The sequence below is a fragment of the Salvelinus fontinalis genome, chromosome 19 (genome assembly GCF_029448725.1).
Source record: "Salvelinus fontinalis isolate EN_2023a chromosome 19, ASM2944872v1, whole genome shotgun sequence".
Lineage (NCBI taxonomy): Eukaryota > Metazoa > Chordata > Actinopteri > Salmoniformes > Salmonidae > Salvelinus > Salvelinus fontinalis.
In genome coordinates, this window is record NC_074683.1 from 16,710,782 (window position 1) to 16,854,960 (window position 144,179).

At 44.0% G+C, this 144,179-nt stretch overlaps 3 protein-coding genes across 3 annotated transcripts; 2 read left to right on the plus strand and 1 right to left on the minus strand.

The window, feature by feature from the left end:
- Window positions 1-8,541: 8,541 nt before the first annotated feature.
- Window positions 8,542-13,504, minus strand: zic5 (zic family member 5 (odd-paired homolog, Drosophila)). Its single transcript, XM_055870935.1, has 2 exons — window positions 12,263-13,504; window positions 8,542-10,282 (listed from the first exon to the last, which is right to left on the minus strand). The coding sequence occupies exons 1-2, from the start codon at window positions 13,326-13,328 to the stop codon at window positions 9,843-9,845; spliced, it is 1,506 nt and encodes a 501-aa protein (XP_055726910.1). The 5' UTR covers window positions 13,329-13,504; the 3' UTR covers window positions 8,542-9,842.
- A 5,169-nt stretch (window positions 13,505-18,673) lies between these two features.
- On the plus strand, window positions 18,674-24,134 carry LOC129816441 (zinc finger protein ZIC 2-like). Its single transcript, XM_055870934.1, has 3 exons — window positions 18,674-21,430; window positions 22,834-22,997; window positions 23,092-24,134. Exons 1-3 carry the CDS (start codon window positions 20,455-20,457, stop codon window positions 23,284-23,286), a joined length of 1,335 nt encoding a protein of 444 aa, XP_055726909.1. The 5' UTR covers window positions 18,674-20,454; the 3' UTR covers window positions 23,287-24,134.
- Window positions 24,135-24,842: 708 nt separating this feature from the next.
- On the plus strand, window positions 24,843-47,729 carry LOC129816443 (epsin-1-like). Its single transcript, XM_055870936.1, has 3 exons — window positions 24,843-25,268; window positions 46,794-46,859; window positions 47,005-47,729. The coding sequence occupies exons 1-3, from the start codon at window positions 25,254-25,256 to the stop codon at window positions 47,335-47,337; spliced, it is 414 nt and encodes a 137-aa protein (XP_055726911.1). The 5' UTR covers window positions 24,843-25,253; the 3' UTR covers window positions 47,338-47,729.
- Window positions 47,730-144,179: the final 96,450 nt, after the last annotated feature.

The window sequence follows — 144,179 nt, forward strand, 5'->3', positions numbered from 1 at the left end:
ACCCCTATTACTAGTCTGTTCAACCTCTCTTTTGTATCGTCCGAGATTCCTAAAGATTAGAAGGCTGCCGCGGTCGTCCTCCTCTTCAAAGGGGGTGACACTCTAGACCCAAACTGTTACAGACCTATCTCCATCCTGCCCTGCCTTTCTAAAGTCGTCGAAAGCCAAGTTAACAAACAGATCACTGACCATTTTGAATCTCACCATACCTTCTCCGCTGTGCAATCCGGTTTCCGAGCTGGTCACAGATGCACCTCAGCCACACTCAAGGTACAAAACTATATCATAACCGCCATCAATAGAAGACAGTACTGTGCAGCCGTCTTCATCGACCTGGCCAAGGCTTTCGACTCTGCCAATCACCGTATTCTTGTCGGCAGACTCAACAGCCTTGGTTTCTCAAATGACTGCCTCGCCTGGTTCACCAACTACTTCTCTGACAGAGTTCAGTGTGTCAAATCGGAGGGCCTGTTGTCCTGACCTCTGGCAGTCTCTATGGAGATACCACAGGGTTCAATTCTCGGGCCGACTCTTTTCTCTGCATATATCAATGAAGTCGCTTTTGCTGCGGGTGATTCCTTGATGCACCTCTACCAAGACGACACCATTCTGTATACTTCTGGCCTTTCTTTGGACACTATGTTAACAAACCTCCAAACTTCAAAGCCATACAACACTCCTTCTGTGGCCCCCAACTGCTCTTAAACACTAGTAAAACTAAATGCATGCTCTTCAATCGATCACTGCCCGCACCCGCCCGCCCGACAAGCATCACTACTCTGGATGGTTCTGACTTAGAATATGTGGACAACTACAAATACCTAGGTGTCTGGCTAGACTGTAAACTCTCCTTCCAGACTCATATTAAGCATTTCCAATCCAAAATGAACTATAGAATCAGCTTCCTATTTTGCAACAAAGCCTCCTTCACTCACGCTGCCAAACATGCCTTCGGTAAACTGACTCTCCTACCGATCCTCGACTTCGGCGATGTCATCTACAAAATAGCCCCCAACACTCTACTCAGCAAACTGGATGCAGTCTATCACAGTGCCATCCGTTTTGTCACTAGTTATCTGCTGCCAATGACTGGAACGAATTGCAAAAATCGCTGAAGTTGGAGACTTATATCTCCCTCACTAACTTTAAGCATCAGCTATCTGAGCAGCTTACCGATCGCTGCAGCTGTACACAGCCTATCTGTAAATAGCCCATCCAACTACCTACCTCATCCCCATATTGTTTTTATTAGCTTTTTTTGCTCTTTTGCACACCAGTATTTCTACTTGCACATCATCATCTGCACAAATATCACTCCAGTGTTAATTTGCTAAATTGTAATTACTTCGCTACTATTGGCCTATTTATTGCCTTACCTCCTTCCTCCATTTGCACACACTGTGCATAGATTTTTCTATTGTGTTATTGACTGTTCGTTTGTTTATCCCATGTGCAACTCTGTGTTGTTGTTTTTTTGTCGCACTGCTTTGCTTTATCTTGGCCAGGTCGCCATCTGAGGTGCAGTTAATTGCCATTTTCTGAGGCTGGTAACTCTAATGAATTGATCCTCTGCAGCAAAGGTAACTCTGGGTCTTCTTTTCCTGTGGCGGTCCTAATGAGAGACAGTTTCATCATAACGCTTCATGATTTTTGCGACTGCACTTGAATAAACTTTCAAAGTTCTTAAAATGTTCCTTATTGACTGACCTTCATGTCCTAAAGCAATGAATGTCTGTCATTTCTCTTTGCTTATTTGAGCTGTTCTTGCCATAATATGGACTTGGTCTTTTAACAAATAGGGCTATCTTCTGTATACCAACCTACCACTGTAACGGCTTTCGTTGGTGGAAGGAGAGGAGGACCAAAATGCAGCGTGGTACGTATCCATAATAACTTTTAATGAGAATGAATACAAAATACAAAAAGAACAAGAGAATCAAAATGAAAACCGAAACAGTCCCGAATGGTGAAAACACTAAAACGGAAAACAGGAAACAATCACCCACAAAACACAATAGAAAACAGGCTACCTAAATATGTCTCCCAATCAGAGACAACAACTGACACCTGCCTCTGATTGAGAACCATACTAGGCCAAACACATAGAAATATAACATACAGAACAAAACATAGAAAAACAACATAGAATGCCCACCCCAACTCACGCCAAACTAAAATAAAGACATAAAAAAGGAACTAAGGTCAGAACGTGACAGGACCCCCCCCCCCCCCCCCCCACCCCACCCCCCACCCCCAAAGGTGCGGACTCCGGCCGCAAAACCTAATCCCATAGGGGATGGTCTGGGTGGGCATCTGTCTGCGGTGGCGGCTCTGGCGCAGGACGTGGACCCCACTCCACCATAGTCTTAGCCCACTTAAGTGGCGCCTTTGGAGCGGTGGGTCCCCAGCGGGCCCCGAATAGACGGGAGACACCGGCAGCGCGGCTCCGGCATCGCCGGAGTGACGGGCGGCTCCTGACTGACGGGCGGCTCAGGCAGCTCCTGACTGACGGACGGCTCCGGCAGCTCCTGACTGACGGACGGCTCCGGCAGCTCCTGACTGACGGGCGGCTCCGGCAGCTCAGGACAGACGGGAGGCTCCGGCAGCTACGCACAGACGGGCGGCTCCGGCAGCTCAGGACAGGAGGGAGCCTCCGGCTGCTCCGGCCAGGAGGGAGACTCCGGCTGCTTCGGACAGGAGGGAGACTCCGGCTGCTCCGGACAGGAGGGAGACTCCGGCTGCTCCGAACAGGAGGGAGACTCTGGCTACTCCGGACTGGAGGGCGTCACTGGAGGCTCCGGACAAGAGGGCTTCACTGGAGGCTCCGGACTAGAGGGCGTCGCTGGAGGCTCCGGACAGGAGGGCGCCGCTGGAAGCTCCGGACTAGAGGGCGTCGCTGGAGGCTCCGGACTAGAGGGTGTCGCTGGAGGCTCCGGACTAGCTTCCTTCGTTGGAGGCTTCATGCCATGAATCCTCACTGGAGGCTTCGTGCCATGGATCCTCACAGGAGGCTTCGTGCCATGGATCCTCACAGGAGGCTTCGTGCCATGGATCATCACTGGAGGCTTCGTGCCATGGATCATCACTGGAGGCTTTGTGCCATGGATCATCACTGGAGGCTTCGTGCCATGGATCATCACTGGAGGCTTCGTGCCATGGATCATCACTGGAGGCCTCGTGCCATGGATTATCACTGGAGGCTTCTTGCCATAGATCATTACTGGAGGCTTCGTGCCATGGATTATCACTGGAGGCTTCTTGCCATGGATTATCACTGGAGGCTTCTTGCCATGGATTATCACTGGAGGCTTCGTGCCATGGATCATCACTGGAGGCTTCGTGCCATGGATTATCACTGGAGGCTTCTTGCCATGGATCACCACTGGAGGCTTCGTGCCATGGATCATCACTGGAGGCTTCGTGCCATGGATCATCACTGGAGGCTTCGTGCCATGGATTATCACTGGACGCTTCTTGCCATGGATTATCAATGGATTGGAGAGACACACAGAAGGCCTGGCGCTAGGAGAAGGCACAGGACTCACCAGGCTGGGGAGACATGCAGGAGGGTTAGTGCTTAGCACAGACACAGAACTCACCAGGCTGGGAAGACATGCAGGAGGCCTTGTCCTTGGCCGAGGCACCGGATGCACTGGACCGTGGAGGCGCACTTGCGTTCTCGAGCGCAGAGCTAGCACCACTCGTCCTGGCTGGATCCATCCTGTAGCCCGGCAAGTGCGGGGAGTTGGAACAGGCCGCACTGGGCTGTGCTGGTGAACTGGAGACACCTTGCGTAGGGCTGGTGCAGTATACCCCGGGCCGAGGAGACGCACTGGAGACCAGATGCGCTGAGCCGGCATCATCCCTCCTGGCTCGATGCCCACTCTAGCCAGGCCGATTCGAGGAGCTGTGATGTAGCGCACCGGGCTATGCGTGCGCACTGGGGACACCTTGCGCTTCTCCACATGACACGGTGCCTGCCCAGTCACTCTCTCGCCACGGTAAGCACGGGGAGTTGGCTCAGGTTTCCTACCTAAGTCCGCCAATCTACCCGTGTGTCTCCCCCCCAAAAATTCTGGGGCTGCCTCTCGTGCCCGTTACCTCACGCCAATTCCTCATAGTGGCGCCGCTCCGCTCTAGCTGCCTCCAGCTCTTCCTTGGGGTGGCGATATTCCCCATTCTGTGCCCAGAGTCCCTTACCATCCAAAATCTCCTCCCGTCCAGGAGTCCAGAACCCTCTGCTCCTGGTTACGACGCTGCTTGGTCCTTTTTTGTTGGGTGATTCTGTAACAGCTTTCGTTGGTGGAAGGAGAGGAGGACCAAAATGCTGTGTGGTACGTATCCATAATAACTTTTAATGAGAATGAATACAAAATACAAAAAGAACAAGAGAATCAAAATGAAAACCGAAACAGTCCCGAATGGTGAAAACACTAAAACGGAAAACAGGAAACAATCACCCACAAAACACAATAGAAAACAGGCTACCTAAATATGTCTCCCAATCAGAGACAACGACTGACACCTGCCTCTGATTGAGAACCATACTAGGCCAAACACATAGAAATATAACATACAGAACAAAACATAGAAAAACAACATAGAATTCCCACCCCATCTCACGCCCTGACCAAACTAAAATAAAGACTTAAAAAAGGAACTAAGGTCAGAACGTGACAACCAAGCTATCTTTTGTCACAACACAACTGATTGGCTCAAACGCATTAAGAAGGAAAGAAGTTCCACAAATTAATTTTTAACAAAGCACACCTGTTAATTGAAATGCATTCCAGATGACTACTTCATGAATCTGGTTGAGAGAAAGCCAAGAGTGTGCAAAGCTGTCATCAAGGCAAAGGGTGGCTACTTTGAAGAATCTCAAATATAAAATATACGCTTAATTGTTTAACACTTTTTTGGTTACTAGATGATTCCATGTATGTTATTTCATAGTTTTGATGTATTCACTATTATTCTACAATGTAGAAAATTGTAAAAAAAATATATTAAGAAAAACCCTTGAATGACTAGGTGTGTCAAAACTTCTGACTGGTACTGCATATATATATATATGTGTGTGTGTGTGTGTGTGTGTGTGTGTGTGTGTGTGTGTGTGTGTGTGTGTGTGTGTGTGTGTGTGTGTGTGTGTGTGTGTGTGTGACAGGATGTATAGTCATTGTGGAATGTATGTGAATAGGAGATGTAGTATATCCTAAGAATATGTTTCTAGAAGTTGAGTACAAATAGTCTATAAAGTGGCCAATATCTTTGCAATTGTTACAAACAGGTAAAGAATAAAACAATGTTTCAAATGAATACCTAGACGACTGCAAAAGATTAATACATTAGGCTACATAGGCCTAGACATTTAAATAACATTGGAATAATTTGTATGTTAATTGAATTGAAATCTATTTACCTAATTCTAGGCTGCTGTCTGTAATTCTTGCCTCAATGTGTTGCGTGATGTGTGACAACATGTACGCAGTGATTTGCCCAATCTGTGACTTAGTGCATTATTAATAAGCCTCCTCATTAGCCCATTTGCAGCCATAGGTGGTAATATCTCTCTAGGAGCTGATCCGTCAGTATTGTGGAATAATTCTTAATGTGAAGGTAACATTTTAATAGATTAAGCTGGTCTAAGAGCAGCCGCTGCTTTTCTTTTGATCCTGTCATTATGCATCAAAATAGTTTAAAAATGCACTTAGCGAAGGTTCCCGCTACGTGCTTGATTGGGATACACTTTGGTAAATAACGATGCATCTGGTACATTTTAGTAAAGCTTAGGTTACATCGCAACTGGAAACGAGGCCATGGTCTGTCCTAGAAGTGAGGGTAAACCGTAGTCATGTTCTCTGCTATCCACCTAATCATATTTTTTTGTATAGGGGAGGGTCACCTGTTTTATTTTTCTTCAAGCCTCCAGGGAGGGTTTAGTGAGAATATATTTTGCTGAAGGGAGGGGCAATCCATTTTTTTTCAAGGGGTACGATTTTCTCCAGGTAGGCCTAACCCTTATTATTTATACGATAGTCAACAAAACCTATCACTGGTAGTAGTTTTAATGACTCGACCACAAACCATTTGATTTATGCTCGTTGTGCTCAACTTCAGAAAGATGGGTGATTCTTGTTAAATCTGACAAGACAGCATTTGTTTTGGTTCTACTGTTGTCTCCAAAATTATTATTCAGCCCATATAAAAGGAGAAAAAATGAGAGAGAGCGCGAGAGACGTTTTCCCCGCGACTTTTTGCTTTGTCCTTGCCAAAGTGGCGTCTGCATGTCTGACTCAGCCGGTTACTGATTTGCAGGCAGCATGGTAAGGTGGCCCATGTAAGTGATTTCCACCGGCATCCCACTAAAGGAGAACAAATCGCTGACAAAGGAGAGAGCCTTTCCCATTCAGTGCTGTCGTTAGGACAACCCAAAAGTATTCCTCAGATAATAAGTTCTACTTCAAAGCGTTTCTCATTGATGGTGACTGCTTCACTCCTTTTCATTAAGTCCCATCGGGCGGAGGGGACTATCGCTTTGGTTATTTTTCATCGTGTTTATTTTTGCAACATTCACGGAGCACTTGTTTTAAAGAATCAAAAGTGGATTCAGTTCAAATAACGGTTTATTGCCAAAAGGAGAAACGTCAGAACACTGGTTGTGTTCAATAAAACTTGATTGGCTTACATAAAGAGGGAATAAAAACTATTTGGAGACAAAGCAGGAGAAAAAAAAGTATGAGCGGTGAAAATTGACAACAAACGTTTCAAACGAGGTCAATGTAACATACATCACAATAGAGTGCCTTGCGATGGAGATGACTATTTGGGAATCTGTCCGTTTTCTCGGTTGTTCTATTGTCATGGCAATCAGTGATTTATATTGGTTAGCCTACATCTCAAATCAGAAGTCTGCTTTTCACTCAGTCTGGCGTTGAACTGTGTACGGTTGATTAGGTGGTTGTTTGTGTGTTTCTGTGGCTCGCATTACTGTTTTTGCAGCTTGTTCTACATGGCATAGAAACCAGACTCAAGAGGCCACCTCATGCTATGGGATAAATAAAGACTATTTCTTAACACTCTCTTACAAATGTGACTAATGGAGCGCAAAGACATATGAATAATGTATTCTACTATTTCACTCATTTCATTCGTGCGTAATTGGCACACTGTTTTAAGGCAATTCAATTCCACCTGTGTCTGTTGTATGACTGCATGTATACAATCATCTTTGCCTATTATTTGCCCATCCTATACTACCATACATTATCACATAAAAATGGCAAAACAATTCTGTCCTTGTAGGCTTATTTCATTTTCTGTCAACAGAATAGGCCAGCTAGGCCTATCTTTGTCGACACATGACGTTGTTCGGGGAGAAAGTGCACTGTGCGCTTTGATGATAGTCCATTTAGTGGCAGTTAGTGGGTTTTTACCAGACATATTCAAATGTGAGCGTCTCGCTTCCCAATTGCTGTAGAAATCGTAACGCACCATGAAGAGTGTCAAAGCGGCGGGCCTTCCGCTCAGAAGTATAGCAGGCCTTTGAAGTTGTGCAGGACTCGGGTTGGTCAATTTTAATTCTGGACAGGGCCGACTTTGAAAGTGAGTTTGCGCGTTTTAATGGAGGAAATAAGAAGGGGGACTTGTTTTATATAGTTTATACAAGGTCCTACATATTGATGTTTTATATTTCATTTTTTCAATGAATGATTCATGGCTCGGTTGCTTTGTCCTGTCCCGCCTTTCAGACAACGCCATTACGGGGCTATACTTTTCTCCATTATCCCTGATTGGTTTATACTAGCCCTTTACTGTGACGGTTGTTTGTGAGTTACCAGTGAAAACTTTCTTGAACTGCCAATAATTATGAATTCACATATTCCCTCGCATTTCATCGTTGTCAGGTTTGAAGGGGCTCCCCGTTGAATGTTGATGTGTCTTGTTGACAAAACCTTTGATGTTTACGTCTGTGATTATTAGAGTAGGGTATCCAACCAGCCAGTTGCTTTTTTTTTGGCAAGGTGTTTGTAGACTACAATTACTTCGATCATCTGTAGGCTATGACAATGTGATAATAGCTTTTACAACTGAGTTTACCAGCAAAACGGTTGCATTTACTGTATGCAAACAAGTCAATTATGTAGGCATATCCTTATCTAAGGAATGACATCCTACACCGACAGGCCTCATGCATTCTATGAAGAAACAATACAGTTATGTTAACTAAAAAACACGTATTAACTACTAACACGGCCTGGTGTGTTTATTAAGCTTTAAAATGAATTCATCCTGTCAGTTTATTTAATTGAACCTTTATTTAACTAGGCAAGTCAGTGAAGAACAAATTATTATTTACAATGACGGCCTAGCCTGGCCAAACCCTAACCCGGACGACGCTGGGCCAATTGTGCACCGGCCTATGGGACTCTCAATCACGGCCGGTTGTGCTACAGCCTGGAATCGAACCAGGGTCTGTAAATGCAGTGGCTTAGACCGCTGCGCCACTCGGGATCACGAACATCAAGGGTCTGCACAATCATAGCTGTTTCATCATCACTTTTTATCCATCGTAAAGAATGGCACCATGCACCCCAAATAGAAAAACACAGTCACTACAAAGGGCATGCGAGAAGAGGAACGTTTCACAATACACTGCCTATTCAAGTAAAGAATAATTATTTTTCTTTTACAGAACAAAACCATCAGTAGGTCTATTACATATTCACCAAAATTAATATTATTATTCTTTGGTGTCTCTGTAAATCCAGTACAACATTTATACCAGCAAATAAATTACAATGTACAAAACAACATATTATTCGTAATTAAGACTAAGAACAACATTCACGAGCATCAATACAATTATATACAAATCCGACCGTCATTGACAAAACCTGTCAGTTTACATATTTAGGGTCCCGAAGGACTTATTCGTACTCTTTAACTAGTGTAAAACTGGTGTATTTTTTGTTGTTGCATAAAATAGAGTCTTAAATTGTTCTTAAATATAACAAAAGTCCATCCAAACATTGTGTTAAATCTTAAAACTAAGTTGGGACCCTTTAAGACACTTGCGTCTTAGCAATATTATCATGTGGGTGCGACATGTCTGTGGCTATCTGCAGGTGTTCGATATTCAATTGGATGTTTAGACTACATTAGTTCTCGCATCTAACTGTGAGATATACGTAAGGAAAATGGAATGCAATTCCCCCATTCTTGTATGTTTAGGCATTATTATAGTGTTCGTGGGCTGTTGATAAGGCTCGTGTACTTTGCATGAGCAACGTCTATTTCTGCCTCCTGTCTGGGATTGGACATTGATGAATAAGACAGGTTACATTGCCAGGGATTGCGATCATATGGACAACGTCAATGTAAGCATAATTCATCCGTGTTAAACGATGCAGGCATGTACATGTAGCCTGCGTGTGTGTGCATGTGTTTTCTCAAAGGCTTATCCTTCCTGGTGACATTGTATTTCTGTTCTCAGTATATTTAGGCTTCTCTTGGTCCTCTCTATAGCCCATTTAAATAATAAAGCTTTCAAAATGAATATGATTTCCTTTTCTCAAATAATACTGGTGATTGTAGCTTCTCTATGTTGAGACTGGTTGAGATGTTGACACATTCAGCTCTTTAGAAAGCGAACAGAGAGGGCACGTTTTATTGGCAGTTGTTCTTCATCGTCATCTGCCATCCGCGGCGCTATTTCTTGCTCCATAAAGTCCCATTTATATGCTTACAGTCAGTACAGTCCCCATGCAGGTAGTTCTTACTGCACTTCTGACCAGTTGGGAGACAATTTGGGGAATAAACGCAATTTGTTCTGTCTGTAAACATTAGAGCATTGTCCTCGGGTCTGAATTTCTGAAAGAGTCCTCTTCGTCCGAGTCCGAAGTTGGCACATCGCTGGAGGGGGTGTGGAGATGGTTGGGTCCCCCGCTCCCCTGGCACACGTACCACTCATTGAGGTTGGTAACCTGAGGCGAGAGGTTCGCGGACCGGTTCCTGTGCGGTTCGGAGGCGGGCGAAAGGGGCGCGCCAAGAGGGTTCGTAGAGGAATGGTACGAAGCGTTGGCAGAAGGGGGCGGGGGCGACTTGCAGTGGACTTTCATGTGCTTCCGCAGCGAGCTGGGGTGCGTGTAGGACTTGTCACAGCCTCTGACTTTGCAGTAGTAAGGCTTGTCACTCGTGTGGACGTGTGAGTGCTTCTTCCGGTCGCTGCTGTTGGCGAATTTCCTGTCGCAGCCGTCAAACTCGCACTTGAAAGGCTTCTCCCCTGGAAGAGATGGAGATGGAGATATTTAGCATTAGAGGCTACTCATATCATATCAGGAAAGGGTGCATGTGTTTTAACATAATATACAACATAATGATGACATTTTATAATGGCCTTTATAAAAACATTTGATCGAAGTCCAAGAAGAATAACAACGTTTCCAAATGGATCGGCCCAATAATAATGTCATGTCATCAAATGTATACAATATATTCCCAGCAAACAGAAATGCCCATTTCTTTAAATTTGACCTATACAAAGGATCGTCAATTTCACCCTTATTCAACATGGACGTGCCCCAAAGTAGGCCCATAATTGAAACCACCGCTTAACTGGTAACATATCACTTCCCGCAGTATAAGGCTAAAATGGTCAGTGTGGCAGCCCACTCTGCCACTAGGCCTTCCTGTTCGACATACCTTATTTAGTATACATCTACACCCGCGTCACTCCTCTCCCACATGTACAGGGAATATTCCTGACTGACTGACGCACGTGGAACATGTCATAGGGTGGCCCGTGGGCTATACACGTGAACGCGCAGGGGAAATGTGTAGACTATACAGAGCCACTGTTTTTCTCCTCCCATTGCGTCTGTTTTTCTCACTGTTGTGAATGCCGGAAGGCGAAAACATTCAGACGTTGCTTTGATGTAGGCTAATGTTGGCCATGTGATAAGTGCCGCGAGAACAAGTGCATTGGTGTTCCTAAATGAATGCTTTTTGACGAAAGAGAAACACACGTGTTGTAATGCTTGTATCGAGAATAAAGTGCATAACATGATTTGACGATTGTAAGATGGACAACTCAAAATAGAAAAACCATACATCAGGCCACCATGACTGTGTAGGGGGCGAACCCTAGGGTGTATTGCTTTTGTTTGTACTTTTAGAAAGACGTGTTATTGCCACAATCTGAGTCTGCACGAAAAAGGGGCTTCTCTTGCTAGCTGTTACTAAGTCATCCCCAAATCCCCAAAGGCTTGATTGGTGCGTCATGACGGTTTCAGTGGGCTCTGCTCTTGTCTCCCTCCTCACTTACTGCCAAGGACACTGACATGATCTGATTGCCGTGCTGTTTTTCGCGTGAGTCCAGTCTTGGGAGGCACTTGCTGTCCAAACAGGCCAGCCCTCAGTGACACACTTGTCTCACTTACGTAGTCGCCGTGTGAGTTATAAGGTGGAACATTGGGTCTGCTTTGCAGGCTACTCGGTAACATAGCACGCGTGCCGCTGCGTACTGTATTGCATCATACTACAAGTGTTTAGACTGACTAACGCCATTGCTGTGGTCGGCCTCTAAGGACAAGTACTAGGCTACTGTATATCATTTTGGAAGAAAAGCCAGCCCCAGTGGCCCTTTTCACTTTGTTGATTTTCTTTGGTCAGCCTGAAATTATTATGGGTCAAGATTATAGGTTATCATCAGCCTATAACACAATAGTCTAAAACTGTTAAAACAATCCCCCCCTCCAAAATAAATTGTTTAATTTTAACCTGGTCTTCTAAAGTTTTTAGGAGCTCGATTTAGTAACGTATAAAATCCATACTAGATATTGAAGTGATGGTTGCTTCTGCTGTGAAGATTCGATACATCAACATAGCGCTAACATGACCCATAACGGCGTAAACTTCAAAATAACTAGAAGCATATGGCACGATCCCCCACCTCTAGTTTCCACGTCGCTTCGAGTAAATAGCTAACTTTCAGAAAGTTATTACTGTACATCGAATCACGTGATGTCTTGGCTTGACCATCATTCATAATTGTATTCGATTAAATCTCGTTCCTGTTACTTTTACGCATGCTCACCCCATGCCCGCCAGCAATTCAAATGAAAGCTTTTCACAATATATATGTTGTTGTCTATGACAAAAAAAAAGTGTCTTTAACATTTTCAAAGCGTCTACTTTCATTCAAGAGATCGATTTCTGTTTTTTTTTATGCAGTTCTAAAATAATTCGGAAAACTTTCACTGACCTGTGTGCGTCCTTTTGTGAATTTTTAGATTTTCCGAGCGAGCGAAAACTTTTCCGCAGCCGGGGAAAGGGCAAGGGAATGGTTTCTCTCCCGTGTGAACTCGGATGTGGTTTATCAGTTTGTATTTCGCCTTAAAAGCTTTCCCCTCCCGCGGACATTCCTCCCAGAAGCAGACGTGACTGGCTTGCTCCGGTCCCCCGACGTGCTCCACCGTAACATGGTTGACCAGCTCGTGCATGGTGCTGTACGTTTTGGAGCAGGGCTTCTTTGAAGATTCATCCTGTTCAATCCATTTGCAGATTAACTCTTGCTTGATGGGCTGCCTCATGTATCTCAAAAACGCCCCCGCGGCTCCGTGAGGAGCAGAAGCGATGTTCACATTGAGGTTCATGGAGTTGTAGCTGTGGATAGAAGAGGGTCCATAGTGCTCGGGCCTGTGGACGAAGTGCTCTGGCCTGCCGTAGATGTCCCCCGGTAGACCCAAACGCATCTGCCCGTTGAGGGCATGGTGGTGGTGGTGGTGGTGGGCACCTGGGGCCGCTTGGTCGTGGAGTCCAGAGAAAAGTGGATGGGCACCAGTCTCGGCGTGCCGATAAGCACCTGTTGGTGCGATGAACATGCCATGGTGATGAGGGGAGGAGGCGGAACTATGCTGGTCGCCAAGTGCATGCATAGCCGAGGCTGAGAGTTCTCTCCTGAGGATGTAGTCCCTGCTGCTAGAGTAGCCTGAGTGGGGGTGAGGAGCCACGGGGAAACCTACTGTGGTCTGAGCAGAAGTGAAGGCTGCTGCCGTTGCAGCGGTCTGGGCTTCGTGATGGCTCTGAATGTGCTGAGAGGGGCTAAGTTTGAGAGCGTTTGTCTGTGCCATGTGCTCGGGTCCAAATGGAGTGAGTGCCACTCCGGGGTCGTTGCCCATCTCCCCAGGGTGGTGGTGGGCATGGTGGGAGTGAGGGTGATGCACCCCTAGCCCCGGGAAGCCTGTCATATTCTGATGAGGAAGAGGTTGAGTCGCTGCCAAATCCGCTAATCTTATCGCCGGATTCCTCTTGCTCAAAGGGGGCTCCATAACTACACTGTCAAATCCATCCACAGCTATTGTTTCTCCCCCACCATCACGCTTTTCTAAAACATTAAAATATATGTATATAAGCGAACTATATAACTTCTTTTGTCCTGCCTCTAACTCTGCTTGTTCCTTTTCCCACTCAGTCCTCAAGCGATTGACAGAACATACAACAGTTGGAGGACACAGTAGGGAATACAGTTTAGAAATGGCACTGCGGGTATTGGATGGATTTCGGTGACTGGCAGTTAAGAGAACGAAGCGATTGGCTGTCGTTCAGCGCAAGGGCTCAGCGGGGTTCCGCCCCCTCGCTCTCTTTATCGCTGTTGACTCCAAAAAGTTTTACACACAAAGTTACCAGCAAATCAGTTTATGCGGCATGGTGTTTACCCGCGGCTGACGCACGTGGATGAAATTTAGGACGTCTACAGTATTAAAAATGACTATACAGCGTTTATATCTACTTGTTCGTCTTTTTATTTTGGGGTGTAACCCCAATGAAGAAAACATCATTTGAAATAAAATACATTCTTATCACCATAACTCAAGTAGGCTATATGTACTTTTATTCAGGTCAAATGAAATACATAAACATCAATAATAATGGAGACATTTAGCCAATCAAATACTTTTAAAGCCATGGTCTTGAACAACATGTTGTTTCCAAGACTAATGGCCATAGAGAAAACTGAAATGTCCACAACACTTCAAAGTCGCTATTAAAATTAGGGATTATTATTTAACAAATCATAATTTAGTATGCAATAGAAATGTTTTATATGCATACAATTATATTTCATATAGTTTCCCACCATAACATCTTTCCTCTTTAAAAAAAAAATAATTGCTTAATGATGTTTCCAATTGATATGGGTGACATAATGTGCAGTTGATGTCTGTCCATGCTACATTTCTGAATTATTGAGTTATTGCAACTTTATACTTAGTGGCATAGTGCAGTTTCGCGGGGCCGCAAGATATGAGCAAGCAAAACAGTGATTCAATATTTTTTTCATAATATCAAGGTATCAAGAGGGTTAGCCATCAGTGATGGATTTGACAAGCTACTGCTGGAGTTGACAAACAGATACTCAAAACAGACATATTTTGTGCCTCTAAAAATAAAAGTTAAATACAAAACATTCGTAAAGTATGGAACATGATTAATTTGAAAGTACCCAACCAAAACATAACCATACTATCAGATATGCTAGAACTCTGACAGAGTTGAGTTGACGTTAAACAAAAATCGGACTTCATTCAAGTGGTATGCACAATAGCAATTTGGTTATCGTTAGTTGCTTTAGCACTCTAAAACCTCATTAAATGTAACATGTCTGAACCAAAAACAGTATTAATAGGCAGATGGAGCTGACAGCTTATGCATGGTGATTCCAATACTGTTTGTTTAAATCTATTAAAAGTAGAGAACTTTTCAGACCATCCGTGGTCTTGTTGCACTACCATGTAATGAAGACATGGATAAAGGGGTCCCTATGGTATAGCTGACCCTGCTCATTCCTCATTCATTCACAATTGTAGACCAATCTGACTAAGTTGACCAAATCTCAGGACACATCTTTTAGGAATCCGTTTTGAGACAAATAGGATTTAAAGTCACATACGGCTATTACAAGAAACTACATAAGATCATTTTTCAGATAAGATCCAATATTGCCAGTTCGGAAGGGGTGGGGGCCCCGTCTTGCGGGGACTGCGGAGGTGTCTGCTAAACCAGTGTTTATACTCCACTAATACAGTATTTCATGAGTTGTGCAAGTATCACGGAGCCCTAGGACAATGTGGAAGTCATTCAGTACTGTGCAACAATCCATGCATAACCAAACCGGTCTCAGCCGAAAAGCATGTTGGAATATTGTGTATTAATTTTGTGCTTAGATATAGAAGCACATATCTTATAGGCACATACTGTAGATAGAAAGGAATATTTTATCAATACAAGTATCAAAGAAAAGTGTTGACATCTGAATTGTAGTGTTAAAATTGAGGCCAATGCATTAATTACAAGTAGACTACACATACCGGGGTGCCAGATTTAACAAATGAAACGTGTTGCATATATAACAATCATGTCCATCATAGATTTTAGCCAGCATTTGATCAACAATTGCATATACATTATATAAGTTATTATATTTTAAGACCTATCTATTTTGCTAAATGACTTTACACATCGAGGATTTTCATTCTCACCACTGCCCCATGCATGGAGGGAGCTGAGTAGTGTAAATCGTTTCTCAATAAGTTGCCAGTGATCCACTCAAAATAGTTAAATTCAGTTTTTATGACCCTAGCAAGGAACGGAGTAAGAGAAGCTTGTAAAACTTAGAATTGGTTCACTTTTATGGTAGTGGCCCACTCCTTCTTGAATGGTCCCTGTTCGACACAGCGGGGCGTGTATCTGTCATCGATTTCATATGTATTTTTTTCAGACACCTTTGTAATCGATTTATGATCGGCGGCCTCACAGATCTCGATGTAATTGGTTCTTAAAGTGGTAGGAACATGACGGGGTTTGCCCAAAACTAACTCAGTACTCAACTTCAACTAATTCAATTAATGGATGTAATACTTCTAGACACTTTCGCAGAGTAGTTTTGGTCTCGACATAGGGGCAGTAAATGTACAATGACTATTTCACATTTAATAGCCTACTTTTTTTACAGAGGAATTTGTTTGACCCAAGACCTTAGCATAGTTGAATGGCGTCATCACATACTGTAGCTGACAATCTGAACAATTATTATTAATAAATAGTCAACTTTTGGCGCGTTTTCTTGTCTTCTGAAGAATTGAAAATCAACAGTTGCACTCATAGTTGATTTTTTTCTTTGGAGCTACCTATATATCTCTAAAATACTTTTTAAAAAATTGCGCAACAACGGAAATATTAGGCCTAGTGCGTAGTCAAATTATCCATGACTCTGTATAAATCAGTTGGCGTATATGGGTATTGACTTAAAAGGGAATAGGTCTGCATGCACCTGTGGTTTAAATTCATAATTACCATTGATACGTGCTTCAAAGTGTCATAAAGTGTACTTTTTGGATACAGAAGGCTAGTCTACAATGCGCAATTCAAATAAACAGTAAGCACACCTCCCAATATATTGTTAAACATAATTAATAGATGGCCTGCACACACAAATAACAGGTAGGCCTATAAATAATTTGGCTTCCAAGTTTTTAATTTACATCTAAGGAATGGTCAATGAAACAACCCCGTTGGGATACATACAGTACAATGTGTATGTTGTTATCATCTACGAACAAGTGGCTCATTCGATAATACGATTCCAATCTCAAAGTGATCTCTAGGGAATAGTAAAAACAAATGAATATATTATTTTACAAAACATATTAGTACAGAGAAGGGTCCATAGTTGTCAGGCCTAGGCTTCTATGGTTTTATATAGTAGGCGAAGAAAATAAAAAACATTACAGAATATCCGAATAGTGTTATTTCAAAGAGCCCCCGTCTGAACTTCCCAACTGAATGAAGGAGTTAAATTCCTTGATTCCGATTCGTAAGAAAATGCTCCTTAAGGCCTGTCCTTACTTCAGACGCTCAGCTGGAAGACGGGGCTTTAAACTTCTTAAAAGAAAAGCCTCTTTGTTATCATTTTTTATTTTTATTTTACAGAACAAGTCAAGAGGCCAACATATGTGGTCTTAATGGGTCATAAGTAAAACATTCATGAACAAACAATTTGTAAGTCGCTCTGGATAAGAGCGTCTGCTAAATGACTTAAATGTAAATGTAAATGTAAGGTCATGGAAACCACACAAGTTTCCTTCCAATGCGTCAACATATTGATATTGTCAAATAATGGACTAATGAAATACGCCCGGCTTTTATGCGCTGCGCCATCAGGACATGCAATGGTTTTTATCCTTGTTGTTGGCAATATTAAAATCATAAGCATTATCATGAATATTTAGTCAGAACTTCTGTGGGAGTTTTTTTCTCTGTAAACCAAAAATAGTGAAAGGTGTGTTAGTGTCCATATATTTGTTTATATACATTTTACAATGTATGTTATAGGCTATGTATAACCCTATTTTAACACTTTCTGTCTCGTCCTGTATTCTGGCTCTGAGAAACTTGTTGAAATGTATTTCGTGGGGAATTTCAGATGCCCCTTTCTTCTAGAGGTAGATGGAAATAAGAACCCACAGCTAGCTATGCGTCTCTGATCCGATTGAGTTTTCTTTCTTTCTCTTTAATTTATTTTTCTCAAGTGACAGGGCCAAGGGGTTTTGTAGTTTTCCACGGAAATAAAGAAGTTCTTTTAAGAAGTCGGCAGACGTGACTTTGAACTTGGATCAGGTCCTGCGTGTCCCGTGGTGCGGGGAGAAATAGATTCTTGGAAGAATGGCAGAGAACGCTCTGGCTGCCCCGGCTTGGGGCTGAGTGAGAGAGGGACAGGAATCCCAAAGTTTTCAGACGTCCTACCTACTCTCCGTCCCATTATTGCCCGCTATTTTAAGTGTTTGGGAGCCGAGTGGGACCAGAGAAAGTTTGATTCGTGTTGGAGCAGGAGGACTTGTGGGACTTGAGTTCAATGGAAGTGTAAGTAAACTTCCTTCACTTAGTGTGTACATTTCAATGGGCAGCTGTTGTTGGAGACCGTTGTTAAACGCAGTCCATACAGTGTGCGCCTTGGATGAAAAGACTCACCATATTAGCAAACCTTGTGAGTTGGCGGTGTTTTTGCAGGCACGACCAGCAAGCGAGGTTTCTTGTTGAGATTGGTTGGGACTTTATGGTAGGCTATGGCAATTGAAGGGAAGGATCATTGGGCTTTTGGATCTCGGCTATTTGATTTTTTAGTAGCCTATTCTAGAAACACTATTTTATTTATTACTTCAATACATTTGTTTTCAACAAACTCACCCAATTGTGATGAAGTTACACACAATTCTTGTCTGTAATGCTCCTTAATATTTTCACCAAATTATGACTGATTAGAAATAATGGGTGTAGACCTGTGGCAGTGTGTCTTGCATTTAGGCAATAGATATCTATAGTAATCTCATTTTACCCATTTTTTAAATTACCTTTACAGGAGAAAAAGAATTCAAACATAAGCTCATGCTGTTGATTGCAGATACAATAAACAGTAACCATATTTTTGGGGGGCAAGACTGACAAACTGCACAAGCTAAGCAAAGTGAACAAACCACAAACCCGGCTCTCTACAAAAACAAGGTAAGTACTCTCTGAATATTTAGTACCTCGTGTGTGTGTGTGTGTGTGTGTGTGTGTGTGTGTGTGTGTGTGTGTGTGTGTGTGTGTGTGTGTGTGTGTGTGCGCGCGCGCGCGTGCAAAGCCTTGCTTGGGGAATATATATCCCTGTAGTAAAGATTGAATACGCCATTGAAACAGTAGGCTAATACCACTTCCCCAAACCCAAACCCGTAATACACACGGGAAACAACATTAGAATTACTTTTAGACGTGTCATTTTATAGGCATAGTAGGCAATTGACTAACACACTAACTTTACAGACTCGTGTGTTTTATGTTTTCAAATGATTAGGCAATGTTCTTTAGCAGAATATGAACATCATGTACTGTTGTCGTGTAAAAAAGGGGGTAATTCTGGCGTTACAATTGGTGCGCAGACTGCTGTGTAATATTTGAACAAACGTACGTATAGACTACATGGCCTATGTTAGTTCAGTGGTGGTTGTAGAAGCAGATGCTATGAACATACATTATTCCCTTTATGAGGTAAATGATCAGTAAACATTTTTTTGATAGTACTCTGTTACATATATATCTACAACCTCTACAATAGAAATGTGAGGATAAACAGCAGAAACATAAGACAAGCATAGCAAATCAGAAAACAATACGCCATTTCATTTAATGAAATACATAATGAAGGCATCCATAATGTAGACTATGATATGTATTATGTATTCCATTAAATTAAATGGAATATTGTTTTCTGATTTCCTATATTGTATGCTTCAGTTTCCTTTGTATGGCTTCACATGTATATTGCAGAGCTTGTAGATATGTAGCCTATTTAAGCGTCCGTTATTACCCACTTATAAACGCAGCCAGGTCTACCGTGATATAAGTCAGTTAGTATAAAGGCGTGCGTATGCACATAAACGTGTGCGTTATTACGTATAGGCTACATATAAACACGGTCAATACCTAAAATAATGGTTTGGCTAAATCATTGAAAATATTTGCTAACTATATCCGCCTGTCTAATGATAAATAGACTATGACTGTTTAAATTTCATTACATGTGCAGACCCCACCTTCTCCCCCAAAGACCAGCTCGCTATTTTCTGTCATATTTATTTAACCATAGCTCAACTTGTAAAGCCCGTTATCACACAACGCGCAATGTCGTGTTGTCAAGCCACTGGTTATACATCAAGCTATAAAATTAAGGTTTTGAGGCATCATTTCCGATACTATGCCCCCCCCCACCCTCTCCCTCTCTCATTTTACCCTTCCCCCTAAAAAGCCGCTCCTAACAAGTAGGCGGTAATTATTAGTGAAAATGGCGATCAGCTATTAGTCGTCAAAGCGGTACCTGCTATTGGAGGGGCACTTGGGATTGATGAGACGAAGTGGCCAATGAGACTGCTTGGAATGAATGACCGGGCTTCAGTTAAAGGGGGCGTAAGAGGAGCTAGTGCCAGTTCACGGTGAAAGAGGGACCCTCCGCGATAAACACAGACAAGCGAAAGAAATAAACACACCAATCCGAACAACAATCCGAGATGCTGCCACAACCCGCACTCTCTCCATGCGAGGACAGCTAGTAAGATAATTATTCAATTCTTCCTGTGTGTTTAAGCGCAATCAACATTCACAGTTTCCAGAGGAAAAACGCAAAGGAATCTCTTCGTTTCATGGGGATTTTTAGTAACAAGTTAACTACCAGTGAATATAGACGTGTTTGTGTAGTTTTTTCCCCCTACGAGCGGATCATCGCTTTGAACTTTGCCTGATATGGTGTTTCAATGCAATGAAGTTGTGAATAACCCTAACCGAATATAATATTGAATTGTACTTTTCCCCCCCAAAAAATTGTTGTACACAAGCTGATTCGAACGAAATTCGCTTTGAGAGACCATGTTACTGGACGCAGGTCACCAGTTCCCCGGACTGGGAGTTGGCACGTTTGCCAGGCATCACACGGCGAGCGAGATGCAGGAGAGAGACTTGAGTTTAGCACAGAATAGCTTCGTCGACTCGGCACACATGGGTGCGTTTAAACTGAACCATGATCTTTCTCCGGGACAGAGCTCCGCCTTCACCTCCCAGGCGCCCGGCTACCCCGCAGCAGCATTGGGTGCACACGCCGCCCATGTCACCTCGTACGCGAGTTCCCCATTCAACTCCACCAGGGACTTTCTTTTTCGCAGCCGCGGCTTCGGAGAATCCTCTCCGGCGAGCAGTCAGCACGCTATTTTCGGCCCCACTACCGGGTCTCTCCATCACTCCCACACAGACAGTCAAGGCCACATTCTGTTCCCCGGGATTCACGACCAGCATGGGTCCCACGGATCCCCGAATGTGCTCAACGGGCAAATGCGTATTGGACTACCAGGTGAGGTTTTCGGGCGTTCCGACCAGTACCACCAGGTCTCCAGCCCAAGGACCGACCCGTACTCGGCCGCCCAGCTCCATAATCAGTACAGCAGCATGAATATGAACATGGGTATGCACATGGGAGCTCACCAGCACCACCCCGGTGCCTTTTTCCGCTACATGCGGCAGCAGTGCATCAAACAGGAGCTCATCTGTAAATGGATCGACCAGGAGCAGCTAAGCAACCCCAAGAAGAGTTGCAACAAAACTTTCAGCACAATGCACGAGCTGGTCACGCACGTCTCCGTGGAGCACGTCGGAGGACCGGAGCAGAGCAACCACATTTGCTTTTGGGAAGAGTGCCCCCGCGAGAGCAAACCGTTTAAGGCGAAATACAAACTGGTGAATCACATTCGGGTCCACACGGGAGAGAAACCCTTCCCTTGCCCCTTCCCCGGATGTGGCAAGGTCTTCGCACGTTCGGAAAACTTGAAGATTCACAAGCGCACACATACAGGTAATTATACAATATTTATAGCATTTTACCCAAATGTTTCTCATTTCTCGAGCACTATTTTCGTTTCGTAAAAGTACATCGCACAGTTAAGAATTCGCTGTGCCAATGCGCCATGTTATATTTCAAATTTAGCCAATTGCGTAGCCTGCAAAAATCTCATAATTCTCGTTGTCAAAGCATCCAAGTTGACCAAATTTAAGATGACTATCAGTCGATAGGGTATTTTTAGACTGCCACGGTAGACATTCACACCTATGGTCAAAGTCGATTTGGATTTACGAAAGAAAAGCTGCTAGCATAACGTGCGAATTGTACTCTAAAAGAGTAGACACACAGCCGGCGTGTCTGGAAACGATTAGATTTCGTCCAGTTCTTGTTTTATAACAATGTGCTAAATTATTTAATATTCTGTCGAGGTTTTATGGTTTGTAAACTTCAAAATGGGTCAAAGGCGAGACGAGGGCTTCTGGCTCGCAGCGCTTGGCGTACGCGGAGCAGTAGTACATCTCATCACCCGGTTTAATGTTTACGCAAGACTGAGCTTTTAGGATTATATCCGGAATGCCTCGCCTCTTTTTCACAAATCGATTTATTTTGTTTTGTCCGTTGAGAAATATTGTTTGGATTTTTGTTTTCTGGAAATCGCATAGCGAATTTACTCATCACAAACATGCAAGTGTGTGAATGTGTGTAATGGCCTATTCTGTTTTCTCAAGCATTCCATTGGTAGTAGCCTAGGTGCTAGATCCATTACCAGCCTTTCACTTTTGGACTATTTTCTGGGGGGATTTAGTTGTGCTATACAGCCACGGAATTGGTCAGGTGCTAATTCGTTTTGTTATTGTTTCCAAGCAAATGGCGCGCCTTATGCGTCAAAGGCTATTGCCCCACATGAGATTTTTGCATTTTGTTTAGGCTATATACATTTAACTCGGGCATGTTGTTACTATTTTGATATCAATTCTACATTTCAGAGCCCTGACGTGTATTGAAATATAGTAGTCTATGAAATACATGTTCAAAAGTAGGCCTGCATTTACTTTGCCTACTGGCTTACTTACATTCAATTGCTGTGATTCAAAGAAATAGGCTTCCCATAGGCCTAGACGATAAGCTATTTCTTAAAACCTGACATAAAACAGAACATTTCTTCTCCCACGAACATAGTTCATATTTTTGTATTAATTTTGTGCTACAATTGAGATTTAACTGAATGAAGTCATGTGAGTGAACAATAACTGCACCCACTATATATGACGAGCGCTATTATTTAACCCGTTACTCCTCGTTGAATGGCCATGTTATTGAATCCAACATCTATAGTATTCGGCCTAAGGCATAGACGTTTGGTAGGCTTTTGCTGAACTGAATCTAACGTCTGTTTTATACTTGTTTTTCGGCAGGAGAGAAACCATTCCAGTGTGAGTTTGAAGGCTGCGACAGGCGGTTTGCCAACAGCAGCGACCGAAAGAAGCACATGCACGTTCACACGTCAGACAAACCATATCTTTGCAAGATGTGTGACAAGTCCTACACACATCCCAGCTCTCTACGAAAACACATGAAGGTAAATGGACTTTCACTTGAAGCACTTTGAAGTCATACTTCACAATTTGCCTGTCTTGATATCATAAACTCATTTTATCTGCACTTTTCTCCAGGTCCACGAAGCGGCCCCCCCTCCAGCGTCCGACTCCTCGCCCGCAGCCAGTTCTGGTTATGAATCGTCCACACCACCCGGCCTCGTCTCCCCCACCACCGAGACCCAAAGCAACAACAATCTGTCCCCCGCAGTCCACAACAACCACAATGGTCACAGCAGCCTATCGTCCAATTTCAGTGAATGGTATGTTTAGGACTGAACCGAAAAGCGAACACAGGACCATTGCTCAGAACCCCTACCAGCGCAGGAGATTCGGACACTTGTGCACCGAGGAGAGCACGAATAACCTACTATGAACGCTTCAAAATCATAAAAAGCGATTCAAAACCACCAGGGAAGAAATCTCACTTACCAATCTCACTTACCAACAGAAGAAAATATGTGATATGTTTAAGGTGTATTCAATATATTTGTAAATATTACACGCCCTCTTTCCCATTGGTTGTGATAGATCTTGTCAGTCTTTGGTGTATAGATGTTCCTTCAATGGTAGCTATTTCTCTAACTGGACTTTTAGTGCACATATTACGATTCAAGTTGTATTATGGTGTTAAATATTGTGATCCTAAGGCAAATTGATTGTAACTATACTAAACATCTATAAACTGGAACGAGTGCCAAAGTCAACACTTAACTCAAACAGACCACCATGTTTCGCTTGTGAATGTATATTTAGTTTGCTGGGCTTTAACCTGTGATGTTTTGTGCTTTGCAAGTTTTGAATTGTGAAATGTTATCCGGACGATTGTGAGGAAAATAGACGTTGTGCCGTTGGATTTTCTGTACCCCCTTCCTTTTGTACATATCGACTGCCTTATTTATCCGGTTGTAATTAAATTATGCTATTTACTTGCTACAGATGAAACAATATTTATAAAAGAATGTTTCTATACTATAAATATGTACAATTATGAGCTAAACACGGGCAGTTGTTTTGTTATGTGTTTTTGTTCAAAGTTAAAGAGGTGTTTTCTTCATTATTGTGATAAGAATTTTACTGCATACAAATATAATAAAAAGTGTTGCAAGTGTTAAAAAATGTCCCTGCCTTGATGTCTTCTTCACACTCACAATTGTTTTGATAGGACCTCTACTGGTGCCAAATATGGTTATTAGGCGGGTCATTTCAGATCAGCGTTTTCATATACCTATAAAGCTAAGACTCACATTTGGTCAGCAAGAGTATGCATGCTATAAGGATATGGGTGTATCTGCTCTATGTAAATGATATCGTGCTTCCAGTGGTAAAACAAGTATTGTTTTAGATATGAATACTCATGCCCTTAGGTCTCCCGTAAAACCCCATTAGCTCTGGATTCGTATTGCACCACCTCTCGTGAATAGGTCATGACGTATAACCATATAACAATCTGTTTGATGAACATGGTCTGCAATCCCTGTTAATGTGGCTTACAGTGTCAACATGGCGGGCCAAATTCCAAGTTTCAAGATATATGTGTAGCCTAGGCATGACCTTCTCGCTGGTCACAAAACAAACCTTGTGGCTGAGGTTTATTTAAGCAGGTAAGGCCAAAATGTAAACTCGACTAAAAAATGTCTACGTTAAAGTAAAAAGAGTAGGCTATCTAAATCAGGCTACTCGAACCCACATGTTATGAAGCCTAACCTATAGCCTAATTACCTCGACAAAACCTGTACACACGTACATTAACTCGGTACCGTACCCCCTGTACATAGCTTCCTCATTGTTATGTCGTTTTTTTGTGTTACTTATTATTATTATTTTTTTTAACTTTAGTTTATTTAGTAAATATTTTCTTAACTCTATTTCTCGAACTGTATTGTTGGCGAAGGGCTTGTAAGTAAGCATTCCACCGTGTTCGGTTGTACTCGGCGCATGTGACAATACAATTGGATTTGATTTGAACTCCTGCTTATATAATCGCTTGTTTGTCCATTGCATCCAAATTATATACAATGTAGAAAATTAACACCCGGCAATGACTCAGACAATTTCAATTTGAGACTTATGGCACCATCTTTTAACCGTTTTGGCACCGGCTTTACGTTTGGTAGAGAGACCCCTGTACTCCCGAAAACCCAACCGAACATCCCCACCCCCACACGGCGAGGTTGCGCCGTCAGGGAAGCCGTGAACTTGAACTTGACTCAGTCCTGAGCGGGGCTGGAGCCTTCTGTATGCCGAGACATGGGGTAGGCGTATGAATGCGTGGCCGTATCATTTATACAGTTGTATTGATTTATTTTTTATCACTTGGGTATACTTTCTCTGACTGTGACTGTTTCTTTATGGAATAGTTAGTGGTTGTTTAGGCAACACAGGTTGAGAGTGTGGCTACTTGAGACGATTTGAGTGGTTGCTTCTATCTGTGAACACGAGGGCTTATTGGTTACAGAACATCTGGCAGGTCCTGATAATCTTTGTACATACCCCCAGTGTATTTGCACTCATTCATAATTAGTAGCCTAAACATGTATTTGCACTTAATGTATTATGTTTTTGACCATACGGGCATTTTGTTTGTTGTTGCAGAAAATGTAATTGAGTTATGTGTGAGGGTAGGGATTGGCCCCCAAAAAAGAAATCTGTTAATGTCATATCATGAGCGATAAACGAGTGCGTGTTGATGCAGGTGGCGAGTAACCGAGGCAGCTTTCTAAGTCTGAAATCATTTGAAGATGCTATCCCGTCATTGACTTACCTACAATTCTCTGTGGCATATACATAAGCTGCTTACATATATCGGCAATCAAACCATGTTTCTTCCGACCCCATTCCAGCTCGGTTGAATCATTCATTTAATCAAAGTTTAATGTTCAGATGTCTCAGACATGTTTTGTATTACCCGGATATAGGCTATAGCCTGAACTAATTAACTAATGAGTGAACATGCCGTATTTTTTTCGAAGTAAGCTTTTCAATTGATTCCCAATGCCATTTAAATGATATATTTCGAGGAAATAATTGCTAATTGCACCTGGAAGTGCGGACTATCTCACCGGCGGGGAAGATATGACTTGTGAGGAGCGGGAAAATGTCAAAGATCAGCCCCAGGCAGCTCGATGATGCCCGCGTCTTCCTCTGCGCATGCTACTCTCATATTGATCAATGATGGAGAAGGATGAGCTGGGAGCAGAGGTGGCATGCAAAAAAGGGGGTACAAGGGCACGTGCCCTCTTAAATTTGTCCCGTTAAAAAAACACTCCTAGCACCCTAGCAATCTTACACGGTTGGTATTAGCTAGCCCAGATAGGTTCCCAATCTCCCAACCTATTAACTAGCTTCAAGATAGAGCCAGTCTAACTGTTTCAGCTGGCATGCCTGTTGGCGAGGTTGGTAGAGTTTAAATATGCTTCTCTGCTAAAATCGGAAATAAAATGTTGAAAGGAATGTCTTATTCAGTACATTTAGTTATTGCTTGCTTTTCTAGTTTCTTTAAAAACAATCCACCAGTCAGGAGGATACGTACAGCTCAAGAGGTATGCTTAGATATGCATAAAAGTATACATATTTTGTACATAAATTAACCATGGGTGTGGTTCTAGATTAAAGCTGTTTCAGGTGTTTCAAAATGCAGAATTTTCCAGTCTCCAGACCAGCCCCCAGTCACCCTCACATACAGTTAGAGCTTCAGAACCTGGCTTTAAGGTGCTACTGATAGAGAGAAAACACATGTTTTGGTTTCATTTTGGCACCACTTACCCTACAGGCTAATCTGTCATTTGTGTGAGGTGTATAGGCTAATTATGTAGCCTAAATGTGATACATTTTTAAGCATTATTGCAACATTGAATAATAAACACGCTTATTCAGAGTTTAGAGTAAACGTCTTTAGTACTTTACCCAAAGTAGCCCATAGGCTATGTATACACAAACACATTAGTATTAGGCCTACACAATTTCCCCAAAGACAGACCATTGATAGAACATTGAGAGCAGTTGAATTCAACATAAGTCTAGTTATTAAAAAGTTTAGGTTAGGGTATATGAATGTATTTTATTATATTCAGTTGCTCTCAGTGACAAGGGGCAGATACACAATTCAAATACTCAAGTCTGTGGGCAGGAGTTGTGTGTCTGTATGTGTTTGTGTGTGCGTTTGTGTAACGTGTGTTTGAGTGGGTGGGTGTGAGTATGGAAGTGAGAAAGGGGGTGGTGTAGCAGATGTGGGTGGCAGTGTGTGTGCGTGGGTGGGAGGGTGTTTGTTGTAAGAATTATATTCATGAGTTCGCTCGCATCTCTGCTCCAGGTACAGTCAAGAAGGATGGGAGGAGCAGAAATCAAACAATGAACTTCATATTGAGTAAAACATACACAAATACACAATATGCTACCTTGGAAAGGAATTAGGTTATGATAAAAATGAATGCTTTTTTCTGGGACATCGCTCACACAGGAGGTTGGTAGCACCTTAATTGTGGAGGACGGGCTCGTGGTAATGGCTGGAGAGGAATATGTGGAATGGTATCAAATACATAAAACACATGGTTTCCATGTGTTTGATGCTATTCCATTTGCTCCATTCCAGCCATTATTATGAGCCGTCCTCCCCTTCAGCAGCCTCCACTGAACACTCAGGAACATCAACACTCATTGGGCTACTGCATATTGGCAATTTTTGTGAATCAATTTGTATATCACTAATTAACTTAATTTGCTGCCAATGAAAGACTTGGTAAGGCTACATGTAGACTTAGTAGGCCTACATGCCTTTTACCAAAATCATTTTATGCATCTTGTGAAAGGAAATGTGTTTCACACGTCCAATACGATTTAATAATTTATATTTCAATACTTATTGTATTTCTTTAAATTTTCCCAAAAATTACCATTGAGATAGAAGATCTAATGAAATTAGAAAAAGAATGAAATATAAAACAATTTACAAACATTAGAGTAATTGGAGACTTAATCTTCCAAACAATTAAATTCAAGCCAGACCATTTTAGTTGGTTGGTGATATGGACACTAAGGAACTTGAAGCTCTCAACCTGCTCCACTAAAGACCCATCGATGAGAATGGGGGCGTGCTCGGTCCTCCTTCTCCTGTAGTCCACAATCATCTCCTTTGTCTTGATCACGTTGAGGGAGAGGTTGTTATTCTGGCACCACACGGCCAGGTCTCTGACCTCCTCCCTATAGGCTGTTTCATCGTTGTCGGTGATCAGGCCTACCACTGTTGTGTCATTGGCAAACTTAATGATGGTGTTGGACTCTTGCCTAGCCGTGCAGTCATGAGTGAACAGGGAGTACAGGAGGAGACTGAGCACGCACCCCTGAGGTGCCCCTGTGTTGAGGATCAGCATAGCGGAGGTGCTGTTATCTAACCTCTTTAGTATCCGTCGCCGTCCGAGATGGCAGCCTCGCTTCGCGTTCTTATGAAACTATGCAGTATTTTGATTTTTTTATGTATTTTGTCTTACATTGTTACCCCAGGAAATCTTAATAAGTCTTATTACATACAGCCGGGAGTAACTATTGGATATAAGAGCAACGTCAACTTACCAACATTACGACCAGGAATACGACTTTCCCGAAGCGGATCCTCTGTTTGGACCACCACCCAGGACAATGGATCGGATCCCAGCAGGCGACCCAAAACAACGGTGCCGCAGAAGGGGCAGACGGAGCGGTCTTCTGGTCAGGCTCCGTAGACAAACACATCGCCCACCTCTCCCGAGTATACTACTAGCCAACGTCCAGTCTCTTGACAACAAGGTAGACGAAATCCGAGCAAGGGTTGCCTTCCAGAGAGACATCAGAGATTGAAACATTCTCTGTTTCATGGAAACATGGCTCACTCGTGATACGTTATCAGAGTCGGTACAGCCACCTGGTTTCTTCACGCATCGCGCCGACAGAAACAAACTTCTCTCTGGTAAGAAGAAGGGCGGGGGTGTATGCCTTATGATTAATGAGTAGTGGTGTAATCATAACAACATACAGGAACTCAAGTCCTTTTGTTCACCTGACCTAGAATTCCTTACAATCAAATGCCGACCGCATTATCTACCAACAGAATTCTCTTCGATATAATCACGGTCGTGTACATCCCCCCCAAGCAGACACCTCGACAGCCCTGAAAAAACTTAATTGGACTCTATGTAAACTGGAAACCACATATTCTGAGGCTGCATTTATTGTAGCTGGGGATTTTAACAAGGCTAATCTGAAAACAAGGCTCCCTAAATTTTATCAGCATTTCGAATGCGCGACCCGGGCTGGAAAACTTCTGGATCATTGTTACTCTAACTTCCGTGACGCATACAAAGCCCTCCCTTGCCCTCTTTTTGGCAAATCTGACCACTACTCCATGTTGTTGCTCCCAGCCTATAGACAGAACCTAGAACAGGAAAAGCCGTGTTCAGGTCTGTTCAACGCTGGTCCGACCAATCTGATTCCACGCTTCAAGATTACTTCGATCACGTGGATTACCAACAACGTCGAGATGGCCTACAGGCAGGAGGTGAGGGCCCTCGGAGTGTGGTGTCAGGAAAATAACCTCACACTCAACGTCAACAAAACAAAGGAGATGATCGTGGACTTCAGGGAACATCAGACGGAGCACCCCCCTATCCACATCGACGGGACAGTAGTGGAGAAGGTGGAAAGTTAAGTTCCTTGGCATACACATCACGGACAAACTGAAATGGTCCACCCACACAGACAGCGTGGTGAAGAAGGTGCAGCAGCGCCTCTTCAACCTCAGGAGGCTGAAGAAATTTGGCTTGTCACCTAAAACCTTTACAGATGCACAATCAAGAGCATCCTGTCGGGTTGTATCACCGCCTGGTACGGCAACTGCTCCTCACACAACCGCAAGGCTCTTCAGAGGGCAGTGAGGTCTGCACAACGCATCATCGGGGGCAAACTACCTGCCCTCCAGGACACCTACACCACCCGATGTCACAGGAAGGCCAAAAAGATCATCAAGGACAACAACCACCCGAGCCACTGCCTGTCCACCCCGTTATCATCCAGAAGGCGATGTCAGTACAGCTGCTTCAAAACTGGGACCGAAGACTGAAAAACAGCTTCTATCTCAAGGCCATCAGACTGTTAAACAGCCATCACTAACATTGAGTGGCTGCTGCCAACATACTGACTCAAATCTCTAGCCATTTTAATAATAAAAAATTGGATGTAATGAATGTATCTATAGCCACTTTTAATTAAACAATGCAACTTATATAATGTTTACATACCCTACGTTACCCATCTCATATGTATATACTGTACTCTGTACCATCTACTGCATCTTGTCTATGCCGTTTGGCCATCGCTCATCCATATATTTTTATGTACATATTCTCATTCATTCCTTTACACTTGTGTGTATAAGGTAGTTGCTGTGAAATTGTTAGATCACTTGTTAGATATTACTGCGTGGTCAGAAGAAGCACAAGCATTTCGCTACACTCGCATTAACATCTGCTAACCATTGGTTTGTGACCAATAAAATTTGATTTGGTTTGATTTGACCACCTGGGTGCGGCCCGTCAGGAAGTCCTGGATCCAGTTGCAGAGGAGGTGTTTAGTCCCAGGGTCCTTAGCTTAGTGAAGAGCTTTGAGGGCACTATGGTGTTGAACTCTGAGCTGTAGTCAATGAATAGCATTCTCACATAGGTGTTCCCTTTGTCCAGGTGGGAAAGGGCAGTGTGGAGTGAAATAGAGATTGCATCATCTGTGGATCTGTTGGGGCAGTATAAAAATTAGAGTGGGTCTAGAGTTTCTGGGATAATGGTATTGATGTGAAACATGACAAGCCTTTTGAAGCACTTAATGGCTACAGATGTGAGCGCTACAGGTTGGTCGTCGTTTAGGCTGGTTACCTTAGTGTTCTTGGGCACAGGCACTCTGGTGGTCTGCTTAAAACATGTTGGTATTACAGACTCGAACAGGGGGAGGTTGAAAATGTCAGTGAAGACACTTGCCAGTTGGTCAGCACATGCTCTGAGTACACGTCCTGGTTATCCATCTGGCCCTGCGGCCTTGTGAATATTGACCTGTTTAAAGGTCTTACACACATCGGCTGCGGAGAGCATGATCACACAATCTTCCAGAACAGCTGGTGTTTTCGTGCATGTTTCAGTGTTATTTGGCTCGAAGCGAACATATAAGTAGTTTAGCTCGTCTGGTAGGCTCGAATCACTGGGCAGCTCTCGGCTGTGCTTCCCTTTTTGATCTGTAATGGTTTGCAAGCCCTGCCACATCCGACGAGCGTCAGAGCCAGTGTAGTACGATTCGATTTTAATCCTGTATTGATGCTTTGCCTGTTTGATGGTTCATTGGAGGGCATAGCAGGATTTCTTATAAGCTTCCAAGCTAGAGTCCTGCTCCTTGAAAGCGGCAGCTCTAGCCTTTAGCTCAGTGTGGATGTTGCCTGCAATCCATGGCTTCTGGTTGGGGTATGTACGTACGGTCACTGTGGGATGACGTCATCTATGCACTTATTGATGAAGCCAATGACTGATGTGGTGTACTCCTCAATGCCATTGGAGGAATCCCAGAACATATTCCAGTCTGTGATAGCAAAATAGTCCAGTAGCTTAGCATCTGCTTCATCTCACCACTTTCTTATTGATCTCATCACTTGTGCTTCCTGCTTTAAGTTTTGCTTGTGAGCAGGAATCAGGAGGACAGAATTATGGTCAGATTTGCCAAATGGAGGGCGAGGGAGAGCTTTGTATGCGTCTCTGTGTGTGGAGTAAAGGTGGATCTGCGTTTTTCCCCCGTTTGTACATTTAACACACTGATAGAAATGTGGTAAAATGGATTTAAGTTTCCCTGCATTTAAGTTCCCGACTACTATAACGCTCTGGGTGAGCGTTTTCTTGTTGCTTATGGCGGAATACAGCTCATTCAATGCTGTGTTAGTGCCAGCCTCTGACTGTGGTGGTGTGCAAACAGCTACTAGAAGTACAGATGAAAACTCTCTAGGTAGATAGTGTGGTCTACCGTTTATCATGAGATACTCTACCTCAGGCGAGCAATAGTTTGAGACTTCCTTAGATATCATGCACCAGCTGTTATTTACAAAAATACATAGTCCACCGCCCCTTGTCTTACCAGACGCCACTGTTTTATCCTGGCGGTGCAGCGTATTACCAGTATGTTGATAGCGTCATTGTTCAGCCACATCAGCCATGAAGCATAAGATATTACAGTTTTGAATGTCCTATTGGTAGTTTAAACTTCCGCTTAGGTCATCTATTTTATTGTCCAAAGATTTTGCACGTTTGCTAGCAGAATGGAAGGAAGTGGGGGTTTATTCAATCGCCTACGAATTCTCAGAAGACAGCCCGCCGGCCCCTTTTTCTCCGCCTCCTCTTCACGCAAATCACAGGGATCTGGGCCTGTTCGTGAGAAAGCAGTATATAGTTCGCGTCGGACTCGTCAGGCTCGTTAAAGGAAAAAAAGGATTCTGCCATTCAGTGGTGAGTAATCGCAGTCCTGATGTCCAGAATTTTTTTTCTGTCATAAGAGACGGTTGCGGCAACATTATGTACAAAATAAGTAAAAAAATAAATAAACGAACAAAATAACACAATCGGTTGGGGGCACGTAAAACGTCTGCCTTCTTCTTCCGTGCTTCTACACCTGCATTGCTTGCTGTTTGGGGTTTTAGGCTGGGTTTCTGTACAGCACTTTGAGATATCAGCTGATGTACGAAGGGCTATATAAATACATTTGATTTGATTTGATTCATCGGCGCCATCTTGATGGTATTTACAGTGTTTGTGCTCCACTGGTTGACCTTTTCTCATGGCAACTGGCCACTGATCTTGCTGCTGTGGTTGCACACGGCAGTATTTTGCCTAACAGATATGGGAGTTTGTCTATGTTTGATTTGTTTTTAATATTATTTGTTGGTCCGTGTGATGTGTAGGAAATATGTGTCTCTTATATAGTCATACATTTGGCAGGAGGTTGGGAAGTGCAGCTCAGTTTCCACCTCATCTTGTGGGCAGTATACACATAGCCTGTCTTCTCTCGAGAAACAGGTTTGCCTATTGTGGCTTCCCTAAATAGCAAGGCTTTTCCAACTGAGTTTGTAGCCTACATAGTCAAGGATCTTCTTAATTTTGGGTCAGTCACAAAGGTCAGGTATTCCAATTCGTTTTTTGGCGGATTCTTTCCAGTGTGGCAAATTATGTTGCTCTCCTGGGGCTCTGTGGAGTCTGTTAGTGAACAGAGACCCAGAACCAGCTGCTGAGGGGACTCTTCTCTAGGTTAATCTCTCTGTGGGTAAGGACTTTGTGGTGGAATGCGTGGGCATTTCTTCCTTTTAGGTGGTTGTAGAATTTAACAGCTCTTTTCTGGATTTTGATAGCTAACGTTTATAGTCCTAATTCTGTACTGCATGTGCGGTTTGGGGTTTTGCGTTGAAGTACAGTACCAGTCAAAAGTTTGGACACACCTACTAATTCAAAGGTTTTTCTTTATTTTTACTATTTTCTACATTGTAGAATAATAGTGAAGACATCTTAACTATGAAATAACCATATGGAATCATGTAGTAACTAAAAAAGTGTTAAACAAATTAAAATATATTTTCTATTTTAGATTCTTCGAAGTAGCCACCCTTTGCCTTGAAGACAGCTTTGCACACTCTTGGCATTCTCTCAACCAGTTTCACCTGGAATGCTTTTCCAACAATCTTGAAGGAGTTCCCACATATGCCGAGCCATTGTTGGCTGCTTTTCCTTCACACTGCGGTCCAACTCATCCCAAACCATCTCAAATACGTTGAGATTGGGTGATTGTGGAGGCCAGGTCATCTTATGAAGCACTCCATCACTCTCCTTCTTGGTCAAATAACCCTTACACAGCCTGGAGGTGTGTTTGGTTCATTGTCCTGTAGAAAAACAAATGATAGCCCCACTATGCGCAAACCAGATGGGACGGCTTATCGCTGCAAAATGCTGTTGCAGCCATGCTGGTTAAGTGTGCCTTGAATTCTAAATAAATCTTCAACAGTGTCACTAGCAAAGCACCCCCACACATCACACCACCTCCACCATGCTTCACGGTGAAAACCACACACGCAGAGATCATCCGTTCACCTACATTGCATCTCACAAAGACACAGTGGTTGGAAACAAAAATCTAAAATTCTGACCAAAGGACAGATTTCCACTGGTCTAATGTCCATTGCCCGTGTTTCTTGGCCCAGGCAAGTCTCTTCTTCTTATTGGTGTCCTTGAGTAGTGGTTTCTTTGCAGCAATTCGACCATGAAGGCCTGAACAGTTGATGTTGAGATGTGTCTGTTACTTGAACTCTGTGAAGCATTTATTTGGGTTGCGTTTTCTGAGGCTGGTAACTCTAATGAATTTATTCTCTGCAGTAGAGGTAACTCTGGGTCTTCCTTTCCTGTTGCGGTCCTCATGAGAGCCAGTGTCATCATAGCGCTTGATGGTTTTTGCGACTGCACTTGAAAAACTTTCAAAGTTCTTGAAATTTTCCTCATTGACTGACCTTCATATCTTAAAGTAATGATGGACTGTCATTTCTCTTTGCTTATTTGAGCTGTTCTTGCCATAATATAGACTTAGTCTTTCACCAAATAAGGCTATCTTCTGTATACCACCTTGTTACAACACAACTGATTGGCTAAAGCGCATTAAGAAGGCAAGAAATTCATACAATTGAACTTTTAACAAGGCACGCCAATTACTTGAAATGAAATCCTTCCCCCGTTTTACAACCCTGGACCCAATGTTACTGTTGATGAGCAGCTTACGCCATTTCAGGGGCGCTGCCCCTTCAGGCATTACATACTGTCTAAATAAAAATATGGAATCAATATCTGGGCTGCCTGTGATGCTGCTTCGTCACATGCGTGGAACTTTCAAGTGTATACGGGGAAGCCAGATGGAAGAGCCCCTGAGAAGAACCAAGGGATGCGGGTTGTCCTGGACGTGATTTCACTTTTTTACTTCGCACAAACTGGGACAGGAGCTCCTCAAGAGGAAGCTGACAATGGTAGGAACAGTACGAAAAAAATAAGCCAGAGCTCCCACCTCAGCTGTTGAATACACAGAACAGGCCTATCAATTCCTCTAAGTTTGTGTTCACGACCGACACGTCTCTGCTGTCCTACGTGCCAAAGAAAGGCAAAAATGTGGTACTGATGAGTGTGCTACATGGGGATCAGAGAATCTGTGGCCAGGAAAATCAAAATGGATTACAATGCCACAAAAGGAGGGGTGGACAATTTAGACAAACTGGTTACTGGCTACAGCTGCAAAAGAAGAACCCTACGCGGTCCACTTGTGATAATCTTCAACATCTTGGACATCGGCGTACAATGCGTTTCACATATAGATGCCATTGAACCCAGATTGGATCCTCTTTCTCCAGGAGCTGGAAAAGGCATTGTTAAGACCTCAAATCCAGAGGAGGCAACACATCCCAACGACCCCAACTTCTGCAGCCATCGTGAGGAGGATTCAGGTGGAGGATGCTGGTGCCCCATCCGCCCAACCCACAGAACCATCAACTCCAATACTGGAAGTAAGTGTTGCATATGTGTGTGTCTGACTCTCCTACCTTGGCCTGCTGTAACTATATACTGTATGTGAGTGAGATGTTAGTAAAATTCCTGAACTGTGTTTTCATCATTCTAGATTGCAGCCAGTAGCAACAAGATGTGTGTGGACACAAGAAGGACAGGAAGACACAAAACACATGCATCAAGTGCAAGAAATACATTTGCAACACACACACAGTAAAACTCTGTCCCTCATATGATGTGTAGACCGGCCTTAATTTGGGTTCAATGGGTGTGATTTATCATTTCCATAAAATACTGTGTGTAAAATTTGTCCTTCCAATTTGTTCAGTCCAAAGCAATAAGCATCAATAGTGCTGAAAACCTTGTATTGTTTATATTTTATCATGTGTGGTTTCAAAGTCAAACTTCAGAGTTGTTCCAAAAGCCAAATTTCGAAGTGTTTAAGGTTAAGTGTAGGCATTCATTCAGAATTTTTAAGGTTAGTGTTAAGTTTAGGCATTAAGTCTAAATTCTTAAGGCTATGCATTAACTCCAAATGGTCAAGGTAAGGGTTAAAGTTCAGGATAGGCTTCAAACAAAAATATCAAAAGAAACTTCTGCAGCTGGATTCGAACATGCAACATGGAATCAGACGCAGATGCTTATTACTAACCGCCATCCCTGTCCATAACAGTGAAACATAGTTTGAAGGTAACAGCGCTCAATATTGCCCTTAGTGGCCGGTTTCCACTTCATCTCCCTACATACTCAGACATGGATGGACGTCGAATATTGACTTGTACGAGACCTTACAACCTTAAGCAGTTGTAGACCATAAGAGGGCAATCGGTTCTATAACTAGTAGTAATTTTAGCCATATCGTAGGTGGGATGTCGAAATGTATGTTCCTTTTGATGACCTTTGTCTATTGCCTTGTCTCTCCTCCCTACCCACACACACACACACACACACACACACACACACACACACACACACACACACACACACACACACACACACACACACACACACACACACACACACACACACACACACACACACACACACACACACACACACACACACACAGCAATATATCTTGTGTAGGCTAAATGTCAAATGAAATCTAAATATATTTTAATTGTAATTCTGCCCAAATATATGAGAAACGCTTCGACTGTTCTTCGAAGAGAATTAAGTCGATGTATTAATTTGAGGTCTATAGTGAATGGATATGTTTCACACTATCCACTGTATAGGTTATCAACCAACATGTCTTGGTTTGTCATAACTAAATATGGTCACGACAATTAAATGAGGTATATTTCTTTCTATTTGACTTCTTAAATCTTTATGGTTTACAGAAGCATCTTGAAAAGAGATCACAAAACACACGGCTCAACAGTCCTCATTCGTTTATTTCAGAACTGCCTGCATTGAGATATGAAAAAGTTGAGTAATCCATCAAATTAAATGTACATCACATCCACAACAATTTGCATCTAGAATTTAGAAGTAAGCGTACAATTTAGGATGATACGCCAACGAATTTGAAAGTAGACAGGCATTCCATTTTGCATGATGTATTTCATTCCATTTTGGATTGAATTCAAATAATTACGCAAGAATCAAAACATTAAAACCGAGGAAAGAATTTTAAATGATTATAGGGCTATCACAATCTTTGCAATATGACAGTAAATAATAGGCAAAACATCATTTTGTGGCACAAACATATAATGTACATTTGGGTCTCTGTGCGGAGCAGGGTTCTATAACAAATATCCTGTACATTTATGAACGGTCCGGTTCGGACACAATTTACTTCAAATGTAAGTTACGGTGTCAATCTTCGCTGTATGAACCCTACCAACATTTAAATCGGCCTATTTTTAGACCGTGACAGTCGGCATTGACCCAGCGCTGCTTTGAGCGCATAGGTTTACATATTTGCATTTTTCTAGCCGACTAAAATCGTAGATTCAGTTGGTTTTTGGATTTAATTAGATTTCTTATTTTTGTGAACTCATAGGCCTATACGCTTATAACACCCATATGACCATACATGCTGAGATTTTGGTGTAAAACGAAATACCTGCTATATGCCTAGTTCAAGTTCATGACCATTTTGTCCAAAATGTAGGCCTACATAACCCTTTGTTGGTTCTAATGGTAATAGCAACACCCAATAGAGAAAAAGTGCATTTTATGATATTATGTTTTGCGATAAAGAAAGATCATGGGCTGTATTATCTTTAAATCATGTTGTATTTTACAGTTTGTTCGTTATTGGTAGATTTTTTTGTTGCTTTTTGGTGACCCAGGTACGATAATTGTTCGGGTAAAACTAATGCAAAAGCCTAATTTCATGAGAAGTTGTTTCTTTACCATATGTGGAACTTATAAGGAAGCCTCAAAAGTATTAACCTATATATCTCAGTTCTTATCCTACATTTGATTTGCTACTAGTTTAGCCTATAGAAAAATAAAAAGATCAAACCGTACCCAGCTAGCACATTTGGTTCCTTGGAAGTTGTGGGAATGTATGTTTTTGGTTTCACATTGGTTGTGGAAAGGAAGTGATACGTTCCTTGACCGTTAAAACATTATATATATATTTTTTTACATACTGAGAACATAAGTGACAATTTTGCCTGTTCTGGGAACATTAATGTTGCAAGGAGGTTTTGAGAACGTTTTACTTTGGTTCCCTGAAAGTTTCCAGGGAGGTTTTATTAACGCTCTGAGAACAGAACTTATAGTTTATTTGAAGGTAATTAAATAACATTCTGAGAACTTTCTCTAAATTTTGTGAAAGTTTTGTTATGGTTATTATTGAAAGTTTTCTTAACATTCTCTGAATTAAATGTAAAGGTTATTTGGACGTTTATAAATAACTTCCTAAAAACATTCACTGAATGTTTCAATAAGACTTTTAATATCATTGCCATGTTATTTTGGGTTAACTTTTTTGAACTCCAAGCACAAATATAGTAGGACACAAGGAAATGAATTTGTTTAGGCATTAATAATGATTTTTTATTTTATTGTAATTGTGACATGGCATAAGTCTGCCATGCCATTTTTTTTACATTCCCAGATTATTGCCAACAATTACCATAAAAGAGAACCATACATTCTCTGAACATTCTGAGAACATCGCTGAAGTCAGACCATTTTAACTAGAACCACTTCAGAACTTTTGTGGAATGTTTTGTAGAAGTTTGGAAATTCCCACAGAAGAACATTGTTTCTTAATGTTCTCTGAACAGTTTGAGAACATTACTTTAAAAGGGACAATGAGGGAAACTGTATGAAATGTTATGCTTAAGTAGGCCTACTGATATTCCTATAGAAGAACATTGTTTCTTAACGTTCTCGGAACAATTTGAGAGCATGACTTTAAATAGAACCATGAGGAAACCTGTAGCAAAACGTTATACTGAATTAATGTAGTTCACAAAAGTTCAATCAATAAGGCTGGTCTGAATGGATGTCACTTGTAATTCTATTCAGTAAGTATAATATATTCACATTGCTTCCTATCTCAAGGGCGGGTATGTCACCCGCTTGCTGATTAACCTATGGACTCACTAGTGCCACTTTCCTTTCCCTGGACCAGGTATTCCCAAACTGGGGTACGTGCAATGCCGTCGGGGGTACACCAAATATAAATGTGATTCACATTAAAAAAAGAAAAAAATTCTTCACATTTTCACACAGTCCATTTATATTTTCCAACGGGGCTATACATTTTGGTGAGGTTTTCCTCTCGCCTGAGTAGCCTCGTTTCACTGCCAAAATTAAATTAAATCATCTAGTGTTCAGCGAAATATCAACACAATGTTAAATACAGGTACAGACTAGTCAAATAATTAACATCCAATCACATTAACCGTTACTCTCTCGCGGGAATTCCCCTAACGGTCTATATGTAGTTAAACGTAGCTGCTGCTCATTCCGTTTGCTGGAAAATTGATAAATGTTTTAAAAAAGTAAGGCCTGCGTCCATAGAGACACATACCAGCTCTACTGGTAGTACTGCTACTACCAGCAGTACTACACTTGCACCTATCGACGACACAAGTTGTTCTGCTTCCACGAGCACATCCAATGCTAGCATCAGTAATTCTACATTTGTTGTTAGCCCAGCTAGCATGGACAGTGACAGTTGTGAATCTGATGCAGCCGAAGAGCTGCTGCCCCCTTACCCGGGAAATCACCGAACAACAGACAGGGACGTTGGACCATCGAAGAGGCGCAAATATGATGAGAACTTCACTTATATTGGGAGTAGTGCCTTTCCTCAGCCACAGTCTGTTATATGTGCAAAAGTACTATCTCGTAACTCGATGAAACCTTCACTCTTGCAAAGACATTTAGAAACAATTTGAAAATAAGACAAGGGAGTTTTTTGAGTGAGAATTATTACGACTTTCAAGTAGTATGTCATGTATAAAAGCAAGAGATACCATTAATAATAAGGCGCTAGAAGCGTCTTATATGGTGAGCTATCGAGTGGCTACGACAGGCAATCCCCATACTATTGTGGAAGACTTCATTCTTCCTGCTGCCGCGGATATGGCTGGGACAATGCTGGGGGATAATCCAAAACAACAACACTGTTTCACGATGCATCAGTGACATGGCAAGAGATGTTTTGAAATAATTACTGCTTTGCATACAAGCCAGTGAATTGTATGCGTTACAGCTGGATGAGTTAACAGACGTGGCCTGGCACAGCTCCTGGTATTTGTCCGTTATGTTTATCGGGGGTCAATTAAGGAAGACATCCTCTTCTGCAAAAGCCATGACAGGGAGACATAGTGGAGTGGTAACGCACGTGCAAGCAGTTGCTCCCGCCACCACTTGGGTACACTGCAGCATCCACTGAGAGGCTCTTGCTGTCAAAGGAATGCCTGACAGCTTGAAATAAATTTTGGACAATACAGTGAAAATGGTCGACTTTGTAAAAGCAAGGCCCCTGAACTCGTGTATTTTCTGCACTTGTCACGGCCGTCGTAAGAAGTAGACCAAAGCGCAGCGTGGTGAGCGTACATATTCCTTTTATTTAGGATGACGCCGACAAAAACAATAAACAATACACAAACAACTGTGAAGCTAAAGGCTATAGTGCCACAGACAACTTCCCACACTGAAAGGAGGGAAAAGGGCTACCTAAGTATGGTTCCCAATCAGAGACAACGATAGACAGCTGTCCCTGATTGAGAATCATACCCGGCCAAAACATAGAAATACAAAATCATAGAAAAACAATACATAGAATGCCCACCCCAAATCACACCCTGACCAAACCAAATAGAGACATAAAAAGGCTCTCTAAGGTCAGGTCGTGACAGCACTATGCAATGATATGGGCAGCGACCATGTTACGCTTTTACAACATACTTAGAAGTGCATTGGTTATCAAGGGGCAAAGTATTGACAAATAATGTTTAAATTGAAAGACGAGGTTAAAGTTTTCTTTACTAACCATAATTTTCACTTGTCTGACCGCTTGCATGATGGTGAGTTTCTCACACGACTGGCCTATCTGGGGGATGTTTTTTCTCGCCTGAATGATCTGATTCTAGGATTCCAGGGACTCTCCGCAACTATATTCAATGTGCGGGACAAAATTGAGGCTATGATTAAGAATTTGGAGCTCTTCTTTGTCTGCATTAACAAGGACAACGCACAGGTCTTTCCATCATTGTATGATTTTTGTGTGCAAATTAACTCAAGCTTACGGACAATGTCAAATGTGATATAGCGAAGCACCTGAGTGAGTTGGGTGCGTAATTACACAGGTACTTTCCCAAAACGGATGACACAAACAACTGGATTCGTTATCCCTTTCCTGCTCTGCCTCCAGTCCACTTATCGATATCTGAGCAAGAGCCTCATCAAATTGTAACAAGCGGTTCTGTGAAAATTGAATTTAATCAGAATCAACTGCCAGATTTCTGGATTGGGCTGCACTCAGAGTATCCTGCCTTGGCAAATCACGCTGTTAAGACACTGATGCCCTTTGCAACCACGTACCTATGTGAGAGTGGATTCTCGGCCCTCACTAGCATGAAAACTAAATACAGGCACAGACTGTGTGTGGAAAATGATTTAAGACTGAGACTCTCTCCAATACAACCCAACATTGCAGAGTTATGTGCATCCTTTCAAGCACACCCTTCTCATTAACATGTGGTGAGTTATTCACAATTTTGATGATCAAATAAAGTTTTATATGTAAGATGGCTAAATAAAGAGCAAAATGGTTGATTATTATTATTATTTGTGCCCTGGTCCTATAAGAGCTCGTTGTCACTTCCCACGAGCCTTGTTGTGACAAAAACTCAAACTCATTTTTATGTTTAATTAATGTATTGTATTGTGTGTGTGGCAGGCTTACAATGATGGCAAAAAAAACATTTGACAGTGTGCTAACCCTGGTGCTATAAGGGGTTCGCAGCTGGACATTGAATTTTTAAAAGGGTACGGGTCTATAAAAGTTTGGGAACCACTGCTCTGGACCAATGGGCATACATTTAGGGGAGTATGTGTATGCCAATTTACGCTTGTTTCTCTCACTTACTGTTTTACAGTAACAGTCTTCCAAACGACCTTCCACCTATGGTTCTCAGATATGCTAGCTGGGTAGAAATAAAAAGTTGATAACTGACAAAAAAGTCTTCCTATGGTTATATTTATTTTTTATATCAATCAGTAAACTATCTTTTGAATCCACATTGTAAATATACAGTGGGTTGCGAAAGTATTCACCCCCTTGGTATTTTTCCTATTTTGCTGCCTTACAACCTGGAATTAAAATGGATTTTTTGGGGGTTTGTATCATTTGATTTACACAACTTGCCAACAACTTTGAAAATGCAAGATATTCTTTCTTGTGAAACAAGCAGGAAATAAGACAACAAAACAGAAAACTTGAGTGTGCATAACTATTCACCCCCTCAAAGTCAATAATTTGTAGAGCCACCTTGTGCAGCAATTACAGCTGCAAGTCTTGGGGAATGTCTCTATAAGCTTGGCACATCTAGCCACTGGGATTTTTGCCCATTCTTCAGGCAAAAATGCTCCAGCTCCTTCAAGTTGGATGGCTTCCGCTGGTGTACAGCAATCTTTTAGTCATACAACAGATTCTCAATTGGATTGAGGTCTGGGCTTTGGCTAAGACATTCCAAGACATTTAAATGTTTCACCTTAAACCACTCGAGTGTTGCTTTAGTGGTATGCTTAGGGTCAGTGTTCTGCTGGAAGGTGAACCTCCGTCCCAGTCTCAAATCTCTGGAAGACTGAAACAGGTTTCCCTCAAGAATTTCCTATATTTAGTGCCATCCATCAATTCTGACCAGTTACCCAGTCCCTGCCGATGAAAAACACTCCCACACCATGATGCTGCCACCACCATGCTTCACTGTCTGGATGGTGATCTCAGAGTGATAAGAGGTGTTGGGTTTGCGCCAGACATAGCGTTTTCCTTCTAAATTCTTGTCTCATCTGACCAGAGTACCTTCTTCCGTATGTTTGGGGAGTCTCCCACATGCCTTTTGGTGAACACCAAACGTGTTTGCTTACTTTTTTCTTTAAAAGCTTTTTTTCTGGACACTCTTCCGTAAAGCCCAGCTCTGTGGAATGTACGGCTTAAAGTGGTCCTATGGACAGATACTCCAATCTCCGCTGTGCAGCTTTCCAGCTCCTTCAGGGTTATCTTTGGTCTCTTTGTTGCCTCTCTGATTAATGCCCTCCCTGCCTGGTCCGTGAGTTTTGGTGGGCGGCCCTCTCTTGGCAGGTTTGTTGTTTAATAATGGATTTAATGGTGATCCATGGGATGTTCAAAGTTTTGAATATTTTTTTATAACCCAACCCTGATCTCTGAATACATATGCACGCACCACTTTTCCATTTAATTTTATTTTTATTTTGAAACAAGTATTTCTTTTTCATTTCACTTGACCAATTTGGACTATTTTGAGTATGTCTATTAAATGAAATCCAAATATGAATTCATTTAAATTACAGGTTGTAATGCAAAAAAATAGGAAGAAGTCCAAGGGGGATGAATACTTTCCAAGGCACTGTACACGTATCTAAGATGCCCAGCTATCAGATCACCTTCATCACTCCATAATAGGCCTATAAGCTACCTGTAGTTACTCTGAATAATATTGTATTTCCATCACAGGTATGTCCATGAAACACAATTTCAACAGATTAGCCAATCCCTTTTCCCCTCAATTATATGAGCCATAGTTCGAAAAAATATTCTTTCACATACAGTTGAAGTCGGAAGTTTACTTACACCTTAGCCAAACCCATTTAAAATCAGTTTCAGACTTCCTGACATTTAATAGGTAGCCTTCCACAAGCTTCCCACAATAAGTTGGGTGAATTTTGTCCCATTCCTCGTCACAGAGCTGGTGTAACTGAGTCAGGTTTGTAGGCCTCCTTGCTCGCACAGGCCTTTTCAGTTCTGCCCACAAATGTTCTATAGGATTGAGGTCAGGGCTTTGTGATGGCCACTCCAATACCTTGACTTTGCTGTCCTTAAGCCATTTTGCCACAACTTTGGAAGTATGCTTGGGGTCATTGTCCATTTGGAAGACCCATTTGCGACCAAGCATTAACTTCCTGACTGATGTCTTGAGATGTTGTTTCAATATATCCACATAATTTTCCATCCTCATGAAGCCATCTATTTTGTGAAGTGCACCAGTCCATCCAGCAGCAAAGCACCCCCACAACATGATGCTGCCACCCCCGTGTTCTTCGGCTTGCAAGCCTCCCCCTTTTTCCTCCAAACATAACGATGGTCATTATTGCCAAACAGTAATATTTTTGTTTCATCAGACCAGAGGTAATTTCTCCAAAAAGTACGATCTAGTACCTTCAGGCGTTTGGAAATTGCTCCCAAGGATGAACCAGACTTGTGGAGGTCTTGGCTGATTTCTTTTGATTTTCCCATGATGTCAAGCAAAGAGGCACTGAGTTTAAAGATAGGCCTTGGAATTCATCTACAGGTACACCTTCAATTGACTCAATTAGCCTATCAGAAGCTTCTAAAGCTATGACATAATTTTCGGTAATTTTCCAAGCTGTTCAATGTCACTGTCAACTTAGTGTATGTAAACTTCTGACCCACTGGAATTGTGATACAGTAAATTATAAGTGAAATAATCTGTCTGTAAACAATTGTTGGAAAAATTACTTGTGTCATGCACAAAGTAGATGTCGTAACCGACTTGCCAAAACTGTAGTTTGTTAACAAGACATTTGTGGAGTGGTTGAAAAACGAGTTTTCATGATTCCAACCTAAGTGTATGTAAACTTCCGACTTCAACTGTACCAAGTAGCTTTATAAATGCCCTTTAGGATGTGGCAAATTTCAAACTTGTGACTTTGACAAAGATATGCATCAATATGGCTTTCTCACTTATTCAACAAAAAATTATGGATGAAGTTGTGGAATATATTGTCGCAAAAATGCATAGACTGGTTTACAAAATTGAAGTGTTGGGAAATACTATTCTCTAATTTTCTAAATTCATTAATCATATACTAATTATCACATATTCATTTTTTTTGTTTGTCACGTGTAATAAAGAGGTGCAGAATAGCCAGTGTGATTTCAAAATTGTCACGCCCTGGCCTTATTATTCTTTGTTTTCTTTATTATTTTAGTTAGGTCAGGGTGTGACATGGGGAATGTTTATGTTTTGTTGGTTTTGGGTGTTTATTTGGTAAAGGGGTTATGGGGTGTAGTAGATGGTTTTGTGTTGAGTGTATATGTCTAGAGTTGTCTATGTTGGTTAGTTATCTAGGAGAGTCTATGGTTACCTGAATGAGTTCCCAATTAGAGACAGCTGATTTCGGTTGTCTCTGATTGGGAGCCTTATTTAGGGTAGCCATAGGCTCTCATTGATTGTGGGTAATTGTCTATGTAAGAACGTTAGTAGCCTGTATGTTTGTGCACAACGTTTGTAGCTTCACGGTCGTTTTGTTATTTTGTTGTTTTGTTAAAGTGTTTTTGTGTCGTGTTCATCTTCGTGTTAAAATAAAAGAAGATGGCATATTTTCCAACTGCTGCGTGTTGGTCCGTCTCTCCTCCACACGATCGTGACAAAAATGGTTAGTGCTATTCGGAAACCTTCAGACATTTCTACGCTAGCCCTAACCTTAACCCCTACCCATAACTTTATCTTTAAACATAACCTTCACCCTTACTTAAACATTAAACATTTCAACTTCAGTAGGGTCGCGCGCATAGCAAGGACCATTGTTTAACCAGTGCAACAGAATAGACCACCCTATGGAATAGAAGCCGTCCTCCAAATCATTCTCAAGTCGACATCAGGAGTGGAGTTGCTTGTCGCTGTTTGGTGCATCGTACTGATTGTTGGACAGTTGGAATGGCCTAACTACACTCAGCACTGTCAAAAGAACAAGACCAAAACCTGGGGGCTTCATTGCATGCCTGTATTGTACTCAGTAATGTTCAGCGTGTAATATAGAGATAAATAGCTGTTGACAGCAATTACAGAAATTAGTTGTTGGAATACATTATACAGCTTTTAGGCACAGTTGAATGTGTATATTTATTGTCCAATTGATTATGTGTATTACCATGAATTAAGGGTTCCCTGGCACCTTATGTAAAATACACCCATTCTTGTCTGGTATCTCTCTCTCTCTCTCCATCTCTCCCACTTTCTCATGACTTGTGAAATGTTTATATGAAAGTCTATGTGCAGTCTGCCTTCCTGTGTAACACAGCTCTTTTCATCTTGGCTCAGGGGCCACCTTTCTCATGACTTGTGTAATGTTTATATGAAGGTCGAAGTGCAGTCTGCCTTTGTCTTGCCCTGACCTGAGAGATCCTTTTTATGTCTCTATTTTGGTTTGGTCAGGGCGTGAGTTGGGATGGGCATTCTATGTTTTGTGTTCTATGTTTTCTGTTTCTGTGTATTTGGGCGGGTGTGGTTCTCAATCAGAGGCAGCTGTCTATGACTGTCTCCTATTGAGAACAGGTAGCCTTAGGTAGCCTTTTCCCACCTGTGTTTTGTGGGTAGTTGTTTTGTTTTTTTGTGTCTGCACCAGACAGAACTGTTTCGGTCATTCTCTTTGTTTTTGTTTTGTTATTCAATGTTCAGTATTATTAATAAATCATGAACACTTACGACTCTGCACTTTGGTCACCTTCTTCAGATGGCCGTTACAGAACTACCCACCACCAAAGGACCAAGCAGCGTGGTGAAAGGGATTCCTGAACAGGTGAGCAGTGCTATCTGGAGTATGAGACAACCTGGGAGGAGATAGAGAGAATCAATCAATCAAGGACAAGGCCTCCTGCAAGTCTCCCCAGCCTGGTGAGTCCTGTGCCTGCGCCTAGAACTAACCCTCCTATATGTCTCCCCAGCCTGGTGAGTCCTGTGCCTGCTCCCAGAGCCAGGCCTCCTGTGTGTCTCTCCACTCCTGTGGTGATCCATGGCATGAAGCCTCCAGTGATGATCCATGGCAAGAAGCCTCCAGTGGTGATCCATGGCACGAAGCCTCCAGTGTTGATCCATGGCACGAAGCCTCCAGTGATAATCCATGGCACGAAGCCTCCAGTGATGATCTATGGCACGAAGCCTCCAGTGATGATCCATGGCAAGAAGCCTCCAGTGATGATCCATGGCACGAAGCCTCCAGTGATGATCCATGGCACAAAGCCTCCAGTGATGATCCATGGCAAGAAGCCCAGTGGTGATCCATGGCACGAAGCCTCCAGTGATGATCCATGGCAAGAAGCCTCCGGGGGTGAGACATGGCACAAAGCCTCCAGAGTCTCCCTCCTGTCCAGAGCCGCCAGAGTCGTGCCCTCCTGTCCGGAGCCGCCAGAGTCGCGCCCTCCTGTCCGGAGCCGCCAAAGTCGCGCCCTCCTGTCCGGAGCCGCCAAAGTCGCGCCCTCCTGTCCGGAGCCGCCAGAGTCGCGCCCTCCTGTCCGGGGCCCGCTGCGAGGGTCCCCACTCCAGAGGCGCCACCTAAGAGGGCCAAGCTTAAGGTGGAGCGGGGTACACGTTCTGCACCAGAGCCGCCACCGCGGATAGATGCCCACCCAGACCCTCCCCTAAAGGTTTAGGTTTTGCGGCCGGAGTCCGCACCTTTGGGGGGGGGGGGGGGGGGGGGGGATACTGTCACGCCCTGACCTTAGAGATCCTTTTTACGTCTCTATTTTGGTTTGGTCAGAGCGTGAGTTGGGGTGGGCATTCTATGTTTTGTGTTCTATGTTTTCTATTTCTGTGTTTGGCCGGGTGTGGTTCTCAATCAGAGGCAGCTGTCTATTGTTGTCTCTGGTTGAGAACCATACTTAGGTATCCTTTTCCCACCTGTGTTTTGTGGGTAGTTGTTTTCTGTTTTTTGTGTCTGCACCAGGCAGAACTGTTTCGGTCAGTCTCTTTGTTGGTATTGTTATTCAGTGTTCAGTATTATTAATAAATCATGAACACTTACCACGCTGCGCTTTGGTCACCTTCTTCTTCAGACAGCCGTTACAGCCTTCCTGTGTAACACAGCTCCTTTCATCTTGGCTCAGGGGCCACCTTTCTTACACAGATGAATCGGTTTCTCTGAATAAGCCGGAATGGCTGTCACTTCTCCTGGCACAAAGCAGAAAGAAAAAAAACCTCCCATTGGACTCAAACAATCTCCCTTTAAAGCAGAAAGGCATTGCGACTACTCTCGTGGAAGGAGAGAAACACAGAGTAAAATGGCACACTCGAAGTGGATTGAGGTGGGCTTTTTGCTTTTTGTCCTCTAGCTAAAGTGTCAGAAGAAGAATTCTGACATACCGCTCGCACAACTCTGCGTTTTTCAACCCACTAGCTCGTTTGCGGTCTGGTGCTTGATATGACTCCCAACACAAGACGTAGCTTGTTATGCTTCATTGCCATGATGGCAAATATACTCTGAATATGAGGTCTTTTCAGGGCCATTCTCTCTCTCTCTTTAGCCCTGTTTATACCTGCCTTTAACATGCGTCTTTCGTCCTGATCTTTTCCTGATCCTGAGCTAATCTTGTCTGTTTACCGATATAAGATCAGATAACAATTTGTCTTTTAATCGTCTACACTCGTCTAAAAATGTGCCCATAATCAGAATGTGAACAAGATCAGTACAAAGGCTGCATGATAGAACCAGGTGTAAACAGGGCTTCTGTTAGGAACCCATGCCCCTTCTGGACATGAGCAGGTGGGGCAACAAAGAGTACCGCTCTTCTATCAACACATCAGGAACGATTTTGATGTTCCTGACTCGATCATATAGGGAAGGCCAATAGCTCAGATACAAAACGTCAGGGGTTTATCTCCCCAAAAGGATTCCCGCACACACACCAAATGCAACACCCCCTTCACAGACACACCGTATGCATGCACACATAGCTGAGGAAGTTTTTAATTTCCCAGCACCTGTAAACATGATGTTTCACTTCAGTGTCTTTGATCTTCAAATACAGCAGCATCCTGGCTCAAGGAACAGGGACCAGTGAGGTGACTGTGGTCTCTGGTGGCTGTGTTTTGTAGGGATGTTAGTGGTGGTGGCCATTTTGATGTATTCAATTCCATGAGTGCAGGTCTTTTATTTATATGGGTATTGTTATTCATTATTTTGGGGTGGTTATATATTTTTACAAAAACATGTACCTCTATTTCCCAAATGCCGCTTAGCATTTTTTTAAATATCAATATAAATAAGAAACTGATGAGCAATAGAGATATGGACTAATTATCAAATCGTACTTGATTGGCATTTGGTAAGATTGAAATAAACCCTCATTCAGCAAAGACAGAAATTTAGCGCTTGCCAATAACAACCTATTAGATGTAACGGCAATCTCACAAACTATTTGTTGACACTCCCTCTGTATCTGGCATTCAAGCCTTCACTGCTGTGCTTTGTTGATCTCCTGCCTCTGAGATTTTGGGGGAACTTTGAGAAAGTTGCTAAGGTCTGCATTTAGAAAACAATACCGGCACGTTTGGACTCGCCTGAAGATCGTGTTCTCCCTCCTGTTGTCCGTCACTTTCATTTCAACAATAATCAGGGAAACAAAACTTACAGCTCGTATCAAAATAGATTTTATACGACTTGGCACAAGAGGGAATGGAGATATGCCCCCCTACCACCTGCCCCCTCACACCCCCCCTCAAAAACCCTCCTACCGTCTGTCGCCCGCTTATTTCTTGAAGAAAAATCTGTTTATTGATTTGATTATATCTTTTACAGACAACCTCTGTCACCCATCCTCTTCTCAATTAGAAGATGGGAGGAAAGCTTTGCCTTTCGCTTTGAAGATTTTGTTCAAGATCTGATGTGACATCAATGTGTGTTGCCTGTCTGATATCTTAAAGATTCGGAAAACATCAAAAACATTAGCAAGGCATCGGTCCTCTACAGGTTCTTACAATAAGACAAATGGAGCGGGACAAGGATACACCCCTGCAGCAATCCCCGTGATGCAGACTTATATGCAAAAAGTCAATACTCTGATCTTAACATGATTTCCGTTGTCTGGTCCTCCCCAGAGGAATTCACTTACCTGCTGAGACTACAGAAACACAATGGGGGGAACAACCAACGTCTACCTGTGCCTGTTTCACATGCAAAACATCAGCAGCCCCAAGTTGGATAACAACATTTCAATCCAAACGCCATAATTGTTTCCAAATGAAACCAAAAGCATTTTTATTTTTCATCGCTTCACAAATTCCCAGAGTGATGCTTTTCTTGAATCAAAGACTATTCAACAGGGCTGATAATTTCCTCTGAGTTCATCAATGCCACTAGCCTTTTCCTACCCCATAGGGTGCCTTCCTAGATCACCCCCCACAGACATAACCAGCTCCCTGGGATGGGAGTGCTGGCTGCAGCTCCTCGGTTCATGAGTTAGTGGGCTGGAAGGAGCTAATTTGATTGACTTTGAGCGCTAAGTTTTTTTTGCGGTGGTCCCCTGACAGCGCGAGACCTTTCTGGTCAGTGAGCGCATCGACTGGCAGTCAATCGGCACCCGATGCATGTCAATGTCCGGTCCTCCAGCCCTGTGGTAGATAGATGGAGCTCGGCAGCAGATGCCCAAAGTGATGCTGATGAGATGGAATGGATATTGTTCTGGTTTGATTGGTTTTTGTGTCTCTTCACCAATGCATTTATCTGGTGGTCCTTTCATGAAATTGTATAACAAGACCATAAATGCTTTTAATGTAGAATTCTGCAAAACACACATTTTATTTATAGGAAAGCACAGTGGCTTTTAATACACGTTCCTACAATATTTTCAGGTCAAAAGATAGATAATAAAGAAGCTTACTTTATTAACCATCAGGACATTTTACTTGCATCTTTTTTATTTAACCGTTATTTACCTAGGCAAGTCAGTTAAGAACACATTATTTATTGCAATGACAGCCTACCGGGGAACAGTGGGTTAACTGCCTTGTTCAGGAGCAGAACGACACAGTTTTGCCTTGTCAGCTCTGGCATTCAATCTAGCAACCTTTCGGTTACTATCCCAATGCTCTAACCACTAGTCTACCTGCAGCCCCCATCTTACATTTGTAAAATGACAGACATTACCATACATTATTGTACAATATACAGTACACTGGTACAGTTAAAGGAACTGATCGATGTAGATATATTGTACCCAACCGTCCAACACACCCACACACACACACACACACACACACACACACACACACACACACACACACACACACACACACACACACACACACACACACACACACACACACACACACACACACACACACACACACACACACACACTCCTCTCTTGCCTTGTTTTTTATTTTGTATAAAAAAACATTTTTAGGGGGTAGAAAAAACTGAAATATCACATTTACATAAGTATTTAGACCCTTTAGTCAGAACTTTGTTGAAGCACCTTTGCCAGATATTACAGCCCAAAGTCTTCTTGGGTATGACGCCACAAGTGTGGCACACTTGTATTTGGGAAGTTTCTCCCAATTTTCTCTGCAGATCCTCTCAAGTTCTGTCAAGTTGGATGGGGAGCGCCGCTGCACAGATATTTTCAGGTCTCGCCAGTTCAATCAGGTTCAAGTCCGGGCTCTGGCTGGGCCATTCAAGTACATTTCAGAGATTTGTCCGAAAGCCACTCCCGCGTTGTCCTGGCTAGTGTACATAGGATCGTTGTCCGGTTGGAAATGTGAACCTTTGCCCCAGTCTGACATCCTGAGCGCTCTGGAGCAGGTTTTCAACCGGGATCTCTCTGCACTTTGCTCCATTAATCTTTCACTTCATCCTGACTAGTATCCCAGTCATTGCCGCTGAAAAATATCTTCACAGCATGATGCTGCCACCACCGTGCTTCACCGTAGGGAGGGTGCCAGGTTTTGTCCAGACGTGACGCTTGGCATTCAGGCCAAATAGTTCAATCTTGGTTTCATCAGACCAGAGAATCTTGTTTCTCATGGTCTGAGAGTCCTTTAGGTGCCTTTTGGCAAACTCCAAGCAGGCTGTAATGTGCCTTTTACTGAGGAGTGGCATCTGTCTGACCACTCTACCATGAAGGCCTGATTGGTGGAGTGCTGCTGACATGATTGTCCTTCTGGAAGGTTCTCACATCTCCAAAGAGGAACTCTGGAGCTCTGTCATAGTGAGCATCGGGTTCCCGGTCACATCCCTGACCGAGGCCCTTCTCCCCGATTGCTCACTTTTGCCGAGCGGCCAGTTCTAAGAACAGTCTTGGTGTTTCCAAACTTTTAAGAATGATGGAGGCCACTGTGTTCAATGCTGCAGACATTTTTTGGTACCCTTCCCAGGTCTGTGCCTCGACACAATCCTGTCTCTGAGCTACACAGACAATTTGATAGCATGTCTTGGTTTTTGCTCTGACATGCACTGTCAACTGTGGGACCTTATATAGACAGTTGTGTGCCTTTCCAAATCATGTCCAATCAATTGAATTTACCACATGTGGTCTCCAGTCAAGTTTTAGAAACATCTCAAGGATGATCAATGGAAACAGGATGCACCTGAGCTTTTGAGTCTCATAGCAAAGGGTGTGAATACTTATGTAAATAAGGTATTTCTGTATTGTATTTTAAATACATTTGCAAACTTTTCTAAAAACATGTTTTTGCTTTACCCTTACCAAGAACCCCCCCTTTCCACACACATGCACAGATGTACTAATGCACATGCACACAGACCCCCCCGCCCACACTCAAACATTCTCCCATGACAACACGCACACAGACCCGCCCCGCCCCATCTCCCCCCCCCCTTCCCCACACTCATTCAGTCTCTTTTATTAGATATTACATATTTAATACACTGATCAAATAATTTCAACGCTACATGTAAAGAGTTGGTCCCAAGATTAATGAGCTGAAATAAAAGATCCCCTACATTTTTTGTATTCACAAAAATCTTATTTCTCTCAAATTGTGTGCACAAATGTGTTTGCATCCCTCTTAATAAGTATTTCTCCATTGCCAAGATAATACTGTCACAATACAGAGGCGGATGCAAGATGCAAGCAACGATGGTTTAATGAAAATAGTTTACAGTATCCACAGGACAGACAGAATATACTCAGACAGAATCCAACCCAGGGCCTAGGGCACATCCTCTGATGATAGCGTGCTGAGAAATCCAAGGGAGTGAGTCCGGCTGGGTAGGAAGGAGCACAGCAGATAATCCCCACAAGGGCTGAGAGAGAATGAGCACTGACACACGACACAACCTCAGGGAAGAAACAACGATCTGACAACAAGAAACACAGGTTACAGAACATATAAAGGGGAAGATAATTACTTCCAGCTGGCGCAGACAATCAGTCCAAGATTGGGAACCACGCCCACACAAACACAGGAGAGAGAGAGAGAGAAAGAGCGAGAGAGAGAGAGAGAGAGAGAGAGAGAGAGAGAGAGAGAGAGAGAGAGAGAAAAGAGAGAGTGAGGCAGTGGATTCATGAACCGTGACAATACCCCCCCCCTAGGAACGCCTCTTGGCGTTCCCAGACAAATTTACCTGTCGATTGAAATCATCGATAAGGGAGTGATCCAGAATGTCCCTAGCGGGTACCCAACTTCTCTCCTCCGGACCGTAACCCTCCCAGTCTACCAGGTACTGGAATCCGCGTCCCCTCCTTCTCGAGTTCAAAATCCGATTGACAGAAAAGGTGGTCTCCCCATCAACAAGTCGTGGCGGCGGGGGAACCGGGACCGGCGGGTTAATGCGTGCCTGAAACACCGGTTTTATCTTGGACACATGGAAGGTAGGATGAATTCTCCTATACGCCGGAGGAAGCTTGAGCCGGACCGCCACCGGACTAATGATCCTGGTGACCCTGAACGGCCCGATAAATTTGGGGGCAAGCTTGTTAGAAACGGATCGGAGTGGAATGTTCTTTGTGGAAAGCCACACTCTTTGTCCAACAACGTATACCGGAGGCTTCGACCGGTGGCGATCGGCCTTAGCCTTGGTGCGCGCCCCCACCCGGAGGAGAGTCTCACGGGCTCTGCTCCATACGTGACGGCACCTCTGGATGAAAGCGTGAGCGGAGGGAACAGTGACCTCGGACTCTGTACTGGAAAAGATAGGTGGCTGGTAACCTAAACTACACTCAAACGGAGAGAGACCCGTGGCTGCCACTGGCAACGAATTGTGAGCGTACTCAACCATAGAGAGTTGTTGACTCCAGGAAGAGGGATTCTTAGAAACCAAACATCGCAACACTCTCTCCAAATCTTGGTTGGCCCTCTCCGTTTGACCGTTGCTCTGGGGATGAAACCCTGAAGAGAGACTGACACTTGCTCCCAGTAACCTACAAAACTCCTGCCAAAACTTGGACACAAATTGGGGCCCACGGTCAGAAACTACGTCCATCGGCAGGCCATGTAAGCGAAAGACATGATCCACGACCATTACCGCTGTTTCCTTGGCAGATGGTAATTTAGGCAAGGGAATAAAATGAGCCGCCTTCGAGAACCGGTCCACCACAGTCAAAACAACCGTCTTGCCCTGGGAGGGCGGGAGACCGGTAACAAAATCTAGCGCGATGTGGGACCAGGGTCTCGAAGGGACCGACAGCGGTTGGAGTAACCCATCTGGGGGTCGATTAGAACTCTTCCCAGTGGCACAAACCGAGCAAGCCAAGACAAAACTGTGAATGTCACGAGCCATCAGCGGCCACCAAAAGCGTTGCTTCACTAAAAAGCTAGTACGGCTGACTCCTGGATGACACGCTACGTTGGAGCAATGCCCCCACCGAATAACATCGGACCGACACCCCTCCGGCACAAACAACCGATTAGGCGGACAACCGGGCGGAGGCGTTACCCCTTCTAAGGCCGTTCTGACCCTCGATTCAACCTCCCATATAAGTGTGGAGACCACTAGGGTCCTGGGTAGGATGCACTCGGGAGTGGATGGGCGTTCGGAATGGTCAAAAATACGAGAAAGGGAATCGGGTTTGACATTCTTGGAACCCGGGCGATACGAGAGAGAGAAGTCAAAACGTCCGAAAAAGAGTGCCCACCGCGCCTGCCTGGAGTTGAGTCTCTTGGCTGTTCTGATATATTCCAAATTCTTGTGATCGGTCCAAACTATAAAAGGTACCCCCAAACCCTCTAACCAATGGCGCCACTCCTCCAATGCTAACTTTACTGCCAACAACTCTCTGTTGCCAATGTCGTAGTTGCGTTCCGCAGGTGATAACCGATGGGAAAGGAACGCGCAAGGGTGCATCTTGTTGTCAGATGCGGCCCGTTGGGAAAGTACCGCACCTACCCCCACCTCTGAAGCGTCCACCTCCACCACGAACTGACGCGAGGGATCGGGAGCTATGAGGATGGGGGCCGAAACAAAGCGGCTCTTGAGTTTGACGAATGCAGCCTCGGCTGTATCGGTCCACCTGAACGTCACTCTGGGGGAGGTTAAGGCGGTAAGGGAAGCGACTATCTGGCTAAAGTTGCGAACAAAACGCCGGTAGAAATTGGCGAATCCCAGAAACCTCTGTAGGGCCTTACGGGAATCTGGGCTTGGCCACTCCACCACAGCCTTAATCTTGTCAGGATTCATGCGAATACCCTCAGTCGAGACGATGTAACCTAGGAATGGAACGGATTGTGCATGAAAAATGCATTTCTCCGCCTTGACAAAAAGTCCATTCTCCAACAACCTCTGGAGCACTCGTCTGACGTGCTGAACGTGTTCCTGGAGAGAAGAAGAAAAAATCAGTATGTCATCCAGGTAAACATATATGAACTGATCAATCATATCTCTCAGCACGTCATTGACGAGTGCCTGGAAAACCGCTGGGGAGTTGGATAGCCCAAAAGGCATGACCAAATATTCAAAGTGCCCTCTGGGGGTGTTAAACGCGGTCTTCCATTCGTCCCCCCTCCTTATGCGAACCAAATGATATGCATTACGTAAATCCAACTTAGTGAACACGGATGCTCCCTGTAACCTTTCAAAGGCTGAGGACATCAACGGTAAGGGATAGGTATTCTTCACTGTGATGTTATTCAACCCACGGTAATCAATGCAAGGACGCAGAGATCCGTCCTTCTTTCCCACAAAGAAGAACCCCGCCCCCGCTGGAGAAGAGGAAGGACGAATGAATCCAGATGCCAGAGAATCAGAGATGTATCTCTCCATAGCCTCCCTCTCAGGAACAGAGAGTGAATATAACTTGCCTTTAGGCGGAGACTCACCTGGCAATAATTCTATTGCAGAGTCATAGGGACGATGCGGAGGAAGAGAAGCAGCACGGGACTTACTGAACACCTCCTTCAGGTCGAGGTATTCAACGGGCACGTTAGACAAATCCACTGCCTCCTCTAGAAACACAGAATCAGACACAGATGAACAAGCAGACACTAAACAGGACTCAAGACACTTGTTACTCCACATGGATATAGAGTTATGACCCCAGTCCACTCTGGTGTTGTGTTGGGTGAGCCAAGGGTGGCCGAGAACTAATGGTGCAAGGGGTGAGTCCATGAGTAGACATGATAGTGTCTCAGTGTGATTGCCAGAAGTGATGAGTGTGATAGGTTCAGTGGTGTGAGATATGTTGGGGAGTTCTTGACCATTGAGAGCGTTGACGGATATCTTGTGCGTGAGTGAGGTGATAGGAATCTGGAGCTTGTGAGCGAGCTTGAAGTCCATGAAATTACCCTCTGCTCCTGAGTCCAGTAAAGCTTGGGTGTCGTGCGTGTGGGTGGCCCATCTTAGTCTTACCGGGAGGAGAGTAGATGATGAGGTCTTCTCTGTGGTGACACCACCCGATAGTAGCCTTATACTTACTACCGGGCCTGATCTTTTACCGGGCGGGAGTGGATAAAGTGGCCCGCTCTACCACAGTAGAGACAGAGTCCTTGTGATCTCCGCCTCTCCCTCTCCTCCCGGGAGAGGCGAGCTCTCCCCAGCTGCATGGGTTCGTGAGCGGAGGCTGAACTAACCGTGTTCCCGCCGCTGGTATGCCAGCCCTCCGTGTCGTTATACGGTCTGTTAGGGCATGCTCGGCGGCCAATACGACTCAGACGAGCATCGACCCTCAAGGCTAGTTCCACTAGTCCATTTAAACTCCTGGGAAGGTCCAGAACATAGATCTCCTTCTGGATCCGGTCCCCCAGCCCATGCAGGAACATGTCCCACTGCGCCTCCTCGTTCCACTGACACTCTGCGGCCAGAGTGCGGAATTGGATGGAGTATTCCGATACTGAACGGTCTCCTTGGCGAAGGTCAGCGAGTAGTCTGGCCGCCTCCCTACCCGCCACGGCCCGATCGAAGACCCTTCTCATCTCCTCGGATAGTGTCTGGAAAGAGGTGCAGCATGGGTCCTGGTTCGCCCACACCGCCGTTCCCCAAAGAGCTGCTTTGCCTGATAGCAGTGTGAGTACGAATGCTACCTTAGACTGTTCACGGTTGAAGGTCCGTGGCTGCAACGAAAAATGCATTGAACATCTCGTAAGAAAAGCTCTACAATAGTCCGGATCACCTGAATAACCCTCTGGTGTCGGTAGTCGTGGCTCTAGCTGAGAATCCAGCTCTGGCGGGGCGTGTGGAACTGCTGGTGTAGGTGGCGCAGCGAGACCCTTCAGATGTTGTAATTGTTGGGTCAGCTGGGATACCTGCGTCGCCATGGCTTGTACTGCCCGACCTGTGCTGGAGATGTTCTCCTCTTGTTGGTCCATTCTCGTGATACTGCGGGAACTGAATTCAGTCAGACTCGTTGAACTCGCTGCATCCATGATATGGTCAGATCGTTCTGTCACAATACAGAGGCGGATGCAAGATGCAAGCAACGATGGTTTAATGAAAATAGTTTACAGTATCCACAGGACAGACAGAATATACTCAGACAGAATCCAACCCAGGGCCTAGGGCACATCCTCTGATGATAGCGTGCTGAGAAATCCAAGGGAGTGAGTCCGGCTGGGTAGGAAGGAGCACAGCAGATAATCCCCACAAGGGCTGAGAGAGAATGAGCACTGACACACGACACAACCTCAGGGAAGAAACAACGATCTGACAACAAGAAACACAGGTTACAGAACATATAAAGGGGAAGATAATTACTTCCAGCTGGCGCAGACAATCAGGCCAAGATTGGGAACCACGCCCACACAAACACAGGAGAGAGAGAGAGAAAGAGCGAGAGAGAGAGAGAGAGAGAGAGAGAAGAGAGTGAGGCAGTGGATTCATGAACCGTGACAAATACATCCACCTGACAGGTGTGGCATATCAAGCAGATGATTAAAATGCATGATCACTACACAGGTGCACCTTGTGCTGGGGGAAAATAAACGTTCACTCTAAATAAAATGTGCAGTTTTGTCACAAAATAATGCCACAGATGATTCAACTTTTGAGGGAGTGTGCATTTGGTATGCTGACTGTAGTAATGTCCACCAGAGTTATTGCCAGAGAACTGAATGTTTATTTCTCTATCATAAGCCCCATCTAATGTTGTTTTTGAGAACTTGGCAGTACGTCCAACCGGCCTCACAACCGCAGACCATGTGTAACCACACCAGCCCCGGATAGCTGATGAAACAGTGGGTTTGCACTGCCAAATAATTTTTGCACAAACTGTCAGAAACCGTGTCAGGTAAGCTCATCTGCATGCTCATTGTCCTCACCAGGGTCTTGACCTGATTGCAGTTTGGCATCCTAACCGACTTCAGTGGGAAAATGCTCACCTTCGATAGCCACTGACATTCTCCCTCCCCTCCCGGAGGACCTGAGCCCTAAGACCATTCCCCAGGACTACCTGGCCTGATGACTCCTGGCTGTCCCCAGTCCACCTGGTCGTGCTGCCGCTCCAGTTTCAACAAACCTGACCTTATCACCGGACGTGCTACCTTGTCCCGGACCTGCTGTTTTTTTCGACCCTCTTTTTCTCTCTCTACCGCACCTGCTGTCTCAACCTCTGAATACTCGGCTATGGAAAGCCAACTGACATTTATTCCTATTCAACCACTTTGATTATTATTTGACCCAGCTGCTCATCTATGAATGTCTGAACACCTTAACAGCCATGTCATCTCTCCCCGGCACAGCCAGATGAGGACTGGCTACCCCTCAGAGCCTGGTTCCTCTCTAGGTTTCTTCCTAGTTTCCTGCCTTTCAAGGGAGTTTTTCCTACCCACTGTGCTTCTATTGAAGAGGGGTGGGACAACATTTCACAGGCCACAATCAACAGGCTGATCAGCGCTAGGCAAAGGAGATGTGTCGCGTTTAAAATGCTTTTGGCAGTTAATCTGCTTCTGTTCTGTGGGTGGCACTGTGTGACATTTTTAAAGGATGGGTCCTGTGAGACATAGGTTTAATTCTGGAAACATGAAAAGTGGGATGTATACGGAGGGTACGGTGCAACAGAAGATGGACAGCAGAGGGGCTAAGGACTTTAGAGATGGGGAAAGGACCATTTAACATGGAGGGTCAGATCCTGAGTGGACAGCCAAACCCTCTGCCCAAGACGCTAGCAGGGAGCATGGGTCACGTGGCGGTCCGCCTGTCGTCGGTACCTGGAGATGGTCTTGAGAAGAGCGGCCTGGGCTCTCTTCCAGGTACGGCGACAGCGACGGGAAGAGCGGGGGCTGATAACGTAGGGAATACCCAAAAGGCGAGAGACCCGTAGCAGAACAGGGAAGGGTGTTTGCGAGCATATTCCACCCACACGAGTTGCTGGCTCCAGATGGGGATATTAGTGGAGACGAGACAGCGAAGAGTTGTCTCCAGGTCCTGATTGGCTCGCTCCGACTGGCTGTTGGACTGAGGATGAAAACCAGAGGACAGGCTGGCTAACGACCCAATAAGGGTTCAGAACGCCTTCCAGAACCGGAATGAGAACTGAGGACCGCGATCAGAGACCATGTCTACCAGCAGTCAACAGATCCGGAAGACATGCAGCACCATGAGCTGTGCCATCTCCTGAGTTGAGGGCAACATAGGAAGGGGAATAAAATTGGTAGCTTCGGAAAACCGGTCCACCACAGTAAGGCTGGTGGTGTTGCCATCAGATGGCGGGAGGCCCGTGACAAAGTCCAAGGAAATATGGGACTAGGGGCGATGAGGGACAGGAAGTGGTTGAAGGAGTCCAGCCGGAGCTTGCCACGGAGTTCTGCGCACGCACAGTAATGAATGCAGAGACATCAGGAGCCATGGTGGGCCACCAAAAACGTTGTAGGACGAAGTCCAAGGTTTGACAGGAACCAGGATGACAGGTGAGTCTCGAGGAATGTGCCCATTCCAGAACAGAAGCACAGGTAGAATCCAGGACAAACATCCGGTTAGCTTGCAGACCAGACTCTCGATTCCCCAGACAACAGCAGCCGCTAGACAAGACATAGGGAGGATGGTCTCGGGGTCCGAGGGTGTAGTAGCAGGGCTGTACAGATGTGGGAGTGCGTCAGGCTTTTCATTGTTGGATCCCGGGCGGTAGGAAATAGTGAAATGGAAGTGAGTGAATAACAGGGCCCATCTCTGCTGCCTGGAGTTAAGGTGCTTTGCTGTGCGGAGATATTCCAGGTTCTTATGGTCCGTCCACACAAAAATGACTGTTATGCCCATTTTAACCAGTGCCTCCACTCCTCCATCGCCATCATGACAGCGAGTAATTATAGATTTCCCACGTCGTAGTTCCTCTTGGCAGGGTTAAGGCGATGGGAAAGGAAGGCGCAGGGATGAAGCTTCTGGTCCCGGGCAGAGTGCAGCCCCCACTCCGACGTCCGAGGCATCGACCTCCACGACGAACTGACGGGACAGGTCCGGATGGATTAAGATGGGGAGTGTAGTGAATCGTTGCTTGAGGTCAGAGAAAGCCCGGGCAGCATCTGGAGAACATCTGAACGACACCTTGGGAGAGGTGAGTGCTGAGAGGGGGAAGCAACGGAGCTCTAACCCCAGATGAAACGACGGTAGAAATGGGCAAACCCCAGGAAATGCTGCAGCTGCACTCTGCACGTGGGTTGAGGCCATTCCACCACCGCACTCTCCTTGTCAGGATCATTCTGAACACCCCCTGCAGCGATGATGTATCCTAGGAAGGAGATGGTGGTGCGATGGAACTCACACTTCTCCGCCTACACTAACTATTTGTTCACCAGGACATGCTGGAGGACCTGTCAGACATGGAGGAGTGTGCTCTTGAGCTGAACGGAAATAGATGAGGATGTTGTCGAGGTAGACAAACACAAATCGGTTTAACATGTCTCAGAGCACATCATTGACAAGGGCCTGGAACACTGGGGGAGAGTTGGTCAGTCCGAACGGCATCACCAGGTACTCGTAGTACCCGATAGCCTTGTTAAAGGCAGTCTTCCACTCGTCGTCTTCCCATATCCAAACCAGATGGTAGGCGTTCCGAAGGTCCAACTTGGAGACGATATTTGCCCCCTGGAGAGGCTCGAAAGCTGAGGGGACGAGTGGTATTGGGAAACATTTTTTAACCGTAATGTTATTGAGGCCCCGGTTGTCAATACACAGACGTAGGGTCTTGTCCTTCTTCTCCACAAAGTAAAACCCTGAGCTGGCGGGGAGGAAGAGGAATGCATAAACCCAGCAGTGAGAGAGTCCTCAATATACCCTTCTATCGCCTTGGTCTCCAGACCCAACAGGGAATAAAGTCACCCCTAAAGAGGTGTATTGCCCAGGAGACAGTCGATGGCGTAGTCATAGGGCCAATGCGGAGGAAGCGAGATGGCACGGGTCTTGCTAAAAACCTCCCGGAGGTCCTGGTATTCCGCGGGAATGGCGGAGAGGTCCGGGGCTTCTCCCAAGCCCACAGGAAGAAGTCCCGGGGCAGGCAGCGCCGACTTAAGGCAATGCGCATGGCAAAACGGGCTCCAAACCCAGGATAGAACCAGTAGCTCAGTTGATCAGAGGATTGTTTCTCTGGAGCCAGGAGAACCCCAAAACCACGGGTGCATGAGGGGATTCAATAGGCAGGAACTGTATACTCTTACTGTGATTGTGCGACACACTCGGATTAATAGGAAACGTAGTATGTATGACACTTCCAATAGAGCGCCCGTCCAAAAGCATTAAACCTCTCACTAAAAGCTTCAGTCATAAAAATACTTGAACCCGGACTGGTTCTCTAGCAGATAAGTAAGAATGTGGTGCATGTTCAAGAATGGCCTTTTTCCCCTTTTCAGATTACAACCTCTCACTTTCGGTTATTTGAACATGAAACCATCTCCAAAATGTTGCCATTTTGAAAACAAGCTATAGAAAGTTGGTTACAATTTCAATTTAATCCACCAGAAAAGACAGAACAAATATTACAACACATTTTATGGTAAACACAAATATACTAATTGATTAAAAAAACAAACATTTAAAAATAAAAAAACTTTGTAAATTATATATTTTTTTATATGACTGGTGGAGTAATGTCACACATGCAGTTAAGAAAAATATATGGAAATGTCTACTCAAAACTACAACAAACTAATTGCCGCAAAAATGGAAGAGGCAAGACGAACGGGGAGAATGTATGGAACTTGTCTATCGGGCCTGCATTAATGACCAAAATTGACTAAAGAAAATTGTAATAAATAAAAAAGTATACTTTCATTTAAGACCCCAAAATTGACAGCTGTGCCATGTAGATTGGAAAATAGTTGGAAAGAGATTTTTGACGTATCGATTCCATGGCATGTGGTTTATGAACTGATACACAAAACAATGCTGGATTCAAAACATAGTTTTCATTTGAAATTATTGAACAAAATTATTGCAACCAATACAATGCCTTCGAAAAATATTCAGACCCCTTGAGTTTTCCACATTTTCTTACATTACAGCCTTATTCTAAAAAGTAATACATTTTTACCTCATTCATCTACACACAATGCACCATAAATGACAAAGCAGATCCTCTCAAGCTCTGTCAGGTTGGATGAGGAGCGTTGCTGCACAGCTATTTTCAGGTCTCTCCAGAGATGTTAGATTCAAGTCCAGGCTCTGGCTCGGCCACTCAAGGACATTCAGAGCCTTATCCCAAAGCCACTCCTGCTTTGTCTTGGCTGTGTGCTTAGGGTCGTTGTCCTGTTGGAAGGTGAACCTTCGACCCCAGCCTTGAGCAGGTTTTCATCAAGGATCTCTCTGTACTTTGCTCCGTTCATCTTTGCATCGATCCTGACTGGTCTCCAAGTCCCTGTCGTTGAAAAACATCCCCATCCGCATGTTGCCACCACCATGCTTCACCATAGGGATGGTGACAGGTTTCCTCCAGATGTGACGCTTGGCATTCAGGCCAACGAGTTCAATCTTGGTTCTCATGGTCTTAGAGTCTTTATGTGCCTTTTGGCAAACTCCAATCAGGCTGTCATGTGCCTTTTACGTCTGGCCACTATACCATAAAGGCCTGATTGGCGGAGTGGTGCAGAGATGGTTGTCCTTCTGGAAGGTTTTCCCATCTCCACAGAGGAACTCTAGAGCTCTGTCAGAGTGACCATGGGGTTCTTTGTCACCTCCCTGACCAAGGCCTTGCTCCCCCGATTTCTCACTTTGGCTGGGCGGACAGCTTTAGGAAGAGTCTTGGTGGTTCCAAACTTCTTCAATTTAAGAATGATGGAGGCCACTGTGTTCTTGGGGACCTTCAATGCTACAGACATTTTTGCCTCGACACAATCCTGTCTCCTTCGACCTCATTGTTTGGTTTTGGCTCTGAACTGCACTGTCAACTGTGGGACCTTATATAGACAGGTGTCTGCCTTTACAAATCATGTCCAATCAATTTAATTTACCACAGGTGGACTCATCTCAAGTGGACTCATAGAAACAGCTCAAGGATGATCAATGGAAACAGGATGCACCTTATCTCAATTTCGAGTCGCATAGTGAAGGGTCTGAATACTTACATAAATAAGGAATTTATGTTTTATATTTTTTATAATTTTGCTAAAATTAAATATAAAACTGTCATCGCTTTGTCATTATGGGGTATTGTGTGTAGATTGCTTGGAAAAATATATATTTTAGAATAAGGCTGTAACTTAACAATATGTGGTAAAAGTCAAGGTGTCTGAATACTTTCCGAAGGCACTGTATGGGGGGATACAACCATCCAAGCTGTGCAGATTTTGCTGCGAATAGACAGAATCATTAGATAATTTGTTTTGCTACTGTCCATATGTAGCTTGTTTTTGGTCACAGGTTCAGGAATGTCTGAATAATTGCAAATTTTACTTGGAACTAACTCTGCAAATAGCACTGCTGGGTGATTTAAAAAGGCATAGTCAATTGATCAATAGTATACTAATACTCTTAGCAAAAATGTTAATCTTTAATTTACACTCAGTAAATGTGCGAACAAAAAGGTTCAGAACTTTTGTGAAACATCACAGCACAGTTGAAAAACATGGATGGTGTTCAGAGATAGGTGGGAAGGGTTGAGTGGAGCTAAAAGATGGGACAAAAACAAAGAAAAGATAACTATTGTAAAATATACTGTGTTTGTAAAATGTATAGTTAGCTGGAAGTAGAAGCCTAAGTGTTGTTGTCCATTAGTTTACTCCCATTAGCGGAGGGATGGAGGGTTAGGGGAAAATAATAAAGGAAAATATGTACAGTTGAAGTCGTAAGTTTACATACACTTAGGTTGGAGTCATTAAAACTAATTTTTCAACCACTCCACAAATTTCTTGTTCACAAACTATAGTTTTGGCAAGTCGGTTAGGACATCTACTTTGTGCATGATACAAGTAATGTTTTCAACAATTGTTTACTGACAAATTATTTCACTTGTAATTTACTGTATCACAATTCTGGTGGGTCAGAAGTTTACATACACTAAGTTGACTGTGCCTTTAAACGGCTTGGAAAATTCCCGAAAATTATGTCATGGATTTAGAATCTTCTGATAGGCTAATTGACATAATTTGAGTCAATTGGAGGTGTACCTGTAGATGTATTTCAAGGCCTACCTTCAAACTCAGTGCCTCTTTGCTTGACATCATGTGAAAATCAAAAGAAATTAGCCAAGACCTCAGAAAAAAAATTGTAGACCTCCACAAGTCTGGTTCATCCTTGGGAGCAATTTCCAAACACCTGAAGGTACCACGTTCATCTGTGCAAACAATAGTACGCAAGTATAAACACCATGGGACGACACAGCCGTCATTCCGCTCGGGAAGGAGATGCGTTCTGTCTCCTAGAGATGAACGTACTTTGGTGCGAAAATTGCAAATCAATCCAAGAACAACAGCAAAGGACCTTGTGAAGATGCTGGAGGAAACAGGTACAAAAGTATCTATATCCACATTAAAACGACTCCTATATCGACATAACCTGAATGGCCACTCAGCAAGGAAAAAGCCACTGCTCCAAAACTGCCATAAAAAAGCCAGACTACGGTTTGCAACTGCACATGGGGACAAATATCGTACTTTTTGGAGAAATGTTCTCTGGTCTGATGAAACAAAAATAGAACTGTTTGGCCATAATGACCATCGTTATGTTTGGTGGAAAAAGGGGGAGGCTTGCAAGCCGAAGAACACCATCCCAACCATGAAGCACGCGTGTGGCAGCATCATGTTGTGTGGGTGCTTTGCTACAGGAGGGACTGGTGCACTTCACAAAATAGATGGCATCATGAGGGAAGAGAATTATGTGGATATATTGAAGCAACATCTGAAGACATCAGTCAGGAACTTAAAGCTTGGTCGCAAATGGGTCTTCCAAATGGACAATAACTCCAAGCATACTTCCAAAGTTGTGGCAAATTGGCTTAAGGACAACCAAGTCAACGTATTGGAGTGGCCATCACAAAGCCCTGACCTCAATCCCATAGAAAATTTGTGGGCAGAGCTTAAAAAGCGTGTGCGAGCAAAGAGGCCTACAAACCTGACTCAGTTACACCAGCTCTGTCAGGAGGAATGGGCCAAAATTCACCCACCTTATTGTGGGAAGCTTGTGGAAGGCTCCTTAAAACGTTTGACCCAAGTTAAATAATTTAAACGCAATGCAAGCAAATACTAATTGAGTGTATGTAAACTTCTGACCCACTGGGAATGTGATGAAAGAAATAAAAGCTGAAATAAGTAATTCTCTCTACTATTACTCTGACATTTCACTTTCTTAAAATAAAGTGGTGACCTAAAACAGGGATATTTTACTAGGATTAAATGTAATGAATTGTGAAAAACTGAGTTTAAATGTATTTGGCTAAGGTGTATGTAAACTTCTGACTTCAACTGTATATAACAATATATATAATTTATATTTTTAAAAACAATATGGGGGATTGGAAATGATGCAGCCAATTAAGTTGATGGAAGCCACAATCTATCTGCAATATTAAAGCTGATTTAACCCCCCCCCACCAAAAAAAAAAAAACTTGAGATGTGTAACGACCTGGGTGTCGGTGGGGTGTGAAATCAGACGCAGGAACAGCAGAGCTTCAATGCGGTGATATTTAATGCCTAACCGGCAAACCAAAATGTCCAACACGGACTTACTGGGTGTCATAAACACCTGTCCTCTAACACGGGAGACAAACCCAGTACACAATACAAAACCCACTCCCGAAATCCACAGCAACAGACGAACAATCCCGCACAAAGAAGCATACAATCTGGCTGGCTAATAAAGCCACACTAATTACCAATTACCCCAAACCAGGTGATACAAATAAACACATAGGGAGGGGGAGAAAAGGATCAGTGGCAGCTAATAGGCCGGTGACGACGACCGCCGAACGCCACCCGAACGGGAAGGAGAGCCTGCCTCGGTTGAAGTCGTGACAGTACCCCCCCTCTGACGCGTGGCTCCCGCAGCGCGCCGACACCGGCCTCGAGGTCGACCCGGAGGACGAGGCGCAGGGCGATCCGGATGGAGGCGATGGAAATCCCTTAACATAGATGGATCCAAAATGTCCTCCACCGGTACCCAGCACCTCTCCTCCGGACCGTACCCCTCCCAGTCTACGAGGTACTGCAGGCCCCTCACCCGGCGTCTTGAGTTCAGAATGGCCCGTATCGTATACGCCGGGGACCCCTCGATGTCTAAAGGGGGAGGAGGGACCTCCAGCACCTCACCGTCCTGCAGGGGACCAGCTACCACCGGCCTGAGGAGAGACACATGAAACGAGGGGTTAATACGATAATAGGAAGGGAGTTTTAACCGATAACACACCTCGTTTATTCTCCTCAGGACTTTGAAGGGCCCTACACACTGCGGCCTCAGCTTCCGGCAGGGCAAGCGGAGGGGTAGGTTTCGGGTCGAGAGCCAGACCCTTTCCCCCGGTACAAACACGGGGGCCTCACTGCGGTGGCGGTCAGCGCTCCTCTTCTGCCTAGTAGTAGCTTGTTGGAGGGACTCCTGGACGGCCCTCCAGGTCTCTTTGGAGCGCTGTACCCACTCCTCCACCGCAGGAGCCTCGGTCTGGCTCGGCTGCCATGGTGCCAGAACCGGCTGGTACCCCAACACACACTGAAAGGGGGACACATTAGTAGAGGAGTGGCGTAGGGAGTTCTGGGCCATCTCGGCCCAGGGAATGTATCTCGCCCACTCCCCTGGCCGGTCCTGGCAATACGACCGCAGAAACCTACCCACCTCCTGGTTCACTCTTTCCACCTGCCCATTACTCTCGGGGTGAAAACCGGAAGTCAAGCTGACCGTGACCCCCAGACGCTCCATGAACGCCCTCCATACTCGGGACGTGAATTGGGGGCCCCGATCAGAAACGATGTCCTCCGGCACCCCGTAGTGCCGGAAGACGTGAGTGAATAAGGCCTCCGCAGTCTGTAGGGCAGTAGGGATACCGGGCAACGGGAGGAGACGACAGGACTTAGAAAACCGATCCACAATGACCAGAACCGTAGTGTTTCCCTGAGAAGGGGGAAGATCTGTCAGGAAGTCTACGGACAGATGAGACCATGGTCGTTGTGGAACGGGGAGGGGTTGCAACTTCCCTCTAGGAAGGTGCCTAGGAGCCTTACTCTGAGCGCATACCGAACAGGAGGAGACATAAACCCTAACGTCCCGAGCTAAGGTAGGCCACCAATACCTCCCCCGAAGGCTCCCCACGGTCCTCGTCACCCCAGGGTGACCCGAGGAGGGTAGGACATGAGCCCACCGAATCAGTCGGTCCCGAACACCAAGCGGTACGTACTTACGGCCCGCCGGACACTGAGGAGGCGCGGGTTCCGCCCGTAGCGCCCGCTCGATGTCCGAGTCCACCTCCCATACCACTGGCGCTATCAGCCTCGAGGCGGGGATGATGGGAGTGGGTTCGGTGGTCCTATCCTCCGTGTCGTAAAGGCGGGACAATGCATCAGCCTTTACGTTTTGGGAGCCTGGTCTATAAGACAACGTGTACCGAAACCGGGTGAAAAACATGGCCCACCTTGCCTGACGCGGGTTCAGTCTCCGAGCTGCCCGAATATACTCCAGATTCTGGTGGTCGGTCCAGATGAGAAAAGGGTGCTTAGCCCCCTCAAGCCAGTGTCTCCACACCTTCAGAGCCCTGACCACCGCTAACAACTCCCGATCCCCCACATCATAGTTACGCTCCGCTGCACTGAGCTTACTAGAGAAGAAAGCGCAGGGGCGGAGTTTTGGTGGCGTACCCGAGCGCTGTGATAGCACGGCACCCACCCCAGCCTCGGACGCATCCACCTCCACTATGAATGCCAAAGAGGGATCCGGATGCGCCAACACGGGAGCATCCGTGAACAGAGCCTTCAACCTGTTGAAAGCTCCGTCCGCCGCCGCCGACCACCGCAACCGCACCGGGCCCCCCTTTAGCAGTGAGGTAATGGGAGCCGCCACCTGGCCAAAACCCCGGATAAATCTCCGGTAGTAGTTGGCAAAACCCAAAAACCGCTGCACCTCCTTCACCGTGGTTGGAGTCGGCCAATTACGCACGGCCTTTATGCGGTCACTCTCCACCACCACCCCCGAGGTGGAAATGCGATAACCCAGGAAGGAGACGGCTTGTTTGGAGAACACACACTTCTCAGCCTTGACGTATAGGTCATGCTCCAGCAGTCTGCCAAGCACTTTGCGCACCAGAGATACATGCGCGGCGTGAGTAGTTGAGTAGATCAGAATGTCATCGATATACACAACTACCCCCTGCACGTGCAGGTCCCTGAGAATGTCGTCTACAAAGGATTGGAAAACGGCTGGAGCATTCTTTAACCCATACGGCATGACGCAGTACTCATAGTGGCCCGATGTGGTACTAAATGCGGTTTTCCACTCATCTCCTTTCCGAATACGCACCAGACTGTACGCGCTCCTGAGGTCCAGTTTTGTAAAGAACTGCGCTCCGTGAAATGATTCCACCGCCGAAGCGATGAGAGGTAGTGGGTAACTAAACCCCACTGTGATGGCATTTAGACCTCTATAATCAATACACGGACGCAAACCTCCCTCCTTTTTCTTCACAAAAAAGAAACTCGAGGAGACGGGTGAGATGGAGGGCCGAATGTACCCCTGTCCCAGAGACTCCGCGACATATGTCTCCATAGCCAACGTCTCCTCTTGGGACAAAGGATACACGTGACTCTTAGGAAGCGCAGCGTTAACCTGGAGATCTATCGCACAATCCCTACCCGGTCGATGTGGTGGTAATTTCGTCGCTTTCTTTTTACAGAAAGCGATTGCCAAATCGGCATACTCGGGGGGAATGCGCACCGTGGAACCCTGGTCTGGACTCTCCACCGACGTGGCACCAATGGAAACTCCCAGACACCTTCCAGAACACTCCTCTGACCACCCCTGGAGAACCCCCTGTCTCCACGAAATATTGGGATTGTGCCGGGCCAACCAGGGAACACCCAGCACCACTGGAAACGCAGGCGAATCAATAATAAAGAGACTGATACGTTCCCTATGATTCCCCTGCGTTACCATGTCCAGGGGAACTGTGACCTCCCTGACCACCCCTGACCCTAATGGCCGGCTATCTAGGGAGTGAACGGGAAAGGGAGAATCTATCGGCACAAGCGGAACGCCCAACTTCCGGGCGAGTCCGCGATCCATAAAGTTCCCAGCTGCACCTGAATCGACTAGTGCCCTATGCTGGGAAGAGGGGAAAAAATAAAGGAAAAAAATTGAGACAAACATGTGACCAACAGGGGGTTCTGGGTGAGTTTGGTGCTGACTCACCTGGGGTGATCGAGAAGCGTTCCGCCTGACATCTCGACTCCCAGACAGACCCCCCCAGCACCGGTCGAACGTGTGTCCTCTCCGACCACAGTTGGTGCAGGGGGGGCCTCCTCCTCCGGTACCCCTAGGCGCGGCCCCTCCCAACTCCATCGGGATGGGAGCCGGGGTGCTGGGTGGTGGAACGCACAGGACCCTCTCCGAACGCCCGCGGGCAGCCAGCAGAGTATCCAGTCGGATAGACATGTCAATAAGTTCATCTAGAGAAAGCGCGATGTCCCGACACGCTAGCTCCCTGCGGACGTCCTCCCGGAGACTACACCGGTAGTGGTCAATAAGGGCCCTGTCGTTCCACCCTGATCCCGCGGCCAAGGTCCGGAACTCCAGCGCGAAATCCTGTGCGCTCCTCTTCTCCTGCCTGAGATGAAATAGTCTCTCACCCGCCGCTCGGCCGTCTGTGGGGTGGTCAAACACGGCACGAAAACGACGGGTAAACTCCGGGTAGTGCTCCTTCGCGGAGTCCGGGCCATTCCAGACTGCGTTGGCCCACTCCAGAGCACGACCCGTTAGGCAGGAGACGAGGACACTCACCCTCTCCGCTCCCGAGGGAGTGGGGCGAACAGTGGCCAGGTATAGCTCCAGTTGGAGTAAGAACCCCTGACAACCTGCCGCTGCTCCATCATAATCCCTCGGGAGCGTAAGACGGAGCGCGCTGGAGCCGGGGGATGAAGAGTCCTGGGGGGGGGGAGCCGAAGGTGGAGAGAGGAGCCCACTCCTCTCCCATCGCTCCATTCTCTCCATCATTTGGTCCATGGCGGATCCGATCCGATGGAGGACAGTTGTGTGGTGGAGAACCCGTTCCTCCATCGATGGGAGAGGGTTGGCTGCTGCTCCTGCTGACTCCATTTAAATTGGTGCGGGATTCTGTAACGACCTGGGTGTCGGTGGGGTGTGAAATCAGACGCAGGAACAGCAGAGCTTCAATGCGGTGATATTTAATGCCTAACCGGCAAACCAAAATGTCCAACACGGACTTACTGGGTGTCATAAACACCTGTCCTCTAACACGGGAGACAAACCCAGTACACAATACAAAACCCACTCCCGAAATCCACAGCAACAGACGAACAATCCCGCACAAAGAAGCATACAATCTGGCTGGCTAATAAAGCCACACTAATTACCAATTACCCCAAACCAGGTGATACAAATAAACACATAGGGAGGGGGAGAAAAGGATCAGTGGCAGCTAATAGGCCGGTGACGACGACCGCCGAACGCCACCCGAACGGGAAGGAGAGCCTGCCTCGGTTGAAGTCGTGACAAGATGTGTCGTGCTGTATGAGGCAAAAGGTCGTCACACCAGATGCTGACTGGTTTTCTTTTTTTTGGTATCTGTGACAAAGAGATGCATATCTGTGATCCCAGTCATGTGATATCCATAGATTAGCACCTAATGAATTTATTTCCTTACATGAATTGAAACTCAGTAAATCTTAGAAATTGTTGCATTTGGCGTTTATATTTTTGATTAATACAAGGTATGATGCTATAGTGGTGTAAAGCTAAGGGGCTGAGGAATTACCCAGTATTAACCAGTACTATTACACCCTCTGGGGAACCGGCCCCTAATCGCTGAGCTGCTGTGGAGAGGAGAAGCCCAGGCCAGACCTACGGCCCTGAAGGCCCCAGGTCCGATGAGGAAAATTATGACGATTACGACATGTTAGCACATGTCTGAGGGTTGAGTGGACAGACAGATGATGAGTTAATCAGGAGCCTGGATTAGATGGAACCCATGCTGGTCGGTAACTAGCATCCGGCCCTGAGACCAGCCCTCCTCCCAGTTCCCTCATTAAGGGCCTAGGGAGAGTAATGGCTTATGCATATATGGGTTTTTCCTTGGTTGTGAATAATTGAACATTGTTCAGGAGATTGTCTTCGAGTTTATAGGGTTTAAGTGTATTTAAAAAAAAAAATTGATCGTTAAAGGATAGTGTTGGTAATTAAATCAGTATTTAAGCTTATAACACAACCTTACCGTCAAATCTGTTTGTATGTGCACTCATTTTGAGTTCGTTAAACATTTGATACTTAGAGATATACACTGAGTATACCAAACATTAGGAACACCTTCCTAATATTGAGTTGCACCCCTCCCCCTTTGCCCTCAGAAGAGCCTCAATTCGTCAGGGCATGTACTCTACAAGGTGTCGAAAGCGTTACACACCGATGCTGGCTCCAATGCTGACTACATGTTGACCACAGTTGTGTCCGAGTTGACTGGATGTCCTTTGGGTGGTGGACCATACTTGATGCACACACACACTTTTGAGCGTGAAAAAACAGGCAGTGTTGCAGTTCTTGACACAAGCCGGTGCGCCTGGCACCTACTGCCATATCCTGTTCAAAGGCACTTCAATAATTTGTCTTGTTGGCTAAAAGTTTGATCTGTCTTTTTAATTGTGTGCTCTGTATTTAGTTTAAGATAGATTATAAGTAGGCTTGCTTGGCCTTGGTAATTGCTGCAATATAGCCTGTTCAAACTTTTGTGAAGGTTTAAACCAGTTTAAGTGTTTTGTTTTCTTTCTAATTCTGTGTTATAATCGGTAGAGCTATCTTTGAGGTAACAAGTGTTACTTAGTTCTCTAATGAATTCGCAGTTAAATTTTATAGGCTGGTATAGGTGTAACAGTCCTGACCTGTTTTATGTTGTTTTTTATGTGTTTTTGGTCAGGGCATGTGTTTTGGGTGGGCAGTCTATGTTATCTGTTTCTATGTTGGTTTCGGTGTGCCTGGTATGGCTCTTGATTAGAGGCAGGTGGTTTGCATTTTCCTCTAATCAAGAGTCATATTTAGGTAGGGCATTATCACTGTGTGTTTGTGGGTGGTTGTCTCCTGTGTCTGTGTCTATGTTTGCACCATACGGGACTGTATACGGTTTGTTCATTTCGTTCTTCACGTTGTATGTAAGTTCGTCGTTCAGGTCTGTCTACTTTCGTTTTGTTATTTTGTTAGTTTATAGTGAAGTTCGTGTTTTCGTCTTATGTTTAATAAATCATTATGTGTTCAACCTTCGCTGCGCCTTGGTTCCCTCAATACTCCTCCTTCTCCGAAAATGGAGAGGAGGAGGAAAATCGTTACAGAACCACCCACCAACCCAGAGCCAAGCAGCGGAGTCAAAGGAGAAAGGGACAGGAAAAGAAGGAGCAATGGACATGGGACGATGTGTTGGATGGAAAGGGTGTCTACACATGGGAGGAGATCCTAGCTGGTAGAGATCGCCTCCCATGGGAACAGCTGGAGGCACTGCGGAGAGCAGAGGCTACCGGAGAGAGGAACCGGAGCTATGAGGGAACGCGTCTGGCACGGAAGCCGAAAAAGCCCGTGAGTAACTCCCAAAAATTTCTTGGGGGGGGGCTAAAGGGTAGTGGGCCAAGGGCAGGTAGGAGACCTGTGCCCACTTCCCGGGCTTACCGTGGAGAGCGGGAGTACGGGCAGGCGCCGTGTTACGCAGTAGAGCGCACGGTGTCTCCTGTACGAGTGCATAGCCCGGTGCGGGTTATTCCACCTCCCCGCACTGGGAGGGCTAGATTGGGCATTGAGCCAGGTGTCATGAGGCCGGCTCAACGCGTCTGGTCTCCAGTGCGTCTCCTCGGGCCGGCATACATGGCACCTGCCTTACGCATGGTTTCCCCGGTTCGCCTACATAGGCCGGTGCGGGTTATTCCACCTCCCCGCACTGGTCGGGCAACCGGGAGCATTCAACCAGGTAAGGTTGGGCAGGTTCAATGCTCAAGAGTGCCAGTACGCCTCCACGGTCCGGTATTTCCGGCACCACCTCCCCGCCCCAGCCTAGTACCTACAGTGTCTACACTATGCACTAGGCTACCAGTGCGTATCCTGAGCCCTGTTCCTCCTCCACGCACTCTCCCTGTGGTGCGTGTATTTAGCCCGGTGCCTCCAGTTCCGGGCCCACGCACTAAGCTACCAGTGCGTCTCCAGAGCCCTGTACACACTGTATATTCTCCCCCTACTAATCCTGATGTGCTTGTCCTCAGCCCGGCGTCACCAGTGCCGGTACCACGCATCAGGGATAGAGTAGGCTTTGAGAATACAGTGTGCCCTGTCCCTGCTCCCCGCACTAGTAGGAAGGTGCTTGTCAGTAGCACGGTGCCTCCAGTTCCGGGCCCACGCACTAAGCTACCAGTGCGCCATATCCGGCCAGAGCCATCTGTCTCCTCAGCGCCATCTGAGCCATCCGTCTCCCCAGCGCCATCTGAGCCATCCGTCTCCCCAGCGCCATCTGAGCCATCCGTCTCTCCAGCGCCATCTGAGCCATCTGTCTCCCCAGCGCCGTCTGAGCCATCCGTCTGCCATGAGCCTGCAAAGCCGCCCGTCTGCCATGAGCCTGCAAAGCCGCCCGTCTGCCATGAGCCTACAGAGCCATCCGCCAGACAGGAGCCGCTAGAGCCGTCAGCCAGACAGGAGCCGCTAGAGCCGTCAGCCAGACAGGATCTGCCAGAGCCGCCAACCAGACAGGATCTGCCAGAGCCGCCAACCAGACAGGATCTGCCAGAGCCGCCAACCAGACAGGATCTGCCAGAGCCGCCAACCAGACAGGATCTGCCAGAGCCGCCAGAGAGCCATGAGCAGCCAGAGCCGTCAGAGAGCCATGAGCAGCCAGAGCCGTCAGTGAGCCATGAGCAGCCAGAGCCGTCAGAGAGCCATGAGCAGCCAGAGCCGTCAGAGCGCCATGAGCGTCGAGAGCCGTCAGCCTGCCATGAGCGTCGAGAGCCGTCAGCCTGCCATGAGCATCGAGAGCCGTCAGCCTGCCATGAGCGTCAAGAGCCGTCAGCCTGCCATGAGCGTAGAGAGCCGTCAGCCAGCATGGACCTGCCAGAGCCGTCCAAACAGGACCTGCCAGAGTCCTTCAGCCGGGATCTGCCCCTTGTCCCGGTGTTGCCCCTTGTCCCGGTGCTGCCCCTTGTCCCGGTGCTGCCCCTTGTCCCGGTGCTGCCCCTTGTCCCGGTGCTGCCCCTTGTCCCGGTGCTGCCCCTAGGCCCGGTGCTGCCCCTTGTCCCGGTGCTGCCCCTTGTCCCGGTGCTGCCCCTTGTCCCGGTGCTGCCCCTTATTCCAGTGATGGTCCTTATCCTGGTGCTGCCCCTTGTTCTGGTGCTGCCCCTTGTCCCGGTGCTACCCCTTGTCCCGGTGCTGCCCTTTGTCCCGGTGCTAGCTGTTTATTTAGGGGAAGCTAATGTTTGGGTGGTCATTAGAAGGGGTAGACAGAAGAGGGGAGTGACTAAGGTGGTAAGGGGACAGCGTCCTGAGCCGGAACCACCACCGTGGTCAACTGCCCACCCGGACCCTCCCCTGGACTTTGTGCTTGTGCGCCCGGCGTGCGCATCTTGAGGGGGGGGTACTGTAACAGTCCTGACCTGTTTTATGTTGTTTTTTATGTGTTTTTGGTCAGGGCATGTGTTTTGGGTGGGCAGTCTATGTTATCTGTTTCTATGTTGGTTTCGGTGTGCCTGGTATGGCTCTTGATTAGAGGCAGGTGGTTTGCATTTTCCTCTAATCAAGAGTCATATTTAGGTAGGGCATTATCACTGTGTGTTTGTGGGTGGTTGTCTCCTGTGTCTGTGTCTATGTTTGCACCATACGGGACTGTATACGGTTTGTTCATTTCGTTCTTCACGTTGTATGTAAGTTCGTCGTTCAGGTCTGTCTACTTTCGTTTTGTTATTTTGTTAGTTTATAGTGAAGTTCGTGTTTTCGTCTTATGTTTAATAAATCATTATGTGTTCAACCTTCGCTGCGCCTTGGTTCCCTCAATACTCCTCCTTCTCCGAAAATGGAGAGGAGGAGGAAAATCGTTACAATAGGCTTTATGTGTTTTGCCTTTTGTGGCCAGTTAGTTGCTACTTATTTCTGCTGTGTTTTGTTTTGACATTTGTAATTTTTGTCCATTTGTCTGGACTACTTACCTCAACGTTATTTTTTTGGATCCATTCTGGGCCATTTTTGTAAATATTCACCTGCTCTATTTTCATGAATTGTGCATGTAAAGAAACCTTAATTTTGCAATATATTTTTTATCTCTGGTAACTCTCTTGTGCTAGCAGCCTCCTAAATTAGACTGCCAGATCCCGTTATATCTAACATCTTGACTTCCTTTTGAAGATTTGGTGTGGTGTGGATATTAGCATATTATACTGGTGGCCTATAATATGAAGGCAGTGCACATCTGCTCTCCAACAGACACCAATGGTTGAACTCGAGGCGAGGAAGAATGTTTTAGGCCTACATCATTTACACAAATAATCTAACAATATAATGCTTATCTTTATGTCGTGTCTTTGACTATGCCAGATTGATTGCTATGATATGCTATTCTATAAAATAATTTCTCCGTAATTAATATTACCTGATTGAACTAATCATGTAAATATTAATTAACTAGAGGGACACCACGAAAGAATATTTATAGAGCTGTTATCTTTCGAATAAACTCTTAAAGATTTTGTAATATTTCACTAAATAACAGTCACATTAATCGTCATTTTATTCAGTCTCATCTGAAAGTTGTAAGTCCTTGATTATCTGCAAGAATCCTGGCTAACAAGTTGAATCAGCAATACAAAAATTGGGTTTAATTATTTATTTACTAAATACCTAACTAATCACACAGAAACACATATACACAATTAAATCATAACTTGATCACAAATTACGTCATACAGAAAACGTCCCTAGCGGGCGGAGTAGATATGGCAGCTTGTTACACAAAGAAAAGGGGCTGAGTCTTAGTGAAAGCGCGGGAGACTTGAGCATGGCAAAAGCTGTGCTCTCGTAAATATAGTATCTTATGCATTCTAAATTACCGCCCATTTGAGAAAGGAAATGCAATACATATTTACTCTGAGCTGCGCTTCAGTAGGTTGGTGGTAGATGGAAGAATGTATCGCCAACCCGAGTCCTCTGTCCTTTGGAGAATGTCTCTGGTTGTCACGGGATACTTTGTAGTAACGTTGTGTGTGGAAGACGGGATATTCGGATTGTCCTTCCTAACCTGCGTTTGTAGCAGCTGTTGCCAACTCAACGGCTAGGAGATATCACTTCTGTAGTGAACACGAGTTCAAAGTTCATACCATTCACAGTCAAAGTCCATGCTGATGTTGGCCTAGTTCTGTAGTTATTATCTGAACCATTCTGACCCTGGATCGTCATCCTAGAGTACCCGGAACAGGAAGTTATCTTCTGGGAAAATGGCTTTTATAGTGGAGGGAGAGGGGTGTGTCTGAAAGGTTTATTACCCAGGTCTCTTCACAGGGGCGGGCCCCTGGTTGAGCAGAAGCCAAATTTATGAAAACACAGATCTCTCATTTGGAAGGTAAAATTACATTTCACCTCTTTACAAACAATGTCATATTCAAACATTTGAATTAAACAACAATTCCATGTGAATCCGATACCTCTGACGTTTAGACTTTTCACAGTAGCGTTTATGTCATTCTATCATTGATGAGAATGTGTCAGAGGGCAACCGAACTGACATAATATACCTTAAGTACCACCGCATATGTACAGTTGGTTGGATTACCAGAATATAGTTCATTTCCCCCAACTTCTGATGTTACCCAGAATCTCTGTTAACCCATGGGTTTCCTTATGTCACATCAGTTATAGTGGGGAGAGAGAAAAAGGGCGAAAGAGGTATTTATGACTGTCGTAAACCTACCCCCAACCCAACGTCATGACATTTATAAAAAAAGATTAGAATAGAACAGTTATGAATTAGCCTCTGTCTGTACCCCTATAGACTCCTAAGCCTGAAAAGGATAAATAAGTATAGATTCCATACCAAAAAAGTGCTATCTACAGTGGCTTGCGAAAGTATTCACCCCCCTTGGCATTTTTCATATTTTGTTTTCTTACAACCTGGAATTAAAATAGATTTTTTTGGGGGGGTTTGTATCATTTGATTTAAACAACATGCCTACCACTTTGAAGATGCAAAATATATTTTATTGTGAAAGAAATAAGACAAAAAAATGAAAACTTGAACGTGCATAACTATTCACCCCCCCAAAGTCAATATTTTTTTGTATAGCCACCTTTTGCAGCAATTACAGCTGCAAGCCTTTTGGGGTATGTCTCTATAAGCGTGGCACATCTAGCCAATGGGATTTCTGCCCATTCTTAAAAGCAAAACTGCTCCAGCTCCTTCAAGTTGGATGGGTTCCTCTGATGTACAGCAATTTGTATTGAGGTCTGGGCTTTGACTAGGGCATTCCAAGACATTTAAATGTTTCCCCTTAAACCACTTGAGTCTTGCTTTAGCAGTATGCTTAGGGCCATTGTCCTGCTGGAAGGTGAACCTCCGTCCCAGTCTCAAATCTCTGGAAGACTGAGACAGGTTTCCCTCAAGAATTTCCCTGGATTTAGATTGAACCATCATTCCCTCAATTCTGAACAGGTTCCAAGTCCCTGCCGATGAATCCCCACAGCAGGATGCTGCCACCACCATGCTTCACTGTGGGGATGGTGTTCTCGGAGTAATGAGAAGTGCTTGGTTTGCGCCAGACATAGCATTTTCCTTGATAGCCAAAAAGCTCAAATTTAGTCTCTTCTGACCAGAGTACCATCTTCCATATGTTTGGAGAGTCTCCCACATGCCTTTTGGCGAACACCAAACGTGTGTGCTTAATTTTTTTCTTTAAGCAATGGCTTTTTTTCTGGACACTCTTCCGTTAAGCCAAGCTCTGTGGAGTGTACGGCTTGAAGTGGTCCTATGGACAGATACTCCAATCTCCGCTGTGGAGCTTTGCAGCTTCTTCAGGGTTATATTTGGTCTCTTTGTTGCCTTTCTGATTAATGACCTCCTTGCCTGGTCCATGAGTTTTGGTGGGCGACACTCTCTTGGCAGGTTTGTTGTGGTGCCATATTCTTAAAATGTTTTAATAATGGATTTAATGGTGCTTCGTGTGATGTTCAAAGTTTCGGAGAATTTTTATAACCCAATCCTGACCTGTACTTTCCCCCAACATTTTCCTTGACCTGTTTGGAGAGCTCCTTGGTCTTCATTGTGTCGCTTGCTTAGTGGTGCCCCTTGCTTAGTGGTGTTGCAGACTCTGGGGCCTTTCATAACAGGTGTATATATACTGAGATAAAGTGACAGATCATGTGACACTTAGATTGCACACAGGTGGACTTTTTTAAACTAATTATGTGACTTCTGTAATTGGTTGCACCAGATCTTATTTAAGGAATTTATAGCAAAGGGGGTGAATACACCGCAACACTTTTCCATTTTTTTTCAGATTTTTTTAAAAGAAGTTATATATATTTTTTCACTTCACCAATTTGGACTATTTTGTGTATGTCCATTACATGAAAGCCAAATAAAAATAAATTTAAATTACAGGTTGTAATGCAACAAAATAGGATAAATGCCAAGGGGTGATGAATAGTTTTGCAAGGCACTGTAGACCCTTAAACGGTTCTTCCGCTGGCCCCGTAGGAGAACCCTTTGAAGAACCCTTTTTCTAAGAGTGTAGCATGTATATATATATATACATTTTATTTTTTATATTTTTTTATATTCATATCATACAGTGGATGCCTATCGGCCTATGCATGCAATGCCTTGACGCATTTAGTGCTCAAATCTCTGACAGCTGAACCACGAGGAGGACAATTATGGTTTTAGGAAAGAAAAAGGCAGTGAAGGGTGGAGAACGTCCTCTCCGAGGACGCGACAGAGATTGGAAAACAGAGGCACAATTTGACTAGGGTTTCTACTTCTCTGAAGAGACCTGGGTGAAGTTGGGCCAGAGGGGAAGCAACCTCTGGGACAGTGCTGTGTGGGGTATTTTTTGTTATGTCTGCCAACATGTGGATTTGGAGCAGCAGGCGGCCTTCGTCTAACTGCGTGAGGAGGTGAAGGGAGTCAAAGGCCTGTGCCTCTGTAGCCTATCTTATCGGCACCAGCGGAGAGCATCGTACATATCCCCGGTGAGTGCGCTGTGCGTATATTCACTCTTTATCATTGGGTCAATGCCACCTGAAACTTTGTTTTTGGACAATAATTTCCTCCGCAAGATTAGATGATGTCATATTGTACGATTTGTGTCTACCCTTTCATAGGCCTAAATTGATGGTTGCAGACAATGTCGTCTTTATTGATATGTTTGTCAGTGTCAGCACCATTTACAATACAGAGCTGAGAGCTCTCCATGCAGAATGGGGCCCATATATAAACATCTCATGTTTTTCTCTTCCTCTTCCTCAATCCCATGATCATTTATATCAATAATGCAACAGATAAGTCATCTTCTTTGCAACACAAATTCTTGCAGTTTTACAATCCGCAGCACCTCAGTCTATTTGTCACATGCACACCTTACCGTGAAATGCTTACTTACCTGTTCGGCCCTCCTTTTCCTATAGTCCAAGATCAGCTCCTTTGTCTTGCTCACATTGAGGGAGAGGTTGTTGCCCTGGAAGCACACTGCCAGGTCTCTGACCTCCTCCCTATAGGCTGTCTCATCTTTGTCAGTGATCAGGCCTCTACCGCTGTTGTGTTGTCAGCAAACTTAATGATGGTGTCGGAGTCGCGCTTGGCGACGCAGGGTGAACAGGGAGTACAGGTGGGGACTATGCACACACCCCTGAGGGGCCCCAGTGTTGAGGATCAGCGTGGCAGATGTGTTGTTGTCTACCCTCACCACCTGGGGGCGGCCCGTCAGGAAGTCCAGGATCCAGTTGCAGAGGGAAGTGTTCTAATCCATGTCATGGGCTGCTTCCCAAATGGAACCCTACTGCCTAAATAGAGCACAACTTTTGTCACTATATAGGGAATAAGGTGCCATTTGCAATGCATCCATGATCTTTGAACCCTATACAGCTCAGCATACACTCTCTCCCGATTATTTTTTACCTAGCCTTGTAACACAGTAAACAAATGGAGACCTTGGAAACCATAAGGCTGGGTATGTTTGCCCTCTAAGACGAGCTCCTTATATTGAATAACAATGAAGTCCTTTTTTCTCTTTGAAAGGTAGGCTCCTGTGTGTGTGTGTGTGTGTGTGTGTGTGTGTGTGTGTGTGTGTGTGTGTGTGTGTGTGTGTGTGTGTGTGTGTGTGTGTGTGTGTGAAAGTTAACGTGAGAAAGAGAGTGTGTGTGTGTGTGTTTTGTGTGAAAGAGTATGTGTGTGTGAGTTTGTGTGTCCGCGTGTGCTTGTAAGAGAGAGAGAGATTGTGAGTGAAGTGTATCGCTGTTTGTTCAGTCATGAGCTTCCGTCAGCTAGCAGATGTGTATTTCTGTGTTCACATGTAGCCAGGGGATAATATTGATTTCCTGTTTCGAAAGTCTGTTCGCTGTTTTGATAAGAAGGCTGCAGTTTTCTTCACAGATAATGTTTTTCACCTGTCAGAATGTCTGTTGAAGATGTACTTCAATTTCACATTACAGCATCTCTTTTGTTTCAGCTTTGCTTCTATAGCCTAACTGGCTAGTTTGACATGACCTTTTTTTTTTTTTAGCTTTCATACAGCTTGTTCAAACCCGGTAGTGAAAGTCTCAATGTTTGCTTCTCAAAATTGCCTTTTGTTATGATGGTACCCAACTTACTCACAGTTTCTTCTGGCTCAAAAAGGGGCCTAGGTGGTGGTCGTGGCAAGGGTGCGTGGGAATGGCCATGCATTTTTAGGCCAAATTCCTGCAATTCTACAAATATCTTCATGGAGTTTAGAGACATTTTTGCAGTTTTAAAGCACATTTTCTTTAATTCTACCGATGTTGCCATGGAGCTGAGAGAAAATGTTGCAGTAAAAAATGGGCCGGGGTTGGGTTTCAATACTGATCAAAAATATAAACGCAACATGCAACAATTTCAAAGATTTTACTGAGTTACAGTTCATAAAAGGAAATAAGTCAATTGAAATAAATACATTTGGCCCTATTCTATGTATTTCACATGACTGGGATTACAGATATGCATCTGTTGGTCACAGAAAACAAAATAAATGGGCCTCACAATGGGCCTCAGGATCTAGTCATGGTATCTCAGTGAATTCAAATTTGCATTTTATCGATGGCATAGTGTTTGTTGTCCGTAGCTTATGCTTGCCCATACCATAACCTCACCGCCACCACTCTGTTCACAACGTTGACATCAGCAAAACGCTCACCCACACGACACCATACACATGGTCTGCGGTTGTGAGGCCGGTTAGACGTACTGCCAAATTCTCTAAAATGACGTTGAAGGCGGCTTATGGTAGAGAAATTAACATTAAATTCTCTAGCAACAGCTCTAGTGGACATTCCTGTAGTCAGCATGACAATTGCATGCCGTTTATTGTCCCCAGCACAAGATGCACGTGGGTAATATGTTTAATTAGCTTCTTGATATGCCACACTTGTCAGGTAGATGGATTATCTTGGCAGAGAAGAGATGCTCACTAACAGGGGTGTAAACAAATGTGTGCATAAAAATTGAGAGAAATACGATTTTTGTGTGCATTTGGAATATTTCTGGGATATTTTATTTCAGCTCATGAAACATGGGACTAACACTTTACGTTGTGTTTATATTTTTGTTCAGTGTACTAAGCTAACATATCAAATTGCTTTAAGATAGTCATACCAATGATCATTTAGCTATTTGATCAAAAATGTTAGGATCTTTTTAGGTATACATTTTTCTTTACAAAATGTTCAGATGGAACATTGAATTTGGCCTATAAGAAACACATTGAATATCATACATGGCAAAACAGATAGGAAAAATATATTTTAAAAATTGCAGGTTTTGAAGTGTCTGTCCTATATCTGAGATATACACTGCTCAAAAAAATAAAGGGAACACTTAAACAACACAATGTAACTCCAAGTCAATCACACTTCTGTGAAATCAAACTGTCCACTTAGGAAGCAACACTGATTGACATTAAATTTCACATGCTGTTGTGCAAATGGAATAGACAAAAGGTGGAAATTATAGGCAATTAGCAAGACACCCCCAATAAAGGAGTGATTCTGCAGGTGGTGACCACAGACCACTTCTCAGTTCCTATGCTTCCTGGCTGATGTTTTGGTCACTTTTGAATGCTGGCGGTGCTCTCACTCTAGTGGTAGCATGAGACGGAGTCTACAACCCACACAAGTGGCTCAGGTAGTGCAGCACATCCAGGAAGGGACATCAATGGGAGCTGTGGCAAGAAGGTTTGCTGTGTCTGTCAGCGTAGTGTCCAGAGCATGGAGGCGCTACCAGGAGACAGGACCGTAAATCAGGAGACGTGGAGGAGGCCGTAGGAGGGCAACAACCCAGCAGCAGGACCGCTACCTCCGCCTTTGAGCACTGCCAGAGCCCTGCAAAATGACCTGAGCATTTTTTTGGTATTAATTATAATTTTTTGGCACTAAAGTACTTACATACTTCCATTACATTTTTAAACTGGTCCGGTTTACCTTCAGACGAGTCTTGTAAATGACATGTACGTGTTCGTGAAAGTCTCTGCTTTCGATGGTGGGATCATATTAGTTTGTAGCCTAACCATTCAGATGCTACAGAGGTTTCGTGAGAGGTCACAGTTTCAGGATGTCTCCTGGTCTGACAAACACTGCTGTAGCTCTGCCACCTTCCACCACAAAATAAAATGTTACAGTTTCCTGCAATTCTATGCATTCTCTTTGCTCCTAGAGAGATATTACCACCTAGAGTATGTCAGTAAATTTTGAGGTGGCTTATTATGCTTACCCCAATAATAATGCATAAAATAAACATTTGGGCCCATCATTGCACACATCATGAAACATTTTGAGGCAACCGCCTTCCTCTAGGGTTTGTTTGTTTGTTTTATTTGTTTTATTTTATTTTTTATTATAAATGGTTGAGAATTACAGACAGTACTGTAGCCTAGTGGCAAACTAAAACTCAAAATGATTGAAACAAATAGGCCCATGTAGCGTAATTTATCTTTTAATTCAGTCATCTCCGTCTTCATTTGATGCATCGTTTTACCTTTCACTCGTTGCAACAATTGCAAATACTTTGGAAACTTTGCATTTGTCGTCAACTTTGTTATGAAATGATTGGCAGTCACAGTCGGAGAGATACATAGCCTAAACATCTTGATTTTACGTTTAGCGGAGATCTTCTGTGAATAAAGTGACACGGAAGGGCAAAAAAAACATCTATCTATCGATGCACTTTGGCTGCTCTACGAGTGGTCCGGATCACTCGTAGATGTGCAAAGGTTTTTAAAGAGCCACGTTGCTAATGAAGACTCTGGAAAACAGTTTGGCTTCTAAAGATGCATCATAAGACGGTTCCAATGATGACCCTAAAGATTCAGAGGCTCTGGGAAACCAAGGCCCAGATGTCTTCAGAACAGGTTTACTGCAGTTAGGGGATCAACCACACCACACGCCTTGTAATGACAGCTCACAGTGAAAGTTAAAGATTAAAGTGGTTCTATAGGAAAGACTAGAGAGAAATCACCATAAGAACTGATTTAAATTAAGCTACAAGCATACGTACAGTGGTGGAAGTTTCACGTTCTGACCTTAGTTTCTTTTTTATGTCTTTATTTTAGTTTGGTCAGGGCGTGAGTTGGGATGGGCATTCTATTTTGTTTTTCTATGTTTTGGTCTGTACGTTATATTTCTATGTGTTTGGCCTAGTATGGTTCTCAATCAGAGGCAGGTGTCGATCGTTGTCTCTGATTGAGAATCATACTTAGGTAGCCTGTTTTCCCACTATGGGTTGTGGGTAGTTGTTTTCCGTTTCAGTGTTTTCACCATTCGGGACTGTGTCGGTTTTCATTTGATTCTCTTGTTCTTTTTGTATTTTGTATTCATTCTCATTAAAAGTTATTATGGATACGTACCACGCTGCACATTGGTCCAATGTTTCCTACTCCTCCTCAGACAAAGAGGACGAAAGCCGTTACAGGAAGAAGTATCCAATTGTCATACTTGAGTCAAATTAAAGATACCTTCATAGAAAACGACTCAAGTAAAAGTGAAAGTCACACAGTAAAATCCATGCTTGAGTAAAAGTCTAAAAGTATTTGGTATTAAGTACACTTAATTATCAAAAGAAAATGTCATTGCTAAAATATAGTTAAGTACCAAAAGTAAAAGTAAATTGTTTCAAATAATGTATATTTAGCAAATCTTTTTAATTTACAGATAGCCAGGGGCACACTGACACTCAGACGTAATTTACAAACAAAGAATTTGTGTTTTGTGAGTCCGCTAGATCAGAGGCACCTGGATTACCAGGGATGTTCTCTTGATTAGTGTGTGAATTGGACCATTTTCGTGTCCTGCTAAGCATAAAAAATGTCACGAGTACTTATGGGTGTAGGGAACAATGTATGGAGTAAAAAGTACATACTTTTCTTTAGGAAGGTAGTGACTTAAAAGTTGCCAAAATACAAAATCGTAAAGTACAGACAGCCCCAAAAACAACGTAGTACTTTAAAATATTTGTACACCACTGAATACATAAGGCTACAAACAACGCAAGGTAGCATGAGGCGACCCAAAGGTTGTCCATAAATATGACTATAAACTTAACCGGATAGTATAAACAGAAGAACATAAACTAGGCATGTGGAACTGGCACACAGCACACATGAACCAGCATGATTGGCTAACACCTTGGCTAGCAGATTAGAAATAGCATGACAGACATGGAAAATAAAAATACCTTTCAAACATGGTAAATAACTTGACCGCTTTAGCAAGACCCAACTACATAAGCAATGGCATGTCGAACAGTACTCACACTTAGATGCACGCTATAAACACAGGTCAAAAAACAGATAAACAGTCCAACAAGTCCATTCCCTTCTGACCGTGATCACATTCTGAAGACAGGAGATGGACAGTGAAGTGCACGGGGAATGGTGAACTGTGATTGTCTGATACAAGCGGGGAGACTTGTAGGTACCACTGATAAGAAAATAAGGTGTAGTGGGCAAGTACATCTACCTAATATTTCTGGGGTGCTGAAAATGCTAACTAAGGGATGGCCTTTTTAACTGCCACCATGTAATATACTGTGTAAATGTGAACTCTAAACAAAAATCTCTAACTTAAATGGGATGACATATTTTGTAATTGAACCTTTATTTAACTAGGCAAGTCAGTTAAATACAAATGTTATTTTACAACCCGGACGACACTGGACCAATTGTGCGCCGCCCTATGGGACTCCCAATCACGGCTGGGTACCTCATGAATCCTGACTATATATGAGAAGGGAGAGACTCTTTATTGAAGAACAGTAGCATGGATGAAGTGAACTTCTTTTCTCTGTCCACCATACAAGTCAATTGACATGCACCAACCACTCCATCGACGTCTTCAGTTATATCCTCTGCCTTTATATAAATAAAATAACCCCCTTGATAGGCGCCCTGCTGCGAAAATCCATGCAGAAAACATTCCACTCTGATGTCTTTTAGTATTAACACACGCTTCTTCTGCTCCGCAGACACACAACACATCTAAATAAGACCACTTCTTGTGACTCTCGCCGACTCCACACTTAATTCAACACATTCCAGATTTTACTGGAGACGTTTTACGTATTTCCCAAGTAGCATTCATCCAAAACCCTGACTCCGACCAAAAACGAGTCTAGTGGTATCCTATTTTCCAACATAGCTTTACGTTTTTCTGTTTCCCTTTTTCTTCGCCACTGTAACCCACTCATTCTCACTTTCTGTACTATTAGCTAAACTCGATTCACTAGCAGTTTCAAACAAAATTTCAGTTTCTGCCATTGGCCATCCCTGTCGCCAAGCTACTCAATACTGCCCTTGTTTGTTTGTTATGATTGAATGGCAAAGACACACCCGAGAAACACCCATATTAAACCACATCCCAAAGACAACTCTCGTTTGGGCACCGGAAGAAACACATGTGGAATTGGTGTGTAGTTCTTCTTCAACATGGACTCAATTAAACGTTTTTTTTTTTTAAATTCAATGTTAAAACCGCTACAGAGTACCTAACCCGGATCCGGGAGCCCCCCCCCCCCCCCCCCCCACACACTGATTAGCATCGCTAGCATAGCGTCACAATTAAATAGTAGCATCTAAATATCATTAAATCACAAGTCCAAGACACCCAATGAAAGACACAGATCTTGTGAATAAAACCACCATTTCAGATTTTTTAAATGTTTTACAGGGAAGACACAATATGTAAATCTATTAGCTAAACACGTTAGCAAAAGACACCATTTTCTTACTCCAACAGTTTCTTACTCCATCAGGTGCTATCACCAATTCGGCTAAACTAAGATATTGATAGCCACTGACCAACAAACAAATTCATAAGATGACAGTCTGATAACATATTTATGGTATAGCATAGTTTTTTTTTTTGAAATGTGCATTTTTCAGGTATAAATCACAGTTCTACATTGCAGCTGCAATCTGATATAGTGCTGATGCAGCTAGAACAATTACAGAGACCAACGTTATATAACTAATTACTTGTCTTAAAACATTTCAGAAAAAATACACAGCGTACAGACATTGAAAGCCCAACATCTGGTGAATTTAAACAATATTTCAGATTTTTTAAATGTTTTATAGCGAAAACAAAATGTAGCGCTAAATTAGCATAACCAGGCCAGCCAGAACCAGCTGGACGCGCCCGACCAGTTCACATGCACGACAGATATATGAAATAACATCGTAAATTGGTTCTTACTATTGCTGATCTTTCATCAGAATGTTGATCAAGGTGTCCTTAGTCCTGATGAGTCGTTCAATCCATTCACAATGGCAACTTCCCCTCTTCATTTAGCCTGGGTACTGGTCGACTGGCACGGTCCCTGTCCAAAGTTAAAAAACTCAAAGAACGGAACACGGCAAAACTCCCGAAAAAATTCTAATAATCTGATTAAACTATATTGAAAAAACATACATTACGGTGATATGGTCACATGTATCAAACAAACTTCGAGACGGAGATAGTTTTCATCCGTAACGTCAGCATAACAAAAGACAATGGCAGCTCTAAGACGCGCTTCTGAGAAAACCGGAAGTTGTCGGTCACGCTAAAGAAATAGGTCTTATTTCACGTCAGTACAAGATAAACAAAACATTTCTCCTCTGACGTTTTCCTGACACCCAGAGGAAGACGAATGAAGTAAGTTTCGGGTCATAGGTGGCATGACCATATATAGGCAGAGCGTTGAAGCGAGCATACACATCTTGCAATCTTCTTCTGGCTCAGGGAAAGTGCTGTGAAATGACCTGTGTTTCACTCAGAGACGAAATTGGAACGGTTTTAGAAACCATAGCTTGTTTTCTATCCAATGGTATATGGTTATATGCATATAGTAACAGCAATAATTGAATAAGAGGCAGTTTAATCTGTAGAGGCAATTATGCTAATGCGAAACAGCACCCCCTGTATTCTCAAGAAGTTAAATCAACTGAAATCTCAAGTCTGAATAGGCATTCCACTTTTATTTTTGCTGTGCTTTGACAAATTTGAAATGGGAGGAGACAGAATAAAAGTGGGACTAGTGGACATGGGAATTGAACACCTGATCTCTGGGTCAGTAAGATGGCGCATTTTGGGGAATTCTACCCACTCAACCACACAACCATGTACCTTGTGAGGAATTTGGGCCCCCATATCAGAAGACAAATGTTTAGATTAAAGGGAAACTGTCAACTTCAAATTGTACTGTTCAAACATTCATACTGTTCAGAATTCCCCCAATCTGGGGCATGAACGTGGAGAGAGAGCACTCGTGGCAGGTGTGCCATCTAGCAAACTCTACGGTCAAGTATAAAAACAGGCAAGTTTGCAGGTACCTCTCCTGTGTTTAGGTCCTTCACGAACTCAGACAGGAAAGAGCACACCAAACACTCATGTAAAACTTTCCAAAACAATCCAAGTGTGTGTCAATGAGAATGTGAGTACAACATTTTATTACATTGAAGAACGCAACAGAAAAATAATTCACTCATCAACAACATTTGCTGCCAAAGGTCACTGTATATTTATAGAGTGCCACAGAATGAGTCATAATACCCATAAAACCTAGTGGTCAAACAGGGAAATGTTTCCAATTTTCGTACCATTCATTTTTCCCATAGGGGATTTTTAGAGAAACTTAAAATAAGGGCTGTGTTTCGTTTAGGCTTACCCTGGTGTGACGTTTTGAGAACAGTGTAAACCTCTCTAGGACAAGGTGACTTGTTTAACCTCTATGTTTTATGGGTATTACGACACCTCCACTGTGGGGCTCTATAGTCCAAGTCAAACAGATTCAATAATCAGTTTTCTTGATGCTACATCAAGTTAAAAGACACATTTATTTGTTGAAATTTTTTAGTGCACTTTAAAAAAAATACAAACTAAGGCCTGTTTCTTACAGAGGTGTATCTCAACTCCAGCACTAGAGTCGAGGTACGTGCCTCCATGGAAATCTAATTAACATTTAAAAAAATCCCCGTAAAAATCTGTCCGTTTTTTTTTGTTGCATGCGTTGCGTCAATCCACAATCCACATCATCCACCGATGTCTCCCTTCCGCATCTGCGGTGAAAGGTGGCAAAGATAGAGCAGTGTTTGTCCAGACCATGAGACATCCCATTCTTACACGGAACCCAAACCGGCTGCGCGCGTGAGCCATCACGAGCCATTGTGCATACATTTATTTTGTCCCCCTACACCAAACGCGATCACGCCACACAGGTTAAAATATCAAAACAAACTCTGAACCAATTACATTCATTTGGGAACAGGTCAAAAAGCATGAAACATTTATGGCAATTTAGCTAGTTAGCCTGCACTTGCCAGCTAATTTGTCTAATTTAGCTAGCTTGCTGTTGCGAGCTAATTTGTCCTGGGATATAAACATTGAGTTGTTATTTTACCTGAAATGCACAAGGTCCTCTACTCCGACAATTAATCCACACATAAAACGGCCAACCGAATCGTTTCTAGTCATCTCTCCTCCTTCTAGTCTTTTTCATCTATGGTGATTGGCATCTAAACGTTTATAGTATTACTACGACGACCGGCAACACAGTTCGTCTTTCAATCACCCACGTGGGTATAACCAATGAGGACATGGCACGTCGGTACCTGCTTCTATAAACCAATGAGGAGATGGGAGAGGCAGGACTTGCAGTGCGATCTGCGTCACAAATAGAAAGGAGTTCTATTTTAGCCCTTGGCAACGCAGCAGACAGGCGTGAGCAGTGTGGGTGCAATAATTGATTTAACATAGATTTCTAAATGTATTCTGCATTGCTCGAGCATGCGACACGAGTGGTGTGGTCAGCCTATTAGGTCTCTAAGAAATAGGACAGACACGTCAGAACAAAAATCCTTTAGATAAATATATACACCGTATATATTTTTTTACTGTGTATAATACAAATATTTACACAAGATTTAACAACTGAGACATAAACTTAACAAGTTCCACAGACATGTGACTAACAGAAATTGAATAATGTGTCCCTGAACAAAGGGGGGGTCAAAATCAAAAGTAACAGTCAGTGTCTGGTGTGGCCACCAGCTGCATTATGGACTGCACCAGATTGGCCAGTTCTTGCTGAGAGATGTTACCCCACTCATCCACCAAGACATCTGCAAGTTCCCGGACATTTCTGGGGGGAATGGCCCTAGCCCTCACCCTCCGATCCAACAGGTCCCAGACGCGCTCAATGGGATTGAGATCCAGCCTCTTTGCTGGCCATGGCAGAACACTGACATTCCTGTCTTGCAGGAAATCACACACAGAACGAGCAGTATGGCTTGTGTCATTGTCATGCTGGAAGGTCATGTCAGGATGAGCCTGCAGGAAGGGTACCACATGAGGGAGGAGGATGTCTTCCCTGTAACGCACAGTTGAGATTGCCTGCAATGACATCAAGCTCAGTCCGATGATGCTGTGACACATCGCCCCAGACCATGACGGACCCTCCACCTCCAAATCGATTCCGCTCCAGAGTACAGGCCTTGGTGTAACGCTCATTCCTTCGACGATAAACGCGAATCCGACCATCACCCTTGGTGAGACAAAACCGTGACTCGTCAGTGAAGAGCACTTTTTGCCAGTCCTGTCTGGTCCAGCGACGGTGGGTTTGTGCCCATAGGCGACATTGTTGCCGGTGATGTCTGGTGAGGACCTGCCTTACAATAGGCCTACAAGCCCTCAGTCCAGGCTGTCTGAGGACTGATGGAGGGATTGTGTGTTCCTGGTGTAACTCGGGCAGTTGCCATCCTGTACCTGTCCCGCAGTTGTGATGTTCGGATGTACCGATCCTGTGCAGGTGTTGTTACATGTGGTCTGCCACTGTGAGGACGATCAGCTGTCCATCCTGTCTCCCTGTAGCGCTGTCTTAGGCTTCTCACAGTACAGACATTGCAATTTATTGCCCTGGCCACATCTGCTGTCCTCATGCCTCCATGTAGCATGCCTAAGGCACATTCACGCAGATGAGCAGGGACCCTGGGCATCTTTCTTTTGGTGTTTTTCAGAGTCAGTAGAAAGGCCTCTTTAGTGTCCTACGTTTTCATAACTGTGACTTTAATTGCCTACCGTCTGTAAGCTGTTAGTGTCTTAACGACCGTTCCACAGGTGCATGTTCATTAAGTGTTTATGGTTCATTGAACAAGCATGGAAACAGTGTTTAAACCTTTTACAATGAAGATCTGTAAAGTTATTTGGATTTTTACGAATTATATTTGAAAGATAGGGTCCTGAAAAAGGGACATTTCTTTTTTTGCTGAGTTTATTTATATATATACAGTATATGAGGGAGAGCCTTCGGAATGTATTCAGACCCCTTGACTTTTCCACATTTTGTTATGTTCTAAAATATATTAAATTAATAAAATCGTCACCAATCTCTGTCCAGTGTTTGTTTGTTTGCCGATCTTAATCGTGTATTTTTATTGGCCAGTCTGAGATATGGCGTTTTCCTTGCAACTCTGAGTCGCCTCTTCACTGTTGATGTTGAGACCGGTGTTTTACGGGTACTATATAATGAAACTGCCAGTTGAGGCGTCTGTTTCTCAAACTAGACACTCTAATGTACTTGTCCTCTTTCTCAGTTGAGCACCGGGGCCTCCCACTCTTTCTATTCTGGTTAGAGCCAGTTTGCGCTGTTCTGTGAAAGGAGTTGTACACAGCGTTATACGAGATCTTCAGTTTCATGGCAATTTCTCACATGGAAAAGCCTTAATTTCTCAGAACAAGAATCGACTGACGAGTTTCAGAAGAAAGGTCTTTGTTTCTGGCCATTTGGAGCCTGTAATTGAACACACAAATGTTGACGCTCCAGATACTCAACTAGTCTAAAGAAGGCCAGTTTTTTTGCTTCTTTAAGCAGAACAACAGTTTTCAGCTGTGCTAACATAATTTCAAAAGGGTTTTGTAATGATTAATTATCCTTTTAAAATAATAAACTTGGATTAGCTAACACAATGTGCCATTGGAACACATGAGTGATGATTGCTGATAATGGGCCTCTGTACGCCTATGTAGATATTTAAAATTCAGCCGTTTCCAGCTACAGTAGTCATTTACAACATTAACAATGTCCACACTGTATTTCTGATCAATTTGATGTTATTTTAATGGACAAAAATTATTTTCTATCAAGTACATTTCTAAGTGACCACAAACTTTTGAATGGTAGTGTATATACATAAATAAATAAAGTACCAGTCAAAAGTTTGGACAAACCTACTCATTCAAGGGTTTTTCATTATTTGTACTATTTTATACATTGTAGAATAATAGTGAAGATATCAAAACTATGAAATAACACAGATGGAATCATGTAGTAACCAAAAAGGTGTTAAACAAATCAAACGTTTTATATTTGATATTCTTCAAAGTAGTCACCCTTTGCCTTGATGACAACTTTTCTAACTCTTGGCATTCTCTCAACCAGCTTCATGGGGTAGTCCCCTGAAATGCATTTCAATGAACATGTGTGCCTTTTTTTTGTGGAATTAATTTTCTTCTTAACGCGTTTGAGCCAATCGGTTTTGTTGTGACAAGGTAGGGGTGGTATACAGAAGATAGCCCTATTAGGTAAAAGACCAAGTCCGTATTATGGCAAGAACAGCTCAAATAATCAAACAGTCCATCATTACTTTAAGATATCAAGGTCAGTGAATTTGGAAAAGTTCTTCAAGTGCAGTCGCAAAAACCATCAAGAGCTATGATGAAACTGGCTCTCATGAGGACCGCCACAGGAATGGAAGACTCAGAGTTACTTCTGCTGCAGAGAATAAGTTCATTAGTTACCAGCCTCAGAAATTGTAGCCTAAATAAATGCTTCAGAGTTTAAGTAACAGACACATCTCAACATCAACTGTTCAGAGGAGACTGCGTGAATTAGGTCTTCATGGTCCAATTGCTGCAAAGAAACCACTACTAAAGGACACCAATAATAAGAAGAGACTTGATTGGGCCAAGAAACACGAGCAATGGACATTAGACCGGTGGAAATCTGTCCTTTTGTCCAATATTTGATGTTTTTGGTTACAACCATCATGTCTTTGTCAGATCGCGGAGTAGGTGAACGCGTGATCTCTGCATGTGTGGTTCCCAACGTGAAGCATGGAGGAGGAGGTGTGATGGTGCTTTGCTGGTGACACTGTGGGGGATTTATTTAGAATTCAAGGCACATTTAACCAGCATGGCTACCACAGCATTCTGCAGCGAAATGCCATCCCATCTGGTTTGCGCTTAGTGGGACTGTCATTTGCTTTTCAACAGGACAATGATACAACACACCTCCAGGCTGTGTAATTGCTATTTGAAGGAGAGTGATTGTCACGACTTCTACCGAAGTCGTTTCCTCTCCTTGTTCGGGCGGTGTTCGGCGGTCGACGTCACCGGTCTTCTAGCCATCGCCGATCCGTTTTTAATTTTTCCATTTGTTTTATCTTGTTTTTCCACACACCTGGTTTTCATTCCCTCATTACGTGTTGTGTATTTAACCCTCTGTTCCCCCCATGTCTTTGTGTGGTATTGTTTGTTGTAAGTGCTTGTGCACATGTTGACTGGTGCGCGTCGGGTTTTGCAGTGATGGAGTGCTGCATCAGATAACCTGGCCTCCACAATCACCCGACCTCAACCCAATTGAGATGGATGAAAGGGTATACCTTTCATGCTGAATGTTTTAGTGTTCTGTTCGTTCCTTGGTTTGTGTTTTACTATATATTTACTACAACCAAATACTATATTTTATTTCAGATATATTTACTATACATAGATTTCCAGGAAGGTCACCTGCATATTAAAATGACCTTATGATTTTGCGTTAATCACCCAACCTCGTTAGAGACCATGTATTTATCCCTATAATTGATCAGACCTTGCAGATATGCATACATAAATTTACCACCATTTAGAACAACCTCACCATCACTGTGTGAACTTGAATTCTCTATGTTCTATCTCCTCCCCTCTCTCTCTCCCTCTCTCCCCTTCACCCCCCCCCCCTTTCTCTCACTCTTGCTAATAAAGCCAGTTTCCCTGCTGATGGAAAATTGTCTGTTTACCTCGAGCTACAGGGGGTCTGGCAATCAGTCCTTAATAAAGCAGGGACGGTTAACGTGCTGTGCCGGGGGCCTCCCTTGGGACGGGACGCCACCTCCGCTTGACATGCAGGTGTCTCTGCTCGCCAATAAGTGCAGCATGTCACATAATAGTTGTTACCCAGCTTAACCGTACAGCAAGCCATGGAAATGTGTGTGTGTGTGTGTGTGTGTGTTGGGGGGGGGGGGGGGGGGGGGGGCTGGGCTCAAAACCCACTTCATGCTCTTTCCTGTCTCTTTTTTTCTTGGTAGTCTAGTGAGTGAGAAATACTGTATTAAAGTAGGAAAGAATGAAATAAAACATTTCATTTTGATTTCAACTACCTACTGACATTTTCTATTGTCACGGTTTTTGTAAGTGCAGATTGAATATAATTCCATCCTTATCCCAAAAACAACCCTCTCTATACATGGCGGTGGATAGAACTACAGAGGAGTGCGGAGAGCCTCCGTGACACAGAAGAGCAGTCTCGGTTGATTGACCCGTCTTGATTGAAGCCTGTATGGTCAAGAAGATTGTTCTGAGAGCTAATGAGAGAGTTGATCAGAGACAGAAGGGATACAAGTCTATAGTTTTTGACACCAGATGAGTCGGGTTGGTTTCTTGAGTAGGGGAGCGACTTGGGCCATTTTGAAGTCCGAGGGAACGCAGCCAGTGGGCAAGTATGAGTTGATGAGGGAGGTGGGGAATGGGAGACGGTCTCCAGAGTCTGGAGGAGGAGATAGGGTAAACTCCTCAATGCCATCAGATGAATCCCGGAACATATTCCAGTCTGTGCTAGCGAAACAGTCCTGTAGCTTAGCATCTGATTAATCTGACCACTTCCATATTGAGTGCATCACTGGTACTTCCTGTTTTAGTTTTTGCAGTGTAAGCAGGAATCAGGAGCTTCGAGTTATGGTCCGATTTTTCCAAATGGAGGATGAGGATGAGCTTTGTGTGTGGAGTAAAGTGATCTAGAGTTGTATCACCTCTAGTTGCACAGGTGACATGCTGGTACAAATGATGTGAAATGGATTTCAGTTTCCTTGCATTAGTCACCAGCCACTAGGAACACTGCCTCTGGTTGAGCATTTTCTTGTTTGCTTATGGCCTTATACAGCTTGTTGAATGCGGTCTTGGTGCCATCCTCGGTTTGTGATGGTAAATAGACAGCTACGAAAACTATACATTTATTCTCTCTTGGTGAATATTGTGGTCTACAGCTTAAAATGCGTTTTTTTTTCATTTAACCTTTATTTAACTAGGCAAACCAGTTATAACACATTCTTATTTACAACGGCAGCCAAACCCTAACCTGGATTACGCTGGGCCAATTGTGCGCCGCCTTATGGGACTCCCAATCATGGCCAGTTGTGATACAGCCTGGATTCTAACCAGGGTCTGTAGTGATGCGTCTAGCACTGAGATGCAGTGCCTTAGACCGCTGCGCCACTCGGGAGAGCACAACTAACTCAGGCCTAAGCAGAACCTGAAGACTACCTTAATATTAGAAATTGTGCAAAAATTAGTTGTTATTATAGAGACACACACTGAGTTTCCCCGACACAGCCGTTCTGTTCTATAAATGGCAGAGCAGTGTTTCTGAAACGGCTGAAATAGACAATTCCTAATATTTGAGACTTGTTTTATAGAGTGTTTACCTGAAATTGCAGAAACAGCCTGTTACATTCTGAAATTGCCGCAGAAGTCACATAAAATATGGAAGTCCATCACAAGAACATGTAGATCATAAACGAACCATGCGGTCAGGATAAGCAGGGCTACCTGAAAATGAATGAAAAAAGTGCTTATTTTTTTTATTATAAATCACTTTGTCCTGTTATTTTTGCATGTCAAAATCGATTTCTGAACTAATACTTCCCAAATATGTGGTCATCTGATACAAAATGCGCATGGAGGCAAAGGCAGCCTCGCCATGTGCCTTTCACTCTCTTCAAACTCAATACAAGGTGTTGACATGAGTTGTGCATGTGTGTTTCTGCCTTAATACTGCCAGCTAACGGACGCCGAAAGGTAGAGCTTTGCTGCCATTCATGTGTCAATATGTCGCATCCATTGTCATTGCACTCAAATAATACACGTGTACTGGCGTGAAAAAAGTAGCTCGCTCCTGCCTATGGACGTCACACTTCATCTGTCGTCTTTTGGAGGTCATGATCGTTTTACTGCTGGCTAACATATTGCATCTGAAACAACAGTTTTCAAAGTTGGATTTTCTAGTCGAAACAGGTGGTGATAAGGGATTGGAGACCAACACCTGAATTTAGGGATCTACATCAAAGGAAGGGACAGAAAATAACATGTTCGTTTCAAGTTGCATCTACGGAAAAACTAGCTCTGACTCTACTGCCTCCCCTGCCTGATGTTCTCCACCAGCGACAGCATCTGGACTTCTTTGGGCTGCAAGCCCGATGTCGGGCACAATATGACAACAGCCAGGCCAAGTGCAGGGCGCGAAATTCAAAATATATTTTTTAGAAATATTTAACTTTCACACATTAACAAGTCCAATACAGCAAATGAAAGATAAACATCTTGTGAATCCAGCCAACATGTCCGATTTTTTAAATGTTTTACAGCGAAAACACCACGTATATTTATGTTAGCTCACCACCAAATACAAAACAGCACAGACATTTTTCACAGCACAGGTGGCTTGCACAAAACCAACCAAACTAACCAAGAACCAACCAAACTAACCAATAAACAACTTCATCAGATGACAGTCTTATAACATGTTATACAATAAATCTATGTTTTGTTCGAAAAATGTGCATATTTGAGCTATAAATCATAGTTTTACATTGCAGCTAGCTACAGCTAGTGCATGTAGCTCTCTTTGCTCATATGGACAGGTGTGATGGTTCAGAGTTTGACCTCACTGATTTCTTATGGACCTCGACTGCTAAACGATCACTGAGTTGTTGATCTACTCCTTAGGCAGAGATCTAGGATCATCTTAATAACCTGTTGAGGCTAGGGGGTGCTGTTGTCACTATTTATGGAAATCGTGTAATTTTTTAAACGGCTTCCTACTAAATTCTTGATCGTACAATATGCATATTATTATTATTATTATTGGATAGAAAACAGTCTCTAGTTTCTATAGCCGTTGAAATTTTGTCTCTGAGTGGAACAGAACTCATTCTACAGCAATTTCCCTGACATGGAGTCAGATTTCACACATTTTGGCCCCTGATCTGGAGTCAGTTTAAAAGGCCACTGTGAACGCTATGAGGATACAGACACTGCTTACGTCTTCCCCTGGATGCCTTTACGTGATGACGATTTGAATGGTATCGATTGCGCAATCACAGCCACTATAAAACAAAAACACGTGTAGGTAGGAACTCTTTTCCAGGTGCGTCAGGCGCGCGGAGGACACCGACCTACTCTTTTTCCAAGCATTAGTGTAACCAGTTATATTTCTCCGGTCATGTTTCTACTCGTTATAGGAGTTAAAAACATCATAAGGTAGTTAATTTAAACCGTTTTATAGCAATTTATATCCGTTTAGTGCGATTTTGGGACATTTATTTCTGAGACACTGTGAATCTCTGGGTACGGTTCCAGTTCATGCCGAACGCAATGGGCATTTCTACATGGCAAGAGGACAGCTTTCGACCAAAAGACGATTAGACCCAAGAAAGGATTCTTTGCCCAAGATTCTGATGGAAGAACAGCTCAAAGTAGGAACAATTTATTATGATAAATCGTGTTTCTGTCGAGAAATGTTAATCGCTTATGACGCCATCTTGTTTGACGTAGCTTCGCTTAGGCGCAAACTGTATTGAAAAGTAAGGATAATTTAAAAAATTTAAATCAGCGATTGTATTAAGAATTAAATTGTCTATCAATCGCTGTCCACCCTATATTTTTTAGTCACGTTTATGAGTATTTATGTATACGACTAGATCACTGTCTAATATGGCGCACGACATTGTCTGACCAGCTGGGCAAGTTTTGTCATTGTCTAACCATGATTTTGGTGGCTAAATATGCACATTTTCGAACAAACTGTATATGTATGTTGTAATGTGATGTTACAGGAGTGTCATCTGAAGAATTCTGAGAAGGTTAGTGAAAAAATTAATATTTTGGCGATGTTTACGTTATCGCTCTCTTTGGCTAGAATCAATGCTCTGGTAACGTTTGCATATGTGGTATGCTAATATAACGATTTATTGTGTTTTCGCTGTAAGACACTTAGAAAATCTGAAATATTGTCTGTTTTCACAGGATCTGTGTCTTTCGATTAGTGTATGCTGTGTATTTTTACGAAATGTTTGATGATTAGTAATTAGGTAAACACGTTGCTCTATGTATTTATTCTAGTCCATTTGTGACGGTGGGTGCAATTGTAAACTATGATATCTACCTGAAATATGCACATTTTTCTAACAAAACCTATCCTATACCATAAATATGTTATCAGACTGTCATCTGATGAGTTTTTTTCTTGGTTAGTGGCTATCAATATCTTAGTTTAGCCGAATTGGTGATAGCTACTGGTGTTGGTGGACAAATAAAAGATGGTGTCTTATGCTAATGAGTTTAGCTAATAGATTTATATCTTTACATATTGTGTCTTCCCTGTAAAACATTTAAAAAAATCGGACATGTTGGCTGGATTCACACGATCTGTGTCTTTCATTAGCTGTATTGGACTTTAATGTGTGAAAGTTAAATATTTAAAAAATATATTTTTTGGAATTTCGCGGCTCTGCCTTTTCAGTGGAATGTGGGGGGGGGTTCCGCTAGCGGCACCCCAGTCCTAGACAGGTTAACATCCCCAAACTTTAACCTTCAGTGTGGAAATATACCAAAATGACTAAAGCTCAGTGTCCACGGGTGGAATATTCAGACATGACTGTGAGACTAAGAGGTGCAACATTCCAGCCTGGAAGGTGTCATCTGTTGGCTAATTACATTCACTTTGTCTAAATTTTGATTTAATGAAGTGAATTAATGAGACCGGATTTAATTCAGAGACGGTTCCAATAGTGGATGATTAGTCAAGCGACCAGTTTGCAACGTTTGACATTCTGCTTTGTTTCTTGATTCTGTTTGTTTTCTCCCTTCCGCTTTTCGTGATTTAATTATTAACTTCAGAATTCACTGGCTAGTGGCATTTTTCAGTAATTATATGAATATGCAGGTCAGACTTTTGGTAATTAAATTCCCAGTGTTTATCTGGAAGGTAATATTGAGCGATATGTTTCATATTCTTGTCCAATTACAATACTTTAAAGGACCAGTCCAGTCAAAAACGTGATTTTCATTATATCCACACTGAGGTTGGAATAATACTGTGAAATTGTCCAAAATTTAAATAATGCCCTTAGTGTAAGAGCTGTTTAAAAAGACCGCCTGACATTTCTGCCTGTATGGGTGGGATGGAGTTCAAGGACTAATGCAGCCATTTTATCTCAATATCAAATCATTTCTGGGTAACAATTAAGCACGTTACTGTGATTGTTCAGCTAAAATGGTCACAAATAAACAAAAATAGCTTCTTTGCAAAGAGCAACTTCTCAAGCAAGAATTTTGTTAGGGCGTCTGGCACTTGTCTGAGTGGGCAGGGCGGAAAAGTGAACACTAGCTCTTATTGGCAGAGAGGTTGGAACTCTTAAGTAGGATCTACATATAAGGTAAAACAATATCAATTTAAAAAATATAATTACTACACACACTATTTTGTTTGGGTTGCATAAAAACACATGCTGAAAAGATAGACAAGGGGCACAAATACGATGAAACTAAATCTTAGAGCCGGAATGATCTAAATCAAAGCCAAGTCATAACACGTTACACATACAAGACGAAATGCCGGCCTGAATGCATTATTGTAGTTCCCTCAGTTCAAGTGCACCGATATTGAACTCTTTAGACCTGGCCTTTAATTTGTGCACGGCATTGACCTGATGCTGTGCAGGGATATTCATTAAATCCCTTTTAGTCAATTCATTTAATTATGCCGATCGTCGCAGGGTGCCTCCTGAGAACACCTTCTGAATGTTGGTCCCTCAATCTGCATGTATAAACAATGTCTGCTGTGGGGGTGAGCCTACGGTGCTCCTCCTGTGCTCTCCATCTACTATCTTCCCATCTCCATCAGTTCACTTACTGGTACTGTAAGTGAGGTAGTTTGTGTCCGCTTACAATGTTTGTGTGAGTGGCTTTTGTCACGTTGGTTGATCCATGTGGGAGGGATTGGTTGGAGGGCTCTGCTCATAATTAGCAGGAAGTAGCTGTCAGTTGGGGGAGATGCCCCACCTCAATATTTTCAGGATAATAAAATGCACTATCACATGCTTGTCACTATGTGAGTGAGGCTGTAAGTGTGATTCACCCTACAAGGTAAATGATTAAGCTCACAAATGCACACCAACTACTGACACCTGTATTCACACCTACATCCCATAGAGGATCTGACTGTATAGAATTTTTTGTTCTGTTGTCTCTTGTAATATGTGTATATACTATATATACAATACAGTTCAATAGTTTGGAGTCACTTAGAAAGTCCTTGTTTTTGAAAGAAAAGCACATTTTCTGTCCATTTTAAAATAACAATGTGTAGACATTGTTCATGTTGTAAATGACTATTGTAGCTGGAAATGGCTGATTTTTAATGGAATATCTACATAGGTGTACGGAGGCACAATATCAGCAAACATCACTCCTGTGTTCCAATGGCACATTATGTTAGCTAATCCAAGTTTATCATTTTAAAATGCTAAATGATCATTGGAAAACCCTTTTGCAATTATGTTAGCACAGCAGAAAACTGTTGTTCTGATTAAAGAAGCAATAAAACTGGCCTTCGTTAGACTAGTTGAGTATCTGGAACATCAGCATTTGTGGGTTCAATTACAGGCTCAAAATGGCCAGAAACAAAGACCTTTCTTCTGAAACTCGTCAGTCTATTCTTGTTCTGAGAAATGAAGGTTATTCCATGTGAGAAATTGCCAAGAATCTGAAGATCTTGTACAACACAGTACACTACTCCCTTCACAGAACAGTGCAAACTCGCTCTAACCAGAAAAGAAAGAGGAGTGGGAGGCTCCGATTGTCACATTCGCTAGAATAAGTGTCGGACCAAGGCGCAGCGGATGTTGAGTTCCACATTATTTATTAGAAAGTTAAACTTTCAAAAACAAATAAACAATAAACTAACAACAAACCGTGACTACAGGGATGCTACGTGCACTAACTCAAAACAATATCCCATAAACACAGGTGGGGAAAACAGCTACTTAAATACGATCCCCAATTAGAGACAACGATTACCAGCTGCCTCTAATTGGGAATCATACACAATCACCAACATAGAAAAACAAACCTAGAACCCCACATAGAAATAATAAACTAGACTAACCCCCCAGTCACGCCCCGACCTACTCTACCATAGAAAATAAAGACTCTCTATGGTCAGGACGTGACAACGGTGCACAACTGAGCAAGAGGATAAGTACATTAGTGTCCAGTTTGAGAAACAGACGCCTCACAAGTCCTCGACTGGCAGCTCCATTAAATAGTACCTGCAAAATACCAGTCTCAACGTCAACAGAGAAGAGGCGACTCCGGGATGCTGGCGTTCTAGCCAGAGTTACTCTGAGAGTTTCTCAGTCCAGTGTCTGTGTTATATGCATCTCATCTGGTTTGCGGATAGTCCCACACATTTGTTTTTCAACAGGACAATGACCCAACACACCTCCAGGCTGTGTAAGGGCTATTTCACCAAGGAGGGTGAAGAAGTGCTGCTTCAGATGACCTGGCCTCCACAATCACCTGACCTCAACCCAATTGAGATGGTTTGGGATGAGTTGGAATGCAGAGTGAAGGTAAAGCAGCCAACAAGTGCTCAGCCTTTGTGGGAACTCTTTCAAGACTGTTGAAAAAGCCTTCTAGAAGTTGCTGGTTGAGAGAATGCCAAGAGTGTGCAACGCTGTCATCAAGGCTAAGGGTGGCTACTTTGAAGAATCTCAAACATAACATAGATTTGGATTTGTGTAACACTTTTTGGTTACTACATGACTCCATATGTTATTTCCTAGTTGTGATGTCTTCACTATTATTCTACAATGTAGAAAATAGTACAAATAAAGAAAAACCCTGGAATGAGTAGGTGTCCAAACTGTTGACTGGTACTGTACTTTGTGTATATAGTGTATGTACCCTACACACCGTGGTCAAAAAATATTTGCCTCTTTTATAGACTTTCAAAACGCCTTTGATTCCAAACTCCGTCAAATAGTGTAGGAGGCAAGGACTATCATATTTTTTTGTGATATACAGTATATAATGAAAACAAATGTTTTGTAAAAGTTGACAACAAAATAACATAGTTCTTTAGTCAGGACAGAGGAATGAAATAAGGTTGGTATATTAGTCCAACCTTTCTCAATATGTACATATATAAATGAACGGGCTACCATATTACAGTCTACATCCCTGGGACTCACCCTAGAAGATGACTGAATCAAGTTTATTTTATATGCCGACGACTTAATCTTTTCACCAACAAAACAGGGGCTACGACAAAGCCTTTCCTTGCTAAAACAGTATTGAAAGGACTGGACACTAACCATTTAATCAGATCAAGTACAGATCTCAGCCTCAGAGAAACAACCCTGAAACACATCACCGATTATGCTTACCTTGTGGCCATAAAGTCTCTAACAGATAAAGCACACAGAGCACATTTTGCAATTAGAAAGACCGTGCATTAATTTAACACATCAATTAGAATTTGCCTTAAATGATAATGGCGCAGGAAGGGATGGCTGCCGTTTTATGGGCTCTTAACCAACCGTGCTATTTTGTTTTTACGTATTTGTTTTTTCGCATTGTTTAACAAATGTTTAACATAATGTTGCTGCTACTGTCTCTTTTGACTGAAAAGAGCTTCTGGACATCAGAACCACGATTACTCAACTTTTAATTGGGCAAAGAATTTTTCGTTAGATCGGGGAGCCTTGTGAGGATCTGCCGACAAGTGGCTAATCTGCCTTTGCCATTGGTACTATCGGCCAACGTACAATCGCTGAATAATAAAGTGGACGAACTAAACGCATGTATATCCTACCAACGCGACATTTAAATGTTATATCTTACGTTTCAACGAGTCGTGGCTGAACAATGACATGAATAACATACAGCTGGTGGGTTATACACTGTATCGGCATAGAACAGCAGTCTCTGGTAAGACCAGGGGTGGCAGTCTATGTATATTTGTAAACAGCTGGTGCACGATATCTAAGGAAGTCTCAAGGTTTTGCTCGCCTGAGGTAGAATATCTCATGATAAACTGTAGACCACACTATCTACCTAGAGAGTTTATCTGCATTTTTTGTAGCTGTCTATATACCACCACAGACCGATGCTGGTAATAAGACCGATGAGCTGTATACGGCCATAAGCAAACAGGAAAACGCTCATCTAGAGAAGGCGCTCCTAGTGGCCGGAGACTTTAATGCATTGAAACTTTTTAAATCCGTTTTACCACATTTCTACCAGCATGTTAAATGTGCAACCAGAGGGAAAAAACTCTAGACCACCTTTTATTCCAAACACAGAGACACGTACTAAGCTCTCCCTCGACCTCCATTTGATAAATCTGACCACAATTCCATCCTCCTGATTCCTGCTTACAATCAAAAATTAAAGCAGGAAGCACCAGTGACTCGGTCAATAAAAAAAGTTGTCAGATGAAGCAGATGCTACATGACTGTTTTGCTAGCACAGACTGGAATATGTTCTGGGGTTCTTCCGATGGCATTGAGGAGTACACCACATCAGTCACTGGCTTCATCAATAAGTGCATCGATGACGTTGTCCCCACAGTGACTGTATGCACATACCCCAACCAGAAGCCATGGATTACAGGCAACATCTGCACTGAGCTAAAGGGTAAAGCTATCCCTTAAGGAGCGGGACTCTGACCTGGAAGCTTAAGAAATCCAGCTACGACCTCAGACAAAACGTCAATACAGGACAAAGACCGAATTGTACTACACCGGCTCTGATGCTCATCGGATGTGGCAGGGCTTGCAAACTATTAGACTACAAAGGGAAGCACAGCCGAGAGCTGCCCAGTGACACAAGCCTACCAGAAGAGCAAAACTACTTCTATGCTGAAATTTGTGTGAGAGCATCAGTTGTTCCAGACGACTGTATGATCACGCTTTCCTCAGCCGATGTGAGTAAGACCTTTTTAAACAGGTCAACATTCACAAGGCCGCAGGGCCAGACGGATTACCAGGATGTGTACTCCGAGCATGCGCTGACCTACTGGCAAGTGTCTTCACTGATATTTTCAACCTCTCCCTGTAATACCAACATGTTTCAAGCAGACCACCATAGTCCCTGTGCCCAAGGTAACCTGACTAAATGACTACCGACCCGTAGCACTCACGTCTGTAGCCATGAAGTGCTTTGAAAGGCTGGTCTTGGCTCACATCAATAACATTATCCCAGAAACACTAGACCCACTCCAATTTGCATACCGCCCCAACAGATCCACAGATGACGCAATCTCTGTTGCACTCCACACTGCCCTTTCACACCTGGACAAAAGGAACACCTATGTGAGAATGCTATTCATTGACTACAGCATAGTGTTTGACACCATAGTGCCCTTAAAGCTCATCCCTAAGCTAAGGACCCTGGGACTAAACACCTCCCTCTGCAATTGGACCCTGGACTTCCTGACGGGCTGCTCCCAGGTGGTAAAAGTAGGTAACAACATCCGCCATGCTTATCCTCAACATGGGGCCCCTCGGGTGCGTGCTCAGTCCCCTCCTGTACTCCCTGTTCACTCATGACTGCACAATAAAACCTATTCCCCCCCAGGAGACTGAAAAGATTTGGCATGGGTCCTCAGACCCTCAAAAGGTTTTACAGCTGCACCGAGAGCATCCTGATTGGTTGTATCACTGCCTGGTATGGCAACTGCTCGGCATCCGACCACAAGGTAGTGCGTCCGGTCCAGTACTTCACTGGGGCCAAGCTCCCTGCCATCCAGGACCTCTATACCAGGCGGTGTCAGAGCAAGGCCCTGAAAAATTACACTGCTGCTACTCTGTTATTATCTATGCATAGTCACTTTTTAATAACTCTACCTACATGTACATATTAGCTCAATAACCTCTACTGACCGGTGTCCCCGCACATTGACTCTATACCGGTTGGTACTCCCTGTAAATAGCCTCGCTATTGTTCTTTTACTGCTGCTCTTTTGTATGTTACTTTAATTTCTTGTTTTTTTTAGGTATTTTTCTTAAAGTTGCATTGTTTGTTAAGGGCTTGTAAGTAAGCATTTCAATGTACGATCTACACCTGTTATATTCGGCCCATGTGACAAATAACATTTGATTTGAAATTATTTGATTATGGCAGTCCTTCTATAAGCCCAAGCTAAATTTTACACCTGGATTTTGTACAACTATTTGAGGTGTGCACAGAAATGCTCCAAAGGTAGCCTGTAGAGCAGAACTTAGGAGCTCCCCCTAGCACTCCCAATTGCAAAAAGCCAAATTCTGAACTCACTTAACACACTGGGATCCAGAATATTTTCATCACAAGGCTTTCTTATGCAATCACCACAACCCAGAGAGTGACCCTTTAGAGCAACTAGCCCAAAAACACCAGTCGAGAATGAGCACCATCCTATTCCCCTGCTCAAAATATGAGTCATTCAGAAGTATTTACAGTGTCTTCAGAAAGCATTCACACTCCTTGACATGTTCCTCATTTTGTTGTTACAAAGTGGGATTCAAATGGATATCATTGTCATTTTTGTCAATGACCTACACAAAATAGTAGAATGTTAAGAACACATTCTGACATTTGTAAAAAGAAATATGAAAAAATGTAACACTAGTACAGTATATATTGATTAGATAATTATTCAACCCCCTTAGTCAATATTAGAATCACCTTTACCAGCAATTACAGCTGTTAGTCTTTCTAGGTAAGTCTCTAAGAGCTTTGCACACCTGAATTGTACAATATTTGTAAGTTTATTATTTTTTACATCCTTCCAGTTCTGTCATATTGGTTGTTGTCATTGCTAGACAGCCATTTTCAAGTCGTGCCGTAGATTTTCAAGCCAATTTAAGTCAAAACTGTAACTCAAGAGTCTAGCTAGTTACTTTCCTGCTGAAAGGTACATTTGTCTCCCAGTGTCTGTTGGAAAGCAGACTGAACCAGGTTTTCCTCTAGGGTTTTGCCTGTGCTTAGATCTATTCTATTTATTTTTATACAAAAAAAATATCCCTAGTCCTTGCCGATGACAAGCATACCCATAACATGATGGAGCCACCACCATGCATGAAAAAATGAAGATTGGTACTCCGGGTTGTGTTGGATTTACCCCAAACAAAACTCTTTGAATTCAGGACATAATGTTAATTACTTTCCCTTTTTTTAGCAGTTTTACATTCGTGCCTTACTGCAAACTAGATGCATGCTTTGAAAAATATTTTATTCTGTACAGACTTCCTTCTTTTCACTCTGTCATTTAGGTTAGTATTGTGGAGTAACTACAATGTTGTTGATCCTTTCTCAGTTTTCCCCTGTCACAGCCATTCAACTCTAACTGTTTAAATGTCACCATTGGCAACTGAGTTAGGAAGGACGCCTTTATCTTTGTCATGACTGGGTGTATTGATACACCATCTAAAGTGTAATTATTTTATTTTTTACCCATCTACCAATAGGTGCCCTTCTTCGCGAGGCATTGGAAAACCTCCCAGGTCTTTGTGGTTGAAAATGGGTTTGAAATTCACTGCTCAACTGAGGGACCTTACAATTATCTGTATGTGTGGGGTTTTGAGATGAGGTAGTCATTCAAAAATCCTGTTAAACACTATTTTACACATGCAACTTATTATGACTTAAGCAAAACAAATGATCCTGAATTTATTTAGGCTTGCCATAACAAAGGGGTAATTCTACTTTGACATGGGGAATTGTGTAGGGCAGTGACACAATCTCCATTTAATCCATTTTAAATTTAAATTCAGTCTTTAACACAAAAAAAATGTGGGCAAATTGAAGGGGTGTGAATACTTTCTGAAGGCACTGAATCTCCCAAAAATCCGTAACTGCAGGATTCCTTGAACTGCGTGTTGAGAGAATTTAGCTTTTTTTTGTTGAGAAAACGTAGACACAGATCTTGCTGCAGATTATGTCCTGGCCTGTCATAATATAAGAGAGATGATAGCTCCCGTCATGTCATTCACATGAGCCCTTGTAGATATCATTTCTCAGCTGTTGCTGTTTGTTTTTATTTTTTGGGGCCTACTTTGACATTCATGGTACATTTGAGGTGCGAAGCAAGAAGTTCACCAAAGCCCTCTCTCAGCTCGTGACTGTTAATTGGAAAGTTTATGTACATATTATGTACAAATGTATTTTGTCCTGATACCTCTACTTCCACTGTTCAATGAGAATACATTTTTAGCTAGCTAGACTGCTATACTTCATTAAAAGTAACACTGACGATATCACAACGAGACAAAAAGGGTTTTCTACAAATTCGTTGCGTCTTTATAAACAACATCATCATTTCAAGCCACTGTGAAGTACTTTTGACTAAATCTCCATCAGCGTCATTTGAGAATACGTTATGTGGAACTGTCAGTCAGTCAGCATAGAACTTTCAGCAATGCAGTGACATGGCGTGAAGAGGAACCCATGAATACAGTAGATGCTTCTCTGTATGTCTAGCTGGCTGGATGGCTGGCTGGCTGGCTGGCTGGCTGGCTGGCTGGCTGGATGGCTGGCTGGCTGGCTGGCTGGAGAGGGGATAAGAGAGAGGAGTTGCTGCAAGTGGTTTCAAGAGCCAAACATCACACCAGGGAGCTCAGCCACAACCCAGAGAGTGGGAGGGGGGTTGATGAAAGAGGTTGGCAGGTGGAAAAAGATGGCGGTTGGTAAGAGGGATTGGCAGTTGGAGAGGGAGATATACGGAGAAGCCTACAGGCAGGCAGGCTGCCTAAATATAAAAGAGGGAGAAAATAAAATGTAGATATCCTCTTATGTAGATGTGGTTGGGTGAGAGGATGGGACTCACTCCTCTACTCACTTGAATCTGACGTCTGAATCTGGACGTAAACAAATGTACTGGGCAAGATGCCAAGGGAGGAAGGACAGCAAAATACAGACCGCAGAACACTGTCTATGTTCTGGTGCTGTCGACAACAAAAAACATTACACTGTAGGCTATACAATATGCCATTGTGAAAATGAACACACATTAAAAAACACAAAGTCACCAGAGCTCTGTTCGTATGCATCTTTCAACAGTAGTATATAATATAATAGAGAATAGTTATAATAGAGTAGAGTCACCATAGAGTCGTCTGTTCTCCACTGCTTTTTGCATATGGAAAGGTATAGATTATGGGTGGAATTTCAAGGCTGAATTCATTATTTAGCAAAATGGGTGGTGCAACAAAAACACGGCGGGGGGGCGAGGCGGCGCATGAGAGAATAGGAAGAGACTTGTGTTAACTGAGATTATGCTCAGTGGCTAATATATAATGCGCAAATTTCACTGTCTCCCGCTTTCATGTAGTGTATGAATACGCAATGTGTTTAACTAGGACTTTCCGCGTGTTAACTCGCAGATAAACAAACACGACGCCGCATGAATACTCAATCAGTGCTTTTGAGAAAGGTCCTAATGCTAAAGAAAGTAGGAGGTTTTGGGAGGGCTTTGAGTTATTAAACACCTTTTGGCATCCCCCAAGGCTCAGCCTTCTCCCCTTTCTCAATTCAATTCGCATGTACTGTATGTACAGTAGACATTGATCAGAATCTCCATATTATATATCATACTATTTTTCACAAGGCTAGCTTTCATTGTACACAGACAGTTCATGAGATGCATACAGTTTGGAAAAGCAGAATTTGGTTTGTTGGACTGATTTGTCTCTGAATGGGTGTCTCGGGTACATTGTGGAAGGTCCCATAGCTCCTCTCAGACTGTAGTAAGTCTAGGAGGAGGAACACACATGGCTGTAAGTGTGTGTGGATTCAAGGAGCTGGCCCGAGCCAGAACTGAAATGGAGGTCAGACATTTTCATTTTGTGTGGATACCACTCTTAAACGGTCTGCAGCTGTGCACATTGTGTGTGTCGGTTTGAGAGAGATTTGTGTATAGTTTTCTATCTATCTCTATGAAACAGTTGTTTGGAAAACTACTTCATTTTATCACATAACTAATCAAGTTAGCAAGCATGGCGTTTTCTTTTGACTGTGCACAGGTCGCACAAGCAAGCAATGATCATTGTAATGATGTTTTATCTGGAGGCTTTGTGTGCAACACGCATCCCTTCTACTTTTTAGTTTTGGAAGGCGGGAACACATTGAACAGTAACTTTTTATTTATTTTATTTTTATTTATTTTATTTTTTACATTTTACCCCCTTTTCTCCCCAATTTCGTAGTATCCAATTGTTACTAGTTGCTATCTTGTCTCATCGCTACAACTCCCGTACGGGCTCGGGAGAGACGAAGGTTGAAAGCCATGCGTCCTCCGAAACACAACCCAACCAAGCCGCACTGCTTTTTAACACAGCCGGAAGCCAGCCGCACCAATGTGTCGGAGGAGACACCGTGCACCTGGCGACCTGGTTAGCGTGCACTGCGCCCGGCCCGCCACAGGAGTCGCTAGTGCGCGATGAGACAAGGATATCCCTACCGGCTAAATTTTGATTATAATGAGATGAAGTTGGATTGATAGAGGAGGGAGCATACTGAATTAATGCACAAGGTAAGGGACAGAATTTGCCCTGGATCTTCTAACAGAAACATGTTTGTTCTGGTGTGCATGCATTATAAATTAGCAGTGTGGCAGTTTCCCCCAAAATTTGGTGTATCTAACTGGCTATAATAGCAGCCAAGGACATTCGCTAACGTATTTGTTTGTGCTCTGATTACACACAGATGACTTCAGCCATATGATACACTGTAGGTACTGTAGGTATATTTTGCTATCTAGCTACCTTTCTTTTGATTCTCATCCAACTGGTGTTAGCTAGCTAGCTACAGCTGCTAGCTTTCTACAAGTTAGTTGCTACTGTTGCACAGCAATCGAGTTGCACCTGGTTTTAGAACTCTGAGATTCGGCTGAAAATATGTTAGCATTGTCAGAAATGCTACAAAAAGGTAGCACATCGTTGGTTTTTATTGGGAAGAAATGTGCACATGAGAGCAGTGAATTGTGACTATAATTCAAATGTATTCAGTCCAAATGGCTCTAAGTCTAATGGTCTGTAACGGCTTTCCTCTTCATCCGAAGAGGAGGAGCAGGGATTGAACCAAAATGCAGCGTTGGCGTTAGACATAATATTTATTTACAGGAACCAGACGAAGACGGAAAACTCTTGAACAAATGACAAAACAACAAACGAAGTAGACAGACCTGGACTACGAACTTACACGTAACGAAGAACGAACGAACAAGTACTGACTACAAACAAAACGAACTCACGATACAGTCCCGTATGGTGCAACCAACACTGACACAGGAGACAACCACCCACAACAAACAGTGTGAAAACACCTACCTTAATATGACTCTCAATCAGAGGAAATGAAAACCACCGGCCTCTAATTGAGAGCCATATTAGGTCACCCTTAAACAAACATAGAAACAGAAAACATAGACTGCCCACCCAAACTCACGTCCTGACCAACTAACACATACAAAAACTAACAGAAACAGGTCAGGAACGTGACATGGTCACCCTATAGACGCTGCAGGCTCATTTTAATCTGACGACATTGAGCTACATTTGGGCAAAAAAGATTCTGACAACCCTAATGCTACCGAACCTGTCATTAATCCAGAAAGATCATCACGAGATGAGGGGCGTGTGTTGTGTACCTAAAATCACGTTTATTTGCAAATGTTCATAGACATTGCTGTCATATTGGCTTAGATATGATGGTAGGGAGATTTGAATTGAACATTGACCTTCAACCAATGCATACTGTAGTCGCGCCAACGGCATGCACGCTCACACACATACGCACGCACTGTTCCCACCCCTACCATAGACGCACGCACGCACGCACACACACACACACACACACACACACACACACACACACACACACACACACACACACACACACACACACACACACACACACACACACACACACACACACACACACACACACACCCACACACACACATTTGTGTTATGGTGCCTGTTTCTTAATGGAGGTCTTGGCTCCTGACTTGTGCATCAACCTTTGGCATGGTACGCCACACAAGTACCCCTCAGAGGTTATGGGGGTCTACAAGGACCCCAGGGGGTCTCCCAGTGTTTTAAACCCAGATTAACACTTTTTTAAATGTATTTATTTATTTTAAGAGGTAAATTGACTGAACACTCATTTACAGCAATGACCTGGATACACGGGAGAGGAGGGGGAATGAATGAGTAAATTTGGAAGCTGGGGATGATTGGGGCAGGCAAGGAGAGGCAGGGCCCCTGTTGTGTGTGTGTGTGTGTGTGTGGTGGGCGACAATCCACTGAGCCTCCACAGATCAAAGTGATCAGGGACTGATTCAAGCTCCTTTTACTCTTTAGGGTTTATTATGAGTTGTAAGGAAATGATTGACTCATGGTCCCTATGCTCACGGTCGATGATGCTGCACGCGCGCGCACACACACACACACAGTGGTGTCATGCCCTTAGGGGGTACAAAGGCACCTGGCCCCTCAAATGTCTTATTTTTGTTAATGTTAAATTAATTAATAAAACATTTTATAATTATTTATAAAGATATCTGTCAGCTGTATTTTGTGGAGGGGGCACACTAGATACTCTAGTGCATACAGTATCATCAGTGGAGGAGGAGAGAGAGTGTATGGTGACACACACACACACACAGAGCATTTGATATTAGCTGCTGGCGATGGGCAGGAGGTAGTATGTTTTAATTAATTTAATCAAGCTATGTAGCCTGTTGATATTTTATATGATTGTTGTTTCTCTGTAAACTAGCCACCTAGCAATTTTATGAAGTTGGCCTTTGCTAACCAGTTAGATTGGTTCCCAATCTACCAACCAACTAGCTATCAAGCTATTAATCAAGTTAAAGTAGGTTGCCTACCTATCTTAGCTATCTTAGCCTGCTGGAAGGTTGTTACACTTCGGAAAAGCAAACAAATACTAAATGTACTAAATAAAACTCACATTCCTTTTAATATTTTACCCAGATTTGAGCAGAGATGGATATTTAGGTTCCTTAAAAAATTCAGGGGTATACAGACAGTTCAAGAGGTGTGTCGGGAAGCCCTGAAGCCCAAGGCCAAACAATAAAAAGTAGACTTGAACGGCTAAATTGAACGACGTATCTCGTTTGAATTACTTTTTTTTACTAAGTTGTTCAAACGATATACTAACTTTTTTTATTTTGTCTAATTAGGCATCATTTGTTATGCAGCTTGTCAGACCATGGACTAGTTGCTACAGCTGATTCACTGATTCCATCCATTGATATGATTATTCATTGACAGTTCTTTCATAGCCTTTATTTAATGTAGTTTCTATTTTAAAGGACTTCAAATGTATTAACAGATGTTTTATGTAGGCAACACACAGGCTACTGTAAAATGTGTTTCTGTTTTTCTTAGAATAGGAACACTGTAACATAAATAAATATGTTTTATTTAAACATCAGAAATAAATCGTAAATAGGAAAGGCCAGTATCAGCTTCTTTTCATAAATAAATGGGAATAAATCTCAAACTGCAGCGGTCAAATTATCGGCAATCAGAAGTTAGTGCCAACAAGCTTCACATGTGCATTGAATGTGGGAAATGTGCTTTACGAATTGAACCATTGTTATTATAAAGACAGAAAAATAGACATGTAAAAGCTTAATTTCATGTGACGATGAAAGAGATATTTTCTCTAGAAATATCATTTAAAGCAGGTGATGTCACCTCATGTGTGGGAGGTGGAACTAAAGGGTTAACCTCTCTGGGAACGTTTGGGACGCTAGCGTCCCACCTTGCCAACAGCCAGTGAAATTGCAAGGCGCCAAATTCAAACAACAGAAACCTCATAATTAAAATTCCTCAAACATACAAGAATTTTACACCGTTTTAAAGATACACTTCTCGTTAATCCAACCACAGTGTCCGATTTCAAAACGGCTTTACGGCTAAAGCACAACATATCATTATGTTAGGACAGCGCTAGTCACAGAAAGCATACAGCCATTTTCCAACCAAAGAGAGGTGTCACAAAAAGCAGAAATATAGATAAAATGAATCACTAACCTTTGACGATCTTCATCAGATGACACTCCCAGGACTCAATGTTACACAATACATGTCTGTTTTGTTCGATAAAGTTCATATTTATATCCAAAAACCTCAGTTTACATTGGCGCCTTGTTCAGAAATGCCTCCAAAACATCCGGAGAAATTGCAGAGAGCCACATCAAATAACAGAAATACTCATCATAAACTTTGATGAAAGATACATGTTTTACATAGAATGAAAGATAAACTTGTTTTTAATGCAACCGCTGTGTCAGATTTCAAAAAAGCTTTACGGCAAAAGCACAATATTTACCCGCCAAATTGTGGAGTCAACAAAAGTCAGAAAAAGCATTATAAATCTTTGCTGATCTTTGTCGGAATGCACTCCCAGGACACCCACTTCCACAAGAAATGTTTGTTTTGTTCGACTACGTCCATATTTATGTCCAAATACCTCCGTTTTGTTGGCGCGTTTAGTTCACTATTCCAAAGGCACAATGCGCGAGCGCAAAATCCAGACGAAAAGTCAAGAGTTCCATTACAGTTTGTAGAAACATGTCAAACGATGTTTACAATCAATCCTTAAGGTCTTTCTATAATACATCTTCAATAATATTCCAACCGGACAATAGTGTATTCATTACAGAGGAAAAAGAGGGAACGGTGCGCCCGCGTGACCGCGCAGTGAACAACTCATTGGCCTCAGCCGAGTCCACTTGTTGAAACAGCTCTTATTCGACCCCCTTCCACAATAGAAGCCCCAAACAACTTTCTAAAGACTGTTGACATCTGCTGGAAGCCTTGGGAAGTGCAATCAGGCACCATAGACACAGCATATTGGATAGGCAATCACTTAAATGAAACTACAAACCTCAGATTTCCCACTTCCTGGTTGGATTTGTCTCAGGTTTTCGCCTGCCATATGAGTTCTGTTAAACTCACAGACTTTCTTAACCGTTTTGGAAACTTTAGAGTGTTTTCTGTCCAAATCTACTACTTATATGCATATCATAGCTTCTGGACCTGGGTAACAAGCAGTTTACTCTGGGCTACTAGCTATTAGCCAGTTAGCTGTCTAGCTTTTGATGGGGGTTCCGGTTCTTAAGTGTAAAAATAGCAGATCCGTACCACATTGGGTGAGGCGGGTTGCAGGAGAGTATATTAAGTCTGTAGATGGAAAGTGATATATATACGAGAAAAAAAACAAGGAAAAACTATATTTTTCACACGGGACAGGACAGGACAAGACAAAACACAAGTCCGAGTGCTGCTCCATCTTGTTTTTTTGTACATGATCACATACAAATGAGTATGTCTATGATTCCTCTCATGACCCACCTGCCCTCGGCACATCTCATTCATGTAGTCTCTCTCTTTTAGACCATGGTACTGTACTTGTACCCCTCAGTCTTGCCTTCATCGTTCTTCAGTGAGACACGGTGGTGGTATTAGGGGGTTGCCCTCAGCCTCTCCAGAGGAACACTGAGGGGGGAGAGAGGGATAGGAGAGAATGCACATGGTCTTATCAGTAAGGTATACCAGTATAGATACAGGTATTCTGGTTGGAAATGGGGTGCTTGTTGAGGCAAATAATGCATTTCTAAACCTTCTAAAAAGATATTGAAGAGCCATTGAGGAGCTGAGTGGAGGATACTCACGTGTACATGAAGAGGAAGCCATAGGTGGAGTTGACTCCGTACATCTCATAGTTTAACATCTCAATGGCATCCCAGCCATTAGACTAACAGAGAAATATAAGGGAATGGTAGTTTGTGTGTGTCTCGTTGTGTCTGTCACCGGAGTGGTAGTTTATGAAGCAAGCTAGATCTACTCAGGCTTTTATACAGCTAGTTAGCTTCACATTCCAGGTCAGGCTTCATCCATTCTTTGATGGTAGATATTGCTCGTTCGCCTGCCGCTAGCTCTAGAAGGCTTGTAACTGTGCAAACGCCAAGCTCTTGAGACAATGCTGAATCATCAATCAGTGCCACATTATAATTTGTGCCGAAATCAAAACGAAAGAAAAGTTATCAAATTCAGCAGGCTATGGTGTGAAATATGTTTTTAGAGTCCCGCCTTATCTTATTACTAATCGTTAAATCCGTCTTTGGTGTGCTTATCAATGCACGAACACCTTTTTCCCACTCATATCTCTTCTTATATCTGTGGAACAGCTTGTTGCTTTGTAACCATAGACAGACATATGATCCAAAAAATGGATTTGGAATCTCTAATCCTGGAAATTTGACAGTTAAACTCATGGGTACACTAGCAATGGCTGCCAGTCTTGACTTCAGTCTTGACTTCAATGCAATCTATGGATTCTACACTATACAAAATGTGGACACCCCTTCAAATGAATGGTTTTGGCTATTTCAGCCAAACCCATTGCTGACAGGTGTATAAAATCAAGCACACTGCCATGCAATCTCCATAGACAAACATTGGCAGTAGAATGACCGTACTGAAGAGCTCAGTGACTTTCAACGTGGCACTGTCATAGGATGCCACCTTTCCAACAAGTCAGTTCATTAAATTTCTGCCCGGATAGAACTGCCCTGTTCAACTGTAAGTGCTGTTATTGTGAAGTGGAAATGTCTAGGAGCAACAATGGCTCAGCCGCAAAGTGGTAGGCCACACAAGCTCACATACATACTCACGTACAGAGTGCATCTGGAAGCAACATCAGCACAAAACCTTTTCATCGGGAGCTTCATGAAATGGGTTTCCATGGCCGAGCAGCTGCACACAATTCTAAGATCACGATGCGCAATGCCAAGCATTGGCTGGAGTGGTGTAAAGCTTGCCGCCATTGGAATCTGGAGCAGCGGAAAAGCGTTCTCTGGAGTGATGACAATGACATTCTAGAAGATTCTGTGCTTCCAACTTTGAAAGCCCTTTCCTTTTTCAGAATGACAATGCCCCCGTGGACAAAGCGAGGTCCATACAGAAATGGTTTGTCGTGATCAGTTTGGAAGAACTTGACTGGCCTGCACAGAGCCCTGACTTCAACCCCATCGAACACCTTTGGGATGAATTGGAACACCAACTGCGAGCCAGGCCTAATCGCTCGGCATCAGTGCCCAACCTCACCAATGCTCTTGTGGCTGAATGGAAGCAATTCCCTTCTGCAATGTTCCAACATCTAATGGAAAGCCTTCCCAGAAGAGTAGAGGCTGTTATAGCAGCAAGGGGGAACCCAACTCTATATTAATTCCCATGATGTGTTCGACGAGCAGGTGTTCACATATAATACATGACCAAAAGTATGTCTATGGTTGGTTGCCGCTGTCAGTTAGCATTTAGAAATGTGCGAAAGCAGCGGTGTAAACGTAGTTCGGGAAAGCAAATGCTGTCCTTACCAAATGTGTAATTTGATAGGTATTTTAAAAAATTTTAAAACACAAAAAATGTAAGTATTTAATCAGTTGTCTCCCTCAAATGAAGGTTGCTGATTACATCATTTTTGTAAGAGGGACGATATCTGATTTTCGTTGGTCCTCAACTCGTGGCTCAGACACTTCTTTCAGGATAAATGGAGTTAGTAATGAGTTAGCCTGTCCTGGACCAGGTTACTTCTGAATGATTCCTTGCCATAGAAATGTACCTGGCTAAAAGGTGAGCCACTTGCATGGTACCGGTTAAACCAAAGTTACCTCACTAAGTCCATTGTACAGGGCTCAGGACGAAGCCCTCTCTTTTGACACTGCCTATAGCACTGTGCTCCCAGTTCACCCCCAACAGGCTGACCACTGTGTCTGTGAATGCATCCACACGCACACACCCACCCACTCCTGAAAGTGGGCACTAGTACATCATCCCTTATTAACTTCCATGAACCTGCTGTGTGTGTGTTGCACCTGGAACTGAAGCCAGTCAGTGGGCATGCCTGGTCTGTGGGTGTTCTTCCACCAGTACAGTTTTTCCTGCTCATTGATCGCCATGAGAATGTTTTGGAACACATTATACACCACCTTCACACTGGGAGAAAAAAGGACAGAGAGAGAAAGAAATGGGAGAGAGAAAGGGGCAATGAAAGAAATGATCAGTGAGAAATTGGATAAAGAATGACCATCCACACACCCGCCTAGTAAGATTCAGGCTACACCTGTAGTCAATCTCACATTATTGGTGACGTCCATTGCGTATAATTGCTGATCCTCTTCCGTTCCTCCTGTGATAGTTCAAAGAGAGACTCAATCTCCTCCTTGCATTGGGGGTTGTAGATGGTCACCTCTTCCAGAACCTTCTCAATGCGGGCTCACACCTGGGGGTGTCGCATTGGTGAGAGATGTACACATTATTACATTTACCAACGTACATAAATACAGGTTTCCAGTGGAACGTAATGTTATTACAATATTGAAGAAAATGTTTTTTATTCTGTACTTACTTGATTGGGGTTGTACTGTATTTTCAAATGTGTTGGTAGATTACAGGTGGGTATCCTTGATCTAGAAAATGTCATATCAGGTATAGTATGACTGCCAGAAACAAATAAAGCTTTTGAAATGATAGACATTTATTCATAGAACTGGATTGTTTCAAATACTAACGTTAATTAGCTAGCTAGTTGTTCTATTCATCAAGGCCTTTTTAAAATAGGAAGTCAACTCGGCTGTTTACAGCTCGTGTTAGACAACTAGCTAGAAATCATAGCTAAGACCTGAATGTCTCTCTGGTTGATAATGTTAACTAGCTAGGTCAAAGCAATGTATAGTCAGATATTAGTATAACTGGCATAGTTATAAATAGCTAGCTAAATATGTGGCTAGGTAGGTAACTTTTAGGACCTATACGTGTTCGCTGACAGAAAGAACTTCAAGTCGGAGCTCTGGGATGATGCCCGAGTTCATGAATTGTAATTCCGAGTTGGATGACCATTCAAAAGGTTTTTCACAGTCGGAGCATTTTTTTTTCTTCAGAGTTATGGCTTCATATGAACCGGAAAGGATTGTCTGTAGTCCCACCCAGTGAACTTCCATGTTGTTGTTTTGGGCTAATGTTAGCTAGATAGCTCCCATTTGGAACGAGGTATTTGGAGTAAACTTGAGAGTGCCGTCGGCCTACACATCAATTGAAGAGTCACCTTAAGCTTCAGAGGAATGGGAGATGCAATAGAGGAATGGAGTGCTGAGGTAGAGGGCTCAAAATGAAGACCATTGGCTTCTTCTCTGAACTGTGTGTGGTGAGCTTTCTGGCACCAAATTCAGGTGCTTCAATATCATGGTTTGTTTTTTAATACCGCAAAAAAATAGACAATGCCTAACTCGACAAATAGAAAATTATTAAAACTAAAACATTCGTATATCTTGGTTAGAAAAGTATTCAACCGCCCGAGGCAAACAATGTAGGATCACCTTTTTGTAAATCTCTAAGAGCTTTGCACACCTGGATTCTACAATATTAGCACATTCTTTAAAAAATTCTTCAAGCTCTGTCAAGTAGGTGGTTGATAATTTCTAGACAGTCATTTTCAAAACTTTCTGTAGATTTACAAGCAAATTTAAGTCAATGTTGTCATGTGTTGCTGCCATTCTATGTTGTCTTAGGTCTCTCTTTATGTAGTGTTGTCTCTCTTGTCATGATGTGTGTTTTGTCCTATGTTTTTATTTAATCTATTTAAATTTTTATCCCAGCCCCCCCCCCTGGAGGAGTCCGTTTGCCTTTAGGTATGCTGCCATTGTAAATAAGAATGTGTTCTTAACTGACTTTAAAAACATTAAATATCATCTTGGTAAGCAACTCCAGTGTATATTTGGCATTTTGTTTTAGGTTACTGTCCTGCTGAAAGGTGAATTTATCTTCCAGTGTCTGTTGGAAAGCAGACTGAACCAGGTTTCCCTCTAGGAATTTGCATATGCATAGCTTTATTCCATTTACTTTTATCCTAAAAACAATCCCTAGTCCTTGCCGATGAAAAGCATACCCATAACATGATGCGTCCACCACCATTCTTGAAAAGGTGTACTCAGGGATGTGTTGTGTTGAACTTGCCCAAAACATACCACTTGATTTTGTATTCGGGACATAAAAGGATAAAAAAATAAAATAATAATAATAATAATGTTTTTCTACAATTTTTTTTGCCTTTTTGTTGATGTTGCAGTTTTACTTTAGTGCCTTATTGCATACAGGATGTATGTTTTTAAATGTTTGTATTCTGTACAGGCTTCATTTTTACCATGGATTTTGAAAGCATTCACCCCCTTGGCATTTTTCCTATTTTGTTACCTTACAACCTGGAATTAAAATAGATTTTTCGGGGGGGGATTTGTATAATTTGATTTACACAACATACCTACCAATTTGAATATGCAAAATAGATTTTTTTGTGAAACAAACAAGAAATAAGACAAAAAAACTGAAAACTTCAACGTGCATAACTATCCCCCCCCCCAAAGTCAATACTTTGTAGAGCCACCTTTTGCTGCAACTATAGCTGCAAGTCTCTTGGGGTAGGTCTCTATAAGCTTGGCACATTTAGCCACTGGGATTTTTGCCCATTCTTCAAGGAAAAACTGCTCCAGCTCCTTCAAGTTGGATGTATTCCGCTGGTGTACAGCAATCTTTAAGTCATACAACAGATTCTCAACTGGATTGAGATCTTTTTTGTTGTTGTTTTTTGAACCTTTTTTTAAACTAGGCAAGTCGGTTAAGAACAAATTCTTATTCTCAATGACGGCCTAGGAACAATGGGTTAACTGCCTTGTTCAGGGGCGATCTTGCAACCTCTTAATACTAGTCCAATGCTCTAACCACTAGGCTACCTGCCGCCCCACTGACTAGGCAATTTTAAGACATTTAAATATTTTCCATTTTCCATTAGTCTCAAATCTCTGGAAGAGTGAAACAGGTTTCCCTCAATCATTTCCCTGTATTTATCCCCATCCTTCAATTCTGACCAGTTTCCCAGTCCCTGCCAAATAAAAACACCCCCACAGCATGATGCTGCCACCACCATGCTTCTCTATGGGGATGGTGTTCTCAGGGTGATGATGGGTGTTGGGTTTGCGACAGACATAACATCTTCCTTGATGGCCAAAAAGCTCAAATGTAGTCTCATCTGACCATAGTACCTTCTTACATATGTTTGGAGAGTCTCCCACATGCCTTTTGGCGAACACTAAAGGTGTTTGCTTAATTTGTTTCTTTAACAATGGCTTTTTTTCTGGCCACTCTTCCGTAAAGCCCAGCTCTGGAGTGTACGGCTTAAAGTAGTCCTATGGACAGATACCCCAATCTCCGCTGTGGAGCTTTGCTGCTCCTTCAGGGTTATCTTTGGTCTCTTTGTTGCCTCTCTATTTAATGCCCTCCTTGCCTGATCTGTGAGTTTTGGTGGGCGGCCCTCTCCTTCAGGTTTGTTGTGGTGCCATATCCTTTAAATGTTTTAATAAATGATTTAATGGTGCTCAGTATGATGTTCAAAGTTTTGTATATTTTTTCATAACCCAACCCTTTTCTGTACTTCTCCACAACTTTGCTCTTTACCTGTTTATAGAGCTCCTTGGTCTTCATGGTGCCGCTTGCTTGGCGGTGCCCCTTGCTTGGTGGTGTTGCAGACTCTGGGGCCTTTTAGAACAGGTGTATGTGTGTGTGTGTATATATATATGTGTGTGTGTGTGTGTATATGTGTGTGTGTGTGACAATCTGTCAAATGATCTCAGTATATAATATATATATATATATATATATATATATATATATATATACTGAGATCATGTGACAGATCATGTGACACTTAGATTGCACACAGGTGGACTTTATTTAATGCAAATGCAAATTAATTACTTCAAAATCATACAATGTGATTTTCTGGATTTTTGTTTTAGATTCCGTCTCTCACAGTTGAAGTGTACATATGATAAAAATTACAGACCTCTACATGCTTTGTAAGTAGGAAAACCTGCAAAATCGGCAGTGTATCAAATACTTGTTCTCCCCACTGTAGACATGTCTTATATGGGCAGAAAGCTTAAATTCCTGTTAATATAAATGCAGTGTCCAATTTACAGTAGCTATTACAGAAAAAAATAGCAGGCTGTTGTTTGAGGATAGTGCACAACAACAAAACACTGCAATCACGGCAACTGGTCTGATACGCTCCCCTTTGAAGGTAAATAGTTGTACATTCAGAGAATAGCTGGTTTCTGTATTACAGTTCTACCAAGTATTCATACCACTGAAAGACTTTTATAAAAGGTGTTTTATTCAATAATCTTGCTTTGATTTGTTATCCTGAGGGTCCCAGAGATAAAATGTAGTGTAGGGTAGTTTTGTTTGAAAGCATCTATTTTTATTCAAATGTGGGAACTGGGTTCTACAGTTTGAACCCCTGCTGTCTCTGGCTCCACACAAACCCCACCCGGCCTCCTAGATGTGTGAAGGTTTGTGTCTTTTCTGTAGGGAAGCTAATGATCCATCATGTATGCCATTCCTGGGAGTGTGTAAACTTTATTTTTTTTATTACCGTAGCATTTTTTTATATTCTCTATAGTTATGTATTTAAAAATGTATAATTTAGCACATTTGGGCAAACTCCTGATGGCCATGATGCGAAATATTGTGTCGTGAGGTAGTTCTTCACTGGGTCAGTCTGAAACTTAGTGCACACAATTTTGCCATCTTGTGATAAAATCTAAATTATACCAATGATCCTATCTTAATGTATGTCCTTTCTCTTGCATTTCAAAGATGATAAAAAAAAATTAAATGCACGTTTTTTGTTTATTATCTTTTACCAGATCTAATGTGTGTTATTCTCCTACATTAATTTCAAATTACCACAAACTTCAAAGTGTTTATTTTCAAATGGTACCAAGAATATGCATATACTTGCTTCAGGTCATGAGCTACAGGCAGTTAGATTTGGGTAAGTCATTATTGACGAATTTAAAAAAAGGGTCCGATCATTTTTGCAAATTTTTGTTAAACTCATTTTTTCTCCTGAACTTATTTAGCCTTGCCATAACGAAGGGGTTGAATACTTAATGACTCAAAACGTTACAGCTTTTCATTTTGTATTCATTTGTAAATAAAAAAACAACATTATTCCACTTTGACATTGTGGGCTTTTGTGTGTAGGCCAGTGACAAAAATCTACATTTAATATATTTTCACTTCAGGCTGTTACAACAATGTGGAAAAAGTGAAGGGCTGTGAATACTTTCTGAAGGCACTCTATACACACAGTACAAAGATTTTGTTTTGAAGTGACGGGGATTGCACAATAATGTCGGACTTATTTCCATTGTGGTCCTTTTTTTTGTTGGTAGAAATACATATACAATTACAGAGACACATTAGAGATACAGACAAAAAATATCCTACTGTTCACACATTAGCTTGTTTTTTACCTTTATGTTTAAGTTGATATGGCTTTGTGTTTCTGTGGTAGTTTGTTCCGCTCAACAGCGGCGGTATATAAACATGTGTTCTTACCAGATAGATTTATATTTAAAACATTGAATATTCCAGTATTATGCTGATAGACATCTCTAACAAATTAAAAATAGTTGGATAGGGACCTGGGGGCTGAATCCATGATAATTATGTGGACCAGACCAAGTTGAATTAAAACTACTTTCCCCCCCCCCCCACAGATTGCCAGGAGTTGAAGTGCAATTCTTACAAGCTTGTTTTGGCTTGTCTGTAGCTTATTCTTTAAATGTTCGGCGCCACTGGTGAACCGTGATGTGCTGGCATACTCAAAGTGACACTGGACTAGTGCACTTGCCAGAGTCATTAGGGTGTTAATGTCAAACTTTTTGAGGAAGCTTGAATTATATTTTGGATGAACTTGTGTTCAGGAAACTTTGAAGTAGCCTTATCAAATTAAAACATTGTGACTAGTTCTGTTTATGTCACACATAAAGGTAATCAATTTTAAAAGTTAAAATACACAGATTTAGACTATGTAAAAGCGCTAGGTTCTAGGTGCGTGATGAATAGCCGTTTGGTTTGGAGAGCACCTGGCATCTGCCTATCAGCTATTTAAAAAAAAATTGTTTTGATTCATATTGAAAATTGATGCAGCTTCGAATGCTTTTATGTTTGGTATGATTGCTAGCTATCCTATCGCAGATCTGGACTATCCACCTACAGTACCACTATTGTGACTACGAATGGTGGATAGAGGGCAGGATAGACAGTTAACACTGGTAGGCTATATTGACCTGTAGTATAGTAAAAGTTAGTGTGCAGAAAAGCATAGTGCATAAGGGAAGTACCAAAACACCTTGATACAGGGGAGGCGCATGCAAGCTGATGAGGATATTTGGATAGGACTGAAGAAGTAAAATCAGCAAAAGAGCGAATGTAAACCAGGGAAAAGATGCACTACCTTCCCCTGTGACCAATGCAAAACACGCAACTATCCCCAATGCCCAAAAAAAAGGTTTGACAGCCCTCCTCTTATTTTGGACCATCCCAGTAAAATTTTGAGCTGTCCGAAAATGAGTAAAGAAACAAACATTAAGAAAATCAGTACTACTAAGAAAATAAAGGACCCCCCCACCCCAAAAAAAAAAATTGTGTTTACAATGACTTTGTTTAGAAACAATTGAGTAAAACAATATGTGGTTCTAATGGGGTATGACCATTACAATTTGACTAAGCTTATGGGGCATTTTTATATAAGTCATTTTCTTCAAGAATCAATGGGTATGTGTAAATAATACAAACATGAAAATAGTTATGACGCAATCACATGTTGACGCTAAAGACTGTAAATTGTAAACGTCTCAAGAGCACAGCGCCACTGTTTTACCCTGTCATAACCCAACATATAAGATTGCGTTACATTGTTTATAACAGGAACATGAACCACGTATGGCTTCAAAGTATGCTCAAAAGCTGTCAACTATCTTGTCTGAGTAAGCTTATGTATTACGGCTAGGTCAAATGTAGGGTTAAGGAGCGGTTTCATGGACAAAGATTACATCTAGTCCTGGACTATAAATCATTTTGGCTGGAGATTTTCCGTTGATCTTGCTTCTTAGTTCTAGACTAGGTTAGTGATAGGCCTTCAGTTGAAAGGTTTAACTTTTTATAGCCTAGAGTTCACAATAACAGGAAAAAATAAATGTTATCACCGATATAAAATGAAGAGATAATAAACTTTCTTGATGACGCTTAGTTTAATCTTTGAAGTGTTGGCTAATGGTTTACTGACACATAGGGAATGTATTCGGTTTTCAATTGCACCGACAACAACAACATTCATTTGGTAATATAGCAGAGCATAAAAATGATGATTTGAAAGCATCCTCGAAGGAGCACATGAGAGGGAGAATCATGCGTAATTGATGGATTGCAAAATAAATCCTGGCATTGCTGGCAACAACTTGCTGTGGCAGTTTTTATTGCCTCTGTAACGGTCCTGACCTGTTTTATGTTGTTTTTTGTATGTGTTTAGGTCAGGGCATGTGTTTTGGGTGGGCAGTCTATGTTATCTGTTTCTATGTTGGTTTTGGTTGCCTGGTATGGCTCTTAATTAGAGGCAGGTGTTTTGCGTTCTCCTCTAATTAAGAGTCATATTTAGGTAGGGTGTTCTCACTGTTTGTTTGTGGGTGATTGTCTTCCGTATCTGTGTTATGTCTTGCACCATACGGGACTGTTCGGTTGTTCGTTTCGTTTCGATGTAGTCTGTTCGTGTCCGTGAGTTTTACGTTTTAGTTAAGTAAGTTCATGTTCAGGTTTTTTCGTCTACGTCGTTTTCTTGTTTTGTAAGTTTGTAAAAGTGTTTGTTTTCGTGTTGCCATCATAGTTTTTCCAAATAAAGAGATGGCCTATTTCCCTACTGCTGCATTTTGGTCTGATGATCCTTCTCTCCTCTCCTCGTCCGAGGATGAGGAGAGCGACAGCCCTTACAGAATCACCCACCCCGCTAAGACCAAGCTGCAAGGGAATGCTCAACAGAGCAACAAGGTCTCCTGGACTTGGGAGGAGATCCTGGATGGTAGAGGACCTTGGGCTCAGCCAGGGGAATATCGCCGTCCCAAGGAGGAGTTGGAAGCAGCGAAGGCTGAGAGGCGCTGGTATGAGGAGGCAGCGCGGCGACGCGGTTGGGAGCCCGTGAGTCAGACCAAAAAATTTCTTGGGGGGGGGGGGCACACGAGGAGTGTGGCAAAGCCGGGTAGGATACCCGAGCCAACTCCCCGTGCTTACCGTGGAGGTAGAAGGCGTCGTACTGGTAAGACACCGTGTTATGCGGTAAAGCGCACGGTGTCCCCAGTACGCGTGCTTAGCCCAGTGCGGGCTATTCCACCTTGCCGCACTGGGAGGGCTAGGTTGGGCATCAAGCCGGATGTCATGAAGCCGGCCCAACGTATCTGGCCTCCAGTACGTCTCCTCGGGCCGGCGTACATGGCACCAGCCTTACAGGTGGTGTCCCCGGTTCGCCTGCATAGCCCAGTGCGGGCTATTCCACCTCGCCGCACTGGCAGGGCTACGGGGACCATTCAACCTGGTGGGGTTGGGGAGGCTCGGTGCTCAAGAGCACGTGTCCTCCTTCACGGTCCGGTAGACCCGGTGCCACCTCCATGTACCGGTCCTCCGGTGGCAGCCCCCCGTACCAGGCTGTCTCTCCGGGTTCTCTCTCCTGCTGTTTCCTCCTCTCCAGCGCAGCCAGTGCCTAGACCACGCACCAGGCTGTCTCTCCTTCTCCTCCCTACAGAGCCGTCCTGCCATGACCAGCCAGAGCCGTCCTGCCATGACCAGCCAGAGCCGTCCTGCCATGACCAGCCAGAGCCGTCCTGCCATGACCAGCCAGAGCCGTCCTGCCATGACCAGCCAGAGCCGTCCTGCCATGACCAGCCAGAGCCGTCCTGTTATGACCTGCCAGAGCCGTCCTGTTATGACCTGCCAGAGCCGTCCTGTTATGACCTGCCAGAGCCGTCCTGTTATGACCTGCCAGAGCCGTCCTGTTATGACCTGCCAGAGCCGTCCATTCGGGGCCTGCCAGAGCCGTCCAGCCGGGACCTGCCAGAGCCGTCCAGCCGGGACCTGCCAGAGCCGTCCAGCCGGGACCTGCCAGAGCCGTCCAGCCGGGACCTGCCAGAGCCGTCCAGCCGGGACCTGCCAGAGCCGTCCAGCCGGGACCTGCCAGAGTCCCTCAGCCGGGACCTGCCAGAGTCCCTCAGCCGGGACCTGCCAGAGTCCCTCAGCCGGGACCTGCCAGAGTCCCTCAGCCGGGATCTGCCAGAGTCCCTCAGCCGGGATCTGCCAGAGTATCTCAGCCGGGACCTGCCCCTTGTCCCGGTGCTGCCCCTTATCCCGGTGCTGCCCCTTGTCCCGGTGCTGCCCCTTGTCCCGGTGCTGCCCCTTGTCCCGGTGCTGCCCCTTGTCCCGGTGCTGCCCCTTGTCCCGGTGCTGCCCCTTGTCCCGGTGCTGCCCCTTGTCCCGGTGCTGGCCCTTGTCCCGGTGCTGGCCCTTGTCCCGGTGCTGCCCCTTGTCCCGGTGCTGCCCCTTGTCCCGGTGCTGGCCCTTATCCCGGTGCTGCCCCTTGTCCCGGTGCTGCCCCTTGTCCCGGTGCTGCCCCTTGTCCCGGTGCTGCCCCTTGTCCCGGTGCTGGCCGTTTATTCAGGGGATGTTAGTTTTAGGGTGGTCATTGGGAGGGGTAGACAGAAACGGGGAGTGACTATGGTGGTGTGGGGACAGCGTCCAGAGCCGGAGCCACCACCGTGGTCAACTGCCCACCCAGACCCTCCCCTGGACTTTGTGCTGGTGCGCCCGGCGTTCGCACCTTGAGGGGGGGGGTTCTGTAACGGTCCTGACCTGTTTTATGTTGTTTTTTGTATGTGTTTAGGTCAGGGCATGTGTTTTGGGTGGGCAGTCTATGTTATCTGTTTCTATGTTGGTTTTGGTTGCCTGGTATGGCTCTTAATTAGAGGCAGGTGTTTTGCGTTCTCCTCTAATTAAGAGTCATATTTAGGTAGGGTGTTCTCACTGTTTGTTTGTGGGTGATTGTCTTCCGTATCTGTGTTATGTCTTGCACCATACGGGACTGTTCGGTTGTTCGTTTCGTTTCGATGTAGTCTGTTCCTGTCCGTGAGTTTTACGTTTTAGTTAAGTAAGTTCATGTTCAGGTTTTTTCGTCTACGTCGTTTTCTTGTTTTGTAAGTTTGTAAAAGTGTTTGTTTTCATGTTGCCATCATAGTTTTTCCAAATAAAGAGATGGCCTATTTCCCTACTGCTGCATTTTGGTCTGATGATCCTTCTCTCCTCTCCTCGTCCGAGGATGAGGAGAGCGACAGCCCTTACAGCCTCATGCAGTAGAAGTAGTGATAATACAAATCGAATACTACCTTACTATTCTGTGCAGGCGGACGCAGACCGATTACCAGAGGAAAAAAACTCTGAGATGCGCACAGATTATTTGAAAAATAACGTTTTGTCAAGTCGTTTTATTAGCGGGAACCAGTTTAACTAATGTCTAAATGTGGGGTCTTTTGGTAAACAAAGTCTCTCAATACATAGGACCATATTTATCAATCAGGGCTTAATGTCTTCTGTAGGAATGCCTATATACTTGGTTAAAATGTAATCTGGCACCTTACGATTTTTTAAACACATCGTATCAGGATGCCTTGGTATGTGTAATATATAATAGGCATGTTTTCTACAAAGAATTAGGCATCATGATAATGGCTCTAGATTGCAGGAAAAAGCTGTTTCAGGTGTTTGAAAAATGGCTAAATTATCCACATTCCACCTCCTTGACCCCCCCATCTATCCTCTCATACTTTGTGCCCCCTCTAAAATAATGGGTACATGACGCCTCTGCACACACACACCTCCCTCCTCTATACCCCCTGCAGCATAAGGAGGATCACCTGTAGGCCCGACGCTCTCTCCCTCCCTCCCCCTCTCTTCTATGGTATCATGACGGGCTGACATTTCTGTTCGCTTTCTGACATGGACTTTTATTTGGATTAGTAAATTGTTTCCATTCAAATCAATAGAGGCAGCTATAGGGCCTCATGGAGACTGGTAGCGGAGTCAGTCAGGAGAGACCAAGCTCCAATCTGCCCTAACATGAACAACGTGTCGACATTTCTGTGCTGGAGAGAAGAAGAGGGAGAGGTGGAGAGAGTGACGGCGTGAAGAAGGTCATGCACTTCGGTTCTCAGGTCCTCACCCGGGAAATGTACGTTTTGGAAGTACAGTGAAGATTGATCATTTGATAGGTTTTGTTACAAGGAGCTGGATGTGTTTTTAACATGTACTCACGATCGGTATGATGTACTTTTCAATATGTAGTAAGTAATATGTGCTACAGTACAACCTCAGATATATGAACACAGTGGAGGGTTTTTGGAAAACTGAAATGTTTGCGACATAGAACTTGAATGGACTGACAAACATCAAAACGTTTTAGAAAATGACTTGGTACTAACATGGGTAGCACTTTACTTTAAGGTACACATATTGGGCATTAATTTGTAGCTTATAAGTGAGTGTACAAGCAGCTTTTAAAGCCGCTATTAGGTATTTTCCGTTTTATAAGGTCTTTATTCAGTGTTTTCCTATTATTACCCTAAGTCATGTATTACTCGTTTTTCATTTGTTGCATCCTCATTTATAACAATCAAAGCTTATCAAAAGTTAGTAAGGCGCAAACTACACATGCAACATACTCTGTATATGCAGTCTTAATAAGGGACTGATAGAGTACACTAAGAATAAGTATTTGTACCTTGTAAGTGCTTGATAATGGTCTTCATTCTTATGTAATTCAACAGTGAAATGTAGGCCTTAACAGAAACCAAACATCTCCAAAAATAATGGTTCCCCATTCTAAAGTGTGGTCATGCTCATAACCAATGCATATAGAATACACTTGTTTGCAGACATAGGTTCCCTATTCTGAAGTGTTTCCTCATTAGTACTTGTTACTCCAAATTAGGTTCCCTATTCTGAAGTGAAGGATCACAGTTGCATTTTAGTGGAAAGAAGCAGAGGCAGAGTAAATCTTTTTTTTTTGGGGGGGGGGGGGGGATAATAAAATAGAAAAGACAGATGTGGAAAAGTGCATAATAGCAGTTGACGTAGCTATATGCCTATAAAAAATGCAATAGGCAGTTAACTATGGGTCACTTTGATGAACTAAGTTTGCATTTGTCCTTCCAGACAAGGTTGTACTATTTGTTGTGCCCCCACTCGCTCACTCAGACTCACTCAGTCACTCATGCACACCGGTGGAGGCTCCTCAGAGGAGGAAGAGGAGGACCATCCTCCTCAGTGAAATTTCATAAAAATAAAAAGTGAAACACTAAAAAAGTAATCCATTTTAGATAAAACTATACTAAATAAAATCATATGTCACCAAATAATTGATTAAAACACGCTGTTTTGCAATGAAGGTCGATAGTAACATCATCAGCACTCTGTAGGGTAGCACCATGGTGTAGCCGGAGGACAGCTAGGTTCTGTCCTCCTCTGGGTACATTGAATTCAATGCAAAACCTAGGAGGCTCGTAGGCCTCACCCCCTATGACCACTTCCGGAGGACGTCCTCCAACCAATCAAAGCTTTTTGAGTATGAACTGACGTTGTCCATCCAATCATAGTATTAGGATCAGAGAATTAACCTAGTGTGTTGTATTGTCCCATCACTGCAACTTCCGTACGGACTCGGGAGAGGCGGGAGCTAGCTACCAGATCGAGTGTGCACCTTTTGCCGCCAACGCTACTGCAAATGTTGACTTTTCGTTGAACTCATTTCATTCTCTGGGGTACACAGAAAAGGTGCGAAATAAAACTGAGGGTCAACCTCTGCCTCAGATCAGTTTCATGAAGGAGGATGAAAAGACGAGGGCGTTCAATACCAATTGCTATCAAAAGTATAGCTGGTTAACAGGGAGCCTTTCATTACATTTACATTTAAGTCATTTAGCAGACGCTCTTATCCAGAGCGACTTACAAATTGGTGCATTCACCTTATGATATCCAGTGGAACAACCACTTTACAATAGTGCATCTAACTCTTTTAAGGGGGGGGATTAGAAGAATTACTTTATCCTATCCTAGGTATTCCTTAAAGAGGTGGGGTTTCAGGTGTCTCCGGAAGGTGGTGATTGACTCCGCTAACCTGGCGTCGTGAGGGAGTTTGTTCCACCATTGGGGTGCCAGAGCAGCGAACAGTTTTGACTGGGCTGAGCGGGAACTGTACTTCCTCAGAGGTAGGGAGGCGAGCAGGCCAGAGGTGGATGAACGCAGTGCCCTTGTTTGGGTGTAGGGCCTGATCAGAGCCTGAAGGTACGGAGGTGCCGTTCCCCTCACAGCTCCGTAGGCAAGCACCATGGTCTTGTAGCGGATGCGAGCTTCAACTGGAAGCCAGTGGAGAGAGCGGAGGAGCGGGGTGACGTGAGAGAACTTGGGAAAGTTGAACACCAGACGGGCTGCGGCGTTCTGGATGAGTTGTAGGGGTTTAATGGCACAGGCAGGGAGCCCAGCCAACAGCGAGTTGCAGTAATCCAGACGGGAGATGACAAGTGCCTGGATTAGGACCTGCGCCGCTTCCTGCGTGAGGCAGGGTCGTACTCTGCGAATGTTGTAGAGCATGAACCTACAGGAACGGGTCACCGCCTTGATGTTAGTTGAGAACGACAGGGTGTTGTCCAGGATCACGCCAAGGTTCTTAGCACTCTGGGAGGAGGACACAATGGAGTTGTCAACCGTGATGGCGAGATCATGGAACGGGCAGTCCTTCCCCGGGAGGAAGAGCAGCTCCGTCTTGCCGAGGTTCAGCTTGAGGTGGTGATCCGTCATCCACACTGATATGTCTGCCAGACATGCAGAGATGCGATTCACCACCTGGTTATCAGAGGGGGGAAAGGAGAAGATTAATTGTGTGTCGTCTGCATAGCAATGATAGGAGAGACCATGTGAGGATATGACAGAGCCAAGTGACTTGGTGTATAGCGAGAATAGGAGAGGGCCTAGAACAGAGCCCTGGGGGACACCAGTGGTGAGAGCACGTGGTGCGGAGACAGATTCTCGCCACGCCACCTGGTAGGAGCGACCTGTCAGGTAGGACGCAATCCAAGCGTGGGCCGCGCCGGAGATGCCCAGCTCGGAGAGGGTGGAGAGGAGGATCTGATGGTTCACAGTATCAAAGGCAGCCGATAGGTCTAGAAGGATGAGAGCAGAGGAGAGAGAGTTAGCTTTAGCAGTGCGGAGCGCCTCCGTGACACAGAGAAGAGCAGTCTCAGTTGAATGACTAGTCTTGAAACCTGACTGATTTGGATCAAGAAGGTCATTCTGAGAGAGATAGCAGGAGAGCTGTCCAAGGACGGCACGTTCAAGAGTTTTGGAGAGAAAAGAAAGAAGGGATACTGGTCTGTAGTTGTTGACATCGGAGGGATCGAGTGTAGGTTTTTTCAGAAGGGGTGCAACTCTTGCTCTCTTGAAGACGGAAGGGACGTAGCCAGCGGTCAAGGATGAGTTGATGAGCGAGGTGAGGTAAGGGAGAAGGTCTCCGGAAATGGTCTGGAGAAGAGAGGAGGGGATAGGGTCAAGCGGGCAGGTTGTTGGGCGGCCGGCCGTCACAAGACGCGAGATTTCATCTGGAGAGAGAGGGGAGAAAGAGGTCAAAGGACAGGGTAGGGCAGTGTGAGCAGAACCAGCGGTGTCGTTTGACTTAGCAAACGAGGATCGGATGTCGTCGACCTTCTTTTCAAAATGGTTGACGAAGTCATCAGCAGAGAGGGAGGAGGGGGGAGGAGGGGGAGGAGGATTCAGGAGGGAGGAGAAGGTGGCAAAGAGCTTCCTAGGGTTAGAGGCAGATGCTTGGAATTTAGAGTGGTAGAAATTGGCTTTAGCAGCAGAGACAGAAGAGGAGAATGTAGAGAGGAGGGAGTGAAAGGATGCCAGGTCCGTAGGGAGGCGAGTTTTCCTCCATTTCCGCTCGGCTGCCCGGAGCCCTGTTCTGTGAGCTCGCAATGAGTCGTCGAGCCACGGAGCAGGAGGGGAGGACCGAGCCGGCCTGGAGGATAGGGGACATAGAGAGTCAAAGGATGCAGAAAGGGAGGAGAGGAGGGTTGAGGAGGCAGAATCAGGAGATAGGTTGGAGAAGGTTTGAGCAGAGGGAAGAGATGATAGGATGGAAGAGGAGAGAGTAGCGGGGGAGAGAGAGCGAAGGTTGGGACGGCGCGATACCATCCGAGTAGGGGCAGTGTGGGAAGTGTTGGATGAGAGCGAGAGGGAAAAGGATACAAGGTAGTGGTCGGAGACTTGGAGGGGAGTTGCAATGAGATTAGTGGAAGAACAGCATCTAGTAAAGATGAGGTCAAGCGTATTGCCTGCCATGTGAGTAGGGGGGGAAGGTGAGAGGGTGAGGTCAAAAGAGGAGAGGAGTGGAAAGAAGGAGGCAGAGAGGAATGAGTCAAAGGTAGACGTGGGGAGGTTAAAGTCACCCAGAACTGTGAGAGGTGAGCCATCCTCAGGAAAGGAACTTATCAGGGCGTCAAGCTCATTGATGAACTCTCCAAGGGAACCTGGAGGGCGATAAATGATAAGGATGTTAAGCTTGAAAGGGCTGGTAACTGTGACAGCATGGACAGCATTTCATCAAGCCGCCTGTTTTGCTGGCCTTGCCTGCTTTTTAGAAAGTCTGAGCCTCTGACCTGAGGAACATTGCCTGTTCAGCTAAATGACAAAACAAAAGCAGGGAGCATATACATGCCCACATCAGATTCAAGCATCTGGAAAAAAGTTGCGACGATGATGGTCTGCGTATTCAAACTGCGTGACACAACGAGAAAGTAAGAAGAAGTAGGGATGTTCTCAAGCAACACCAATGCATTTTTTAAGCACGCAATAATTGTCTTTTAGAGAGAACACGGCAAGAGGGAAAGTTACGTTAACAAGTGCAACTACGAGGAGTTTTGCGGCGGTAATTGCACGTTGCGATTGCTGAACATATGGAACTTCCTAATATATTGTCTGGGATGTCAACATCAATTCAGAACGATTTGGTAGCTTCCATCGCATCATCCATTAAAAGATAGATTAAAGAGAGGTTGAAGCAGCGCATTGTTTCACACACGTTCATGTAGACTTGTCACGCCCTGGCCTTAGTATTCTTTGTTTTCTTTATTATTTTAGTTAGGTCAGGGTGTGACATGGGGAATGTTTATGTTTTTTTGGTTTTGGGTGTTTCTATGGTAAAGGGGTTATGGGGTGTAGTATATGGGTTTGTGTTGAGTTCAGATGTCTAGCGTTGTCTATGTATGTTTAGTGATCTAGGAGAGTCTATGGTTACCTGAATGAGTTCCCAATTAGAGACAGCTGATTTCGGTTGTCTCTGATTGGGAGCCTTATTTAGGGTAGCCATAGGCTCTCATTGGTTGTGAGTAATTGTCTATGTCAGAACGTTTGTAGCCTGTTGTATGTGCACGACGTTTATTAGCTTCACGATCGTTTGTTGTTTTGTTAGTTTGTATTAAGTGTTTCGTGTTTATTTTTCGTCTTCTTTAAAAATAAAAGAAGATGGCTTATTTTCCTAAAGCTGCGTTTTGGTCCATCAATCCTCCACACGATCGTGACAGAATTACTCACCATTATAGGACCAAGCGGCATGGAAAGCGGCAACAGGACCTACCTACACAGGATTCATGGACATGGGAGGAGATACTGGATGGTAAGGGGCCGTGGGCTCAACCGGGAGAATATCGCCTTCCTCGTGAAGAGCTGGAGGCAGCTAAAGCCGAGAGGAGGCGATATGAGGAGGCAGCACGGAGACAAGGCTGGAAGCCCGTGAGTACAACCCAAAAATGTCTTGGGGGGGGCCTTAAAGGGAGTGTGGCGAAGTCAGGTAGGAAACCTGCGCCTACTCCCTGTACTTACCGTGGAGAGCGAGAGTACGGGCAGACACCGTGTTACGCAGTAGAGCGCACGGTGTCTCCTGTACGCGTGCATAGCCCGGTTCGGTACATTTCAGCTCCACGTATTGGCCGGGCTAGACTGAGCGTTGAGCCGTATGTCATGAAGCCGGCCCAACGCATCTGGTCACCAGTGCGTCTCCTCGGGCCGGCGTACATGGCACCAGCCTTACGCATGGTGTCCCCGGTTCGCCTACATAGGCCGGTGCGGGTTATTCCACCTCCCCGCACTGGTCAGGCGACGGGGAGCATACAACCAGGTAAGGTTGGGCAGGCTCGGCGTTCAAGGGAGCCAGTACGCCTGCACGGTCCGGTATTTCCGGCGCCACCTCCCCGCCCCAACCCAGTACCACCAGTGCCTCCTCCACGCACTAGCTATATGGTGCGTGTCTCCAGCCCTTTACCACCAGTGTTTAAACCACGCACCAAGCCTCCTGTGTGTCCCCAGAGTCCTGTGCGTCCTGTTGCTGCTCCCCGCACTAGCCCTGAGATGCGTGTCACCAGCACGGTGCTACCAGTCCCGGCACCACGCACCAGGCCTACAGTGCGCCTCAGCCGGCAGGAGTCTGCCGTCTGCACAGCAATGACTGAACTGCCCGTCTGCCAAGCGCCATCTGAGCCATCCGTCTCCCCAGCGCCATCTGAGCCATCCGTCTCCCCAGCGCCATCTGAGCCATCCGTCTGCAATGAGCCTGCAAAGCCGCCCGTCTGCCATGAGCCTGCAAAGCCGCCCGTCTGCCATGAGCCCACTGAGCCGCCAGCCAGACAGGAGCCGCTAGAGCCGCCAGCCAGACAGGAGCCGCTAGAGCCGCCAGCCAGACAGGAGCCGCTAGAGCCGTCCGTCAGACAGGATCTGCCAGAGCCGTCCGTCAGACAGGATCTGCCAGAGCCGCCAACCAGACAGGATCTGCCAGAGCCGCCAACCAGACAGGATCTGCCAGAGCCGCCAGCCAGCCATGAGCAGCCAGATCCGTCAGCTAGCCATGAGCAGCCAGATCCGTCAGCTAGCCATGAGCAGCCAGATCCGTCAGCTAGCCATGAGCAGCCAGATCCGTCAGCTAGCCATGAGCAGCCAGATCCGTCAGCTAGCCATGAGCAGCCAGATCCGTCAGCTAGCCATGAGCAGCCAGATCCGTCAGCTAGCCATGAGCAGCCAGATCCGTCAGCTAGCCTTGAGCAGCCACATCCGTCAGCCAGCCATGAGCAGCCAGATCCGTCAGCCAGCCATGAGCAGCCAGATCAGTCAGCCAGCCATGAGCAGCCAGATCCGTTAGCCAGCCATGAGCAGCCAGATCTGTCAGCCAGCCATGGGCCGTCCCTCAGTCCGGAGCTGCAGTCCCTCAGTCCGGAGCTGCAGTCCCTCAGTCCGGAGCTGCCGTCCCTCAGTCCGGAGCTGCCGTCCCTCAGTCCGGAGCTGCCATTCCTCAGTCCGGAGCTGCCATTCCTCAGTCCGGAGCTGCCCCTTACCCTGGTGCTGCCCCTTACCCTGGTGCTGCCCCTTACCCTGGTGCTGCCCCTTACCCTGGTGCTGCCCCTTACCCTGGTGCTGCCCCTTACCCTGGTGCTGCCCCTTACCCTGGTGCTGCCCCTGACCCTGGTACTGCCCCTTACCCTGGTACTGGCCCTTAGTCCGGAGCTGCCATTCCTCAGTCCGGAGCTGCCCCTTAATGCAATGGGGTTAATGTGGAGGGGGGTCATTTGGAGGAAGCCTAGGAGGTGGTTAGGGACTGTGGTGACGTGGGGACCACAACCTGAGCCGGAGCCGCCACCGTGGATGGAAGCTCACCCAGACCCTCCCCTAGACTGTGTAATGGTGCGCCCGGAGTTCGCACCTTAAGGGGGGGGTTATGTCACGCCCTGGCCTTAGTATTCTTTGTTTTCTTTATTATTTTAGTTAGGTCAGGGTGTGACATGGGGAATGTTTATGTTTTTTTGGTTTTGGGTGTTTCTATGGTAAAGGGGTTATGGGGTGTAGTATATGGGTTTGTGTTGAGTTCAGATGTCTAGCGTTGTCTATGTATGTTTAGTGATCTAGGAGAGTCTATGGTTACCTGAATGAGTTCCCAATTAGAGACAGCTGATTTCGGTTGTCTCTGATTGGGAGCCTAATTTAGGGTAGCCATAGGCTCTCATTGGTTGTGAGTAATTGTCTATGTCAGAACGTTTGTAGCCTGTTGTATGTGCATGACGTTTATTAGCTTCACGATCGTTTGTTGTTTTGTTAGTTTGTATTAAGTGTTTCGTGTTTATTTTTCGTCTTCTTTAAAAATAAAAGAAGATGGCTTATTTTCCTAAAGCTGCGTTTTGGTCCATCAATCCTCCACACGATCGTGACAAGACTTTCCACTTTCCTTCGGGATTTATTTAGCAGAGATGATAACACAATCACTTCAGGCTGACACAAGCAAAAACACATGAAATAAATATTGCAGCAGCCTAGGACACACCTAAACATTAGAGATCTGACCTCCTGTACGGAATGAAAACGAGACAATTTTTCAGTCTGATCAACTGTAGGCTACTAATAAGAGCAGATGCATACAGCTGTCCATTTGGTCAGGGTAACTAATTGGTAACGTTATGTATTTATAGTCCATTTGTCTGTCAGGAGAAAATGTGAATGTGATCAAATTTGGTTTACATTCAAAATTGGCCTGGCTAGGCTGCCTACACATTTTCAATCCAAAATGATTAACTGGAATGAATGAATCAACATAATAGCGATGACATGTGAGTACATTCTTTACAAGGCCTATAGTTGCATGGGTCAGCATGATGCAAACACGCATAAAGCAAGCTCAGCCCTGTGAGTTCTATTGTCTATCAGTTGTTGTCTCTGTGTCTGGGTAGAGGAAATCTCCCCCCTAATCTAGTCTAAATATAATTCATATGAACAAGTAAAAGGTTGCTGCAGTTTGACAGGGTTTTCATCTCAAAACCTAAAACCATGTGACCGTATTAGGAAAAACGGTCCCATCGTAGCCCTTATAAAAAAAAAAAATGCAACTAATTAATCACTGTCATACATTATAGGGTCCAGGGTTTTCCTGGTTAGGTTAACAGATAAGGAAACACTCCGGGCCCCAGGGGGTAAAAACTGTCATTTACATTACATTTAAGTAATTTAGCAGACGCTCTTATCCAGAGCGACTTACAAATTGGTGCATTCACCTTATGACATCCAGTGGAACAGCCACTTTACAATAGTGCATCAGATCTTTTAAGGGGGGGGGGGGGGGGGGGGGGGGGGGGGGCAGAAGGATTGCTTTATCCTAGGTATTCCTTGAAGAGGTGGGGTTTCAGGTGTCTCCGGAAGGTGGTGATTGACTCCGCTGTCCTGGCGTCGTGAGGGAGTTTGTTCCACCATTGGGGTGCCAGAGCAGCGAACAGTTTTGACTGGGCTGAGCGGGAACTGTACTTCCTCAGTGGTAGGGAGGCGAGCAGGCCAGAGGTGGATGAACGCAGTGCCCTTGTTTGGGTGTAGGGCCTGATCAGAGCCTGAAGGTACTGAGGTGCCGTTCCCCTCACAGCTCCGTAGGCAAGCACCATGGTCTTGTAGCGGATGCGAGCTTCAACTGGAAGCCAGTGGAGAGAGCGGAGGAGCGGGGTGACGTGAGAGAACTTGGGAAGGTTGAACACCAGACGGGCTGCGGCGTTCTGGATGAGTTGTAGGGGTTTAATGGCACAGGCAGGGAGCCCAGCCAGCAGCGAGTTGCAGTAATCCAGACGGGAGATGACAAGTGCCTGGATTAGGACCTGCGCCGCTTCCTGTGTGAGGCAGGGTCGTACTCTGCGGATGTTGTAGAGCATGAACCTACAGGAACGGGCCACCGCCTTGATGTTGGTGGAGAACGACAGGGTGTTGTCCAGGATCACGCCAAGGTTCTTAGCGCTCTGGGAGGAGGACACAATGGAGTTGTCAACCGTGATGGCGAGATCATGTCCCCCCCCCCCCCCCGCTCTGGGACCTACGGTGCCACCAGTCTGCTTGCAGTTATCGTCAGGTATGTGTATGATCAGGGTTTTATTTAGGAACGTTTCTTGGGTGTTTAACTTCATGGACAAACTTGTTGTTCACACCTACGATGGCATAGTTGTAATGGAATGTATCTGCTATTTGTATTGCCAGCTAAGTCCCCTCCTGTTCCCTGATTTTAAGAAGTGATCACCACTCCACTACCGTCGTCAACTTTCTCCTGACATGAACTGAAGCCACGTCTCATGTGTCCGCTCATCCACTGGCACACTGAATGTCATTTTTCACTTATTATTTTAAATAGTCACATATACAAACACAATCACATTATTACACATCAATGATTTTATCCTTGCTTGGACTAACTCATTCTTAGCTCTTTTGTCTAAATGTGTCGTGTGTTGTGTTATTGTTTTTTGTCTTCCCAGTCAAATCCTGTTCTGCACTGGTCAAGTCTCTGAACATTTCAACCCATGCCCTCATTCAATCACTGCTGTGATCCCTTCCCAAAATGCTCTAAGTAGCCCTCTCATTCCCATTCCCCATAACATTGTTCTATACATGTCTTTATTAAATGCTTTAGGTTAAAATAATTATTCTTTGACGATTTTTGAAAGACACTTTGACATCTCCGTGCATTCCACGCCTATACCGTGGATCTTCCATCCTCCTACATTTTTCAACTCACCAGCCTCCACTGATGCACAGCGTATATTAGCCTTCCTTAGTGCTGGTTTTATTGGGACCAGGGCAGACTGGCATGCTGACTCTCTCCGCACGTGCGCGCACACACACACACACACACAAACGTCTGACCCTGGGTTTGGACTAAAGTTCATGTGAACTGAATGTAGACCTGTGTAATAAAGTCTAAAACAGCATATTATACAATCAAATAAAAAGCTGACATTTTTGCTCAAGTTTCCCACAAAAATAGTGAGTAAAAATAATAACACTTCACTTCTACCAGCACTTCTAAACACTGTCTCGTATCAGAACAACACAGCTGAGATGATCATTTATATTTAACACAGCAAATTGCCTCTTGCTTTCATATCCTCTATCAACTTCTTACTCTCTGGTGTTACATATCTGGTGCAACGCTTTGCAAATGCGTGCAGCGTTTCCATCGATGGGTCGAACACCGGGTGCTGTATATTTTCTGGTCCACCTCTTGGAGCTTGGCGATCGGTGCTGTGGCTGCGATGGGGCCTCTATCCACATTGTTTTTAATTTAACCTTTTATTTAACTAGGCAAGTCAGTTTAGAACAAATTCTTATTTACAATAACGGCCTACCCCGGCCAAACCCTCCCCTAATCCGGACGACGCTGGGCCAATTGTGCACCGCTCTATGGGACTCCCAATCACGGCTGATTGTGATACAGCCCGGGATCGAACCAGAGTCTGTAGTGATGCCTCTAGCACTGAGATGCAGTGCGTTAGACCGCTGCGCCTCTCGGGATCCCTCGGGAGGTTCCCTCGGGACCTTCTTGAAGGTCTTGAGGACTTTATGGTACCTGCGGATCACCTCTTCTGGACCTTTGACTGCACATAAGGAAAAAAAAGAAAAAAATATAATAATGTGTCTGTGTGTAAACTAACAATGAATAGGTAATTAAAGGAAAAGTTCGGGTTTTTGGCAATGAAGCCATGTATCTACTTCCCCAGAGTCAGATGAATGTATCGATACCATTTGTATGTTTCTGTGTCCTGTTTGAAGAAAGTTGGAGGTGGTATAGCGAGCCAATGCTGGTTAACTTAGCACAAAAACTGGAAGTTTATCTGACTCTGGGGAAGTAAATAACATTTCAGCCTTTGCTAAAAAGAATGCATTCAGGTGTGAAGTTGTGGCTGGGGAATTGCTCATAAATATTCATTTTGGGGTGGGTAAACATGGTTGTACCTGATCCAAACACTGAAGCATATTTACCAGAAGTCCACTGGCACGCTCTGATAATAAAAATGTATGTATCGCAAGTATATATATGGCTCTGGACAATTCGTTCATAGTTAAGGCACTGAATTCCTGACATCTGTTGTCATTTGCGGCATACGTTCGAATCCCCCATGGGAGGCGATACAAAATGTGCCAAGTTGACTCACATTTGTTGCAGTATTGTGTTGGGAAGAAAAGTGCAATCATCAGTTTGAAAATGAAGATTAGGGGTTCAATTATTTTGAAGTATTTACGCAGTAGCTGTTTTCCTTTGGTCAAATTAACTCTCCGATTGGTATTGGGTACTGTATAAAAACCTTTAACTAGCAGCGTGACACATATCCCAGGTATGCTTTCACTTCTCAGAATTGGAAGTGTGTGGCCACAGGATGAATATTGTAAAAAAGGATTTAAAAAACTATCTGCCCCCCCATGTGGGATTAGAATTCACTGTAAGCCAATTGTTTTAACGGACCCGCTCCACCACTATTGTCATCTATTTCTTGTTACCATGGATATAGCAACGAATATTAACTTATAATCCTCATAGCCTACATGTTAGATTTTTTTGTAAAAGCACATAGATGTGTTTGAAATGGTTAGCAAAAACGTTGAATTTGGTCATACGCCATTATCATTTTTTGTAACATCAGTAAACTATATATCATGCAAAATAGCTGTATATTGGCACACTCCACTTACCAAGACCATTGCCTAATAAGGCAAGCAACACCTCCCTTGAGATGACGAGGCGGCATTCACAAGGTGCCTCAACATCACAATTTCACTCTTAGAGTTTAACCACTAGGGGCAAAAAGAGCTAGATTTACAGTAATACTAAAATACCAAAATATATCAGTTTTGCAACATACTGTCAAAAATGAAGACCAGAATTGATGTGTTAGACTATAACTAAGCTTAAAACATCTAGTTTTCTATGATCTTAAAAAAAAATCATTAAATTAATGTTTAAGGGAGCTGTTTAGGTCATAACAGCTCTCTTGACTCAAGTCTGAACCACAGACACTGAGAGACCGAGACCCAAACCATCAATGTGTATCAAGTTTTTAAAAAATCCTGAAAAGAAGTCACCCTTACCTTTGTAGACAGTGAGTTCACCTTTTTGTATCGCCACTTTTTTGGCTTGGTCTGTTGAGTTTGTGGAAGATCAGATGGTTCAAATGACTCACTGATGTCCGGAGAGGACCACAAGGAATTGTCATCGTCAGAGCCAGGTTCCATTTGTATAAGATCACGGCCAGGTGTTTTATTCACAGGAGCTAGGTTCCCAAGTCCCCTTCAGCTGTTCTCACAAGAAATGGCACTCCGTCTCCAGTTCATTATTTCCTGCCACTTTTCCTCCAAAAACTCAACCCTAAACACTGAACCTTCAACAAAAGACAAATTGTTTCAATGTAGGGGGTATTAAACTGAATTTTCAAAAATAATGCAACAACTTAACTTAGAGTAGATGGTTGTTTTACTACAAATAATAATTCACAGACCAGACCCTCTTATCCTGTGCGATTTAAAGGACCAATGAGGCTTGGGACAGTAACCTTTCGGTTACCAACACTCTTAACCACTAGGCTACCTGCCGCCCAGCCACGGACAGCCAACATGTCTATGAATTTTTGTGAGTGGTTACAATTAACCAGCCTTATCCCTCAGTTTAAGTGGCATAAATCCCACATAAATCCCAGATTGTAAAAGCAATCTTACCAATTGATCCAAGACCGCTGGTACTCAGTAAAGGTGAGCTATATGTTCCAGCGTTTTGTTATGTTCAGATAGGAATATTCTATATAGAACAAACAAGCCTCTCTGACATGTAGAATAAAGAATGACGTCGGCTCTATTCATAGCATAAATGCTGTTATTGTGACGTGGAAGTGTCTAGGCGTAACAACGGCTCAGCCATGACTTGTTAGGCAACACAAGCTCACAGAATGGGACCGCTGAAGCGCGTAGAGCGTAAAAATGGTCTGTTCTTAGTTGGAACACTCCCTACCGAGTTCCAAACTGCCTCTGGAAGCAACGTCAGTACAAGAATTGTTTGTCGGGAGCTTCATGAAATGAGTTTCCATGGTCGAACAGCCGCACACAAGCCTAAGATCACCATGCACAATGCCACTCTTCACCATCTGGCAGCCCAAGAGATGCCAGGAGAACACTACCTGCCCAAATGCATAGTGCCAACTTTAAAGTTCGTGGAGGAGGAATATGGTCTGAGGCTGTTTTTCATGGTTCGGGCCATGGGCTTTCATGGTTTGGGCTTAGTTCCAGTGAAGGGAAATCTTAACGCAACAGCATACAATGACATTCTAGATGATTCTGTGCGTCCAACTTTGTGGCAACAGTACCTGACCTCACTAATGCTTTTGTGGCTGAATGGAAGTCCCTGCAGCAATGTTCAACATCTAGTGGAAAGCCTTTCAAGAAGAGTGGAGGCTGTTATGGCAGCAAAGGGGGGACCAACTAGATATTAATGCCCCTTATTTTGGAATGATATGTTTGACGAGCAGATGTCTACATACTTTTGGTCATGTAGTGTGTCGGCATCGTTCCAAAACGTTTTAATACTGAACATGGCCTACCTCTATTATGCTATTTTGAAAATGAACTGATTTGACTAGCTCTCTTGCTCTTTTCTCATCAGTGTCCCGATCTTGCCACAACAGGAGATCTGTTAGCAGATCCATCCACAGGGACTCAATATTTGCTAATTCCCATATCACTTGAGACTCTGATGCCCATGCCATCAACCCTCCAGTTGCCAGCTCACTTCTTCCCATGTTTTCCTGAATGGATTTTGCTGCTCTTGTTATTGTAATAGCAAAATGTGTTTGGTGTGTGCAATTGCCGATTTCCCGAAGGCCTCCAGTTGCACCAAGTGGACATGGTGCAGGAAGGCATCACTGGGAGCTCTGCTACTTTGTCGAAAGTTGCATATATGATGCGTAAGGTGGGCAAGTCTACAATGAGAAGAATGAGGAGAAGGGGCCAGAAGAAACCCGGGTGAAGACAAGAAATTGTTGTGATCGATGAAGGCAAATTTAGCCATAAACTAATGGTATTATGTCAATAATAGTTTTTTGTTGTTGTTATAATTGCTTGTCCTCCTAAAGCACAGACAAACATCTATATTGGAAGCAGTTGTCACGATCGTCGTATGGTGGAAGAGAGGAGGACCAAGGCGCAGCG

What these genes read in the sequence shown, in the direction of transcription:
- LOC129816443 (XM_055870936.1), top strand. An exon ending in TGAAAGGGATTCCTGAACAG is followed by an intron (nt 46,860 to 47,004) that starts GTGAGCAGTGCT and finishes ATGTCTCCCCAG; the next exon opens with CCTGGTGAGTCCTGTGCCTG.
- zic5 (XM_055870935.1), bottom strand. Translation starts at nt 13,328, where the DNA reads ATGGAGCCCCCTTTGAGCAAGAGGAATCCGGCGATAAGATTAGCGGAT. An exon ending in TCACAAAAGGACGCACACAG is followed by an intron (nt 10,283 to 12,262) that starts GTCAGTGAAAGT and finishes CATCTCTTCCAG; the next exon opens with GGGAGAAGCCTTTCAAGTGC.
- LOC129816441 (XM_055870934.1), top strand. Translation starts at nt 20,455, where the DNA reads ATGTTACTGGACGCAGGTCACCAGTTCCCCGGACTGGGAGTTGGCACG. An exon ending in TCACAAGCGCACACATACAG is followed by an intron (nt 21,431 to 22,833) that starts GTAATTATACAA and finishes GTTTTTCGGCAG; the next exon opens with GAGAGAAACCATTCCAGTGT. An exon ending in CTCTACGAAAACACATGAAG is followed by an intron (nt 22,998 to 23,091) that starts GTAAATGGACTT and finishes ACTTTTCTCCAG; the next exon opens with GTCCACGAAGCGGCCCCCCC.